Source organism: Lepisma saccharinum, chromosome 4, assembly GCF_977018435.1.
Source record: "Lepisma saccharinum chromosome 4, izLepSacc3.1, whole genome shotgun sequence".
NCBI lineage: Eukaryota > Metazoa > Arthropoda > Insecta > Zygentoma > Lepismatidae > Lepisma > Lepisma saccharinum.
In genome coordinates, this window is record NC_139232.1 from 59576411 (window position 1) to 59720589 (window position 144179).

Sequence of the window (144179 nt, forward strand, 5' to 3'; positions counted from 1 at the left end):
AAGGAAAAGAATTGTGTTGTAGAAAACAAAAAAATATATATTACCCATGCACAATGATGTACGTATTGGTAATGATATTGCCCTGTAATCAAGGGACCCTGGTTTGAATCCTGGTGGAGGCAGATTGCACAGTAGTTCAGATGGTAGTTTAGTATTATACGGACTACCGCCAATTAGTATGCTATAGGAACCTAACCTTGTCTAATTAGTATTCCATAGGAACCTACCTAATTAATTAGATATGAAGGTTAGGTTAGGTACGTATAGCGTACAGTACTTGTCTGATAAGGCCCGAACACCTCTCACTCGTTTATTTCCTTAATTTTAGCATTGATACTTACATATTCTGCATTGCGGAAGATTCTTTAAGGTGCAGTTATTCCTTTTTCCATAAAATAGTGTCAAATTTTCATATTACAAGTCATTATTTGTCTTCCTTGTTATGCTTGGGTAACAGACAATATGACGTGCAGTCGTGCTTGTGATTTGTCGATTTGGAGTTGGTATGAAGTGTTTCAACCTTCTTAACCGAAAAATACTTACTTTCGTGTTTATTATGTCATCATAAACCATTGACGGATAGCCCCAAAAACCATTCACGATAGCCCCAAAAAACATTCACGATATCCCCATAAAACTTTCACGATAGCCCCAAAAACCATACACGATAGCCCCACGAACCATTGACGGATAGTTCAAAAAACCATTGACGGATAGCCTCAAAAACCATTCATGATAGCCCCACGGACCATTTCCAGCAAGGTTAGGTTAGGTTTGGTTAAGTTAGATAAGCATAGTTAAAAACAAATTATTTTTTTTTAAAAAAAAGGCACATTAGACCGCATGACTTTCGATGCTCGTGCCATCTGCACGTACATAATGGAAACAACGGCCTAATGTTACAGAAGATGCAAGTTCCTTACGTAAAAACTGATTATTTATTGTTCTGCAGCATTCTATGGTGAAGTTTTTAGTTTCCGCGAAAGAAAATACCTCGAAGAACCTCGACAATGATACAGGAAGTGATTTCAGTAAGTTGTTTCTCCTGTAAATTTGAAGAAATCCGTTTGGGCAATATCAGACAGTTACCTAGCGTACTAATTGGAGGTAGTCTGTATAATACTAAACTACCGTTCAGATTAGTCAATCTGACCATAAGTGTACTTAAACAATAATAATTTTAAAAAATGCATGAATGGTGACCACCACTAGTGGATTTACTTGCAAAGTAGAACTGTTAGGAAACACAGCTGCATATCACATATTCTACTTTCTCTAACTTTTACGTGTTGTGGTTCCACTTAAAAACAAATACCTTTGTGTATTCTTATTACTTTTACATCATTGCAAGTTCATAGTAATTATGAGAAAGATTGACTGGATGAAGTTCTGATTGTTCAATTCCGAATTAATCATGGTCCACATGCAATTTTTACATGGTTCGATTTCTATTTCTGTCTGTCAACACACACCTCAGAAGTTTGAGTGTCTTTTCTAGACAGTGAATTTTTTTTTCTGTGTACCCATGTGTGTGTATTTGTTTGCTAGCAACTATTAGTTTACTGACATCTTGGACACAGGCTGCTACTATGTTACCTTATGTAATGGGTAATATAACCACCCTAAATGCTTTTATTGTTAGGTTAGTCAGCTCAGGTTTTGTGATCTTAGAATTAAATTAACATATCCAAATGCTTCCAACATCTGATCATATATCCTGTCTCCAGCACGTTGAACCTTATCTGGATCTCAGATAGCCATAAATCAAGAACAGCCTTTTGCTGGGAAGCATAATGCTCACACAGGCTTCTTTTCAAATTGTAATTTTAGTGGTTTTTAGCTATGCTAATTAGTTTCTCTATGCTTCAAAGTTACTTCCACAATTGCTTCCAGTATTTTTAAGCACTTCCTAATACGCCTTAACACTTCCAAAAATAAATAAACATTCGGAACAGTTACCGAAAATAATAACTGGAACATCATTTCCCAAAGAAAGGATCAAATACACATACCCAAGGTGGGACTCGAACCTGGAACCCATAGTTGCGAGATCATGAGTAAACCACTGAATATTGAGAAGTTTTGTTTAGTTTGAGTTTTTGTTTTAAGTCCTCGGAAAGAATTTACAATACCGGACCCTTCTGTAATTTCTTAGCTACTGCTTATACTCACGAAATTATTAGTAGCGATGATTTATCTGAGGTTAACATGTTGGGATGAGGTGTAGAAATTGTTCATTAACGTGTAGAAGTTGTAAAATAAGCTTCTATATTCTCGCAATGATTCTCCGTATACAAGTATGGAAACCATATTTGTTGATATGAACAATTGACGTTTGCAATTAGTTACGCTGTCTACAGCATGCCACACTGTTGACTTCATATTTGGAGAGCATGGATCATATAAGAATGGTGGAAGAGAACAGTAAAAATGTTGTTGATTACAGGTAAGTTTGGCAACAATGCATCGATCGTAATATTGCAGGACACGAAAATGGAATCTTCGATGAAGATCGTTTGCCGTTAAAGTGCTACGAAAATAAGATTTTGGTTCGTTATCCCAATTAGCAAAAAGCCATTCACGGATAGCCCCACTGACCATTCTCGGTAAGGTTAGGTTAAGTTAGGTTAGGCAAGCATAGTTAAAATTTGGGGTTGTAAAACCATTTCCCGGGTAACCCCACAAACCACTGACGGATAGCCCCACGAACCATTCACAGATAGCCCTATGAACCATTCACAGTAAGGTTAGGTTAGGCATAGTTAAAATTTGAGGTCTTAGTAATGTCAGGAATGTATATTTCGTTTTTCAAGTATTGGAAATACAAAATCTTCCGGTAAATAATTAGCAATCGTGCATGTCTGTTCCGATCACGGACCACTCAATTTAGCATATTTTGTAATTTCTACACGTGACCCCCAAATTTTTACTTCAAATTCGTTATTAGGACGCCTCAATTAATGAGTATGTGAAATATTACAAAAATCGGGGAGGGGTCCGGTATTGTAAATTCGCTCCAAGTCCTCTTTATGCACAGAAAGGCTAATCGGAACTGGACCTTCAGTTTACAGTTGGATCCGAGTCACTATGTCCCAACAGGGTATAGAACCCGGGACCCCTTGATTACAAGACGACGAAGCTACCACCGGGGAAGCCCAACCAACCACTAAACATGCTCGACCACTTGGGAGACGTGCTTCATACTACACGAAATGTTCCATTTTCTTTAATGGCCATAACAGAGTACACTTCTACACCGGAGTACTGTCACATTCCATTACCTTTCCTCTTCCATCCAAGCATACGCGACGTAAATAACCTAGGAGAACTTAACTCATTGCTACCTTTCCTTTTCCTACGCCATGAAAAATGCTAAAACGTATCATATTACTGGAAAAACGGAATTGCCGTACACCTACTCTCCTTTCCCCGTGTGAGATCTACACCCAATTATGGTCCTTGATCAAGATCACACTTTATGACTACCACCTGTAAAGACATATTTAAAAATATGGTCTACTTCATAAAATATTGCCATTAGAATCATTTTTGTACTTGTGTGTGTGTGTGACAGAAAGAAAAGGGGGAAGGTGGTGTAAATAATGGCTATTCGTGTAAGAGAAAACAATTTTCTACTATCGTTTAGGAACTGACAAATGCATGCAAACAGTTTTATCACACCAATTTGCACAAAAAACATTTGCGAAAATTAAAAATACATTGTGTGCAAAACAACACTGTTTATTTTGTATCAATTTTGCAATTTACGTACCTGCAGTACTTTCGATTTCGCCTTGAATTCCGTCTGCAATCACTACCCACCAATAACGTCAACAACCTTTCCCTTCTTGGCGTGCCGTTCCGGCCGTTCCGCAATTCAGAATTCACTTCGGCTCCACCTCCACTCCTTCGGTCGGTTCTCGAACTATACATAGTTGCCAACTAACACACAATAAAAGTTTAAATTCTTACAAAAATTCTAAGCATCGATATCTAATTGAACTTCAAATTCCAGAAGGCTAAAAAAAACAAAAAAAAAACGCCTAACGTAAATTTTAATATACCTGGAAATTTGGGGGGGCGATGCGCCCCCTTGCCCCCGCAAGTTACGCCTATAACAGATGATACCGACATGTTTTCCCCTCCGCTTCCTATGATATTCTTGGTAAAGCTGGGGGTTGGTAACTTTAACGAAGGCCAGGACGCTTCTTTCCAAGGGCGCCCGGATGGGAGGCGGAGGGGGAATTTGCCCTCCCCGAGATATTTTGAAAAGTTTATGAGATTGTACTAGTGATATTTTATTACAAATAATATTGCATTCTGTGATATCCTAGATGCTGTAACGAGAGAACGTTTTCACCAGACGCATTAGAATACCGTTGACTGTCGCAACTACGTGTATGCGGGACGGGAAATTTTTATAATTTTATATTTTATAATTACGATGTTAGGGACTGTAAAAATCCGCCCTTGGTAAGAATTTACAATACCAGAACCTTCCGTAATTTCTATCCTAGTTCTTATACTCACGAAATACGTATTCCCGATTAATTATCTGAGGTTAACATCTGGTGGTGACGTGTAGAAATTGTTCATTAACGTGTAGAAGTTATATATTCTCGCAATGATTCTCCGTATACAAGTACTATGGGAACCATATTTGGTGATATGAACAATTGACGTTCGCAATCACGAAAATGGCTTCTTCAGTGAGGAAATTTTGCCGTTATAGTGCTACGAAACTTTTTTATCGGTCCGTGATCGCAATTGGCCCACAAACTATTTTCGGTTAGCCCCACTGACCATTCTCGGTAAGGTTAGGTTAGGCAAACATAGTTAAAATTTGGTGTCGTAGAACCATGCACGGGTAGCCAGCTCCACAAACCATTCACGGATAGCCCCAAACCATTCACGGTAAGGTTAGGTTAGGGAAGCATAGTTAAAATTTGGGGTCGTAGTAGTATCAGGAATATATTAATTTCGTTCTAAAACGTAAAATATTGCAATAAACATTGTTTTCGTGGAGAAATACAGGGTTTCTGTTCCGATCACGGAATTTTTACACGTGACCCCCAAATTTTAACTTCAAATTCGTGTTTAGGAGGCTCAATTAGTGAGTATGCGAAATATTACACAAATCGTGGAGGGATCCGGTATTGTCAATTCGCTCCCCGCCATTTCCCGACGAGGTCAGGAAATTTTAGAAATTTCCCAACGCGGCGAAATTCTCGAATTATACACACTATTTCCCCCTCAAGTGGTTGTTTATGTACTTCTGGAACAAAAGCTCAATTTCAGACACTGATGGTGCAGAAAATAATAGTAAATATTTAGTATTTTTAGTAGCTACTTTCAATTTTTATTTATATGTATTTTATTATTTTATTATATATGTAAAAAATATTATTCTATATTGTTATAGATCTCCTCAATTCAATTAAACCAAAATATCATCAAAAAGACATTAATTTACACCCCGGTTTAATATTTAGGCATCAGGGACTACATAAATACTGTCAGGCAGGCGGTCAAGAGCAGGGCCCATCCCCCCAAGGCCAATGGCGCATCCCCCCCAAAATCATGTCATGCGCTCCCCCCAAATCATATCATTCGCGCCCTCAAACCATATTGTTATCCGCACAAAGTATGTAATTACTACAGCGTGTCTACCGAATGTAACTTTTTCTTACGTCTACTGAATACTATACTTGATCTGCCCCTCCTCCCTAAACAGGGAGCCCATCACTCAAGACCACCCCTAAAATCGTTGATCATAATCCTGAATATCGCTTGTCTTGTAATGCAGATATACTATAAAAACTTCGCATTCACCTCAGGAAAGCGCCAAACACGCATCCTAGCAACACAATAATGCGAGCGAAGCGAGCAAGAAAAATTTTACATCCATTTCTTTGCAGGCTTTCAAGAATATTAATTTAATAGGATGTCAATACTTTCTTAGTCTTTTCCAGCTTCTCCTTTGGAACGTTCGCGGTCAAAAACGTGTGGATACCATATCGCTAAATACAGTCTCCAAAAATTTAATGTTCGAACTCTCTCTCTCCACAACAGAAATCCCTTGACAATCTAAGGTTTAACACTTTATCAAGAGCTTTCTATCTCCCCCTTTAAATTTAATACTCAATTAATTTTAGACTTACTGTTAGTATTGAAGAGTGGATATTGCCTCCTCCGAAAAATTAATTCTCAGTCTCCACACCAGAATTTCCACAACAGGCTTAGACAATAGCAATACACAAGAATTGGATATCCCCTCAATTTAATGCTCAATCTCCCTCTCAGTAAAACACCCTCCATAATAAAAGACTTAGAATTGGATACTGTCCCCCAAAACGTAATTCATAATCCTCCAAGAACCCACATGTCAATTAAGGCCTAATATGTAAAAGTTGGATATCCCCCCCCCCCACCTTCGATAATACCCTTAAACACTTTATTTTCTTCATCTAATGGGTTAAATATGGTGCATTTAAGGTGTAAAATCTTTACATATATTTTGGAAAAATATATAAATGTTGAATTTTTATATTATTTGAAAGGAAAAATCCCCCCAAAAAATCTCGATGGCGCAACTTGCGCCATAATCCCCCCGTGGTCAAGAAGGTGGCCCTAAAGGGTTCACGGGACGGAGGTCCCGATTTAGTGGAGAAAATAGCAAGAATTAACGACTTTCATTTGGAATATATCTAATGTTCGGTATCGCGAAAAGTTGGAATCTGACCTTTTTTTTCCCATTCGGTGCATAAGAACATGGATCAGAGGTGTCGTGAAGGAGAGCAGATTGAATGGTCTCTGTTGGATGTCTGTGCTGAGCGTCGTGAAAAGTATTACAAAAAGACGAAAAACTGTTCGTCAAAGAAGCGATAGATGCTTATGGAAAGGAAGCAAGGTAAATCCAGTTCCATGTAAATAGCTGGCTCAAGTCTGAGCTTGTCACCAACACTAAAGTAATTTCCATTCAATTGTATGAGTTGTATAATAATAATAATAATAATAAATTAATGTAAATGGCGCCTATCGTTCGGGTGCTATATTCACGTACGGTACACGAAGTCTTCAGTTAACACTATATAACAGTTGTCGGCCGTCCTTGCTTCCTTTCATCTTCTTGTCACTTCAGCGTTTCGTCTTCGCCTTTGCAGTTAACATTTAGGTACAAATGAGCGACGTTTAGCAAGTTGACATACTAAGTTCTGGATATTTCCAGACGTTTTTACTTCCCCACACCATTTAGCATGTTCCAAGTAAAAGTAAATGTCTCTCTCGTAGCCGGGGAGAGATAAAATGTTTTTTTTCATAGGTCCCTCCCCATTCAAAGCCGGTCTCCGTGGCGGAGTGGTTAGCATATCGCGCTACGACGCCAGGGGTTCTGGGTTCGAATCCCGGCCTGGGTATGGATGTTTGTAATTGTCCATTCATCAATTTCATCATATCATCATTCATCCCCATCTTCAAAAATTAGCCAGGAGTGGCACAAAGCGAAGTAAAATAAAGCAAATCAATCAACCTCCTAATTCAATTATTCGTTTTATCAGTAGCGGCGATTGGGTGCCAAAACTGGGGAAGGGGGCAAAGAGGACAGTTTAGTTTCTCTTGGAGGGCAAATAGTGGCAGCCAACTTCCACTGCGTTTTATTTGTTCAATATTATTGAAAACACAATCTTCTTTGTTGGTTGTCCTAAATTGGTGTTGTGAATAGTGTTGTTAGTAAAGGAACTATTAATTATATTATTGCCTACGTCGATGCCTTGGAATCAAGGGGCCTCAGGTTCGATACCCGGCGAAGGTGTATAATGGTTCGGATGCCACTTTAAACTTTAGGGATCCAGAAGTTACAATTGGGAGGGGCAACTGTTGGTTAGACACCTCACCCAGTGTGAGGATTAACTGGGGGATGCCGGGGAATCCTCCCCACAAAAGAGTTTTATCCATGGTAAAAGACAATTATCTTTATCCCTGTCAGGGATGTTTTTATCGTCCTCAAAAAAAAAAAAAAAAAAATGGAACTGAAAGCATGTAGTATACCATTTTTTAACTATGTGACAAACACGATTGAAAAACATTTGTGTCCATTAATGGTCCAGTTATGAAATATTTCCTTGTTGAAGAGTATGTAGCCTTGTTAATTTAAAAAATAAAAAAACACCATTTTGCAACTGAACAATTCACCGAGCCAACAGCAGACTGTTTTCCACTTAAGTTTTCATGGCATAGTTCTGATATTTGACATGCATTCAAGTTCACAAGAAACTTGCAGGTAGGTTCAGAATATAAATTTGGTAATGTTTTCGGTGTTACTAGTCCGATAGCTGTTTTTGTGTATGAGTTTTGGTTTCTCTAGAACGTAAATATATTCCGTTACCTTTTTTTGGGCCACCCTGTATGTACTAAGTGTTTCTAAATTACGTGTAAACGTTATCATAAGATTTAATGACCTAAGTTAGAACCAATGTTCCAAGTTACTTACTAGTAGAACCGCCAAGCAACAACTGACCGGTAACCAATGGCGGCCAGGGCCGGCGGAAGGGGTGGGAGCCGAACCGTTCCAACGCCCAGAGCGGCAAATTTTCAGGGCGGCAAAATTTGAAGAGAAGAAAAAAATAAGCCTACTGAAAACTTGAAAGTTATAATATAATATTATATTATAACTTGGAAGTTAATATATGCCAACCCACCGTTTTGAAGGAACATATCAGTAGTCTCACTTTAAAACTACTGAGTGCCACAAGCTAGGAAAGTAGATTCGATGCATTAACTCCGTCGAGATATCAAGTGGGAGAGGTCTATGATGTGCTTCTTTAAATAATTGGCGACAATAAAACTTTCCGAATGGTCGCACAATGAAACTCAGTGTATTGCAAACCAGTTGTGTGGCTTTACATTCCTTTGCTCACTAGTTATCTGGTATGACTTTTTACTCCACGTAATGTAATGAGCAAATGTCTTCGAAACATTAATCTACAATGTGTTAGATACTGTTAGATGATTTCTTGCACACATATCAGCGCTTTCAAAAAAAAGCAGGAGCGATGAAAAATTTCAGTTTCTTAGACGCCACGCCACTTGGCAGCCTGGCAGGGCCTCCCTCCCTCCATTCGTGGAGGCGTCGGAGGCCGGCGACCTGTGAGTCCCGGTTGATGAGAAAAAATTGACATCGAATTTAGACATAGATGATCCAATGATAGGTAACACTGTACAGGGCCGAAATCAAAAGAAGCAGCAGTCTCAGATGAATCTGTTAAAGATCCACAGAAACGGTACAAAGTTGATTTTTATTACCAGGTCCTAGACGATTATTTTAGTTCTAAGAGAAAGATTTCAGCAGCTTAAACATCATAGTGAATTTTTCGATTTATTTTATATTAGTAAGCACAAAGACATGCCATCTGATCTTTTGTCTGAAAAGTGTAGAAAACTTGCCGGAATGTTAACACATGAAGGGTACTGAATTAAAAGATGAACTAAAATTGCTTTCGGCTATAATAAAACAATTACACCAGAGGAGACCTTAAACTGATAAAGGGTCATGATTTTGCACCTAATGTAAGTGTAGAACTTCGAATTTATTAACTTTGTCGGTAACCGTGCCAAGTGGCGAACAAAGTTGTTTTTTTTTTTTAAATTAAGGTTAAGAAGAATACTATCTTCGGTAAATCATGTCTGATACACGCTTCTTTCCATTTAATGCAAGATAGCATTATACGAAAAGAATATTACATGCAAAGGTAAAGGTAAAGTTTCCCGTGCATATAGGAAAGGCACATTTAGGGGACGTGGGGGTTAGGGCCAGACACATTCTCGATCTAGGCCATTTTGGAGGTGATGTGATAGCACCACTCTCCGGTCGCCTTTAAATTGCAGGGTTGCCTCGGGTACACATTAATTTGAGGCTGGGTGAACCGCAGATCCGCTTTATGCGTGAACAATCTGGAAGGAATTCAGACCTTAGATCACCTACGTGGGAGATCCGGGAATATTACATTTTAGAAATCCAATCATACCTATATCACAGACCTACAACGGTAAATATATGAAGTCAAGCCTTCATTTCTTTCTTAATACTTGTTACATTTAAGAGAGAGAGAGAGAGAGAGAGAGAGAGAGAGAGAGAGAGAGAGAGAGAGAGAGAGAGAGAGAGAGAGAGAGAGAGAGAGAGTTTTTTCATAAAATATAATAATAATAATATAAAACTAGCGTTTGAATTTTTATGAAGCGAGATATCATTTTGTGCTTAATAGTATTGAATTAGCGCAACAAGTCTCATTGTTTATTTTATACAGGGTGGACCATAAGTTGCAATACATGGAAAAATCAATAGCCTATGTTATTATAAGAAACAATGTATTCATATAATAAGTTCGACGTGCTTACCATTGGTTTGCAATATGTTTCTCCCACTATTGATGAATACGCATTAGCAAAGAACACGTTAATAAATAAATAAATATGGAAACTTAAAAATATAATTATATATTTTTTCCTATGTATTGCGACTTTTGGTCCACCCTGTAGTTTGATGTTTTACTTAGGAATATATTGATTTTCAATTTCCCGTTGCTGTGTAAGCGGCAAAATGACTAGCGCCGGCCCTGATGGCGGCAATTGGGTTCCAAAACTGGGGAGGCAAGGTGCCAAGACGGGAGGGTGGGGGGGGGGGTAAAATGACAGTTTACTTTTCCTTGGTAGTTGGTAGATAAGGTTTAGCATAGTGTGGGGGCAAAATTGGCAAACAGTGGGGGGCTGCCCCCCCTAATCGCCACCACTCCCGGTAACATATAGCTATACAAATTTGGATATCCCCAAATAATCCTAACTCCCGGAATGGAATCACAAATACGCCACTGAATGGTCATCCCCCTAAAGCAAAAAGTTTAATTCGTACGTAACCTCACCCCAGAAGAATCAATTCTAACCTACACTAGCACTGTTTTATGTAAACAATATTACTGCAAACAGGAACCAAGCTGACTTCCATGTTTTAGAGATTAGTGTATTGTTTTGTATAAATAGATGTCTAAGATTGGAACAGATGGTTATTATTGTATGTCGCCACAGGCGTACGGAAATATATATTAATTATTGATTGATTGAGTTGGTGTTTTAAGTCCACTTTATGAACAGTAAGGCTAATCGGAACTTGACCTACAGTTTAAAGTGGGATCCGAACCACTATGTGCCTCCACCAGGTATCGAACCTGGGACCCTTTGATTTCAAGGCGACGACGTGTATAACATACAAAAAGTAGGGCTGAGCCGATAGCACCATTTGCCGATGCCTTAACCGATTCCAACCTACTGGTGCCGATTCCGATACTTGTAAGGCTAGTTACTGAGGCACAAAATTCATCCATCATATCTATTACTGATATCCTAAACTACTCTCATGTAGCATTATATCACTTAAAATATCCTGTGACATTTTATGTGAACTTCTTTCTAGTCCCAGTGGATGCACAAAAAGAAGAAGAAGAAGTTTTTGAAATGTTAGCATTGTTAAAGTAAAAAAAAAAAAAGCATTGTTAAAGTCTTGCAGATACACCGAAAAAATCGGTGTATTATTATAAGTGACTGTGCCAGAGAAAATTATAGTGTGTAAAATAAAATGTATGTAGTGTATAGTATAGTTTACAGCTGGCACAAGGAATGCAAAATAAATACAAATCTAAACAATATTCTTATAGTTTGGATTAACCTGGGAACAATGGCGTATCCAGAAATATTTTTGGGGGGATCCAGTCAGGGGTGCCCATTCCCCAACGCCAATGCCCCCCCCAGATCATGTCATAAGCCCCATAAAGTATTTAATTACGACAGTGTGTCTACTACTTAGTATCCTATTAAATAATAATAATAAAAATATTAATAATTACTAACCACAAAGTGAATCATGTTTTTCTAGAAATCGTGTTTCACACACTGACAAATAGTGTTTTTGCTGCCTGGTATCTACGTAACGCAATATATTGTTTTTAGTTTTCACATAGTGTTTTATCTTTACTTTTATGTATTGGGCAAATGATCCCTCTTCCCCATTGTTTATTTATTATTTATTATTATTAAACACAACAGGCGAATGCCCAATTAAAGTGTTCTACATTCCTTGCTTTGAGTTTGTAAATTTACAGTTTGATAAGAAATATTATTGTGCAGAAATGTAAATAAACATAAAACATGTCAACGATAAATTATATGTGTATATAACAGTTAACAAAGCGAGTTATAATAATACATGTTAATTGAAGAGAGTGGAATAAAATATCTAACTAGTATCTACAAAAATAGCCTACATGAATACAATATTTCAATTATTACAATGCTCAACGTATTTATCTTTACACTCAGTATTTCAGATCTTTACCACCATGTACAATATATATAAGGAGATACTAATATAATATATTATAAATTACATAAAATATGGAGAAAAAATAAACACAGTAAAAATCAAGGATAGAAGTTATTTACCTTGAAGAAATACATTAATTATGTGTGTAATAAAGGACCTGTAAATAATTGACACTCTAGAAAGTACGTACATATATGTAATTGAGTATAAACTACGAAAGAAATATATTGCGTTTATGTTTACATTGTTGACATTTATTCTTCCATTCCTTGAATAACTTTTTTTGATGTCTCAATAGGCATGTGAAATATATCTAATTTTGGTTCCCTTTCGGAACATCTGTTGTACAGTTCACACATTCTCCTGATAGGTGATTTATTTATAATGTTCGATCATCAGTTACTACAGTAAAAGAGGCCCCCTTTGGATCGTGTCTTGGAGATAGGAACACGTATGTGTATTTGTTCTAGAAGATGTTGCACTTGAATATTATTGTTCATGATTTTGTATAAGAAACAGAGCAACTGCATCTTCCTTCTTTTGCTGAGAGAAGGCAGGTTGTGGTGTTTACAGAGGGAAGTGTATGATTCGTATCGGGGATATATACCTGTTTCTTTATAAGTGGCGTACCTTAAGAATTTAGACTGTAGCATTTATATTTTATGCGTGTACTTTTAGTCCTGAGGAGCCCATATTTCTGCTGTATATTCTACTTTGCTTCGGACTAAAGCGTTAAATATTATTTTCATTAATTCTTTGTTCATAAACTCTTTACTCATTGTGGCATTTTCTCTTCTTCCCATATTTGTTTGTACAGTTCTTTTAATTTGTCCACCATGATGTCCCCTCCTGTCTTCAGCAGTTCAATGTTTATGTTACCGTCTCATGGGGCTTTATTGTTTCTTAGTTCTCCAATTGCTTCTTTAACCTCTCTTCTCGAAGGGGGTTTGGTCAGTTCTGATTGATCTGTCCCCTCCATTTCCATGTCCTTTTCTCCTCCCTCACCTACCGTCCAGCTTCCATTCAACAGATCACTAAAATACCCTGCCCATCTATTTAGTATGCCTTCCTTGTCTCCTATCAGATTGAATATTATCTTCAGAAACCATGCACGCAGAGAGAATTGTTCTACACCTGCTACATCATGTGTTTCATCAGGAAGTTTTATGAATCAACCATGGGATTTTCAAAATTTGGGGCTGGGGGGTCCGGACCCCTGGATACTCCCTTGTCTGGTGAGGGAGGAAAACGACGTAAAAATATGCACAAATACAGATTATATTTAATATTCATTCGTCAGCTCTGTATATGTCCTGCTGTCCATTACTCTCTGTCACTTGCAATAAAAAGAAGTCACCGCAGTGTCGGCATCGGGCAGCAGTCACACAGGAGGGTAGAGCACAAGAAGAAAATCCACAACCCTTCCTCCTACATCGACATTCATCCCTTTCCCAGGAACTAGCATTATTATAGTGCTAGTTAACCCACGAGTTTGCGAGCAAGAATTTGCAATGAATAGTTTCTATTATTTCCACATAGCGTTGACCACCAGGCAGTTACATGCCTTCAATGTCACTTTTTGGGTGCAGCACTTTCGCTTTAGCACTGCCTTTGATCTTGTCATCTCCTTCCCAGGAGAGTGCATCATTTTCGGAAATGTAGATGGAATTCTTGTGCGAGACCCCAACCTGTCACAAGGAAGGGTGAACGAACTTTTGAAAATGACAAGTCTTGACAAATGAGTTGTTTCTCCGGGCCGCTCTAGCCACTCAAAATATTTGGTATCATCGCCGGCCCCCTTGGAGGAGTGGTTAGCACATCGCGCTACGACGCCAGGGGTCACGGGTTTGAATCCCGGTCTGGGCATGGATGATTGTGAGTGTACATTCATCAATTTCATCATATCATCAGTCATTCCTATCTTCCCAAATTAGCCAAAAGTGGCACAAAAAGCGAAGTAAAATAAAACAAATCGATCAATCAACCTTTGGTATCGGCGAAAAATTTAAACCGATAGTTACCGATACCGATACCCCTGGTATCGGCTCAGCCCTAACAAAAATACTATTGTCTCAAAGGACCTCAGGTTCGATCCCCTTTCGAGGTATTACACAGTTGTTCGGATAAAAATTTAGACTGTGGGTCCAATTCCGATCAGCCTATCATGGTGTAACTTTAAAGAAATATTCTCGAACCTGTTAATTTTTCTTCATAAATATTAGACATAATAATAATTCCTAAAACACCCCTATCGCCGACCCCGTGGATCCACACCTGGTGCCGATTAGCCTATCTATGCAAAAGGTGGACTTAAAAGACTCAACAAACTAAAAACTCATCGTCAATAGATTAGAATCTGCACGATTTAGAGACTTCTAGATGGGGTTGGCAATTATGCCAGACTGTTTCGGCAACTCTAGCTCCAAGTAGTTACAAATGATCACGGCAGAGGACGTTACCGAGCAACAGTAGACAGGGACATCTGCGGCAGAAAGGCAAACTACGTGCGCTTTGTATCGCATTTCGTTTCGTTCTGAGAAAATTGGATTCGCGCACTGCACTGCCTTTGTTGAACTGTTCACATCCAGATTTGATTTTAAGCATTAACATATTAAGATTAAGTGCCTATGCAAATAATTCTAATCCTGGGGATGATTCATGAGAATTTTATTAATTTTATTCATCCACTTTAAGCACTGCTGCGGGCGGCCTTGGAAGGAAGGAATGAAGGTCGAAGGAGACAGGGGGAGGGGGAGAGAGAGAAATGGTAAAAATGGAAAAGAGAATAAAGGAGTAGACGAGGCAGAAAACGAAAGAGAATACTAGTATAGTAAATAAGACATGAAAAACATAAAGGAGGAAAGGAATACAAATATAAGAAAGATATTTAATTACAGTAACAATTCTTGATTGGGGGGGGGGGGTGAGTGGGCAAGCAAGAAAGGTCAAGAATAAGTAAGCAAGAAACTTTATTTCCTTGAACAGAAAAACACTAATTTTGTTAGCGTCGTTGTAATGCAAGGCATCTGCTTCTTGCTGTCTTTTTCCGGTGATGTAGACGAAGACTGGTAATTCAAAGCGACTCGCCGACAGACGAATGTCAACACAGTCAGGAGGTCTCTTTTAGTTGCGGTCCTTTTCAGTTCCCGGCACAACTCCTGGATGAACCAGGAACCGTTTTCAGGACTTCTCCATGAGTAAAAACCTAAAGCAAAATAATTTTTTTTAAAAAAGGTATCATGACTAGGGAAAGGATTTTAAGGTGGCCAATTATGGTAGGGAAAGGGGAGAAAAGGTTCTGAAAATGTTTTAAAAAAGTTGCAACAAAAGGTGCTGATAAAATGCCTTTATGCAGGTCTAAACCAGTTACATTAACATTCTTTATTCAATTCTGTAGCAAATAACATGACCTTACAATCGCCAAAAAATGACCTTTAAAAAAGGCATTTATGACCTAATAAATGCAAGAAAATGCCCTATAAACTTAGAAAAATGACCTAAAAATTCCGAAAGATTTGTATAACAAATTTATAAACTACCAAGAGAAATTCAAATTACAAAATAACGAGGTGTAAATACCCTTGTTTTATTATACTTTAATTAAATAATAATCACAATTAATTAATACTACTTATAATTAATTAATTAGCGCAATTACTACTAATAATACTACTAATACCACTACTACTATTAAGCATTAGAGATCTACAGGGTGGTCCATATGTCTTGTTACCCCCTCGAATCAATATCTTGTTATCTCTAATTCAGTGTTTCTTTTGAAGAGATGGCTGACACAAGCTCCTACAATGTAGAAGAGCGCCTTGTTGTCAGTGTTTGGGCCCATGAACGTCCACATACCGGCAAGACCATGAAGGATATGCGACGAGATTTCACAAGACGATTCCAAAAAAATGCACCACCAAAAGTGACAATACTGCGTTGGGAAAAGAAACTGTTTATGTTGGGATGTATCAAAGACAAACCGAGGCCTGGTGCACCAACCAAAAGACAGAACACACGTGCAGGAGAGGAGGCATCTGTGCTTCGGTCACCACAGAAGTCACTGCGCAAACGGTCTGCTGAGCTTGGAATCCCGAAAACAACAATGTTACAACACACGAAGAAGGATCTTCGATTGAAATCCTTTAAACCAGCAACCGTCAACGAGCTCAGTGATTATGACATGCGTAGAAGACATGCCGCATGTGGAAGAATGTTGGAGGTATTTCCGACACTCCCGCAGCGGGCTGACCTTTTCTTCTCCGATGAATGCGCAATATATCGAATTACACGTGCAAGGAATGTGTATTTCTGGTCCAAGGAAAATCCGCATTATTACGAAGAGCTGGAAAACAACCCTCCACATGTGATGCTCTGGGTCGCTATGTCCGCTAAAAACTTGATAGGTCCCTGTTTCTTCGATGGCGTAGTCAATCAACACTCCTATCTCGCCATGTTACGGGCATTTTTTGTTCCACAGCTCCAAAGAATGAATCTCCTGGGACGTTCCTGGTTTCAACAGGATGGAGCACCGCCTCACTATGCCATCGCTGTCCGGGAATGTTAAAGTGAAGTGTTTCCCAATAGGTGGATAGGACGCGGATCGGTACATCATCCGGCGCCTCTGGATTGGCCTCCCAGAAGTCCTGATCTCTCGTCTTGTGACAATGTCCTCTGGGGCATTATTAAGGAAAAGGTATCACAACAACGATACCAAACAACAGAACAATTAAAGGACGCTATTAGGGCAGCCTTTCAGACAACAATCACGAAAAATTTGCTTCGTAAAATCTCACACAGGTCATGGCGCCGTGCCATTTTGTGCCATGAAAATAATGGTGGTCATACTGACCTTTTGAATGCATGAACAACATCCTGGTTGACGCTGAATCCATACATCTTACAAATTGTTATATTGTTATTATCATGATATAAAATTATGTAAAATTGTTGGTGTCACACGACATGTGGAATGAATGGCTACCTTACAATTCATTATATTATATTATATTGTATTATTATAAAGTTGTATTATTATCAAGTTATGTAAAATTATGGGGGTAACAAGACATATGGACCACCCTGTACATAAATATAGTATTTACGAAAGCAATAGAACAATATCACTTTCTAGTCATTCGATTTTTATCAAATCCTGGGAGCATTTTTTGTTTCTTTGTTACGAAATAATTGTCTGGTTAACGAGGTGGGACATATTAAGTGTGAAGAAGATCCATAAAAACAAGAAAATATATTAAAATAATAAAAGTATGGAACTCATCCAAGGAGCTGCGGTGGTCTGGTCGGTAGAGCGTCAGACAACCACGCTGGAGATCAGGGTTCGATTTCCGGAATTGGTTGGAATTTTTCCGGCTTCTTCCCCGCATATATGTCCCCGATAATTCACATCTGGACTGTCTCTCTGTTCTTGCCAACAAAACATTTTACAATAGTTAAGTTTATTGTTTGAATAATTGTCTAGTCAACAAGGTGAGACATTTTAAAAGAGAGACATTCAAACATGCTGCGGTAAACAATGGGAAGGCGGACTGGTGACTGTATTCTTGTCCGCCTAGCCTTTGTCTATACATTAGCCGCTTACAATGAACCAAGAACTTTTTCTAGTTAATTCTCATTGTTCACACAAAAAATACATGTTCATTGAACACTGGCGTACGTAGAGGGGTGGCTGATGGGGTTATAGCTCCTACCGAAATTTTGAGAAAATCTGAATTTTCAAATGAAAATCCGTTAAGAACTTTAAAAAATCAAAATGAGTAAATGCGAAACCTTTTTTAAAGTGAGTCCCGATTACCATTTTTGTCTATGAATACAATTTTAATTTTCCAAAAATACGAAATATTTTATTATCATACTGCCCTCCAAAACGAAGGCATGTGCTATCCACATTTACTATTCCAGCCCATCCCGAAAAAAAAATCCTGCGTACGCCAGTGTATTGAACATTGTTGCAACTGAGATACAAAACAAGTTTTCTTTCTTTTAAATCATAGTTGCCCTCATATTTTATTTTCAAGAATACTTGTTAATTTTCAAGGCTTTCTCTCTGAAAGACGCATGTGTTTGGAATGCTGTGCTTTTCTCCGTGCTGCATGGAAATAATAATTCAAATTATTATTATTATTATTATTATTAGTAGTAGTAGTAGTAGTAGTAGTAATAGTATTGTCCCAGATCTTTGACTGTGGTAAATTGGCCATTTAATTTTTTTACCCACAGCATTTTTCATAACATTTCACAAGCTCAAGGGGGGGAGGTTAAACCCCGTAACCCCCTCCCTTGCGTACGCCACTGGTTCATTTTACTTGATTTTGTGTTCTAAAGTACATACTATCTCAAACGATCGCTGAGAAAACAGCTATATTTTTGGAAAGATATTGCACCTTAAAATTCGTTCCCTAATCATCAGTGATTTATTCACACACCCCTAACACCCCCCCAACACCCTCCCAAATTTTGGTGAACACCCCCCCAAGCAGAAAAGTAGAACACCCCCCCCTACAGGGGGGTGTAAATATGGATGTTTATATCAACAATAGAATGACAATACTTCAACATTAACAGAAAGGAATCATTTGTAGCTGAAGAAGCGTAGTCCAATGGACCTTTCGATCAACTAAAACCAAAGTGTCAAAGAAGGAGAGTGGAATGTGCAGCTCGGTGATTTCCTGGAAACAGCAGCTCCCTTGACAAGGCTTCGGTCAGCTCTAGGGAAGGGACACTGCCATCTGGAAAATGTCAAACTGACTTCTCGCCCTCCTTCCAGGGAGCACATTCCGGGCACAGTGTTGACACTTCAGCGTTTGAATACCTTATATATTTCTTAAATACATTACAGATTCGTAAATTCAATTATTCAACCCCTGAGTCAATGAAATTTACATTTTGTTGCATTTTCCTTTCGATCAATGACACTATATATAGGTATAATTTCTTCCAACCGATATTCATAAAGTACCAATATAAAATTTACTGACCGAGTATTCGATATAAAATGGCAAGTATTTCATGAAGAACCTAAGTGATTCATTCACATCTATAGTTGATGACCATTTTTGTGGCTCCAAGAGTTCTTACCTTTGTAAAAGAAATTATATACTATTAGAAAGAGAGTTGTAAAAGGGGGAGGGTCCACGTGGGGTGCTTGCCTGGGCGCTAAGTACAAATGCGGTGCCGAACAAGCAAAACAGATAAAAATAGAAAAGCGTTAACGTCGTGGTGCCCTGTGAAATTACTGGCACCCTATTAAATTAAAGTTATTGTCAGTTTGCAAAGATATAGCTTTAGTAAAAACTTTCTTTCTCTTTGTATCTAATCTTTTCCCTTACATAATGACATGTTTAATTTTATTCAATTTTTCAGAGGAAGCAAATGAAGTGTAAGCAGACCCGTAGCTAGAGGGGGGCAGGGGGCAACTGCCCCCTGAGAGCCTGCTTTGCCCCCCCCCCGTGAAAAATACAGAACACCTGGAATTCTCACTAATCTTTACAATTTCTCTAGCAACATAACAAAGACACTTATTGATTTTGTGATTTATGAAGGTGTGTGGGATTCAGTATAATGTCGTATCAGGATTGGGTGGGAAAAATTCCCTTTTTGGTAATAGTGATTCCTGTGGTAGAGAAAGGGAGTGGATATTTGATTTTTGTTACTTAGCGTTGCTTTTCTGCTACTTAAAGCTAATCGCAACAATGAATGATGACGTGAAATTGAAGAAGAGACACTCATAAACAGTGCCACAACTACAAGGTGGCAGGGGGCATTGCCCCCACCCCCACTCTCCCGACCTTGGACGGAAGTCCATTCTAGGGGAAGCAAATATTGAAGTAAAAAAACAACAACAAAAACAATACTAGGAGAATGTAAGAATAGCAGGACAATTGGTTACTCATGATGGAATTTGTTTTTACGAGTTCCTTGTATATTTCTTCGAGACGACCAAGAGCACTTACAAGGGGCAATTGCCCCCCTCCCGATTTCAAATTTTATACAAATAAAAATACATTTCGTAATAGTTTCTTGCTCGCAATTTCTTCTATTCTTATAGTCCAAGTTCAGAGCCATAGTTATGGGACTGCGGGAGTCGGCCCTGGGAGCCAAACGATCTATGTATATGAAGAAAAAAATGTTAAACAGAATGCCATGGCGCTCCGTAAAATTATTTGCACTTTATTAAAACAATTTATTTATATGTAACTTAATATGAAATATTAATTTTGACACTGTAATCCAAGAAGTCATTGATCAATCAAGGTATTCCTATTTGTTTGTCAGGTGTGAAAACATGTATTTCAACTATAATGTAATACAATTCACACAATATTTTGCAAAATGGTTAACGTAACCAGTAGGCAAACATTGTCTGTAGTGATGCAAGAGTCTCCCCTTTGAAGGAAATAAAGTCCGTAGTGGACTAAGGGAGCCATGTTTTAGCAAGTACAAAAAACATGTATTACAAATTTTTACATAATTCATCAAAGTATAGATAATATGTAACCATTATTATTACATTTCTTTTCGAGTTACTCTGTGAGCTAGCATGATCAACAACCTCGCACGTGAGTTTGTCACCTCTGTCTTTAGACTGATCAGCACATTTAGTTTGAATAACTGCTACGTTTCTATTATTATCAAAGTTTTTAGTTCTACTGTCAAATACTGCCTGTGGCCTTTCACGTAATGAAGTTTTTCTAAGGGCCTCTGAATTTTCTATTACCGTGATGGCTTCACTCAGCTCGGTTACAGGTTTCATAATGAAAAGATCCTTGATTTTGAAAGGCATCAAAGAAGCAATTTGAGCTAACCTTTGTGCATCGTCCGTGTTGTGTTGGACAATCTGCAATATTTTCCATTGGTCCATGAAAAATGTTAGCAGTCAGTGGCGAAGCGTCCTATGAGGCCCGGAGGCCGGGCCTACCCTAATATATTTGTCTATAACGGATTATTTTATTACTTATAAATTTCATTAAACGACGCTTAATAAAAGAAAACTGAAATTCTTGGTCTTCCGATAATTACCGCAAGTTTGCAACCCTGCCTGGAACCGTATCTGAGCATTCAGCGAGGCCCGCCCGAGAGTGCCTCAGCTGGTCCCATAACAACCTATGTTATTCGTGCGGGAAAGCATAATTTCAGGGGTGCGTTCGCCTGTAATGTAACCTGAGAGGCCGGCCTCTTTTCTCTCTCTCACCCCCTCTCCCTGACTTCCGAAGAGTGCCGATCGTGTACGAGCGCGTGAAGCAGTGTTTCCATGGAAGATTCAGAGCTGTGCCGGGAGCGGAGCACACCCAGCTGCTAACATGTAGCGAAAATGTGTTGCTAACACCTCTAAGCCTGGCCTCATAACTTATCAAAGTAGGCATTATTAGAATTCTAACTGCAAATAATGCATGCAAGTTGGTTACCAGTGTTAAGTTTGGTGCTTTCAGCTCTTTTGAGGAACCGCTTTTCGCGAAGTGTTAGCTGCTGGATGTGCCCCACACCAATCTCGATTCAGAGAGGGAAAGTATTTTATTTCTTTGAGGAAAGGGATATTGAGACGAAATTTCCTTTCATGATTAGTGACATAACTGAAAACGCGCTACTTTTAAAATGGGGCAAAGTACGTACAATGCAAACGTATAGAGAAAATCCATGTTACTGAAATTTTCTGGTCGGTGTGTTACACAGTCTGTGTTCTCATTTAGCATTTCATCATTTTCTAAATCATATTATATTTTTTTTAAAAAAAGTCGCCTGTCGAAGAAGAATTATATGCATAAAAAAGTTAAAAAGAAATAATTGATTGATAGATTTAGTTTATTTTACTTGGCTTTCTGCCATTTTTGGCTAATTGGGAAGATGAGAATGAGCGATAATATGATGACATTGACGAAGGGACACTCACGAAGAACACCTATGCCCAGGTGGGAATTCGAACCTGAGGCCCTTGTCGTAGCACGCTGTTATAACCAATCTGCCGCGGAGGTCAGCATTAAAAAGAAATAAACGCTAAGTGACGATCAAGTGAACCAACCATTTCTGTAATGCGAGAAACATTTACAATACTGTTATTGAAGTAGCAAATAATTTTTACGAGCAACTTTAATCTAACAAATGTAAGATGGCTAGGGTGACGCGTGGTCAGAACGTCGAGTCTCATTGTCACTTTTTTCTGACCTTCGAGACAGAAGCGCCTTTATTCTCAGATATCTAATCGAGACTAGATTAAAGTAGAATCTGAACCAATGCCTCCAGGAGGAATCGAACCTTCTACTTCTTGATTATAAGGCGAGAGCGTTAATCACTACATTATCCTTTACAATCACTATCCCGACTTAAGTAGACGAGATTCAGGCAATATGTTATCTTTTATTTTCTAGGGGCTATATTTTAACATACTACTGTTAAAAAAAATCACATCTTCCCCTCCCCCCAAACCCTGCTCCGTCCTGTGCCTACCCTTCCAGAGACAGCACGCTTCGCCACTGTTAGCAGTGATCCACGAACAGACTTTTGATAGTGGGAATTCAAGATTTTGGTGAGCATCATTGTTTTCCAATTAGAATTTTGATAATGATTCAGGAACTGAATTTTGAAAGATTGGTAATCCGAAAATTTTTGCTTTGAGATCTTGTACCATTGCTTAGCATCCTTTGTCAGCAAAATTGGTATATAAGTCATGAAGTCAGTTTCAGGTATTTGAAATAATTCAAAATTTTCTTCGATCTCCTCAAGGAATTCAGATGGTATGAGTTCACTGGAAACTCCGGAGAATTTCGGAAACCTACTTAATTGATCTGACTTTAAGTAATTTCTTTTACTAAAGGTGAGGAAACTTGATTTTCTTTGCACCTAGAAACACTCTTACTTGTTCCATTAGGGAAAAGTGTTGCTACACTATCATTATTATTTACATTAGCTAAAGGGGACCTTTTCTTAGACTGATTCTTTTTTCTACCGTTATACATAGATGAATGGCAGCTAATTGAGCTCTGAAGACTATCTGAATGACTTTCCCGAAACCTGTGTAATATGGTAGTAGTTGAATCCTGGAGAACTTTAATTAATTTGATTCTTCTTGCATAACACAACACAATGATGTTGTTGGGTTCTCGTTAGATTCCTTTGTGCGGAAAAATCTTGCATACTGGAAACTAAGAGGGAATCATTATGAAGCATGATTTATAAAGGGCTCCCTTAATCAGTTCTGCAGAGAGGCCCATTAATCGTCTATTAACATTATCAACCTGTAAATATCAATTAGATACAGTCTCTATTAGCTATTTTATGTTAAACTTTATATTCTTTGGCAATCTGGAAAAGTCATTATCGAAAAAATGCCATTTGATGTTGCTCGAAGTTTCTTTTTGTCCATTGCAGTTTCAAGATATCATCCCTTTTCTGTTACTTATCTCTTTTGGGGGAAGTGTCAAATGCCTCTGTGTACCCTGCTATATATGCCAATGCGACACAATATATTAAAAATTTGCCCCCTCTAGGGTTGACTTTGCCCCTCCCCCTACAAAGAATTCCTGGCTACGAGCCAGGAGCCATAAAAGAAATTTAATTTACATTAAGTCCCAAATTTATATCTGACCATAGGCACACCAGTGAGGGCACGACGGCGCTTGCCACTGCCTGCTGGAAAACGTGGAGAGAGAAAATTTGTTTGGTTCATTGTGCTCTTTGTGTTGGATAGTGAAATAAATGCTATTTAATTTTTAAATAATTGAAAATAAAGCATTGCCTCAATTTAGGAAAATATTTGGACCTAAAAGGGATGAGGAGACAGGTGAGTGGAGAAGGTTACATAATTTAGAACTACATAATTTGTATTCATGTCCAGATATTATTAGAATCATTAAATCAAGAAGACTTAGGTGGGCAGGCCATGTGGCACGAATGGGAGAGGAAAGAGGAGTTTACAGGATTCTTGTTGGGAAACCTGATGGTAAGAGACCTGTAGGAAGGCCAAGACGAAGATGGAGGGACAACGTTGAGATGGACCTAAGGGAAATCGGTAGGAATGGAAAAGAGTATATAGAACTTGCTCAAGATAAGGACAGATGGAAGGCCTGTGTTGCTGCAGCCATGAACCTTCGGGTTTAAGATGGCTAGAGAGTTAGTTGGTTAGTCAATTTAGAAGTGAAAATTCCTTGCCTTCCTTTAACATGCCATGCATTTATTTGCACATGTTATTTCGTTTTCTTTTAAGGCAAAGAGGCACGTGGCTCCTAATTCCCTAGAGTCTCTCATTTAGTATTTGAGAGATAAACTCTCAAAAGCGCCAAGCGTATTTTCCAAAGTTTTGTAAGGGTATAATGCATATGCACATTATTAATTAAACATAGCGACAGTATCCCATGATGTTTACTCTTTACAATCTTGCTTTGCTCGTTCGGCATCCTCTTTACCTCACCACATTCCCCCTGCCCCCTCCTGTTCTAACAGTTAGAAAATATGCATGCATGTAGCGAGTGAGTTCCAAATTCTGCTGGTGTTTTTAAATCTCTGTTTAAACAATGATTCACAAACTGAAATAAAGTAATGAAACTCGATATATTTAGAGCATGGCCATGAAGACGTTAAAATATAGTGGGAAGTTGGGATGCACGTTTGATAGATACCTAATATTGCTTTTGAACGAAATCGGTGAAGGAATTCCATATTGAAGTCTTCAACGAACGAGCAAAGCAAGATTGTAAAGAGTAACCATCATGGGATACTGTCGCTATGTTTAACTAATAATATGCATGCTCAGTTTGCAAAGAAATAGTTCTAAAAATTTTCTTCCTCACTTCGCTGGCAGTGTCATAATTTATTTAAGTCATATTATATCTGTATTTATTACTACTACTTCAGACAGGCAAGTGCGCGCACACCCATGCAATGCATTCTCACTGATATTTCAATTGGGCTCCCACAAGTTGAACTCCGAGTTACACCTACGGCAAGAACGATACAAATACAGTTAAAATATTGCGCAAGTGTTCCCAATTTCTTTATAACTAGCTTAAGAATTGCATGAAATGATTCCTGGTAATAATATGTTAAAATTTTGTGTTTTTTAATGTCATCCCTTGTGTATTGTCTAACGATTGATTAAATCAAGTACTAAACATTATCGGAAGGAAAGCAATACTCGAAATGTTAAATTCAAATGCTAACATTAATCTATTTTCCATCTTTTCCTGTATTTGACATCTTTTTTCTTCTGAAATGTTACGTGATGGGAAGGGAGGGGGGCGGGAATCTCTAGAAACGTCCATGAACAAATTTAATTAGGGCGAACATTTTTAAAACGGTCCAAAATATGCACTTAACTTCCCCAAACTTACACCCCCCAAAATTTTCCAACACCCCTCCAAGGAAAAAATCCTGGATAAACCCCTGCTAATCATGATCACAAAGTACAATACAATAAGCAAAAACTTAGTTTCCAGGGAGAGAAGTCAAATAACGTCTGTTTTCCCAGCAACGCACAATGGATCGGCGGAAAGCCCCTCCCTTCATGTGACACCAGGTGAAACCTGACTCTCCCTATCTCTTGGGCGTATCACCCCATCTCCGATAAGTCTACACAGGAAACAGCGTTGACAACCGGTAGCGAGGTAAAAAAAAATACTTTTATGGGGGAGAGGACAGGTTTTTAAGGTGTAGGAAAATGTTCTGAGTGTGTTGGGTAGGGGCGCACATCACATAAGTTCAATTCCCCTAAGGCAAGGTATCGAGACCAGTCAGTCTTTATAAAAATTGAGGTGATAACGTGACCAGATCCTTCGAGACTAGTTGAAATGGACAGAGAACACGTGAAACCAGACGACTGTAATAAAAAGGGGTGCCGGGTTCGATATCCGGCGGAGGCACGTAGTGGTCCGGATCACACTTTAAACTGTACACCCATTTCCGTTTAGCTTTTTTGTGCATAAAGTGGACTTAAAAAATAATACTAAAGCGATATCTTTAATATGTAGAAAATATCTCATTGTTACAAGTAAGAAACATATGCAAGTTAGAAGAAAATTAATCTAGCTACAATTGTATTATTCACTGTAAAAAATCGAAACATGCTTCTGTAATATTATTGCATCGATTCGAAGCTTAGTTGTACAGGGTGACTCCAAGAAAGGTAACTGAAAGTGTATTAAGTACCCAGTATTTCGGCTACCTTTTGGGGGCATCCTGTACAGGGTGTTTCAAAATTTCGGAATTCGGAAGTCGGTTGCTCAGAAGACAGCTCGACCACGGGAATAGCATGTCAGTCAATAGAAGAAATATGAAAGTTTGTAAACCACCTTACAAATGTTATATATGTCCTCCCTTGGCGACTCGACAGACGTAAAATAAACAGGTAGGCCGGGTCCGTCACCTGAGACTGTGAACCGCATACGAGCAACGTTAAAGAATTGACTTTTTTCTATGCCCATGGGCATGAGGGCTAAGGCTAAAAAAAGCATCCCCTCTCTGCATTTTCTCGCCCCATTTCTACATTTCTAAATCCGGGAAAGAAAATTGTCTCACCTCTGGGAACATATGTTCCATCATACTTTATTTTAATTATTCAGGAAAATTAGAAACTTATCAGAACTTAATTTTAAGAAGGGAAAGTGATAATTGCATCACTTTCAAGTCAATCTCATTTTTTAAAAATTAAATATCCTGAGACTCCAAGACATTCAAAATGGTATTTTTAAATAGATTTCAGCTTTTAACACATGTAGGGTTTGTTGCTATTATCATTGTAAAGACAATTTTTATCAGGGAGGTCAACATGACAATGAGATAAAAAATAAAATTCTGCACCTTCATGAATTCGAACACTGGTGCCAAAGCAGACATAAAATTACAAATAAACCAGCAAGTTTTAAAATAAATTCCAATATTTACCATCTACTGTGGAAAAGGCAATCAGGAAATCTGCATACGCTGGAATTGTATAACTGTGACCAATGGAATCTCTTGTGTCTGTTGTGCGTTTGATACCATCATCGGTTTGCGTCCCTCTGCACGCCTAGAAGGGAATGAATTTATTTATTAATAGGCTAAAATAGCAACCAATGGTTTGTAGATTTCCTAACAACGTATTATGACTAAATTGTCACCGATTAGGTTCTGGTTTCAAGCTTTCGAGACTGAAATCACCGTCATCTTTAGAAATTCTCAGATATCCGATCACACACCTGCAAGATAACCAGACGAAGGCGAAGTTTATTAACCTTTTTTGTAATTAAATGTAGTAAGACTATGTTTTAGAGGTGCGCTAATATAAATTTAGCTGTAAACTTACAATTAGTGTGAATGTGATCTCTATAACCTACCGAATTTTGGTGGAAGCTGTAAATTACACAGTAATAATATTAAAAGCTATGGCGCAGTTCAAAAGGCAGCAAAACAAACAGAAAACTCGAATTGATTTCCATCAGCAAACCAATAACTTTTCACTTCAAAATGGGAATCAAAGACTTTCAGTTCTTCAATGGGCGCCCAGAAATGTCTTACGACTGCTGTGGTTATGATCTATTTTCTTTTTAGTTAGTGTTATATTTGATCATTTCCTCACAAACATGACCTCTTTAAAAATTATTTTCTTTTAGGAAATATGGATTAAATGCCCTATTAGCCTCCTCTAAAATTTGCAAAAGTTCCCGTTTCGTTAAGGGCAAAGCAAGTCAGGTTCCAATGAGCCTAAAACACCCCACAAGATATTTGGCACCAGGGCGACATTTTCCGGACGTTACCCATAAGGATTGCTCACCTAGAAGCACTAGCGTACGCAGGGCGGAGCTGATGTAACTACAACCCATCCAGGAATTTTGATAAAATAATTTTATTTCATATGAAAGCAATAAAGAACTCTGGGGAAAAAGCAAAGTAGCAAATGCAAACCCACCTTGAAATTACCCCGATAACCATTTCTGTCTTTGAACAACTTTTAAAACGAATATTAAAATTGGTAATGACTTACGAACATCCACTCTGAACGTGTTGTGTGACCCTCAAAGGGTGTGATCACTTTCATTTTTTTGTTTTTTAAAGATTGAGCTCAAAGGTATGCATAAGGTCACGAAAGAGTTACAGATATTTCGGAAGAGTTCCTTGAACCAGCATTATGCTCGAATTCTCTCCTGTATGAATTAGTATGCTTTACCGCCAGTGAGGACCAGTATTCGTCCACTGATTTTGCCATGCTCTATAAGCAATATATCTCTTTAATATAAGTTTCCAACACCACTGACGGAAACTTCATTGTAAGAGGTCGTTGTATCATTTGATCGGCTGCGTATTTTTCCAAGGTATCTGCTATGTGATTCCTTCCTATTAAAAAATGTCCAGGCAGGGTTCAAATAAAGTTGATATCATATCCCGATGCCACTAGTTTCTGCGTCAATTTTGGGGCCACCCCGATAGCGTAGTGGTACCGTCGTCGCTTTGTAATGAAGAGGTCCCAGGTGGGGGCACATTAAACGGTAAGTCCTGTCCCGATTAGCTTTCTTTGCATAAAGTGGACTTAAAACTCAAAATCAAATCAAATTTGTTTCAACTTTCTTACATTAACAATATACCATTCTATGTGACAGGAGCAATGCAAACTGTAATTAATTTAATTGTGAATTTTACAGAATTATCACAACTTTTAAAAACTTATGGTAATGTTACCTGAATGAAGACCATTTTCGGTTTTTCCACCAGGGAGGGACACTTGTCTCCAACAAATGGCATCCACAGCTCATCCGGTCTGTATGCTGTGTCCGAAGCGTATAAGAGCCCTGGTTCCCCGTGGGTCATAACCGCCAACAGAAAGCAATCTGCGTCGCTGTGGTCCTCATCCGCAACTAACAAGAAAAATACAACTGTATTTCAGTGGCGTAGAAATGTTTCTGATTTACGTGTACCAAGTTCATTCAAGGCATCATTATTGACTGCTCGGTGGCCGAATGCGTTGACTGATGATTAGTGAAATTGATGAAGGGACACTCCCATTTAACACGAGTGCCCAGGTCGGGACTCGAACCCGGTAACTTTAGTAGATAGAGGCGACTTCTTTCTAAAAATAACTATAAGTTATACGTAAGGTTACCCTTTCTTTTTGGCACATAACTCAGTTGTAAGCAACCACTAGATGAGCCATAACGAGTAGATTGTGGACTGTTTTTGTTCACTTGTAAAATTAACATTAATTTTCATTAAATTGCAAACAAACTCATACGTTTCAATACTAAAGTATAGAGGTAACAAATTAAAAACAAATTAAATTGAAACGAACATCCGCCCCCACATATACTGTATATGTACGTAGTACATATGTATGTATAAGAACAGTGGTATGCCTAGGCGGGAGCTTTCTTGAAAAATGAACGTTAAATGCAGGAAAAAATGACAAAATACGAAATTTTCTGGACACTGACGATGAATATTTCATTTATATACAGGGTGTATCATAAGTAATAGCACAAACTGACATAGGTGAAAGTACACGATAATAGAAGCAAAAAAGTCTCAGTAAACATGGGTCTGCAAACGAGCAGATTTCGAGATAATCGCGAATGTGTGATTACAAGCCACCACTGACTTCATTGTTTGTAAACGTCATCAGAGTTGGTAAAATGCTAATAATGTGTGGTTACAAGCTGTCATTGATTGCATTTTGTAAACACCGAGTGCTCTACTCCTTGCGCGGTCCGAGGCTTGTTCTTTGTTTACACAACAGAACATTTCCGAGAGGTGGCGTTGCAATGACACAGAACATTTCCGGAGGAAAAAATTAATATATCAAGCACCTGCCTTTAAAATGCATATCTATGAAATATATACTTAAATGTAGTAGCATGCTAAAGTATAGAAGGTCTCCATTTAAAGAAAAAAGAAATTTCCAAAAAAATGTAAAATGATGTATTTCAAAATTGTGGTCTAAATATGGGCTACTAGTGGCAATATCACAAAGCAATTAAATTTTTTTAAAAAAACAGTCATTTATCGCTAAAAATTTATAAAATTCATATTTATGAATAATCTGTTGTTTTGAAAATCACGCAGAATGGGTAAAATTGAAATTTAAAAAAAAATCCAAATATTTGTTGAAAATGTGATCTCAACATTAGACCTCATGTCATATCCCCATATTTAGACCATCACGTTTTTTTCTTCTTCAATTTATTTTCGCTCTCTGTGGTAAATATTACACAAACAAATCATGGCATTATAAAATCCCACATTTGTTTTATGTACCGCTAATATCATAACCTATACAAAGCAGATGACAATTCAGACAACGCTGAGTTAAAAACATACCTGCAAAAGGTTTTCAGTGGTCGCAATTCTATAACAGCGTCCGAGGCCGAAACTAACCACCACATTCTCTTGCGAATTGTCGCCGCGACGTTTATGCTTGACAGATAACCAGTTCCAATAGCCTCTGCCAGGCTGCAGCACCAGAGAGCGCTGATAACTCCAAAACCCATATTTAAACCTTCGCTCATATTTAGACCTTCTCCTCTCTCTCTTATCTCTCTCTCTCTATATATATATACAGGGTCATTCTAAAAGTAGGGTACAAACGAAGACCACAGATACTTCCCATGAAATAGAGACGAAAGTGCTCCTTCCATTTTGCCGAGAGATGCCTCCGCGAGGAGCTAGACAACGCCGAAAACGTGTGTAAATGAACTTCACACCTCTGCACAGGCAGTACCAGTGAAGATAGAAAGGCGGAGCAAAAAAAGTCAAAAGGAACATCAAAGTCGCCCATCCGAAAAACATCAGGCGGCATCTGTGCAACGCATGCGCATGGGGTTCCACAAAGGAAATAGGAGTGTCCCGCAAGACAAGTGAAGGGAAAAAGTAGCGATCGACAACGGTAGGGACAAATGAAGCAATAAAGCATGAAGTAACAATTGCACAGCGGGAAACAAACACCATGACTGAAGCAGTGCAGTCGAGAAAAGTAGTTCGGAGTTGCAGAACCACGGGAGGACGACGTAGGACGAAGACACACACCGAGAATGCAAGGAAAGTGGTCCATGACACTCGACAGGCAACAGACGCGTACATGGTTCGGGGCAGAAATGGCGGCGCTGGCGGTGCAGCGCATGGGGAGTCCCCAAACACAGTGGGGAGACACCGCAGCAAGAACAAAGCACGGTGCAACAAAAGAGAAAGAGGACCTGACGGGGAATGGTACCTGCCAAGGAGACAAAAAATGCGGGACGAGGGATTTCCCGTAGCAGCACCGAGGGGATGTCACACAGAGGTCGTGCGCCAGCAGGACAAACACAGCAACTAGGGGCACAGGAGGTTTATTGCCACGCAAAGGTGCACGTACAGATAGGACCAAGTACCCCGTACAAACGTTGTTACAAACGTCGTGATGGGGCCCAATCAACCTCTTAGAAATGAAGCCGGTGCCACTTCGCTGGGTGGGAGGGGGCGAAAGGCTGCTGGAGTGTCGTTCGGACCCCACCACTCCGTACGGTGGACGACACCAAAGGACGAGGTCGGAAAGTGTCCAGCTCGATCACTAGGTCCACCGTCCCCAGACCTGACGCGGCTGCTTGCTTCCGAGCCCAACCCCAGCCGAACAACTCGAGTCCCTCCTCGGCCGCAATCTTCCGCTCCGAAACCAACCGTGTTCTCACACCACCGCAGCCGCACACTGCCGCGTGGGTGTGAGAACGGGCCGAGCGAGGCTGGACAGACAAACTGCTGGGTCACCCCACATTGGTGTACACAAACACCACACGTTCGTACGTAGTGCTCCCCGTCGGCTCGAGCAAGACGGACGACGTACGTGTTGTGGGTGAATGGGGCAAGAATGAAGGACGCTACACGTGTTCCACGATGACAAGCCCCCAGAGTACATGGCCCCACCTGACGGCAGTGGTCAGGTAGTTTAGAGCACAGGCACGGGTGGCTCGGGAACGTCAGCTGATTGTACCACAGCACCGTGCGGACGTGTGGGCCGCAGGCGTCTGTTCTGCGTACACAGTGCCAGATTGGAAGTGCAGCGTCAGGGAGCGTGTCAGTGAAAGAGCCGGTGCGGTGGTGGTGTGCTTGACGTACGACAGTTGAGTACGTTGTTTCGAAGCCGTTGTGACCAGTGTGTGTGTGTGTGTGCTACCTGTGCACTGGAGTACAGTATTCCATAATTGGCACTGTCCGCACCGTAACATGCAACGCTACACATTTGTAGAACTGAGGGACATGCATTTTGTCTACGGCCTTGCAGGTGGCAATGGTCGAGCATATGCACGCCTGTATCGCGAACGGTATCCGGACAGGCGACACCCCGACCGCAGGTTGTTTTCGAACGTGCACCGTACCCTTGGTGAATCGGGTGTGTTACGTGCAGGCCATCATGTCGGTCACCCAAGACAAGTGCGCACCGCGGCGGTCGAGGAGAACGTACTTGCTCGCGTGGACGACACACCGTCCACTAGCACCCGTAGCATTGCACGTGCAGTGGGAGTATCATAGTCGACAGTGTGGCGTGTCCTTCCTTGATGATCTGCTGTATCCCTATCATCCACAGCGAGTCCACGCGTTGCTGGCTGGGGATTACCCACGACGTGTGGAATTCTGTGAACGACTGTTGCAGTTTTGTACCGAAGATCCCCGTTTTTTGCGCCATGTGCTTTTTACGGACGAGGCATCATTCACCAGTGAGGGCATCTTCAATTGCAGAAACAGCCATGTGCGGGATTATGAAAATCCACATGCAGCAGTCGAGGTGCACCATCAGAGCCAGTTTGCAGTGAATATCTGGGCAGGTTTTCTCGACGAACAGATTATCGATCCATACCTGCTGCCACCACATTTAAATCGCACCTTTCTTGCATCAGTCCTTCCAGAGCTGCTAGAAGATGTATCCCTCAACGTGTGACATAGCATGTGGTTTCAATTGGATGGAGCACCTGCACATTTTAATGGCACAGTGCGAACCCTTTTGCACCGTACCTACCCACAGCGCTGGATCGGCAGAGGGGTCCCCGTCTCCTGCCCTGCCCCCCCCTCCCCGTTCGCCTGACCTCACACCAATGGATTTTTTCTTGTGGGGCCATGTGAAAACACTCGTCTACGAGACCCCGCTGCCTGACCAGGAAACATTGGTAGCGCGGATACTTGCAACATCGGCCGAGGTGTGTACCATGCCAGGGATTTTTGACAGGGTTCGCCAGAATTTCCTGCGACGCTGCAATGCCTTCATTAAACGTGGTGGTCGTCAATTTGAGCAACTTTTGTAACAACGTCAGTCCGGGGTACGACTACGTACTACGTACTATTCCTATCTGTAAGTGCACCTTTGCGTGGCAATAAACCTCCTGTGCCCCTAGTTGCTGTGTTTGTCCTGCTGGCGCACGACCTCTGTGTGACATCCCCTCGGTGCTGCTACGGGAAATCCCTCGTCCCGCATTTTTTGTCTCCTTGGCAGGTACCATTCCCCGTCAGGTCCTCTTTCTCTTTTGTTGCACCGTGCTTTGTTCTTGCTGCGGTGTCTCCCCACTGTGTTTGGGGACTCCCCATGCGCTGCACCGCCAGCGCCGCCATTTCTGCCCCGAACCATGTACGCGTCTGTTGCCTGTCGAGTGTCATGGACCACTTTCCTTGCATTCTCGGTGTGTTTCTTTGTCCTACGTCGTCCTCCCGTGGTTCTGCAACTCCGAACTACTTTTCTCGACTGCACTGCTTCAGTCATGGTGTTTGTTTCCCGCTGTGCAATTGTTACTTCATGCTTCAATGCTTCATTTGTCCCTACCGTTGTCGATCGCTACCCTTTCCCTTCACTTGTCTTGCGGGACACTCCTATTTCCTTTGTGGAACCCCATGCGCATGCGTTGCCCAGCTACCGCCTGATGTTTTTCGGATGGGCGACTTTGATGTTCCTTTTGACTTCTTTTGTTCCGCCTTTCTATCTTCACTGGTACTGGCTGTACAGCGGTGTGAAGTTCATTTACACACGTTTTCGGCGTTGTCATGGATATTTGTGAGTGTTGATTCATCAATTTCATCATGTCATCACTCATCCCCATCTACGAAAATTAGCCAAAAGTGGCACAACAAGTGAAGGAAAATAAAGCAAATAAATCAATGAGATAGGGCATTACTTTGCGTGCGTTCTATTTCTAATTCATTTTCAGCACATCGATTAGCCTAGGAGAGTGTTTTTTTAGTAGCTTTTCCACCACTTTTTGACCAATCTTCATAATGAGGATGAGGAGGATTTGATGGAATTGATGAAGAGACGCAAAATATACTTCCATGTCCAGGTCAGGAGTCAAACCCGGAACCTTTCGTGGCGAGGCGAAAGCCTTGAAATGAAGAAAATTATTGATTGAAATATTCTTATAATTTACTAAAACATTTTCTAACTGTTAATTGAAATCTTCTTTAAACTGAAAAATTTTCTAACAATAGAATCTAGGGAATTTATATAAATTATTTGCATTAATGCAGTGGTTCTCAAACTGTGGTACGCGTACCCCCAGGGGTACATGGGAGGGAGCACGCGATCAGCTCGGAAGCGAAATGTTGAGAATACCCACATAACAACATTTTCTTGCTGTAGGTGTGTAGAGCAGATTTCATCCTCATTCATACAGTAACGCTTTACTTCCACTTTTTAAGACGCTAGTATTATTTTTAATAGCAATTAACTACAATCCCACAGTCCATCACTTCCTGCACAACAGACCCAAACTTTAAAACAGTGCTGAGAATCGTGGAGGAATATTTCCTCGTCCTCGCTGCTGCTGGCGCTAGGTGGCACCTGTTTTGCCTCCTTTTTGCTTTTGGCTTTAAATTTCTTTTATCTTCCTAGTTTTATGTATGAATTGTGTTACATGTATTGTATTTTGTTCTGTCAACGTAAATAAATTTACGTTGGCAATACGTAATTTATTTAATAATGCAAGAGATGCTTAATTATACAATAAAGACAATTTTCAATTCAGAACATGGTCAGGATGCTTGACAATAAGCCTCAAGAACTACTATGATTAACCTAAGAAAATATATAAAGTGGGAGGGAGCAACTGCCACCACAGTAAGGCATCTCAATCAGGGTGTCTACCAAAATAACAAATCCAAGGATCTTGTGTTTATAATGAGGAAATAATGCATCAGTATTAGACACCCTCACAAATGGACTTCGCTAGTAAACGACATTCTCGTGTCCCAGTAATCGACACGCTTTCCACTTTCTTGAAAAATAAATATTGTTTTAAAAAAACGTAAATTTTAGGAGTTTTTGAGGCTCTTGTGTGCCAGAAACGACATTATCTAAGACGAAACTCCTAAAATTACTAAGAACGTTTAAAATATACATAAAATCATAACTAAAATTAAAACTTAAGACCACTTGTTATGTAAACGGGTCTTTCAAGATGTTGTGTACACTAACGAACTCTAGGGTTAAATATAAGAAGTAGAGATGACGTCAGGCGTGATCTGATTGGTGCTGCACAAGACGAGCTCGAGTGTTCAAGAGCGACCAGGAAGGCTGAATCACTCGAGTTCTGGGTAGCACGCCGATCAGATACACTACACGTACACTAGCGTTATTCATGTAAGGTAGAGTTCGTTAAGTCTAATTGGTATTTGGTATGTGTCTTTAATTTAACTTAGATGAATTAATGGAACGATAGAATGGTTCCAAAAGATTTTGTTAACCTTATTATATTTTTCAATTTGGTTTCAATACGTGCAATAAAACTCATGTTAATATATAACTTCATCTGGTTTCTTTGAAACATGCTGGTTTTAATTGTAACATCTGTATTTTTCAATGAACATTCTCGAGACGCATAGGACTATCTATAGCATGTTCCACTGCGCGGTCACATCAGCCTCGTTTCCTCACGGGAGTTTGGTTTTCTCGAAGGAACCGAGGGTGGTGATAAGAGAGAGCATGGTTGATCGTGTGTTTTCAGAGGCATGTTCATTTGACCTTGCATAACAGCTGTCGGTTTGCTCTGCTCGTTACATTGAAAAATGCCAGTATTCAATCTGTTCATCGTAAAAGAAAAGGAAAATTTAATTGGATATGGAACAGAAGGGGGGAGATCTGAAAATTAGAATTTAGTATTTAGTATTAACGTATGTTTCTAATTACAGATACACTATTTGCAATATAAAGAAAATGGATGGTGTGAATTCTTTATTAACCTTAGATCAGGTGGGAGACTCGATCTCACGCAATATCGTGAGCCTTTTTCTTCAACTCGTAACAGAGACCAGCGATCTGAAGGTAATGAGAATAATCCTATTAATGTACTCGACCAAAGAAATGTAGAGGTACAACCTAGTTATAGGGTTCCTATCAGGACTTCCTGGGTAAATAGACGCCCTCGTCACAATTTAATACAGTTCTCTGATTCGGACGAAGAAGTTAGGCTTAATATTAATGAAAGAAGTAACAATAGTGTTATTTTTCCTGATGGTGTGTTAAGCAAGTTAACTAGTCATATTGCACAGAATACGTTAGTTCAAGCTATTGCTGATGTTCCGCCCGTGGTATCCGAATCTTCGGATAATATATTTCAATTTTTGCTAGCAATAGAGAAAATTGTGGAAAAGGGGTTGTTTCCCTTGAGAGAAATCATGTTGTCAGTGTTAAATAAAGTGGGACAAAGATTGTATAGTTTATGGTTGACTTGTATATCGAAGAACAGCACGTGGCGAGAAGTTGTAAGGAAAGTAATAGATACTCATGTGACGTCTTTGGGACGTGAGAAGCTCATTACGAACTATGTATTACGCAGGCAGGATAATTGGGAAGACCCAGTAGAATTTTTAGAAACTAGATTAAGGAGAGCCCGAGTTTTGCAAGTTGCGTGGACAGATGCGGAATTTTGTGCCTTGTTGGTCGAAAGACTGTTGCCTAGATATTCCGAGAAATTTCTTATAATGAGTGAAGTTCCTGACTCTCTTGAAACATTCAAATCGAGTCTAAAAATAATGCAAAAACATCATGTTATTGCAAGTGAATTTTATGCGGAAAAAAGACAGGAAAAACTTGTTTCCTTCCCCTTGCCTAAAGAAAGTTCCTATGCAATGCCGATTTTGTACAAACTTTAATCATAAAGAATCAAATTGTCCCCTTAAAAGACAGGCCTATATAATGAATAGAGATCTTTCGAAAACTATAAATAAAAAGGGGCTGCAAGCAGTTTTCATTGACTGTTCTGTGGAAAAGGTACCAGTGTTGGCTTGTATTGATACAGGTTGCTCTGAGAACATTATTAAAGACAGTATTTGGCAATTAATTAAAGATAAAAGAAATTTTCACGAGCATGACGTAGATATCAAACTTACCGTGGGTAATTCGTCCAGTTTACATCTTAATAAGAGAGTGACAGTTGGAGTTAAAATTAATGAAATGTCGTGGCCAGTTGATATGTACATTGCTAAAAACTTACCTGTAGACTTAGTTCTTGGCCTAAAATTTCAAATTCGAACTGGAATGAATATAAAGTTAAGTGATGGTGTAGTGCAGTTAAAAGGCAGCAGTAAGATTGTGCCAATTAAGTGGAATGGTGATAGTTTACTTAAAGGATGTACAATATTTCAGGAAAGTGTTTCTACTCCTCAATATTCAAATGGGCAGACGATTCGTCAAGCAAGTGGATACGACGACCGCCGGGAACAAGTTGGAGTCCGGAAAAGAAGCAGACCAGGAACCCGAGAACACTTTGGCAGGCCTAGAAGACATCAAGGGACACATCTGGGAATGCAGACTGCAAATATAGGCTATTATGAGCAAGAACTAGGTAAGCTGAAAAAGGAATTTTCTGACGTACTTACTGATAATGATATAGGATGTATAAGGGATTATGAATATCATATAAAGTTAAAAGATACAACTCCCGTTAGAATAAATCCATATCCAGTAACTCGTGAGAAAAGATTAGAAATTGAATCAATTGTTCAAGATTTATTAGAAAAGGGAATTATAGAAGAGTGCCAAAGTAACTATTGTTCACCTTGCTTCATAGTGAAAGGTAAAAACAATAAAAGTAGGCTTGTTTGTAACTACTCTGAAGTCAATAAACATATACTATTTGATGCCTTTCCTAACACGGTGTTGGAGGAAAGTTGGATGTCAATTAGCCAAGGAAATGTTTATAGTGTGCTAGACATAAAAAAGGCCTTTCATCACATTAAATTAACTGAGGATTCGAAAGCACTGACTGCCTTCGGGACCTCCTCGGGATTTTACCAGTACACTAGGATCCCATTTGGTTTTAAAATTGGCCCTAGTAGCTTAGCCCGAATTATGTATAAAATTTTGGGTGACTTGAAAGGTAAAATTTTGGAATTCTATGCAGATGATGTAATTGTGTTTAGCCCAGATAAAGAGACACATTTGAGACACCTTCGAATTGTATTCGACAGATTTAAGCAATGGGGGGTCACCATCTCCCCTACTAAAAGTCAGTTCATGAAATTAGAAATTCAATATTTGGGATTCATTATTAAATCAGGAAAACTATGCATGGACCCAGATAGAATAGCAGCTATACATAAACTTCCACCTCCTAAAAATATGAGAGGTTTAAATAGACTTTGTGGGTTTCTCTCTTACTTCAGCCGATTTATTCCAAATTTTCATGAAATAATGGCACCTTTGTATGATTTAAAGGTTAAAGGAGTTAAATTTCAGTGGGGACAGTCTCAACAGTCTGCCTTCGACAAACTAAAGCAATGTTTTGAAGATTTTGTAGTTCTGAAACTACCCGACCTCAATAAACCCTTCACAGTACAAGTGGATGGAAGCTTAAAAGGGTTTGGATGCACGTTGTTACAGGAAAATGAACAAGGTCAACTAAAACCTGTTTATTTTCATTCCAAACGGTTGAAAGAGAAACATAAATCAAAAACTATATATGAAATAGAATTAATGGGTTTAATGTTAGCTATCGAGAAATTTGGTTTCTATTTAAAATTAAGACCATTTACGGTTCAGATGGATTCCCTCAGTGTTACATGGATGATAAGGAGAGCTAAGAAATATCCATTGTATGCTCGCTATTTAGAAAAGCTTTCCGAATATCAGTTTGAAATCTCTCACATTTCCACCACGGCTAATGTTATAGCTGATTTTCTCTCACGCATTTACAACAGTCAAGAATTTGATACAGAAAGTTTAGAACTTGAAGAATTGCAACATGTAAATTTGGGAATGTATTTTCATCCATTATTCTCTTTATCATTTGATTTGGAACAGAAAAAAGATAAGTATTGTCCCGAATCATAGATAAAATAAATAATAAAGAATTGGTTCCAGATTATAAATTAGTTAATAATATTTTGTACAAGAAAACTCGTGCACTAAATCAAACGTTTAAAATATGTGTGCCAGAACATTTACAAAATTCAATAATCGATTATTTTCACTCGAATGTAATTGGTGGATCCCATTGTTATTGGGTAAAAACTCTCAAGAAAATACAGTCTAGATTTACGTGGGAAGGTATGAAAAATCACATTCAACGATTTGTAAGTAGTTGTGATGTTTGCCAAAAGGCAAAGAAAAGAAATGTACCTGCGTCTAATGCTTTGATGTCAGAAATCATAAAATTACCCTTGCAACGTATCTTTATGGACGTAATAGGTCCGTTACCCATGTCTGGTGGAAATAAGTTTATATTAATAATGGTAGAAGCCGCTACTAGGTTTTGTGTATGTCAGGCAATGGCTAAGATTAGTTCTAAAATGTGTGTCAAATTACTACATAAAACATTTATGTTACTAGGAGTACCTTATGAATGTGTAACTGATAATGCAGCTTATTTTAAAAGTCAATATTTCACCTCATATTTATACTCCATGGGAATTCGTCATATTACAATTTCGCCATACCATGCGGCGGCAAACTTGAGTGAAAGATACATATCTACTATTAAAAGTTCCATGCGAACTTATATACACACAACAGACAAGACAAATGGTCAAGTGTTTTACAAGAAATTGTCTTTAGTATCAATTCAGTATATCATGAAACCTTAAAGATGTCTCCGGCAGAATTATTTTTGGGTAGGAAGTTGTACTCTCCTCTAGAAGTTAAGGGGGTTCTAAAGCCATGCTAAAGCATAGACCCAAATTTCTAAGGGTAACCGTACAGCTAATGTAGATTCGGTAAGGAAGAAATTTTCCGATATAAAAGATTGTTTTATTCACTAGAACATGTGAACCTTATAATTTTGTTACGACTGAAGGGATTTAAGTAAATAACAGAAAATATAAGGTCTCCGTCATGTTCAAACTGCTGCGTACAGATGGCGCTGAAGTGGTAGTTTTGTTAATACCGGTGCATTTTCTTTCTTGTATGACTAGTATGGAAGATTTCGTGGTGAAACAAAGATCACATGTTCTTCCCGCAAGCATCTGAAATACTATGTGAAAAAATTAAAACATTTCGTACCTTCAGAGAGTAGTGCTTATCATTAAAACTTTTGAAGTGGGGTTCGTCGCAATATACTCCGTGGTGCAGATTTTAGCCAACACTGTTGCCGAGATTTCACTCCGTGCTTTCTAACGATATGATCAATGAAAGTTCTTGAAAGAGTGAAAATCAAACCAAGCTACCAGGGGATATCGAATTCCGTACAGATACGAGAACAAGGGAACAAGTATTCCACGGAGGATGTTAAAAATCTGAACAAGCTCGAAGGTAAGTTTTAATATTTAATTGCTTGTTGCTTAATAGTATCCATCAATGGCAAAATGTTTGAAATATAGGCAAAATGTATAATTTATTTACATGTTGGAAGAAATATCTTCTGATGTAATATCGGTGAGAATATCGCTTGACACTGCATGACTTTTCTTACTTCCAAACGAAGTTGATAATTCTTTGTAAATGTAAAATCAGAATAGAATGTTATATTTTACGTTAGGCATAATCCTAATAACTACCGTTTTGAGATCATTACTATAGGATAAAATATACGTAGCTTAATATAGATTATATCTGATATCATTAAATCAATATTGCATAAAATGCTCTATTTTCATTCCTGTAAGTTAATTTCCAAACCTACGAAACTCGTGCTATTCACATGTACAACATCGGAATGTTTATTACAAATCAGTAGTTTGTTTAAATGTTTTTTACTTTGCCCTTGTACATGGTTGAAACGAGTACTTTCTGACCTATTTTCAACAAGAGTTTTTTTCTCTTTTTATTTTTGAAGCAGCTCGCAAATATTTATATTATTTATATGTATTAAGTAGGTCAGGCTACGTTAGGTTTGATTCGAATAGATGTAATGTGAGATCCCTGAATGTTTGCAAGTTTCGGACACAGTTCTGTTATCTTCCTTTACAGAAACACGTCAGAAAACCGGTTTTGTAAACTGTATGAAGCTCTTCTGTTTTCTTGTCCTTTTATAGTTTAGGACTGCTCATAATGAGAGTGCATTTCGTCCAATTACTTGATGCTGTATATATTTAAAGTGTAAAAGTACACCCTAACAGTTATGAGACTAAAATCTTACCGTCTATCGAACACAAGTCTGTATGTTTACTGAGAATTTCCAAATGAGTACCGGCATAGATAAATGTTCCCATACTTGCAAGTACAAGGGCAATAATTTAATTGTTGATGACACAGAGCTTCATAGAAATCATAATTTGTCCTGATTATGCTACGTATATTTGGTTCAATATCAGATTGGATTTCAGTAGCCGTTTGTACTAAATAGTTTACTTCGAATACCAGTGAGTTTGAAGCTTGACTAGTTTTTCTCTCAGACCTATGACTGATTGATTTTGCATGGATGCCTATTATTAACATTCCATGCAGATAAAAGTTTTCTTTAAGCTTTTTTGCTTCTTGGCTGGTCTACTATAATAACTCAAATAAAAATATAGTAGGAACTGAATTTCCAGTTCATAATGTATTTCTGTTATTTTACCTCCAACGTCTGCTCCTTGGAACAATGATGAATAATTATTTGATAAAATGGATGATTGGAACAAAGATAATGATTAAATACATACATGAAACCAGGATTCGAACCTGGAGGAACCTCACTCCATATGGCGTTGCAATCATCACTCTACTATGAAAATATTTCTAACAATTATTTTGCCAATTTCTGTTTTAGGCTTATCATTTAACATTCATTATAAAGTTAAATCATTATAAAGTTAGATCATTGAAGTGAGCTCATATCGTGAACCAAACTGCCCTTTAATAACAGGACGATATCGTTTAGCATTATAGTGCCAATTGGATCCATTATTTTCAAATCCATTTACTCAACATCTGTAAGTTCCATTATTAACTCAACTTGTCTAAGGTTGTAACAATGTAATATCAATATTTTTAAACATGTTTTGTAAGTTCATAGTAGTTCATGTAGTTCATGTTAAAACTATTTTTATTTGTTCCTTTTGCAGATGAGCATTTGAGAAACTAATCGAAGTGTCTTCTACCAATAGTAAAGAGCAGTCTTGAAATTTGTACAAAAGGACAATAGGTTTGACCGACAATGGCAGTTGCATACCATGGCAGTTGGTGTATAAGCTTCTACGGAATATACTGTAAATCAACAAAGTGGACTGTTTGAACTTTACATGGAAGAGTACATACCGCATTTTTGCGTGCTAGCGTAGACACTTGATTGAATGGTGATGATTTACTAGAAATCAAGAGTCCAAGATATGCTCAAGAAATTATGTTTCAAGCCTTAATAATATCTGATAGCAAGTGGTTATCAATTGTATATTAGGGGAAACAGGAGGGAAAAACAGTGCCAGGGGTGTGACTTACTTGTCTTGTCTGTCAAGCATTGGTACGCATTCATTGATATTCTTGCAAGTTTAAATTTTTGGAGCTATTTTCAAAAATCCTAAGAAAATAAATTTCTTCCTGAATACGATGATGATTTCCAAAAAGCATATCTCTTAGACAGTGGCGGCAATTAGGGGAGGGGCAGATGCCCCCCCTTTTATCCCAATATTATACAAAACCTCATCTACCAATGGAAATTAAAGTGTCCTTGCCCTCTCCCAGTTTTGGAACCCAATCGCCAACACTGCTCTCAGAGAACTCAATAATGTTTTGCAGGGTACGATAAAGAAAAATAATAAATATGCATTGAAACAACAACGTAAATATGATTTTATATATCCGAAAATCTAGTTTTAGGAGTCCCTGTAAACAATAATTTTGTAAGCTATTGAACTTCTATTCTAATGGTATTTATTACTGTATTGTATCTTCCCTCGAAATGCGTTTTTTAAATCTACTTTATACACAGAAAGGCTAATTGGGACTGGACTTACAGTTTAAAGTGGGATCCAAACCACTATATACAGTCACCGGCAATAAAAATGGGACACCTATATTCTGAAATACCCGCATCCCTGCAATGCGTTATGTGTGTTGCCTATCTCAACTGTAGTGACAGAACTTGCCATTGCTATTTCAATTCACTCATCGCCGTAGATTTAGGCAACACACAAGACACATTGCAGAGAAGGGAGACTTTCAGGATCTAGTTGTCCCATTTTTATTTGACGATCACTGTACACTCACCGTCTATCGAACTTGGGACTCCTGTATTACAAGGCGATTACGTTACCACTTTGCCAAGGGGGAGGCTCAACTTCCCTCGCAATTCATACCAATATGTTGCTGAACTCGACGATATATCAGCAGTGTTTGAATAGTTACTTTTTAAAAGTAACCCCGAGTTAATCACTTGAGAAAGTAATTCGCATATAATTACTGTTATTACTGTTCTTTAGAAAGTACTTGACATAGTTATTATTACAGTTACTTTACTCTAGATTTGTTTCATCTCGTAAGACGTTGTTCGGATCATCAGTTGCAAGCGCGATGTCCTTTTCACCACCGATGACCACTAAATGCTAAGCATTAAGTTTCATGAAATTATAACTTATTTCTTACATTTTATGTACAAACATTGAGGCAATAAAATTCACAGTAAACTTCTGTTACAAAGCAATGACGATTAACACTTCATTTCATTTTGTTGAGCAAACCAAATATTTTTTAGAATTTTTGATGAACTATAAAATTACTGTGTGTCCATGAGAATTGTTGGAGATTATGTATGTAATCTTGTATGGTAAGTGTTCTAATACAAATAAACTTGGGATACATCCTGGCTCTTGACGAAAAAAAAATACAAAATTGTCCTCATGGTCTCAAGATTTTAATAATCATCAATTGATTAATTTGCTTTATTTTACTTCGCTTTTTGTGCCACTTTTGGCTATAGTGCAGGAGGCCTTAGTAAGATCGCTTCGCGGGCTTACAGCAGACGACAATATGGGGGTGTGTCTGCGAGAACCAATCAGGTTCGCGAATGAGCGATCCCGGTTGCCACAGCTAGCTCGCTGCACCCTTCTGGAAGGGTGAATGACCTCTGCCTCTTGCTACCTCGGCATGTTTGTTCGGCTGAGGAGCAGACGACACGAGAGTATCGGCAATAGTCTGCTGTTAGCCCGCGAGACGCTCTTTCTAAGGCCTCCTGCACTATAGTTTACGATGATGGAGATGAGTGGATATGATGAAATTGATGAATGGACACTCACGAAAATCCATGCCCAGGCCAGGATTCGAACCCTGGACCCCTGGCGTCGTGGCTTGATGTGCTGTGCTAACCACTCCGCCACGGGGGCCGGCTTTAATAATCGTCAATTTACCCATTGTTTGAGGAGAACATTTGGTTCAAGTTAATATTTCTTTCCATGCAGTAAAGTAATTGTACAACTTACTAGTTAGGTGGAAAAATAACTGAGTTACAATTACTAATTTCATAACGTAAGTAGTTTACAGTTACTGTTACTTGAAAATGTTACTGATACTTCCAAAGATTCTACATCAGCAGAACTGAAAACCAGAATAGACCAAATCCGTAAAGAACTATGAAATTAGATATTGTGTGGTGACATGACATGCAAATAAATTAGATGCGCTACAAAACTGTATTTAATATTGAACTATTATAAAAATAACAAATATGTCTTCTATTGTGTATCCAGGATTCTTCCGACATTTTTCTTTCAAAATCGCGGTATTAAAACTTAGTAAAAATAAGGGTGGAGAATTACATGTTTATTCACTTGAAGGATAAAAGATTGAGTATCGTTAGAGAGCTCTAATATTTATAAATATTTACAAGATGTTCACTGAAATTCTGCAAATTTATGAAGAAAATCTGCTAACGTCACCGATAAAAGATATAAATATGTTCAAGTACTGTCATATATAGTGAATTCTACAGTCAATGCAGCATTCGCTTCAAACGTAATTGCAAAATGTTTTCAATTATTTCAATTACTCTTCTTACTTTATGCATTTCGTGTTTGAATTAACTACAGCTATCTTTGTATGTTCTCTTCTGCTTTCGAATATTAAAAGAAATACATAATACAATACAAGGGATTTTATATTACTATTACAACTATTACTATCTTGTATTGCTGATAAATTATTGTATTTTTTTTCAATAAGAACATACAACTAAAATCTCATGATAAACAAATACGTTGCTCCACATCTAATTAGATTTTCAATAAAATCTGCTAACCAACGTGATGTCATATCCCATCAAGGAGTACCCTAATCGACCAACCTGTATGTATCTACCTTGATTACGCGGAGATCTGGCAACACGGCCCTCGGTTGCCATGGCAAACTGTGCTGCCATCTGTAATCGAAAAATTACCACAAAATTGCCTTTAGTACGGCCTTAAGTGGCAATTTATCTTGTCGGATGAACATCTTGAAAAACAAGATTTAATAAATAAATGGGAACTTGCAATTGGCAATATGGTTAAAATGTGGCATAAGCGAGACAAAATGTATAAGAAAAAATTTGCAGACATAAGATTTTCGGTAGGTGACTTAGTTTTAGTAGAGACGCATAAAATCTCTAGTCTAGCACAAAATATAACGAAATCATTGAGTATGAAATATGCTGGACCTTATCAGATAATAAAATTTCTAGGGGGTAATAGTGTTTTATTAGAAAATGTAAATGACTCCAGGAAAGTTCGTCGAGCTCATGTTAGTCAATTGAAAAGGTATCTGTCTCGACTTCACGATTAGAACTCCCCAGATTTTTTTTTCTTTATCGACGTGCTACCCAAAACACGTGTCAGAACTCCTTGTGTTGCGTCTTATCTGTGTAACCATCTGTTACTTGTAGAAGTCTGCTGTATAGGCATGTCTTTATTTCAAGTTGTACCTGCCTAACTGACTCAAGGTCAGACTTTTGAATTCCTTTCCGGAAATGTGTGACTGAACGAAGGTTAAAGATTACGTAATCTAAAAATCCAAAAATAATGTTGCAAATCCATTAATGATGTGTCGACACATACATTTGTAAATAATTTGTATACTAATTATTTTTATATGTGAAAAGTAATCAAAATAATATACATATGTTTGAGTTATAAATGTTATACAGGGTGTTCATGTAAGTTACGAAGATACTGTTCTCGATTTTGTATATTTCAGATGGGGTCTGTACGCCTAGCTTTATGTCGCGACACATAACATCAGATTTATTGGAATAACGGCGTTGGCTACCCAGAACATACTTAAATTAGAATGGTATCATAACTAAGGTGTAATTTTTGTAAATTACCCCCGAGTGGGGGAGGTTAAGACCACTTGTTATGTAAACGGGTCTTTCAAGATGTTGTGTACACTAACGAACTCTAGGGTTAAATATAAGAAGTAGAGATGACGTCAGGCGTGATCTGATTGGTGCTGCACAAGACGAGCTCGAGTGTTCAAGAGCGACCAGGAAGGCTGAATCACTCGAGTTCTGGGTAGCACGCCGATCAGATACACTACACGTACACTAGCGTTATTCATGTAAGGTAGAGTTCGTTAAGTCTAATTGGTATTTGGTATGTGTCTTTAATTTAACTTAGATGAATTAATGGAACGATAGAATGGTTCCAAAAGATTTTGTTAACCTTATTATATTTTTCAATTTGGTTTCAATACGTGCAATAAAACTCATGTTAATATATAACTTCATCTGGTTTCTTTGAAACATGCTGGTTTTAATTGTAACATCTGTATTTTTCAATGAACATTCTCGAGACGCATAGGACTATCTATAGCATGTTCCACTGCGCGGTCACATCAGCCTCGTTTCCTCACGGGAGTTTGGTTTTCTCGAAGGAACCGAGGGTGGTGATAAACTCCTTGACTAACTAACTAACTAACTCTATAGCCTTCTTGAACCCGAAGGTTCATGGCTGCAGCAACACAGGCCTTCCATCTGTCCCTATCCTGAGCAAGATCTATATACTCTTTACCATCCCTACCATTTTTCTTTAGGTCCTCTCAACATTATCCCTCCATCTTCGTCTTGGTCTTCCTACTGGTTTCTTACCATCAGGTTTCCCAACAAGAATTCTGTAAACTCTTTTTTCTCTCCCATTCGTGCCACATGGCCTACCCACCTAAGTCTTCTTGATTTAATCATTCTAATAACATCTGAACAAATTATGTACTTCTAAATTATGTAACCTTCTCCACTCACCTGTCTCCTCATCCCTTTTAGGCCCAAATATTTTCCAAAGGATCTTATTTTCAAATACTCTCAATTTATGTTCCTCTTTCAATGTAAGGGACCAAGTTTCACATCCATATAATATTACAGGCAAAATTACTGTTTTGTAAATTTAAATTTTAGTTTCTTAGATATTAAACGAGAAGCCAAAAGTTTATGAAGAGAGAAGTAACATGCATTTCCTGAATTGAGCCTACTTTTTATTTCCTCTTTAATATAATTTTCACTTGTTAATATTACTCCTAAGTATTTGAATTTGTAAACTGGTTCAAACGAGTTGTTATCAATAATTAGATTTTGATTATTACCTACCACTTGGTTTCGGCGTGTAAGCATATATTTCGTTTTCTCTTTGTTAATTTCCAAACCTCTCTCTTTAGCTGCTTTGAAAAATATTTTAGCATTATTCTTAATTGTATATACATCATCCCCAGTAAGTCTACATTATCTGCATATGCTAACAGCTGAGCCATACCGTTTAATTTTAGTCCTTCGTTAGTTTCTTTTACCTTCCTAACAGCGTATTCTAAGGCCAAATTAAAGAGCAATGGAGATAATGCATCTCCTTGATTAAACCCATCATGAATTGTAAATTTGTCAGATATATTAATATCCACGCGAATTTTACTTTCTGTTTCACTGGTGCATACTTTTATCATATTAACAAGCTTCTTAGGCATTCCAAACTCGACTAATCTACATAGCTAGCATAAATGATTCATTCGTTTTAAAAAGGCTATATTTTCAAAAGTATTACACGTACACACATGAAAGATATATGAAAAGAACCACAAACTCACCAAGTTTATACACCCTCTACAAATGTTCGATATGTGCCCCTTTGGTTACACGACACACGTCCAGACGATACTCGAGCTCATTCCATACATTTTGTAGCATAGTCCTGTCAATGGTCTGCACTGCAGCACTGATGCGTTCTTTGAGCTCGACTAAGGATTGCGGTAGTGGGGGGTACGTAAACAAGGTCCTTAAGGTACCCCCACAGGAAGAAGTCGCAGGGCGTTAAATCAGGAGATCTGGGAGGCCACATTGTAGTCAACCAACCATACCCCACTTCTGCCAATTGTGGGACGCTCATAGAGTTATGACAGGACAGCTCTGTAGATCACAACAGAGCAAAATGTTGACCATTTCACTCTGTTGGTTGACTAACTGCAGTGAACAAACCACTGGGCGGTGGTGGTTATCAAAGTGGAACTAATTAAATTTGTTTGTTCTCTGCTTTCTGGATGGATGACGCAACAACTATCGTGTGGAAGAACGGTTAGTAACATGTTCATGGGACACCTAAGGACATGTGAATGTCCACAGATGTAACGCTATTCCTCGGTCGCAAAGGAATAGCAGTCAGATTGTGTGCAATTCGTTTTTCGTCTGTTTCCTTTTTTTGGAGAAGTAATACGTCACCAATCATGTGACTATGGGAAGGGAAGGCTCTCGCGTGGCTTGCGGAGCTCTCTCTCTCTTACTCTGGCAGCGGTTGGGTTCACATCTCGTAGCTCTACCTTGAACTGGTAGAATCTGTCTGCTGAAGTCATCATCTGTGTACTGGTAGTATAATTATAATATATTTAAGTTTAATCTAAGATTCATTTAGTTAATTAGTTTCATTTGTGCACTATTTAGTTATGAGATGTTTAATGCTACCATTACGTAGATGGACCTTTCAGATTTGACCGATATTCACTAATCATGTTCATTTGTATCCAATTAGATTTAAAACTTCCCCATTCAAAATTGCTGATTAATATATTTTCCACGGAAGAATAATACAGAATGTTGAACACAATCTGATTACGGTACATTTGTTTAGCCTCTATGATGTTTGCTTAGGGGAAAGTGGGGGAATTGCGACCACCTAAGGGAGATTTTAAAAATCTCAAAAACTGTACGCAGTGAAACAAAAAGAAAATGTGGGCCTGAATAAACAATGTTTATAGTACATCTCTGCGTATCACTTTGCTCCCTGTCGTTAATAGTTATATCTGTAAACGTCAAAAAGTAACAATGTGCGTGTGAGCGCAATTGCCATATTGGTAGGGTAATGGCACTCAGTAATCATCCTAACAGTAAATCAATACCATTTTTGTACTATACAGAAACTATATCTTTAAGTACTTATATTTATTAATATGCAGATACAAATTAAATTGAGCACAATTTTCCACAAAAATGCACACATGGGACGCTTATTATGAGAAACGTCTTTGCAGCCATTTATGTTCCCATCACAAACAGTGTGAGCGTCATTACCCGATAGGCGCCATATTATGTTATTTGTTTCTCGTCTCATGAAGAACCTCAAATGTTTACTTTATAATAATTAAGAAATAAACAGGAGATACTATTAATATATCTGTAAAATTTTCAAGACTCTAGCTTAAACGTTCCGTCTACTTACCTTGCATTTTTTTCCTTCCCAATTTTATAACAAAATATGACGAATTCGTTTTTCGCACTCTGTTTCTTAAAAGTCAACTCCACATGTGCCGCCTTTTGTTTGGTGCCTCGTAGTACTGGGTTCTAGATGTCAGCACGGGTTACTCTTCAATAACACCCTCCGTAACGACTACAGAGGGGTGAGCGCCATTGCCCGCTGAGCCCCATTCCCCCACCTTCCCCTATATTTGTAATTTGAAGGAATAATGTCAATCGGACATATATGTATATTATACTAAATTTGTTACTGGTAAAATTTAATTTCTATTATTAAAGTTACTACTGTTGTATACGACAAATTTCTAGTAGTTGTTTCCTCAATAAATTGTTAAATATGCTATTTACTTTTCGTACTTCCCACAAAGACCTCTGATTCTGCTAAATATTTCAATAAGCAAGGTAGTCAAATTGTCAGCCCGTAGTATATATAATTGTAGAGGACTAGTGATATAGTCCAAATCTAAATTATATGGGAAAATACTTGGGTGGTGACACAGACCAGTAAAACAATAAGGAAAGTTCAACAATTTCACTGTAAGATTAACCAAGAGGTTGTTCCATTATTGAGATGGTAACATGGAAACGAATTGTTTTGTGACACGAAAATAGCGGAAGTCATACTTCTGGACGATAATTCTGTACGTTATTCTGAAGCAGGAGACACGACAATTGGCCACCTTGTGTAAGACAGCAAAATCTTCCGTTTACACAATACCTTCTCTGGATCGTTGTTCCTTCGCTAACGCGCGTGCTTAACCGAAGAGCCGCAGCTGTGTTTGTGGAAAATGAAATCCAAGGTAGTTCTGCAAACATTCGATGGATGCCGCTAGTTTGTCATCGTACTTGAAACTCACTCTTCTTCGGGTAAGTGCTTTTGTTGTTATTTGATTTGGTGTTTTAAGTCCACTTTATGCACAGTAAGGCAAATCGGGACTGGACCTACGGTTTAAAGTGGGATCCGAACCACTATGTGCCTTCACCGAGTATCTAACCCGGGACCCCCCGATTGCAAGGCGACGACGCTACCATTGCACCATCGGGGAGGTTGTTGTTGTTTGTTCTTACATGTTTATCAACAGCTCAATAATACTGTCGTCATGATTAGCCAAACGTGACAGGAAAGCGATGCTAAATGACAAACATACAAATGCAATTGATTCTCTCGCTAGAAAACCCAAAGATTCATCATAAAAAGATAAAAGAGATATGTGGTTCCCTATGAAAATGTACAGAACATTCCCTGACATTCGCTACGAGACTCTGCGACAAGTGGCTCGGCATCAGCGCTTGTCTTTCCCGGTGAACGGGATCCGCGACAGTCGCTAGAGTCGGCTATTAAAATTACAGTTTTAATATTGTGTACTAACCTTGACTACAGAAGGTGTTGAAAATAATACCCCTCTGCTGTAACACATTCCTAGCATCTCCAAAGGAAATTGGCATTTAGCCGTGCAAGTTAGTCTACTGTAATTCTCCCGATTTCTCGTACAATACTCTCTTTTAACTTTTAACGGATTGTCTTTGTGTACTTTATTTTTTAAATTTCCCCATTTTTCTTTCCACTTCTATTCAGAACTGACCCTGTTACTCTAAACTTTTTTACGAGGTTTAATATAGTGGTCCTAAGTGTGGGGCGTTACCCCCACACCCCCTATACGCCTTCATGGCGTGGTGCTAAGCACAGGGGAGCACTTTACCTTTACTTTCTTTATGTGTAACGGGAACACCAGGAAATTTCGTTGCAAAACGTCGTCGAACTTCTCCACAATTCCTCTTTCCGAAGTAACACTCCACAAGATAAATCCTTTGTTGTAATGTAAACTTTTGTGGTGCCATATTAAGTCACAATCTTCAACATACTGACACGACACAACACAACTTCCGAGGGAGGATTATACTGGCGTCAGTCTGCAACGTCAACAGAAAGGGAAAGAGAGCGAAGGCAGGGAGAGCGAAAAAAACAGACTGAAGCGTGCGACTGTCGCGGACCCCGTTCACCGGGAAGCACAAGCGCTGACGCCGGGCCGCTTGCCGCCGAGTCTCGTAGCGAATGTCAGGGAATGCTCTGTACATGCATGAAGCAAGCGTCTATCGAAGCAGAACCATTACACCCCTCAACGAAATGGACTGTACCTACCCGTGAGCAGTGCCGGATCTACAAGCCGCAAAACCCCGCAGTGTGGGGGCGGACACAAGTAAGCCTTTAGGGGGCCCTCAACCATTCGCGTATGTAAAAATAAACGTAGTTACTCAGGGGTACAGAAAATAATACAATATATACAGGTAAAGGTAAAGATAAAGTTCCCTGTGCATATAACACAGTGCCATGAAAGTACATTTATGGTATGAGGGGATAGTGCTCCACATATTTTCGATGTCGGACATCGTGGAGGTGATATGATCAACACCACGTTCCGGCCGCCTTTACCTCTCACCGGGTACTATTTTATTTGAGGCTGAATGGGTCCTGCCGCCGCTTCCGATCTTAGATCAAATCAGGCTAGAATTTGACGAGAAATGCACTGGTGAAGGTTTCTTCAACCTATCTTTATTCAGGAAAAAGTTTGACTATATGATTGTAACAAATATATCATTTTCCAGGTATGAGAAAACAGTGTCATATATCACATCATCACATGACGCCGAAACCGGGGGGCCAGGGAGGCCCGGGCCCCTCCAGTTCTCGTTTGCCCCCCCCCCCCCACACCTATAGGGAGCCCAATGTATAACTTTCGACAGATGACATAACTTTTGCACACAGAAACTTCGCACGCAACAGGTGGGAAATTACGCAGGATTCTGCTCTGAAATGGGCAGAATCAATAATGTGGGACTATTGCTCAGTTTGAGTGTCCTTCTTGTGCTTGTGCGTTTACTAATTCAGTATTTCCTTTTTCAAACCGACAATGGATTAAGGAAAACGCATGGTATATTATGAATGAATATAAGAAGAATCATGGGAATACTGCAGTCTTCATGCTCTTGAATGAGCAAGTCCATTGCAAAATAGGTACCTTTGTTTCCCTTCGGAAAAGTCAAGCTGAAGTTGAAAATATTCTGTTTTCAATATGCCCCTGTTTCAGAGGGGGCCACTCCGCGACTTGCACGTTATTGGCTAGAGCTTGTGACGTCACCAAGCGGACACGAGCGGAAGAAATCTATGCGTAGAATGTAGCAGATGGCCCATGAAACGCTGTGTTTTCATGCATCTTTTGATATTATACACCAAAGCTGTTAATTTAATTTGACAACAAGAGATCAAATACGCGATAGAAGAATACATTTATTCCAAAACAATGCATAGTTTATTTTTTGCGTGATATCTTGTCCCTGTAGGCTGTAGTCCACTGCCGGCTTTTCTTTCCAGCTAACCTATTGCATTTATTTTAAATGTCTAATTCTAAGGAAAGTTCTTGTCCGGGCATATTCTGATATGAATTTTTACTGAATGTCCTGGAATTTCCCTTTAATAATTTTACGCTACTTTTAAGATTCTCCAGTTGATCGCCACGATGAGGATAAATTTGTTTTTGTTATTTAGCGTCTTCTTCCACTCTTGGCTAATAGCGACGAACAGGATGAGTGATGTTTAGTTAAAATTGATGAAGGGACACTCGCAACAGGCACATATCCAAGGGGGAGCTTAGGGGGCTCGAGCCCCCCCCAAAATGAGGTATTTGGTTTCTTGTGGTGGGAAATAAAATAATGTGACGATAATTTAAGGAGAGAAATAATTATCGAGTCAAGCACGTATCCAAGGTGGGAATGAGGGGGCTCCAGCACCCCCTTCAGGAAATTACGCTACATAAAATTAGGTTCATGGCTTCTTGAATAATGTGATGATAATTTGAGAGAAATAATTATCGAGGTAAGACACAGAATGTTCTATAACCATGTTATTGTTAATAGCGCGTATCCAAGGTGGGATCAGGGGGCTGGAGTCCCCCTTAATTTTTTTCAGTTTACACTACATAAAATTAGATTTTTGTTTTCTTGAATAGTGTGCCGATAATATAAGGAGAGACATACTTACCAAGGCAATCCGGAGAATGTTCTATAACCCTGTTGTTGATAATATTGCATTAAAACTTTTTTTGAGCTTTCGGTGTTGTCGCAGTACTATGTAAAGACTTGTCAGCATTTGGAAGCTGCAAACGTAGCGCCACACGTAGGGCGATTCATTGTAATTTTTTTAATCTCTGGAAAGCGCGATAGGGAACGTTCTTGAATAGGAGAAGAAGTCGAACTACTGGCAACATTAACGAATCGTTTTATCTCCGGAACGTTCTAGAATATAATGAGGTTAAAATACGCGGCTTCAATTTCCAAGTTGATCTGTACAACAGAATCGGTTAATGAGAATTCAAAGGTAAGTGTGACAGTTCATACGTCGATTAGTGATCAGTCAGTGTCCATTGGTGGCTTTATAAGTTCTAGTGATTCGAAGATGAAAAGGACTAAATACCGTAAAGTAACGAAGTCTACAACTAGTTTCAGTTGGAGTCCAAAGCTGAAGACATTAACGACAGCGGAATTTCCGGAGCCTCCGTGTAGTGCTAACAGTTGGGCTGAAAAGTTCGTAGGCTAACATAGTAAAAAATATTTTTTTGACAAAATTCGATTTTATTATTCAATATAGTTGCCTTTGAGGGCGATACAACGATTATAGCGGTCATACAATTTTTCGATGCCATTTTTATAGTACGATTTCTCTTTAGCCTCAAAATAGGCCTCAGTTTTGGCGATTACCTCTTCATCAGTGCTAAATTTCTTTCCAGCGAGCATTCTTTTAAGGTCTGCAAACAGGAAAAAGTCACTGGGGGCCAGATCTGGAGAATATGGTGGATGGGGAAGCAATTCGTAGTCTAATTCATATAATTTTGCCATCGTTTTCATTGATTTGTGACACGGTGCATTGTCTTGATGAAACAGCACTTTTTTCTTCTTCAAATGGGGCCGTTTTTTCGTGATTTCATCCTTTAAACGCTCCAACAACGCTATGTAATAATCTCAGCTATCTCGATCAACTTCACTTTACGATCATTTAAAATTATTTTGTGGACTTTTTTTATGTTTTCGTCGGTAACAGCCTCTTTGGGGCGTCCACTGCGTGCATCGTCTTCGATGCTCATTTCGCCTCGTTTAAATTTAGCAAACTACTTCTCAACGGTTGATTTTCCTGGTGCAGAGTCCGAATAATGTTTATCAAGCCAAGCCTTGGCTTCAACAGTATTTTTTTTCGCCAAAAAGCAATGCTTTATTAAAACACGAAATTCTTTTTTATCCATTTTTTCACAATAACAAAAGCTGCTTTACTCACAATGCTATATCTCACGAACTAATTATCCGGCAGCTATGAAATTTATACACGTATCTTTTGAAGGTTAGTACTAAGTAAAAATCACATGGATTTAATTCTAGTAAGGCCATCTATGAGTCAGCCTACGAACTTTTCAGCCCAACTGTTAGTTCGGGTCGAGGGCCGAAGGGATCAACAACAATCCAACAATCAACAACCAACAATCTGTGTATTACTCTGTACTGTTTGTGATCCACATGGATTTGTGATCATCCCTTCATCCATTTCATCTACTCACCATTCATTTTCATCTTTGCGATTAGCCAAGGTGTAAATTATACTTGAAATAAAACAAAGGCAATACAAATACAAAACAAAAATAATGGAACGATTATGCTGTTACGTTTTCCTGTATTTTAGACACGTCACAGTCAGCCAACAGTCAGAGATTGCTTTTCGGTCGAATGATACTTCTAATAATCGGAGGTAAATGCAAGCTGAGAATTATAATTTGGTCTCTTATCCACCTGAGTTGAGGATCTAAATTTTTGGATTTTATTTGTAACAATATTTACTACTGCGAGGAATTAAAAAAAAACTTAAGGCTAATTTCGTCACTGGCTTCCTATTCTGTAATAGTTACATTTGTTGTAAGAACATAATGCATTAATTTACTTTGCATAAATATTACATTATCCATCGCTTTTCCTAATTAAATCTCATACCATATCCAACACACACATAAAATGTGTTTTACTAATAATACAGGTAGGTTTGGTTTGAGTTGGTTTTTTAAGTCTACTTTATGCACAGTAAGGCTAATTGGGACTGGACCCACAGTTTAAAGTGGGATCCGAACCACTTTGTGCCTCCACCAGGTATCGAACCCGGGACCCCTTGATTTCAAGGCGATGACGCTACCACTGCGCCATCGGGGAGGACGTGTTCCTTGCATTTTTCTTCCAGACGGCCAAGTGTACTTGCAAAGGGCACAGAGGGGCAATTGCACCCTTCGATTTAAAATTTTATACAAATAAAAATACATTTCGTAAAATTACCTTGCTCGCTTCGCTCACAATTTCTCCTATTCTTATAGTCACAAGTTCAGAGCCATAGCTATATGGGGCGGCGGGAGTCGGCCCTGGGAGCCCCCGTAAAATTATTTGCGCCCTATTAAAACAATTTATTTCTATGAAACTTAATATCAAGTATTAATGATGACATTGTAATCCAAGAAGTCATTGGTCAATCAAGGGATTCCTATTTTTTGTCAGGTGTCGAAACATGTATTTCAACTATAATATAATACAATTCACACAATATTTTGCAAAATGGTTAACGTAACCAGTAGGCAAACATTGTCTGTAGTGATGCAGGACTCTCCACTTTCAAGGAAATAGAGTCCGTGGTGGACTAAGGGACCCATGTTTTAATGTTTTAGCAAGGTCAAAAAAAGTATTACAATTTTTTCCACAATTCATCAAAGTGCAGATCCTAACCATTATTATGTAATTAATCCGATTTTGCTTGTACAACACAACACAATGGTGTTGTTGGATTCTCAATAGATTCCTTTGTGCGTAAAAAATCTTGCGTACTGGAAACTAGAGGGAATCATTATGAAGCATGATTTATAAAGGGCTCCCTTAATCAGTTCTGCAGACAGTCCCAAAGCTGTTGTTAGTCATCAATTAACATTATCGACCTGTAAATATCAAGTAGGGTGAAGGCACATAATGGTTCGGATCCCACTTTAAACTGTAGGTCCAGTCCCAATTAGCCTTAGTGTGCATAAAGTGGACTTAAAACACCAAATCAATCAATTACAATATCAAGTAGGTACAGTCTCTATTAGCCTATTTATGTTAAACTTTATATTCTTTGGCCACCTGGAAAGGTCATCATCGAAATATCGCTATTTGATGTTGCTCGAAGTTTTTTTTTTTTGTTCGTTGCAGTTTCAAGATACCATCCCTTTTCTGTTACTTATAGCTTTTGGGGGAGGGGGGCAAGTGCCTCCGTGTACCCTACCATAATATGTGCCAATGCGACACAATATAATAAAAAATTGCCCCCTCTAGGATTGACTTCGCCCTTCCCCCCCCCACAAAGAATTCCTGGCTACGGGCCTGATTGAATAGCTTCTTTGGTCATTATTTACATGACAGCTCTTCTCATTGATTGACGAGAAGATTGAAAGGATGTGCAGGGGAGAAACGCCTGTCCTGTAAGTCGTACATTATATTTTCAGCACAATTTCTCAACAAACGCACATAAAGTAAAGTAACAGTGCAATTGTTAATTAGTGTTCGCTACCTACGAGATGTTCAAAGTATTATTTTCAACTTCAAAGCTAATAAATCTTATCTTGCACTCAATATTCAATGAAGCAATACTTAGAAACTGAGTTCCGATTATGTAAAGGTTTTTGAAAGTTGCATACGTGATGATACGGAAGGCGAGTGTGGAAGATAAGGCCAGAGGCGCAACCACGAATTTTTATCTGGAGGGAGAAAGTACCAGGATAAATGTACCAATAATAATAATAGTAATAATAATAACATTAATAATGGCATTATTATTACTAGTGGTAGTAGTGGTAGTATCAAAGACGTTATTATCCTCATAAATTACGCAAAAGGTAGGTAGATATCTGTGCTAAAGCATTTATTTGGAACAAACGATTTTGAAAAAAATTTTCAACACCAGAAATTTTACATTAGCTAATAATTGAAAACAAGCACACAAACTGTATTTTTGAATGGCAGAAAATGAATGATAAATGCATGCCGAAGATATTTTTTGTACATATAACATGTATAACTTTCATATGTTTTACACATATGCAACATGGAGCGACATAAAATAAGAAAATACATATGCAAGATGCTAACACTAAATTATGTACGTATTCAAAGTTTTTTTCATTACATATATCATATATACAAAACATATTATTTAAATACATCACATTACAAAAAACAATTATATTGCGAGCGAAGCGAGAAAGAAAATTTTTTGATCCAATTTTTGCAATTTAAAACAATATTGATTTAATAAGGAACAAATAATATCACATGGCGCCAAGGCATTCTCTCTTTCACATTTTTTTAAAATTAGATTATTTGGCGCCCATGGCCGACTCCCGACGCCCCCTAGCTACGTCTCTGAACTTGACGAGACTGAGAAAAGCTGGCACTGAAAGCAAAGCGAGCAAGAAAATTTTACGAAATGTATTTTTATTTGTATAAAATTTGAAATAGAAGGGGGCAATTTCTCCTCTGTGCCCCCTGCAGGTGCCTTTGGCCATCAATGTTTGCCCCCCACCCTAGAATTGACTTCGAAGGTTGGGGGACAATGCCCCTGCCCTCCCCTGTGGTTGCACCACTGAGTAAGTCCGAAATTTGGAGGAACAAATTGAATCAATCCTGCTACAGCAACTTTTTGGGAAGCGCTTTATTCCAGGCGATTTTCTTCTACTATTATTGCACGTGGCAAGAGTACAAACAGGTTGATTTGTTCTCATTCTACCGGCATTCAAGAAAAAGTGTGTATAAGTAAATAATCGACCCATTTATCTCAAGCTTCCGTATACGATAACGAAGTAAGTTCCATTCTGTCCTCTTAATGACGTCATAGCGCGCACAGAATCATGGGAGAAAATCTCGGAACCTCGGGAATGGCCTACCTTATAAAGGTACCTTGCCCCTGTTTTATAGAATCAGGATTTTTTTTTACATGTACCCTTAAGTATGTATGTGCTACTTCATGCTGCATTGATGCGGCTGAAAGTAGCAGTGTTATTTATATATATATATATATATATATATATATATATCCAATATATATATATATCCAATATATATAAAGCCCCAATCCCACCACTGACTCACTGACTCACTGACATAAATGTTCTCCATGAAGGAAGCCCCGGAGACGAAAAATGCCCGATTACGACCCCCCATGAAATCGTCCCAAAAGGGCGAGAAAATTAAAAAATCATTCGATCGGCCCTTTCTTAAGGGTGAAAATGCCCTTTTTTCACGTCCTTAGCAACCGTTGCCACGGACATTTTTTGCAGCACACATTGTTTCCTTCAATTCTTAATTGTCTAGCTACATTATATTTCTCACAGATCAATAGCACACAGATGAATGAACTCATGACTTTGAAAAGGTGCCTGAAAGAAGGGTGACATATACATAATAAGGAGTTTCAGCCCAGATACAATTACGTATATATTGTTATACTCAATGCGTAAATATCTACATCGTGCTTGTTTTAACTAAATGTTTAGGGGGTATAATGACATGCAATTCCTTAGAGCTTGCCGTGCCTGTTGTTGTCCATGGAAACGGACGTTGCTAGGGAACTTAAAGAATGTTTATTTTCACCCCGAAAACTACTGTAAGGGAATTATGCTATACACTTTTCGAATTTCAAAATGCGAGCATCAGAATTTATTACAGAGGCAAGGTAGGCATTTGAGGGGAATGACGGAAAACAGTTATTATCCAATTACGTTCAAAAATGTGAAAATGACAAAAGAAGTAAATATAACATTTTCAATTTAGTGTCGCAATTTAATTCGTAAATGCAAAACATCCAACTAATTATCTTGAAACGGTTATTACTTACTCAGTTCATTATGAAGAAAATAGACAATAATAGTTTGAATATTTGTACCTTATTAGAGCCCATACACACATAAAGTTACTTTCTAAACTTTTCAAAGTTATATGTTCCTCATCATCCAATACAACATGCAGACATTTTCAAAGTCATTAAGATCATTGAGGAACCCCATCTATAACGTGATTGCATTCACAACGTGGCCGAAGGTCAAGCATGCAAGCGTACAAGACGTGGCCAAAGGCCACGTCGAAAGTACGCGAGTATATATACTAATCCTTAACCAACGTTCAAGTGTGTGGGGGCGGCTTAAGGACCTGGCGACCCAGGCGATTCCCGGGGCACCGCTCTCGATTTAGTAGAGCCAAATCCTTATTTCTGGTTACATAAATGTGGATATTTGTTTTATAAAGATTGGATTTGTATAGAGAAAAATTAATTGAAGTTACTTCCCACTGAAATGTATATTGCAAAATCATGTAGGAATTTAAACTAAGAAACTATCGTTATTTTGATATCAAGCTACAATATACGTGTTCTTTGACATTAAGGCATTGAAAAACAAGGCTATTATTTATCGTCATTAAAACCGTAAATATACAACACGGTCATGTTTCGTCTTGGCCGAAGGCGGAAAGTAGTGGGATCAGGGTAAGAAGTTGAGGCGGGGGTTGACAGGGTGGACAGGGTGGACAGTTAGCTTGCCAAAAATCGACCTCACCTGGATGAAAAATTTATATGTGTGAAGATATTAAACTCATATAAGGGATTGTAGTAAATAAGTATTATAAACCGAATATGCTAATCAAATTCTCAGTCAAAAGTTACATGTAAAGTATTATGTTGTATAATTACATAATCACAGTAGTAGAGTGACGTCAGGTTGGAACACACCAATGTGATTCCCCCTAAGCCTAACTTTTTTCATCATGACCAATTATACCCAGCCTAACTTCTTTACTTTTTAAATAGGATGTTAAGGGACTTTTGAATCACCTTGTAGGCCTTTGTATATTACTTTGTCAACATGAGATCAAGAATTACACACACACCACACACACACACACACACACACACACATAATATTTTGCGGGGGAGGGGGGGGGCAAGATTTGTAGATCCGGCACTGCCCGTGAGTTAAGACAAGACACAGTGTGCTGCATCTAGCACAAGCATGAGAGAACTCGAAAGTTATTTCGTTAACCGGTTAATTTCGAAATGACTATGGTTTCCAATATCACCAGACCTGACGCATTCTACTTTAATCTTGTGGGATTCACAAAAAGAATGTCTACACCGCAATAAGTCACTATAATAACAACTGACGCCCTCAAAGGAGGGAGGTTGCAGCCATTACCAGTGTCACATTAGCACATGTCTTGGCTAATTTACAGACCCGTACAGAAAATTGCGTGGATTGTTGGACTCCTTTTGATCATACAAATCAATGGTCTTGTAAATTACCAATGAATTAATCATTCTAAAAGCATCAAAGGGGGCATCATACTACCACTCAGGCCCGTACCTAGGATTTTTTTTGAGGGAGGGGGCCAGACCTATAGGAGAATTTTAAATACATTTTATTTTATCTTATATATATGTGTGTGGGTAGGGGGGTGTATAGGAGAGTGTGGGTAGAGAAGTTTGCTCATTTTGTTACGAAATGTTGAAGATCAGCATTTTCTAACCTATATGTATGCAACCACGTGACAAATATTTGCAGATGACACTGACATTTGTTTCTGTCAGAGAGCGAAAAAAAGAGTGTATGATACGGGTAGACTACATGTGTGCATAATGCAAACAATTCAAATAGCCTACGAAAAGCAACATATGTATGTGGAGTTGATAGATGAGGGTTAACACGCACTTTGCAAAGTCCCTGAGTTTTCCAGGTATTTTACTTAACTTTTTAATGATTTAACATGCTAAAAATAAGAGTTACACTTCAACTTTGTAAGTTAATCAAATGCATCACGTTTGTTGAACATTTTTCAAAATAAATTAAAAATAAAATGAAAGAACATTTTTATAAGCAATATCACCCAAAAACGAAAATAGTTGGGAAGATAAAACGAAACGTGTTTCCGGTTACAAATTCTGCCAAGCAAAAATAATTTTATTCCTCTGACTTCTCCAGGTATTGAAAGCTTTTTTTAAAAATAATTTGTTTTCAATGACCTCAGTCCTAGCCTTGTTTCTCTGACTCCTCCACTTGTCCAGGACTTTGGAGTCAGTGCGAACCCTGTAAATAAATTATCTGAAGGGAACGGCTAAGTGAGTTCACCCTGTCAGTGTGTCTGCTGGCATAATATTGTTCCTATGGTGTATTTTCGCTTTTAGAATCTTATTCAACAGTAAAAATAAATGCCAGTGACAACCAAGAAGCTATTAAATGGGGATTCATGCATGTGGAATAGAAAATGCCATTATCAACGGCTTGTAGCATCGAATTTGATGTTTTCTGCACACTGTGAAAGTTGTCTGTTGTACTGTCACACCACTGTGTATTTATGTTCAAGACATTACAAGCAGAAAAGAAGAAAAGTTGCAGTAAAACTAATTCCGATTGGCAGAATTTCATAAATAATAATGTATTTAATTTCTTAAGTGTTTTGGACAAATAACAATACATGTTAAAAGTACTTCAGGCAATTTTTTGCTCCAAAAATCTAGCAACGATTCTGCTGTGAAGTGGATTCTCCAATTTACATAATATTTATTAACCCTAAGCCATTGAGTGGCAGAATGGACATCAGTTGCCGAAAAACCCTGATGTATGCCCCTTATATGGTTGGTTTCGTATAGCAGTCATTGAGGAACCTTTCTTCCATAATGTAAAGAGTATAGAAAATTCCCCTCTATTCTAACTAACTAACTAACTCTCTAGCCTTCTTAAACCCGAAGGTTCATGGCTGCAGCAACACAGGCCTTCCATCTGTCCCTATCTTGAGCAAGATCTATATACTCTTTTCCATCCCTACCGATTTCCCTTAGGTCCATCTCGACGTTGTCCCTCCATCTTCGTCTTGGCCTTCCTACTGGTCTCTTACCATCAGGTTTCCCAACAAGAATCCTGAAAACTCCTCTTTCCTCTCCCATTCGTGCCACATGGCCTGCCCACCTAAGTCTTCTAGATTTAATTATTCTAATAATGTCTGGACATGAATACAAATTATGTAGTTCTAAATTATGTAACCTTCTCCACTCACCTGTCTCCTCATCCCTTTTAGGTCCAAATATTTTCCTAAGGATCCTATTTTCAAATACTCTCAATTTATGTTCCTCTTTCAATGTAAGGGACCAAGTTTCACACCCATATAATACTACAGGCAAAATTACTGTTTTGTATATTTTAACTTTTAGTTTCTTAGATATTAAACGAGAAGACAAAAGTTTATGAAGAGAGAAGTAACATGCATTTCCTGAATTAAGCCTACTTTTTATTTCCTCTTTAATATAATTTTCATTTGTCAATATTATTACCCACACGAATTATTTTTATATAAGTTAGTCAACGGGCTGGTTGACAGTCCAAGTCTCCTCCAAACATTAAAATTTAATGCTAAGAAGGACATGTTGCGGTTCAGGCAGCCTTTTTATTACAGTAAATCCAACTCAACAGAACACCAGAATTCCCCCATTCTAAGACTATGTATTAAACATAATGAAATAGTCAGAAACGGTGGAGACTTGGATTTTGCTATGCCATTCATGCAATTCCTGTCTGTCCTTCGAAGAGGATCATGAATCATGAATAAATAATAAATAATTATAGATGTTTTCTGTGTATATGGGTATGTTTATAAATACAATTTGCTTGTATGTGTGTATATTTGTTTATATATGAGTATTTGCATGTGCATAGTTATAAATGCCTCAGTCTGTATATAGATATGTACCTTGTTCTACCTCAGTGAATATCACTTTTGGATTTATGTTCTCTAGAATACCTATGCTGGTGTCTTTTTTATGAAACCATTATTGTAGTTTTGCTCTCCTTTTTCTTCTATTGTTTTTCTTCTATTGTTATTGTATTGTATTGTATTGTTGGAATTATAATTTTTTAATTGTTTAAAATATGTATATATGTAAGCCTATTGTAATTGGAGCGAAAGCTCTGTTATAGGTGTAATAAATAAATAAATAAATAAATAAATAAATATTACTCCTAAGTATTTGAATTTGGAAACTGGTTCAAACGAGTTGTTATCAATAATTAGATTTTGATTATTACCTACCACTTGGTTTCGGCCTGTAAGCATATATTTAGTTTTCTCTTTGTTAACTTCCAAACCTATCTCTTTAGCAGTTTTGAAAAATATTTTAGCATTATTCTTAATTGTATTCACATCATCCCCCAGTAAGTCTACATCATCTGCATATGCTAACAACTGAGTCACACCATTTAATTTTAGTCCTTCTTTAGTTTCTTTTACCTTCCTTACAGCATATTCTAAGGCAAAATTAAAGAGCAATGGAGATAATGCATCTCCTTGTTTTAACCCATCATGAATTATAAATTTGTCAGACATATTATTACCCACACGAATTTTACTTTCTGTTTCACTGGTGCATATTTTTATCATACTAACAAGCTTCTTAGGTATTCCAAACTCTACTAATATATTATATAATTTATCTCTTTTGACCGAATCATATGCTTTTTTGAAATCAATGAATAGCTGATGGACATTTTGATTATATTCCCACTTTTTTTCAAGTGTCTGTCTGATGTGAAAAATTTGATCTGTAGTTGATCTGTTACGTTTAAATCCACATTGATAATCACATATAATTTCATTAGCATATGGGGTTAGTCTTGTTAAAATAATGTTAGACAATATTTTGTATGTTGTTGAGAGGAGAGAAATTCCACGGTAATTATTGCAGTTCATTTTATCACCTTTTTTAAACACAGGAACAATTATGGATTCGTTCCACTGTTGAGGGATTTCTTCTAATTATGTGAAACATTTGTGACACTGTAATAGAAGAAACCATTCAATAACGAAGGGGTTCTTATTTGTCGAGTGTCAAGTTTTTGATTCATAAAAAGTTCAGTCAAATTTAATAATGTACACAGTATTCTACAGAAAGTCCAACATAACCAGTACAATCTCTGTAGTGGCGCAAGAGTCTTTCTTCCCTTATAGCATGTAGAGTCCGACCCGAGGCGAAACGGTCGGGACATGGATTAAAAAGAATGGACTGTCCTGACTATATCGGAACGCCTGATAGCCTTGCATCAATGGTTATAGAACTAAAATAGCCCAATATTGCCGACTGCAGACTTCTAGATGGCGTGCGGTGACATTTTCCGTTGGGGAAGCAGCAGGGTGCGAAATCATTTAAGACTGGTGGGGCGAGAAAGATCTTAATCTACAAATCCCCCTCCCCCACAAACATACATATAAATTATACGATATACATACAGTAGAGCGTCGATTATCCGAACGTCGGTCAACCGAACGACCGCTTAACCGAACTGTGTACTCGCTCACTTTCAGATATCTGTAATGAAAAAAGTACGTGACTTAGCTGCTCGTAAGCGTGTAGGCTTGCTTAGACAGACCAAAATAAAGGATTTTTTTAAACGTTAATTTTGTGTACTGTGTGTATTGTTCATGCAAAATGCGTATGTAATATGTACATATTTGTGTTTAATAAACTGTACCACATACTATATATTCCTACTCAAGTTGCCTTTGTACGTTACTTCGTAATACATACTTAAAGAGATGCCTGTTTTTATGAATAAATTTACTGTACAGTACTTCTTTTTGGCAAATAAACATGTACAGTTCGATTATCCGAACAAACCAGTTTTCCGAACACCCATGTCCCCCAATTACTTCGGATAATCGACGCTCTACTGTATTTATAATGTTATTAAAAGTAAAAATAAATTACTAAATTAAAAATATATTATTATTAGGCTAATAATTACAAAAAAGAAATTATTTTTTTATATATCAGATATTATAAAGTAGCAAACTAATTCCTTTACTAACTGGTTAAAGATGTTAATAAATTATGAAATAGTTGAAGTGGTTTTATTATGTGTAAGTTTTTATTTAGATTTTGCTTTATGTTAATATGAATCAAATAGATTTCATAGTTATTATTGCTTTGTATTCTTGTTTTACTTCTATTTTGCGTATTGATGTAATTTTTTAATGATCCCTTGAGAGAGAAAAAGCATTGAACACTCACAATTACACTAATTTGTGTATGTTTTCGATATTACTCTTAGTACAGTATATATGAAATTAAAAGTAATTGCTTATCTTTAGTTTGTTGTTTTGGTGGGGGGATTTTTGAGGGCAAGGTTGCTGATGGGGGGAAAATCCCCCGTCCTCCTCAGGATTTCGCACCCTGGGAAGCAGATCTATCTGGTAATGTTCTGTGGCCCTTTTGTCCCAATAGCCAAATTCTGTTACCGCTGAAGGCGGGGGGGGGGGGGTGAAAACTATGATAAAAAGAAGCCAAAGTTGAGGAATGTGTTTCTGGGTTTGAATAAAAGGAAAACAACTATAAAAGAGGAAAGAGGGAAGACGTCAGCAGAAATGATAATGGATGTGAACGTTACAGAAGCGTGCGAAGAGAACTGTAGCAAAGAATAAGACACCGACTAAAAGATACGATAGAAAAACCGACGGAAACTGAGAAAAGGAATATTGTCTTACGTCGTCTGAGATGTGCCTACGTTTAAAGGCAGCATGAAAGTAAATGAAAATGGAAAAACTAAATTTCCACGCCTTCTAGGAAATGTTCTTTCGAGATCTCTTTTCAATATCAATTGAGTGGCAAGATCAAAAATACTTTGTCAACCAAAGCACACGTCCTTTTTACATACACATTATTTTTATTTACTTGTACAATGTAGTAAACAAAGAATTGCACTCGATTCTCTTCTGGGAACAGTGTATACAGTGAGCACTACCTCAACATTCAACATTCAACCTAAATATATTTTCGTTTGTTTCGTTTAGTCTTTCCACTTCACTTGTCTGCCAGAGAAGCACCCCAGACCCGAAGAAGGCCACTTCGGAGAGGAGCTTCCCAGACCCGAAGGCCACTTCGGAGAGAAGCTTCTCAAACCCGAAGGCCACCTCGGAGAGGAGCTTCCCCCATCCGAAGGCCACCTCGGAGAGGAACACCCTATTCCCAAAGCCACCTCGGAGAGAAGCACACCAAACCCGAAGGCCATCTCGGAGTGGAGCTTCCCAGACCCGAAGGCCATCTCGGAGAGGAGCACCTCAGACCCGAAGGCCACCTCGTAGAGGAGCACCTCAGACCCGAAGGCCACCTCGTAGAGGAGCACCTCAGACCCGAAGGCCACCTCGTAGAGAAGCACATCAGACCCGAAGGCCACTTCGTAGAGGAGCTTCCGAGACCCGAAGACCACTTCGAAGAGGAACTCCTCAGACCCGAAGACCACCTCGAAGAGGAGCACCCTAAACCCGAAGGCCACCTCGAAGAGCAGCACCCCAGTCCCAAAGCCACCTCGGAGAGGAGCACGCTAGACCCGAAGGCCACCTCGGAGAGGAGCACGCTAGACCCGAAGACCACCTCGGAGAGGAGCTTTCCAGAACCGAAGGCCACTTCGGAGAGAAGCTCCTCAAACCCGAAGGCCACCTCGGAGAGGAGCACCCCAGATCCGAAGGCCACTTCGGAGGGGAGCACCCCAGATCCGAAGGCCACTTCGGAGAGGAGCACCCTAAACCCGAAGGCCACCTCGGAGACAAGCACCTCAGATCCGAAGGCCACATCGGAGAGGAGCACCCCAGATCCGAAGACCACATCGGAGAGGAGCACCCCAGATCCGAAGACCACATCGGAGAGGAGCAACGCAGATCCGAAAGCCACCTCGGAGAGGAGCTTTCCAGACCCGAAGGTCACCTCGGAGAGGAGCACCTCAGACCCGAAGGCCACCTCGGAGAGGAGCACGCTAGACCCGAAGGCCACCTCGGAGAGGAGCTTTGCAGACCCGAAGGTCATCTCGGAGAGGAGCACCTCAGACCCGAAGGCCACTTCGGAGAGGAGCACCCCAGATCCGAAGGCCACCTCGGAGAGGAGCACCTTAGATCCGAAGGCCACATCGGAGAGGAGCTTCCCAGACCCGAAGACCACCTCGGACAGGAGCTTCCCAGACCCGAAGACCACCTCCAAGAGGAGCTTCCCAGACCCGAAGACCACCTCCAAGAGGAGCTTCCCAGACCCGAAGGACACCTCGGAAAGGAGCACGCTAGACCCGAAGGCCACCTCGGATAGGAGCACCTTAGATCCGAAGGCCATCTCGGAGAGGAGCTTCCCAGACACGAAGACCACTTCGGGGAGGAACTCCTAAGACCCGAAGGCCACCTCGGAAAAGAGCACCATAGACCAGATTGCCACCTCGGAGAGAAGCACCGCAGACCCGAAGGACACCTCGCAGAGAAGCACCACAGGACCAAAGACAACCTAGGAGCGAAGCTGCTCGGACCCGAAGGCCAGCTCGGAGAGGAGCTTTTCAGATCCGAAGGTCACCTTGGAGAGGAACACCTCAGACCCGAAGGCCACCACGGAGAGGAGCACGCTAGACCCGAAGGCCACCTCGCATAGAAGCACCCCAGACCGGAAGACCAATTCGGAGAGAAGCTGCTCGGACCCGAAGGCCACCTCGGAGAGGTGCTTTCCCGACCCGAAGGTCACCTCGGAGAGGAGCACCTCAGACCCGAAGGCCAACTCGGAGAGAAGCACGCTAGACCCGAAGGCCACCTCGGAGAGAAGCACCCCAGATCCGAAGGTCACCTCGGAGAGGAGCACGCTTGACCTGAAGACCACATCGGAGAGGAGCACGCTAGACCTGAAGGCCACCTCGGAGAGGAGCACCCCAGATCCCAAGGCCATCTCGGAAAGGAGCTTCCCAGACCCGAAGACCAGCTCGGAGAGGAGCTTCCCAGACCCGAAAACCAATTCGGAGAGGAGCACCTCAGACCCGAAGGCCACTTCGGAGAAGAGCACCCTAAACCCGAAGGCCAACTCGGAGAGGAGCACCTCAAGCCCGAAGGACACCTCGGAGAGGAGCACCTCAGACCCGAAGGCCACCTCGGAGAGGAGCACGCTAGACCCGAAGGCCACCTCGGAGAGGAGCTTTCAAGACCCGAATGTCACCTCGGAGAGGAGCACCTCAGACCCGATGGCCACATCGGAGAGGAGCACCCCAGATCCGAAGGCCACATCGGAGAGGAGCACCCCAGATCCGAAGGCCACCTCGGAGAGGAGCATCCTAAACCCGAAGGCCACCTCGGAGACAAGCACCTCAGATCCGAAGGCCACATCGGAGAGGAGCACCCCAGATCCGAAGGCCACCTCGGAGAGGAGCACCCTAAACCCGAAGGCAACCTCGGAGACAAGCACCCCAGACTCGAAAACCACATCGGAAAGGAGCACCCCAGATCCGAAGGCCACCTCGGAGAGGAGCACCCTAAACCCGAAGGTTACCTCGGAGACAAGCACCCCAGATCCGAAGGTCACCTCGGAGAGGAACACCTCAGACCTGAAGGCCACATCGGAGAGGAGCACCCCAGATCCGAAGTACACCTCGGAGAAGAGCACCCTAAACCGCAAGGCCACCTCGGAGACAAGCACCCCAGATCCGAAGACCACCTCGGAGAGGAGCTTTCCAGACCCGAAGGTCACCTCAGAGAGGAGCACCTCAGACCCGAAGGCCACTTCGGAGAGGAGCACCCCCGATCCGAAGGCCACCTCGGAGAGGAGCACCCCAGGACCGAAGGCCGCTTCGGAGAGGAGCACCCCAGATCCGAAGGCCACCTCGGAGAGGAGCACCCCTAGATCCGAAGGCCACCTCGGAGAGGAGCACCCCAGATCCGAAGGCCACCTCGGAGAGGAACACCCCAGATCCGAAGGCCACCTCGGTGAGGAACTTCCCAGACCCGAAGGCCACCTAGGAAAGGAGCACGCTAGACCCGAAGGCCACCTCGGAGAGGAGCACCTTAGATCCGAAGGCCATCTCGGAGAGGAGCTTCCCAGGTTCGAAGACCACTTCGGAGAGGAGTTCCCAGACCCGAAGGCCAATTCGGAGAGGAGATTCCCAGACCCGATGACCACTTCGGGGAGGAACTCCTCAGACCCGAAGGCCACCTCGGAGAAGAGCACCCTAGACCAGAATGCCACCTCGCAGAGAAGCACCGCAGACCCGAAGGACACCTCGCAGAGAAGCACCACAGACCCGAAGACCACTTCGGAAAGAAGCTGCTTGGACACGAAGGCCAGCACGGAGAGGAGCTTTCCAGACACGAAGGTCACCTCGGAGAGGAGCACCACAGAATCGAAAGCCACCTCGGAGAGAAGCACACCAGATCCGAAGGCCACCTCGGAGAGGAGCTTTCCAGACCCGAAGGTCACTTCGGAGAGGAGCACCTCAGATCCGAAGGCCACATCGGAGAGGAGCACGCTATACCCGAAGGCCACCTCGGAGAGGAGCACCCAGATCCGAAGGCCATCACGGAGAGGAGCTTCCCAGACCCGAAGACCACCTCGGAGAGGAGCTTCCCAGACCAGAATACCAATTCGGAGAGGAGAACCTCAGATCCGAAGGCCACCTCGTAGAAGAGCACAATAAACCGGAAGGCCACTTCGGAGACAAGCACCCCAGACCCAAAGACCACTTCGGAGAGAAGCTCCTCGGACACGTAGGCCAGCTCGGAGAGGAGCTTTCCAGATCCGAAGGTCACCTCAGAGAGGAGCACCTCAGACCCGAAGGCCACTTTGGAAAGGAGCACGGTAGACCCGAAGGCCACCTCGGAGAGGAGCACCCAAATCCGAAGGCCATCACGGAGAGGAGCTTCCCAGACCCGAAGACCACCTCGGAGAGGAGCTTCCTAGACCAGAATGCCAATTCGGAGAGGAGCACGTCAGACCCGAAGGCCACCTCGTAGAAGAGCACAATAAACCGAAAGGCCACCTCGGAGACAAGCACCCCAGACCCAAAGACCACTTCGGAGAGCAGCACCCAGTCCCAAAGCCACCTCGGAGAGGAACACGCTAGACCCGAAGGCCACCTCGGAGAGGAGCACGCTAGACCCGAAGACCACCTCGGAGAGGAGCTTTCCAGAAGCGAAGGCCACTTCGGAGAGAAGCTCCTCAAACCCGAAGGCCACCTCGGAGAGAAGCACCCCAGACCCGAAAGCCACATCGGAGAGGAGCACGCTAGACCTGAAGGCCACCTCGGAGAGGAGCACCCCAGATCCGAAGGCCATCTCGGAAAGGAGCTTCCCAGACCCGAAGACCAATTCGGAGAGGAGCACCTCAGACCCGTAGGCCACCTCCGAAAAGGGCACTTTAAACCCGAAGGCCACCTCGGAGAGGAGCACCTCAGACCCGAAGGCCACCTCGCAGAGGAGCACGCTAGACCCAAAGGCCACTTCGGAGAGGAGCTTTCCAGACCCGAAGGTCACCTCGGAGAGGAGCTTCCCAGACCCAAAGACCACCTCGGAGAGTAGAACGCTAGACCCGAAGGCCACCTCGGAGAGGAGCACGCTAGACCCGAAGGCCACCTCGCAGAGAAGCACCACAGACCGGAAGATAACATCGCAGAAAAGCTGCTCGGACCCGAAGGTCACCTCGGAGAGGAGCTTTCCAGACCAGAAGGTCACCTCGGAGAGGAGCACCACAGATCTGAAGGCCACCTAGGAAAGAAGCACGCTAGACCCGAAGGCCACCTCGGAGAGGAGCACCCCAGATCCGAATGTCACCTCGGAGAGGAGCACGCTAGACCTGAAGGCCACATCGGAGAGGAGCACGCTGGACCTGAAGGCCACCTCGGAGAGGAGCACCCCAGATCCGAAGGCCATCTCGGAAAGGAGCTTCCCAGACCCGAAGACCACCTCGGAGAGGAGCTTCCCAGACCCGAAGGCCAAATCGAAGAGGAGCACCTCAGACCCGAAGGCCACCTCGGAGAAGAACACCCTAAACCCGAAGGCCACTTCGGAGGGGAGCACCCCAGACCCGAAGGCCACCTCGGAGAGGAGAACGCTAGACCCGAAGGCCATCTCGGAGAGGAGCACGCTAGACCCGAAGGCCACCTCGCAGAGAAGCACCACAGACCGGAAGATCACTACGCAGAAAAGCTGCTCGGACCCGAAAGCCACCTCGGAGAGGAGCTTTCCAGACCCGAAGGTCACCTCGGAGAGGAGCACCACAGATCCGAAGGCCACCTCGGAGACAAGCACCCCAGATCCGAAGACCACCTCGGAGAGGAGCTTTCCAGACCCGAAGGTCACCTCGGAGAGGAGCACCTCAGACCCGAAGGCCACCTCGGAGGGGAGCACGCTAGACCCGAAGGCCACCTCGGAGAGAAGCTTTCCAGACCCGAAAGCCACGTCGGAGAGGAGCACCTCAGACCCGAAGGCCACCTCGGAGAGGAGCTTCCCAGACCCGAAGACCACCTCGGAGATGAGCTTCCAAGACCCGAAGACCACCTCGGAGAGGAGCTTCCCAGACCCGAAGGCCACCTAGGAAAGGAGCACGGTAGACCCGAAGGCCACCTCGGAGAGGAGCACCTTAGATCCGAAGGCCATCTCGGAGAGGAGCTTCCCAGGTTCGAAGATTACTTCGGAGAGGAGTTCCCAGACCCTAAGGCCAATTCGGAGAGGAGCACCCCAGAACCAAAGACCACTTCGGAGAGAAACTCCTCGGACCCGAAGGCCACTTCGGAGAGGAGCTTCCCAGACCCGAAGACCACTTCGGGGAGGAACTCCTCAGACCCGAAGGCCACCTCGGAGAAGAGCACCCTAGACCAGAATGCCACCTCGCAGAGAAGCACCGCAGACCCGAAGGACACCTCGCAGAGAAGCACCACAGACCCGAAGACCACTTCGGAGAGAAGCTGCTTGGACCCGAAGGCCAGCACGGAGAGGAGCTTTCCAGACCCGAAGGTCACCTCGGAGAGGAGCACCTATGACCCGAAAGCCACCTCGGAGAGAAGCACACCAGATCCGAAGGCCACCTCGGAGAGGAGCTTTCCAGACCCGAAGGTCACCTCGGAGAGGAGCACCTCAGATCCGAAGGCCACATCGGAGAGGAGCTCGCTAGACCCGAAGGCCACCTCGGAGAGGAGCACCCAGATCCGAAGGCCATCACGGAGAGGAGCTTCCCAGACCCGAAGATCACCTCGGAGAATTGCTTCCCAGACCAGAATGCCAATTCGGAGAGGAGCACCTCAGACCCGAAGGCCACCTTGTAGAAGAGCACAATAAACCCGAGGGCCACTTCGGAGACAAGCACCCCAGACCCGAAGACCACTTCGGAGAGAAGCTCCTCGGACACGAAGGCCAGCTCGGAGAGGAGATTTCCAGATCCGAAGGTCACCGCAGTGAGGAGCACCTCAGACCCGAAGGCCACTTTGGAGAGGAGCACGCTTGACCCGAAGGCCACCTCGGAGAGGAGCACCCAGATACGACAGCCATCACGGAGAGGAGCTTCCCAGACCCCAAGACCACCTCGGAGAGGAGCTTCCCAGACCAGAATGCCAATTCGGAGAGGAGCACGTCAGACCCGAAGGCCACCTCGTAGAAGAGCACAATAAACCGGAAGGCCACCTCGGAGACAAGCACCCCAGACCCAAAGACCACTTCGGAGAGCAGCACCCCAGTCCCAAAGCCACCTTGGAGAGGAGCACGCTATACCCGAAGGCCACCTCGGAGAGGAGCACGCTAGAACCGAAGACCACCTCGGAGAGTAGCTTTCCAGAACCGAAGGCCACTTCGGAGAGAAGCTCCTCAAACCCGAAGACCACCTCGGAGAGGAGCTTCCCCCACCCGAAGGCCACCTCGGAGAGAAGCACCCAAGACCCGAAAGCCACATCGGAGAGGAGCACGCTAGACCTGAAGGCCACCTCGGAGAGGAGCACCCCAGATCCGTAGGCCATCTCGGAAAGGAGCTTCCCAGACCCGAAGACCAATTCGGAGAGGAGCACCTCAGACCCGAAGGCCACCTCCGAAAAGGGCACTTTAAACCCGAAGGCCACCTCGGAGAGGAGCACCTCAGACCCGAAGGCCACCTCGGAGAGGAGCACACTAGACCCGAAGGCCACCTCGGAGAAGAGCTTTCCAGACCCGAAGGTCACCTCGGAGAGGAGCTTCCCAGACCCAAAGGCCACCTCGGAGAGGAGAACGCTAGACCCGAAAACCACCTCGGAGAGGAGCACGCTAGACCCGAAGGCCACCTCGCAGAGAAGCACCACAGACCGGAAGATCACTTCGCAGAAAAGCTGCTCGGACACGAAAGACACCTCCGAGAGGAGCTTTCCAGACCCGAAGGTCACCTCGGAGAGGAGCACCACAGATCCGAAGGCCACCTCGGAAAGAAGCACGCTAGACCCGAGGGCCACCTCGGAGAGGAGCACCCAAGATTCGAAGGTCACCTCGGAGAGGAGCAAACTAGACCTGAAGGCCACATCGGAGAGGAGCACGCTGGACCCGAAGGCCACCTCGGAGAGGAGCACCCCAGATCCGAAGGCCATCTCGGAAAGGAGCTTCCCAGACCCGAAGACCACCTCGGAGAGGAGCTTTCCAAACCCGAAGGCCAATTCGGAGAGGAGCAACGCAGATCCGAAGGCCACTTCGGAGGGTAGCACCCCAGATCCGAAGGCCACCTCGGAGAGGAGCACCCTAAACCCGAAGGCCACCTCGGAGACAAGCACCTCAGATCCGAAGGCCACATCGCAGAGGAGCACCCCAGATCCGAAGACCACATCGGAGAGGAGCACCCCAGATCCGAAGGCCACATCGGAGAGGAGCAATGCAGATCGAAAGCCACCTCGGAGAGGAGCTTTCCAGACCCGAAGGCCACCTCGGACAGAAGCACGCTAGACCCGAAGGCCACCTCGGAGAGGAGCTTTGCAGACCCGAAGGTTACCTCGGAGAGGAGCACCTCAGACCCGAATGCCACTTCGGAGAGGAGCACCCCAGATCCGAAGGCCACTTCGGAGAGGAGCACCCCAGATCCGAAGGCCACTTCGGAGTGGAGCACCTTAGATCTGAAGGCCACATCGGAGAGGAGCACCCCAGATCCGAAGGCCACCTCGGCGAGGAGCACCCAAGATCCGAAGGCCACCTCGGAGAGGAGCACACCAGATCCGAAGGCCACCTCGGAGAGGAGCACCCCAGATCCGAAGGCCACCTCGGAGAGGAGCACCCCAGATCCGAAGACCACCTCGGAGAGGATCACCCCAGATCCGAAGGCCACCTCGGAGAGGAGCTTCCCAGACCCGAAGACCACCTCGGACAGGGGCTTCCCAGACCCGAAGGCCACCTAGGAGAGGTGCTTCCCAGACCCGAAGGCCACCTCGGAAAGGAGCACGCTAGACCCGAAGGCCACCTCAGATAGGAGCACCTTAGATCCGAAGGCCATCTCGGAGAGGAGCTTCCCAGACACGAAGACCACTTCGGGGAGGAACTCCAAAGACCCGAAGGCCACCTCGGAAAAGAGCACCCTAGACCAGATTGCCACCTTGGAGAGAAGCACCGCAGACCCGAAGGACACCTCGCAGAGAAGCACCACAGGCCCGAAGACAACTTCGGAGCGAAGCTGCTTGGACCCGAAGGCCAGCTCGGAGAGGAGCTTTTCAGACCCGAAGGTCACCTTGGAGAGGAACACCTCAGACTATAAGGCCACCTCGGAGATAAGCACGCTAGACCCGAAGGCCACCTCGCAGAGAAGCACCCCAGACCGGAAGCCCAATTCGGAGAGAAGCAGCTCGGACCCGAGGGCCACCTCGGAGAGGTGCTTTCCAGACCCGAAGGCCACTTCGGAGAGGAGCACCTCAGACCCGAATTTCACCTCGGAGAAGAGCACCACAGATCCGAAGGCCACCTCGGAGAGGAGCACCTCAGACCCGAATGACACCTCGGAGAAGAGCACCTCAGACCCGAAGGCCACCTCGGAGAGGATCACGCTAGACCCGAAGGCCACCTCGGAGAGGAGCTTTCAAGACCCGAAGGTCACCTCGGAGAGGAGCTCCTAAGACCCGAAGGCCACATCGGAGAGGAGCACCCCAGATCCGAAGGCCACATCGGAGAGGAGCACCCCAGATCCGAACGCCACCTCGGAGAGGAGCATCCTAAACCCGAAGGCCACCTCGGAGACAAGCACCTCAGATCCGAAGGCCACATCGGAGAGGAGCACCCCAGATCCGAAGGCCACCTCGGAGAGGAGCACCCTAAGCCCGAAGGCCACCTCGGAGACAAGCACCCCAGACACGAAAACCACATCGGAAAGGAGCACCCCAGACCCGAAGGCCACCTCGGAGAGGAGCACGCTAGACCCGAAGGCCACCTCGGAGAGGAGCTTTCAAGACCCGAAGGCCACATCGGAGAGGAGCACCCCAGATCCGAAGGCCACATCGGAGAGGAGCACCCCAGATCCGAAGGCCACCTCGGGGAGGAGCACCTCAGACCCGAAGGTCACCTCGGAGAGGAAGACCTCAGACCTGAAGGCCACATCGGAGAGGAGCACCCCAGATCCGAAGGCCAAATCAAAGAGGAACACCCCAGATCCCAAGTACACCTCGGAGAAGAGCACCCTAAACCCCAAGGCCACCTCGGAGACAAGCACCCCAGATCCGAAGACCACCTTGGAGAGGAGCTTTACAGACCCGAAGGTCACCTCGGAGAGGAGCACCCCAGGTCCGAAGGCCGCTTCGGAGAGGAGCACCCCAGATCCGAAGGCCACCTCGGAGAGGAGCACCCCAGATCCGAAGGCCACCTCGGAGAGGAGCACCCCAGATCCAAAGGCCACCTCGGAGAGGAGCACCCCAGATCCGAAGGCCACCTCGGAGAGGAGCTTCCCAGACCCGAAGACCACCTCGGAGATGAGCTTCCAAGACCCGAAGACCACCTCGGAGAGGAGCACCCCAGATCCGAAGGCCACCTCGGAGAGGAGCTTCCCAGATCCGAACACCACCTCGGACAGGAGCTTCGCAGACCCGAAGACCACCTCCAAGAGGAGCTTCCCAGACCCGAAGGCCACCTCGGAAAGGAGCACGCTAGACCCGAAGGCCACATCGGATAGGAGCACCTTAGATCCGAAGGCCATCTCGGAGAGGAGCTTCCCAGACACGAAGACCACTTCGGGGAGCAACTCCTACGACCCGAAGGCCACCTCGGAAAAGAGCACCCTAGACCAGATTGCCACTTCGGAGAGAAGCACCGCAGACCCGAAGTACACCTCGCAGAGAAGCACCACAGGCCCGAAGACAACTTCGGAGCGAAGCTGCTCGGACCCGAAGGCCAGCTCGGAGAGGAGCTTTTCAGACCCGAAGGTCTCCTAGGAGAGGAACACCTCAGACCCGAAGGCCACCTCGGAGAGGAGCACGCTAGACCCGAAGGCCACCTCGCAGAGAAGCACCCCAGACCGGAAGACCACTTCGGAGAAAAGCAGCTCGGACCCGAAGGCCACCTCGGAGAGGTGCTTTCCAGACCCGAAGGTCACCTCGGAGAGGAGCACCTCAGACCCGAAGGCCACCTCGGAGAGAAGCACGCTACACCCGAAGGTCACCTCGGAGAGAAGCACCCCAGATCCGAATGTCACCTCGGAGAGGAGCACGCTAGACCTGAAGGCCACATCGGAGAGGAGCACGCTAGACCTGAAGGCCACCTCGGAGAGGAGCACCCCAGATCCGAAGGCCATCTCGGAAAGGAGCTTCCCAGACCCGAAGACCACCTCGGTGAGGAGCTTCCCAGACCCGTAGGCCAATTCGGAGAGGAGCACCTCAGACCCGAAGGCCACCTCGGAGAAGAGCACCCTAAACCCGAAGGCCACCTCGGAGAGGAGCACCTCAGACCCAAAGGACACCTCGGAGAGAAGTACCTCAGACCCGGAGGCCACCTCGGAGAGGAACACGCTAGACCCGAAGGCCACTTCGGAGAGGAGCTTTCAAGACCCGAAGGTCACCTCGGAGAGGAGCACCTCAGACCCGAAGGCCACATCGGAGAGGAGCACCACAGATCCGAAAGCCACCTCGGAGAGGAGCTTTCCTAACCCGAAAGTCACCTCGGAGAGGAGCACCTCAGATCCGAAGGCCACATCGGAGAGGAGCACGCTAGACCCGAAGGCCACCTCGGAGAGGAGCACCTCAGACCCGAAGGTCACCTCGGAGAGGAACACCTCAGACCTGAAGGCCACATCGGAGAGGAGCACCCCATATCCGAAGACCACCTCGGAGAGGAGCTTTCCAGACCCGAAGGTCACCTCGGAGAGGAGCATCTCAGATCCGAAGTACACCTCGGAGAAGAGCACCCTAAACCCCAAGGCCACCTAGGAGACAAGCACCCCAGATCCGAAGACCACCTCGGAGAGGAGCTTTCCAGACCCGAATGTCACCTCGGAGAGGAGCACCTCAGACCCGAAGGCCACCTCGGAGGGGAGTACGCTAGACCCGAAGGCCACCTCGGAGAGAAGCTTTCCAGACCCGAAAGCCACCTCGGATTGGAGCACCTCAGACCCGAAGGCCACTTCGGAGAGGAGCACCCCCGATCCGAAGGCCACCTCGGAGAGGAGCACCCCAGGTCCGAAGGCCGCTTCGGAGAGGAGCACCCCAGATCCGAAGGCCACCTCGGAGAGGAGCACCCCAGATCCGAAGGCCACCTCGGAGAGGAGCACCACAGATCCGAAGGCCACCTCGGAGAGGAGCACCCCAGATCCGAAGGCCACTTCGCAGAGGAGCTTCCCAGACCCGAAGACCACCTCGGAGATGAGCTTCCAAGACTCGAAGACCACCTCGGAGAGGAGCTTCCCAGACCCGAAGGCCACCTAGGAAAGGAGCACGCTAGACCCGAAGGCCACCTCGGAGAGGAGCACCTTAGATCCGAAGGCCATCTCGGAGAGGAGCTCCCAGGTTCGAAGACAACTTCGGAGAGGAGTTTCCAGACCCGAAGGCCAAATCGGAAAGGAGCACCCCAGAACCGAAGACCACTTCGGAGAGAAACTCCTCGGACCCGAAGGCCACTTCGGAGAGGAGCTTCCCAGACCCGAAGACCACTTCGGGGAGGAACTCCTCAGACCCGAAGGCCACCTCGGAGAAGAGCACCCTAGACCAGAATGCCACCTCGCAGAGAAGCACCGCAGACCCGAAGGACACCTCGCAGAGAAGCACCACAGACCCGAAGACCACTTCGGAGAGAAGCTGCTTGGACCCGAAGGCCAGCACGGAGAGGAGCTTTCCAGACCCGAAGGTCACCTCGGAGAGGAGCACCTCAGACCCGAAAGCCACCTCGGAGAGAAGCACACCAGACTCGAAGGTCACCTCGGAGAGGAGCACCTCAGACCCGAAAGCCACCTCGGAGAGAAGCACACCAGATCCGAAGGCCACCTCGGAGAGGAGATTTCCAGACCCGAAGGTCACCTCGGAGAGGAGCACCTCAGATCCGAAAGCCACATCGGAGAGGAGCACGCTAAACCCGAAGGCCACCTCGGAGAGGAGCACCCAGATCCGAAGGCCATCACGGAGAGGAGCTTCCCAGACCCGAAGATCACCTCGGAGAAGAGCTTCTTAGACCAGAATGCCAATTCGGAGAGGAGCACCTCAGACCCGAAGGCCACCTCGTAGAATAGCACAATAAACCCGAAGGCCACCTCGGAGAGGAGCACCCCAGATCCGAAGGCCACTTCGGAGAGGAGCTTCCCAGACCCGAAGACCACCTCGGAGATGAGCTTCCAAGACCCGAAGACCACCTCGGAGAGGAGCACCCCAGATCCGAAGGCCACCTCGGAGAGGAGCTTCCCAGACCCGAACACCACCTCGGACAGGAGCTTCGCAGACCCGAAGACCACCTCCAAGAGGAGCTTCCCAGACCCGAAGGCCACCTCGGAAAGGAGCACGCTAGACCCGAAGGCCACATCGGATAGGAGCACCTTAGATCCGAAGGCCATCTCGGAGAGGAGCTTCCCAGACACGAAGACCACTTCGGGGAGCAACTCCTACGACCCGAAGGCCACCTCGGAAAAGAGCACCCTAGACCAGATTGCCACTTCGGAGAGAAGCACCGCAGACCCGAAGTACACCTCGCAGAGAAGCACCACAGGCCCGAAGACAACTTCGGAGCGAAGCTGCTCGGACCCGAAGGCCAGCTCGGAGAGGAGCTTTTCAGACCCGAAGGTCTCCTAGGAGAGGAACACCTCAGACCCGAAGGCCACCTCGGAGAGGAGCACGCTAGACCCGAAGGCCACCTCGCAGAGAAGCACCCCAGACCGGAAGACCACTTCGGAGAAAAGCAGCTCGGACCCGAAGGCCACCTCGGAGAGGTGCTTTCCAGACCCGAAGGTCACCTCGGAGAGGAGCACCTCAGACCCGAAGGCCACCTCGGAGAGAAGCACGCTACACCCGAAGGTCACCTCGGAGAGAAGCACCCCAGATCCGAATGTCACCTCGGAGAGGAGCACGCTAGACCTGAAGGCCACATCGGAGAGGAGCACGCTAGACCTGAAGGCCACCTCGGAGAGGAGCACCCCAGATCCGAAGGCCATCTCGGAAAGGAGCTTCCCAGACCCGAAGACCACCTCGGTGAGGAGCTTCCCAGACCCGTAGGCCAATTCGGAGAGGAGCACCTCAGACCCGAAGGCCACCTCGGAGAAGAGCACCCTAAACCCGAAGGCCACCTCGGAGAGGAGCACCTCAGACCCAAAGGACACCTCGGAGAGAAGTACCTCAGACCCGGAGGCCACCTCGGAGAGGAACACGCTAGACCCGAAGGCCACTTCGGAGAGGAGCTTTCAAGACCCGAAGGTCACCTCGGAGAGGAGCACCTCAGACCCGAAGGCCACATCGGAGAGGAGCACCACAGATCCGAAAGGCACCTCGGAGAGGAGCTTTCCTAACCCGAAAGTCACCTCGGAGAGGAGCACCTCAGATCCGAAGGCCACATCGGAGAGGAGCACGCTAGACCCGAAGGCCACCTCGGAGAGGAGCACCTCAGACCCGAAGGTCACCTCGGAGAGGAACACCTCAGACCTGAAGGCCACATCGGAGAGGAGCACCCCATATCCGAAGACCACCTCGGAGAGGAGCTTTCCAGACCCGAAGGTCACCTCGGAGAGGAGCATCTCAGATCCGAAGTACACCTCGGAGAAGAGCACCCTAAACCCCAAGGCCACCTAGGAGACAAGCACCCCAGATCCGAAGACCACCTCGGAGAGGAGCTTTCCAGACCCGAATGTCACCTCGGAGAGGAGCACCTCAGACCCGAAGGCCACCTCGGAGGGGAGTACGCTAGACCCGAAGGCCACCTCGGAGAGAAGCTTTCCAGACCCGAAAGCCACCTCGGATTGGAGCACCTCAGACCCGAAGGCCACTTCGGAGAGGAGCACCCCCGATCCGAAGGCCACCTCGGAGAGGAGCACCCCAGGTCCGAAGGCCGCTTCGGAGAGGAGCACCCCAGATCCGAAGGCCACCTCGGAGAGGAGCACCCCAGATCCGAAGGCCACCTCGGAGAGGAGCACCCCAGATGCGAAGGCCACTTCGCAGAGGAGCTTCCCAGACCCGAAGACCACCTCGGAGATGAGCTTCCAAGACTCGAAGACCACCTCGGAGAGGAGCTTCCCAGACCCGAAGGCCACCTAGGAAAGGAGCACGCTAGACCCGAAGGCCACCTCGGAGAGGAGCACCTTAGATCCGAAGGCCATCTCGGAGAGGAGCTCCCAGGTTCGAAGACAACTTCGGAGAGGAGTTTCCAGACCCGAAGGCCAAATCGGAAAGGAGCACCCCAGAACCGAAGACCACTTCGGAGAGAAACTCCTCGGACCCGAAGGCCACTTCGGAGAGGAGCTTCCCAGACCCGAAGACCACTTCGGGGAGGAACTCCTCAGACCCGAAGGCCACCTCGGAGAAGAGCACCCTAGACCAGAATGCCACCTCGCAGAGAAGCACCGCAGACCCGAAGGACACCTCGCAGAGAAGCACCACAGACCCGAAGACCACTTCGGAGAGAAGCTGCTTGGACCCGAAGGCCAGCACGGAGAGGAGCTTTCCAGACCCGAAGGTCACCTCGGAGAGGAGCACCTCAGACCCGAAAGCCACCTCGGAGAGAAGCACACCAGACTCGAAGGTCACCTCGGAGAGGAGCACCTCAGACCCGAAAGCCACCTCGGAGAGAAGCACACCAGATCCGAAGGCCACCTCGGAGAGGAGATTTCCAGACCCGAAGGTCACCTCGGAGAGGAGCACCTCAGATCCGAAAGCCACATCGGAGAGGAGCACGCTAAACCCGAAGGCCACCTCGGAGAGGAGCACCCAGATCCGAAGGCCATCACGGAGAGGAGCTTCCCAGACCCGAAGATCACCTCGGAGAAGAGCTTCTTAGACCAGAATGCCAATTCGGAGAGGAGCACCTCAGACCCGAAGGCCACCTCGTAGAATAGCACAATAAACCCGAAGGCCACCTCGGAGACAAACACCCCAGACCCAAAGACCACTTCGGAGAGAAGCTCCTCGGACACGAAGGCCAGCTCGGAGAGGAGCTTTGCAGATCCGAAGGTCACCTCAGAGAGGAGCACCTCAGACCCGAAGGCCACTTTGGAGAGGAGCACTTCAGACCCGAAGGCCACATCGGAGAGAAACACCCCAGATCCGAAGGCCACCTCGGAGAGGAGCACCCCAGATCCGAAGGCCACCCCGGAGAGGAGCACCCCAGATCCGAAGGCCACCTCGGAGAGCAGCTTCACAGACCCGAAGACCACCTCGGAGAGGAGCTTCCCAGGTTCGAGGACCACTTCGGAGAGGAGTTCCCAGACCCGAAGGCCAATTCAGAGAAGAGCACCCCAGATCCGAAGGCCACCTCGGAGAGGAGCTTCCCAGACCCGAAGGCCAAATCGGAGAGGAGCACCCCAGAACCGAAGACCACTTCGGGGAGGAACTCCTCAGACCCGAAGGCCACCTCGGAGAAGAGCATCCTAGACCAGAATGCCACCTCGGAGAGAAGCACCGCAGACCCGAAGGACACCTCGCAGAGAATCACCACAGACCCGAAGACCACTTCGGAGAGAAGCTGTTTGGACCCGAAGGCCAGCTCGAAGAGGTTCTTTCCAGACCCGAAGGTCACCTCGGAGAGGAGCACCTCAGACCCGAAGGCCACCTCGGAGAGGAGCACGCTAGACCCGAAGGCCATCTCGGAGAGGAGCTTTCCTAACCCGAAAGTCACCTCGGAGAGGAGCACCTCAGATCCGAAAGCCACATCGGAGAGGAGCACGCTAGACCCGAAGGCCACCTCGGAGAGGAGCACCCCAGATCCGAAGGCCACATCGGAGAGGAGCACCCCAGATCCGAAGGCCACCTCGGGGAGGAGCACCTCAGACCCGAAGGTCACCTCGGAGAGGAAGACCTCAGACCTGAAGGCCACATCGGAGAGGAGCACCCCAGATCCGAAGGCCAAATCAAAGAGGAACACCCCAGATCCCAAGTACACCTCGGAGAAGAGCACCCTAAACCCCAAGGCCACCTCGGAGACAAGCACCCCAGATCCGAAGACCACCTTGGAGAGGAGCTTTACAGACCCGAAGGTCACCTCGGAGAGGAGCACCCCAGGTCCGAAGGCCGCTTCGGAGAGGAGCACCCCAGATCCGAAGGCCACCTCGGAGAGGAGCACCCCAGATCCGAAGGCCACCTCGGAGAGGAGCACCCCAGATCCGAAGGCCACCTCGGAGAGGAGCACCCCAGATCCGAAGGCCACCTCGGAGAGGAGCTTCCCAGACCCGAAGACCACCTCGGAGATGAGCTTCCAAGACCCGAAGACCACCTCGGAGAGGAGCACCCCAGATCCGAAGGCCTCCTCGGAGATGAGCTTCCCAGACCCGAAGACCACCTCGGACAGGAGCTTCGCAGACCCGAAGACCACCTCCAAGAGGAGCTTCCCAGACCCGAAGGCCACCTCGGAAAGGAGCACGCTAGACCCGAAGGCCACATCGGATAGGAGCACCTTAGATCCGAAGGCCATCTCGGAGAGGAGCTTCCCAGACACGAAGACCACTTCGGGGAGCAACTCCTACGACCCGAAGGCCACCTCGGAAAAGAGCACCCTAGACCAGATTGCCACTTCGGAGAGAAGCACCGCAGACCCGAAGTACACCTCGCAGAGAAGCACCACAGGCCCGAAGACAACTTCGGAGCGAAGCTGCTCGGACCCGAAGGCCAGCTCGGAGAGGAGCTTTTCAGACCCGATGGTCTCCTTGGAGAGGAACACCTCAGACCCGAAGGCCACCTCGGAGAGGAGCACGCTAGACCCGAAGGCCACCTCGCAGAGAAGCACCCCAGACCGGAAGACCACTTCGGAGAGAAGCAGCTCGGACCCGAAGGCCACCTCGGAGAGGTGCTTTCCAGACCCGAAGGTCACCTCGGAGAGGAGCACCTCAGACCCGAAGGCCACCTCGGAGAGAAGCACGCTAGACCCGAAGGTCACCTCGGAGAGAAGCACCCCAGATCCAAATGTCACCTCGGAGAGGAGCACGCTAGACCTGAAGGCCACATCGGAGGAGCACGCTAGACCTGAAGGCCACCTCGGAGAGGAGCACCCCAGATCCGAAGGCCATCTCGGAAAGGAGCTTCCCAGACCCGAAGACCACCTCGGTGAGGAGCTTCCCAGACCCGTAGGCCAATTCGGAGAGGAGCACCTCAGACCCGAAGGCCACCTCGGAGAAGAGCACCATAAACCCGAAGGCCACCTCGGAGAGGAGCACCTCAGACCCAAAGGACACCTCGGAGAGAAGTACCTCAGACCCGGAGGCCACCTCGGAGAGGAACACGCTAGACCCGAAGGCCACTTCGGAGAGGAGCTTTCAAGACCCGAACGTCACCTCGGAGAGGAGCACCTCAGACCCGAAGGCCACATCGGAGAGGAGCACCACAGATCCGAAAGGCACCTCGGAGAGGAGCTTTCCTAACCCGAAAGTCACCTCGGAGAGGAGCACCTCAGATCCGAAGGCCACATCGGAGAGGAGCACGCTAGACCCGAAGGCCACCTCGGAGAGGAGCACCTCAGACCCGAAGGTCACCTCGGAGAGGAACACCTCAGACCTGAAGGCCACATCGGAGAGGAGCACCCCATATCCGAAGACCACCTCGGAGAGGAGCTTTCCAGACCCGAAGGTCACCTCGGAGAGGAGCATCTCAGATCCGAAGTACACCTCGGAGAAGAGCACCCTAAACCCCAAGGCCACCTAGGAGACAAGCACCCCAGATCCGAAGACCACCTCGGAGAGGAGCTTTCCAGACCCGAATGTCACCTCGGAGAGGAGCACCTCAGACCCGAAGGCCACCTCGGAGAGAAGCTTTCCAGACCCGAAAGCCACCTCGGATTGGAGCACCTCAGACCCGAAGGCCACTTCTGAGAGGAGCACCCCCGATCCGAAGGCCACCTCGGAGAGGAGCACCCCAGGTCCGAAGGCCGCTTCGGAGAGGAGCACCCCAGATCCGAAGGCCACCTCGGAGAGGAGCACCCCAGATCCGAAGGCCACCTCGGAGAGGAGCACCCCAGATCCGAAAGCCACCTCGGAGAGGAGCACCCCAGATCCGAAGGCCACTTCGCAGAGGAGCTTCCCAGACCCGAAGACCACCTCGAAGATGAGCTTCCAAGACTCGAAGACCACCTCGGAGAGGAGCTTCCCAGACCCGAAGGCCACCTAGGAAAGGAGCACGCTAGACCCGAAGGCCACCTCGGAGAGGAGCACCTTAGATCCGAAGGCCATCTCGGAGAGGAGCTCCCAGGTTCGAAGACAACTTCGGAGAGGAGTTTCCAGACCCGAAGGCCAAATCGGAAAGGAGCACCCCAGAACCGAAGACCACTTCGGAGAGAAACTCCTCGGACCCGAAGGCCACTTCGGAGAGGAGCTTCCCAGACCCGAAGACCACTTCGGGGAGGAACTCCTCAGACCCGAAGGCCACCTCGGAGAAGAGCACCCTAGACCAGAATGCCACCTCGCAGAGAAGCACCGCAGACCCGAAGGACACCTCGCAGAGAAGCACCACAGACCCGAAGACGACTTCGGAGAGAAGCTGCTTGGACCCGAAGGCCAGCACGGAGAGGAGCTTTCCAGACCCGAAGGTCACCTCGGAGAGGAGCACCTCAGACCCGAAAGCCACCTCGGAGAGAAGCACACCAGACTCGAAGGTCACCTCGGAGAGGAGCACCTCAGACCCGAAAGCCACCTCGGAGAGAAGCACACCAGATCCGAAGGCCACCTCGGAGAGGAGATTTCCAGACCCGAAGGTCACCTCGGAGAGGAGCACCTCAGATCCGAAAGCCACATCGGAGAGGAGCACGCTAGACCCGAAGGCCACTTCGGAGAGGAGCACCCAGATCCGAAGGCCATCACGGAGAGGAGCTTCCCAGACCCGAAGATCACCTCGGAGAGGAGCTTCTTAGACCAGAATGCCAATTCGGAGAGGAGCACCTCAGACCCGAAGGCCACCTCGTAGAAGAGCACAATAAACCCGAAGGCCACCTCGGAGACAAACACCCCAGACCCAAAGACCACTTCGGAGAGAAGCTCCTCGGACACGAAGGCCAGCTCGGAGAGGAGCTTTGCAGATCCGAAGGTCACCTCAGAGAGGAGCACCTCAGACCCGAAGGCCACTTTGGAGAGGAGCACTTCAGACCCGAAGGCCACATCGGAGAGAAACACTCCAGATCCGAAGGCCTCCTCGGAGAGGAGCACCCCAGATCCGAAGGCCACCTCGGAGAGGAGCACCCCAGATCCGAAGGCCACCCCGGAGAGGAGCACCCCAGATCCGAAGGCCACCTCGGAGAGCAGCTTCACAGACCCGAAGACCACCTCGGAGAGGAGCTTCCCAGGTTCGAGGACCACTTCGGAGAGGAGTTCCCAGACCCGAAGGCCAATTCAGAGAGGAGCACCCCAGATCCGAAGGCCACCTCGGAGAGGAGCTTCCCAGACCCGAAGGCCAAATCGGAGAGGAGCACCCCAGAACCGAAGACCACTTCGGGGAGGAACTCCTCAGACCCGAAGGCCACCTCGGAGAAGAGCATCCTAGACCAGAATGCCACCTCGGAGAGAAGCACCGCAGACCCGAAGGACACCTCGCAGAGAATCACCACAGACCCGAAGACCACTTCGGAGAGAAGCTGTTTGGACCCGAAGGCCAGCTCGGAGAGGTTCTTTCCAGACCCGAAGGTCACCTCGGAGAGGAGCACCTCAGACCCGAAGGCCACCTCGGAGAGGAGCACGCTAGACCCGAAGGCCATCTCGGAGAGGAGCTTTCCTAACTCGAAAGTCACCTCGGAGAGGAGCACCTCAGATCCGAAAGCCACATCGGAGAGGAGCACGCTAGACCCGAAGGCCACCTCGGAGAGGAGCACCCAAGATCCGAAGGCCACCTCGGAGATTAGCTTCCCAGACCCGAAGACCACCTCGGAGAGGAGCTTCCCCGATCCGAATGCCAATTTGGAGACGAGCACCTCATACCCGAAGGCCACCTCTGAGAAGAGCACCCTAAACCCGAAGGCCACCTGGGAGAGAAGCACCCCAGACCCGAAGACCACTTCGGAGAGGAGCTTTCCAGACCCGAAGGCCACCTCGGAGAGGAGCTTTCCAGACCCGAAGGCCACCTCGGAGAGGACCACCTCAGACCCGAAGGCCACCTAGGAGAGGAGCTTTCCAGACCCGAAGGCCACCTCGGAGAGGAGCTTTCCAGACCCGAAGGCCACTTCGGAGAGGAGCTTTCCAGACCCGAAGGCCACTTCGGAGAGGAGCTTTCCAGACCCGAAGGCCATCTCGGAGAAGAGCTTTCCAGACGCGATGTCACCTCGGAGAGGAGCTCTCCAGACCTGAAGGCCACCTCGGAGAGGAGCACCCCAGATCCGAAGGCCACTTTGCAGAGGAGCTTCCCAGACCCGAAGACCACCTCGGAGATGAGCTTCCAAGACTCGAAGACCACCTCGGAGAGGAGCTTCCCAGACCCGAAGGCCACCTAGGAAAGGAGCACGCTAGACCCGAAGGCCACCTCGGAGAGGGGTACCTTAGATCCGAAGGCCATCTCGGAGAGGAGCTCCCAGGTTCGAAGATAACTTCGGAGAGGAGTTTCCAGACCCGAAGGCCAATTCGGAGAGGAGCACCCCAGAACCGAAGACCACTTCGGAGAGAAACTCCTCGGACCCGAAGGCCACTTCGGAGAGGAGCTTCCCAGACCCGAAGACCACTTCGGGGAGGAACTCCTCAGACCCGAAGGCCACCTCGGAGAAGAGCACCCTAGACCAGAATGCCACCTCGCAGAGAAGCACCGCAGACCCGAAGGACACCTCGCAGAGAAGCACCACAGACCCGAAACCCACTTCGGAGAGAAGCTGCTTGGACCCGAAGGCCAGCACGGAGAGGAGCTTTCCAGACCCGAAGGTCACCTCGGAGAGGAGCACCTCAGACCCGAAAGCCACCTCGGAGAGAAGCACACCAGACTCGAAGGTCACCTCGGAGAGGAGCACCTCAGACCCGAAAGCCACCTCGGAGAGAAGCACACCAGATCCGAAGGCCACCTCGGAGAGGAGATTTCCAGACCCGAAGGTCACCTCGGAGAGGAGCACCTCAGATCCGAAAGCCACATCGGAGAGGAGCACGCTAGACCCGAAGGCCACCTCGGAGAGGAGCACCCAGATCCGAAGGCCATCACGGAGAGGAGCTTCCCAGACCTGAAGATCACCTCGGACAGAAGCTTCTTAGACCAGAATGCCAATTCGGAGAGGAGCACCTCAGACCCGAAGGCCACCTCGTAGAAGAGCACAATAAACCCGAAGGCCACCTCGGAGACAAACACCCCAGACCCAAAGACCACTTCGGAGAGAAGCTCCTCGGACACGAAGGCCAGCTCGGAGAGGAGCTTTGCAGATCCGAAGGTCACCTCAGAGAGGAGCACCTCAGACCCGAAGGCCACTTTGGAGAGGAGCACTTCAGACCCGAAGGCCACATCGGAGAGAAACACCCCAGATCCGAAGGCCACCTCGGAGAGGAGCACCCCAGATCCGAAGGCCACCTCGGAGAGGAGCACCCCAGATCCGAAGGCCACCCCGGAGAGGAGCACCCCAGATCCGAAGGCCACCTCGGAGAGCAGCTTCACAGACCCGAAGGCCACCTCGGAGAGGAGCACGCTAGACCCGAAGGCCATCTCGGAGAGGAGCTTTCCTAACCCGAAAGTCACCTCGGAGAGGAGCACCTCAGATCCGAAAGCCACATCGGAGAGGAGCACGCTAGACCCGAAGGCCACCTCGGAGAGGAGCACCCCAGATCCGAAGGCCACCTCGGAGAGGAGCTTCCCAGACCCGAAGACCACCTCGGAGAGGAGCTTCCCCGATCCGAATGCCAATTTGGAGACGAGCACCTCATACCCGAAGGCCACCTCTGAGAAGAGCACCCTAAACCCGAAGGCCACCTGGGAGAGAAGCACCCCAGACCCGAAGACCACTTCGGAGAGGAGCTTTCCAGACCCGAAGGCCACCTCGGAGAGGAGCTTTCCAGACCCGAAGGCCACCTCGGAGAGGACCACCTCAGACCCGAAGGCCACCTAGGAGAGGAGCTTTCCAGACCCGAAGGCCACCTCGGAGAGGAGCTTTCCAGACCCGAAGGCCACTTCGGAGAGGAGCTTTCCAGACCCGAAGGCCACTTCGGAGAGGAGCTTTCCAGACCCGAAGGCCATCTCGGAGAAGAGCTTTCCAGACGCGATGTCACCTCGGAGAGGAGCTCTCCAGACCTGAAGGCCACCTCGGAGAGGAGCTTTCCAGACCCGAAGGTCACCTCGCAGAGGAGCACCTCAGACCCAAAGGACACACCGGAGGGGAGCACGCTAGACCCAAAGGCCACCTCGGAGAAGAGCTCCCCAGATCCGAAGACCACCTCGGAGAGGATCTTCCCAGACCCGAAGACCACCTCGGAGCGGAGCTTCCCAGACGCGAAGGCCAATTCGGAGGGGAACTTCCCAGACCCGAAGGCCATCTCAGAGAGGAGCACTCCAGACCCGAACGCCACCTCGGAGAGGAGAATCCCAGACCCGAAGACCACTTCGGAAAGGAGCTCCACAGACCCGAAGACCATCTCGGATTAGAGCTTCCCAGACCCGAACGACATCTCGAAGAGGAGCACCCTAGAGCCGAAGGAATCTAGAAGAGGAGCACATCACACCCGAAGGCCACCTCGGAGAGGAGCTTCCCAGACCCGATGGCCATCTCGAAGAAGAGCTCCCCAGACCCGAACGACATCTCGGAGACGAGCACCCCAGAGCTGAAGGACGTCTGAGAGTGGAGCACCCCAGAGCCAGAGGACATATCGGAGAGGAGCACCCCAGAGCCGATGGTCATTTGGGAGACGAGCACACCGACCTGAAAGTCGTTTCGGAGAGGAATCATCAAGAGACCTCACACGTCTACGTATACAGTAACGATGTACTCATTGTAATGCTGCCTCCCAGAAGAAGAAGAAGCAAACTACTGTTGCTATGTAATAGTCTGTGCAAACAAGACGGATTGTGGAACGTAGTTTCGTTATAATGTAAAGTGTTACGTTGATTATGAGTTTCTTAATACATGCAGTTTATCTTGTTAATGCATGTGTTTGTATCGCACGACATTATGGCGCAGTCGTTATGGAATTACTCTTCCCTTCATGGATTGCAGGATTTGCAAGAACCTTACATTTCCGTAAGTCTATTCATCTGTACTGACTGTCCCCATCATACAACAAGCTGTTGTAATCGTCATAATCGTGTTGGTTTGACACAATTTGACATAACACTGAAAGTACTAGGGACGTTCAATATATAAGTTTCCCTGTGCTATAAAATATTGTATAAAGCAATACCATTAAAAAGAAACACATGGTTGACAAGCGCCATCCTTCGTCTACAAGGAACAACAATCGATTCGTTATCAGACGTCAAGGCGCATGCGCTCAAAGGCCAAAAGTAAATGCTTGTTCGGAAAACGCGGCTCGCGTCATAAGGAGTTCAGAAGCATGGATGCTAAGGGCGTTCTGCTTATGGACTTTTTGGAACGAGGAAGAACAATTAATGCTGACCGTTATTGTCAAACATTGGATAAACTGAAAAATGCAATTCGACATAAGCGACCAGGTCTCCTGTCATCTGGTGTCATTCTTCTTGACGATAACGCTCGCCCCCACTCAGCAGTGCAAACACAACACAAAATTGAAGAATTGGGCGAGAACGGCTGCCTCACCTTCCATACAGCCCCGAAATAGCCCCGAGTGATTTTCACCTTTTTCCGGTGTTAAAGTCTGAATTGCAAGGTTACCGTTTCGAAACAGATGAAGAAGTGAAGCGTAATGTGAGAATAGTGCTCAATAGCCAGAGCCCTGATTTTCTTGAAAAGGGTACGGACAAATTGCTGCAACGGTGGGACAAATGCCTGAATCTCTATGGGGATTATGTGGAGAAGTGAGGAAGGATCCTCCTACACATGTATGTATAGTTTTCTAATGTACAGGGTGGGAAATAACCTTTTGCTAGGGGTCTGCAGGAAAAAGTAACAACAATTAAGAAATTATGGTAATACCAAATGTTTACTACGACAATTGTGGTTACAAAAACAAAATTAAAAGTTAGTTCTCGACATAGCACCTTGTTTCAAGGCAAACGCTAAAACCAAGACCTTCTTCGGCGAAGTGGCATTGACTTTTTCAGCAGTTCTGATTGGCCGGGTGCATCAACGGACCTGAATGCAGCGGAGCATTTTGGGGCTATTCTGAAGGACGCAGTTGAGTCCTTGATGATAGTGGAACGCGGACCGGACCGCTATTCCCGGCCAACACTCCTTGCACATCTGGAACAAGTCCTCCTTGACATGGAATGGAATACGGACTGTTTGCGAATCTTCTGAGCTCCTACCCTGATCGTCTTCGTGCTGTGAGAGAAGCAAACGGCGGACATACTAACTTTTAATTTTGTTTTTGTAACCACAATTGTCGTAGTAAACATTTGGTATTACCATAATTTCTTAATTATTGTTACTTTTTACTGTGGACCCCTAGCAAAAGGTTATTTGCCACCCTGTATCTTAAAAATAACATTTTTTACAGCATACGGAAACTTATATATTGAACGACCCACGTATTAACCGTCTACATTGTATAGTCTTACAAAATAGTCGTGGTGTGTATTCAGAGATCTATCAAGATTACAATTACATTGACAGTTACAATTAAAATGAGCACGTACCTTGTTACAAGAGGTGTTGGAAATTATGTCCTTCTGCATCTACACATTTACGGCATTTTTAAAGGAAATTTTCACTAACATGAATCAGTTCCTTTTTCAAAATTGCTGCAGTTTTGCTCCTGATATTTTCTTTCAATTCTTCTAATGTATGGTTTCAGGTTTGAAAGCTTGGTAGCTCGCACGCAGACGTCATGAAAATGTCTGTTTCTTGTGCAAGGTGCCGGAGGGATTTTTTATCGTACTTCAACGTTTCTCTTCATTATGCACAAACCGTTCTACCCTTTACTTCTTATCAAGAACAGACCCTGACTACCTAAATTTGTTCACAAGTATCCGAACACTGTCTGTGTGAAACAGGAACATCTGGGAATTCTGCAGCAAAACGTATTTTAACTTCCCTACAAGAATTCGTAATGACGAAAGAGTGGTACATAAAATTGCGTTGTTTCAAATTGTACGGATAGCGTGCATTATTAGACTGCAGAAAAGCACCAGTAATACGTAGACTGACACAAAACAATGTAAAACACTTGTTAACACCTTAACACTTCACAAACACGTGAAAACTGGACACCAGATATCTGGATAATGAAGCACTGACGCGTCCAGTGGCAAGTCAGCGTGCAGCTGTTGGTCTAAATGCCTGCAGATGCAATATTTCTTCCCGCCGAGCTAACCGCCGTTTCACTGCAGACTCGACCGAAAAAGGCACTGTATAAGCTTCCCTCTACGTGTAAATGCGTTGATACTGAGAAAGGACTTGGCAGATTATGATGGCGTCTATGTTGCCTTCATCTTTTGTGTCTGGTGGTTCTCTTTTTATTCTTACATTTGTTGTTTTGTGGATTAGATTATTCTGACACAACGTCTTTACACAAATTCGGGTTCTCTTTTTATGATCACTCATTTTTCGTAAGTTGGGCAGATATATTGTTGACATTCTGAAGAATACATCCAATTCTTGATTATACGCAAAATAAAATATGGAAACATCTATCACTCGCACATAAGACAAAGTACTGAGGATACGTACATGAATTTTAAACTCCTTGACTGGGATAGTGTTTTTAAATTTATACACAATTTTTCTTCCCTTGTTTCACAATTTCTTTAACTTCCACAATATCCTCGATGTCCTTAAAATTTACCAAAGAAACGTCTCTTTCATTTTCTGTAAACTAAGTTTTTGACGTGGTTACTTTTCTGGCACTTAATTCATTTTTCACCATGGTGTATCCAAAAAACAAGTACCGAAATAGACTAAATTTGGAGCCGAATCTCCGCTTGAAAGTTTCAGGTGCATAACCAGACATCAAGAAACTGTATCAGGCTATGCAGACACATCCTTTCAAGGACGTATTTAAGGGGGTTCCAGGGGGTCCGGACTCCCCCCGAAAGATTTATCAAGTACTAAAATAATGAAAATATACTCGTTTAGTATTTGTTGTATGATTTCCTCTGAAGGCAAGGATTATATTGGGATCATAGGGCTTTGAAGAACGGAGAGGACGTATTTAGGGGTCCGGATCCCCTCTTCCACCCGAAAGACTTATTAAGTATGAAAATTTAATAATGAAAATATACTCGTTTAGCATTTGTTGTATGACTTCCTCTGAACTTATTGGAAGACAAGGATTATATTGGGATCATAGGGCTTTGAAGGACGGAAAGGACGTATTTAGGGGGTCCGAAACCAACCCCCCCCCAACCTGAAAGACTTATTAAGTCATGAAAATATACTCGTTTAGCATTTGTTGTATGATTTCCTCTGAACTTATTGGAAGACAAGGATTATATTGGGATTAAAGGGATTTGAAGGACACCAAGGACGTATTTAGGGCGGTCCAGGAGTCCGGACCCCCCAAAAAACTTACCAAGTACTAAAAATTAAGTAATGAAGATATTAGCATTTGTTGCATATTCGATGTTTGTTAATTTCCTCTGAACTTTTTAGAAGATAAGGATTATATTGGGATCATAGGGCCTTGAATGACATTACAAAGATGATTTATGTACACTATTACTCAAAATAATGTGCATAAAATTTTAATCAGAACCTTACATTTCTCCAACTATATTTAACATAATTTTTGTTATTCGATAAATATTCAAATATTCATCTATTTTACATTAATTTCATTGCCAGGGCATTTGTTTTTATGCAAATAATTCCAATCTTAACTGCAGGTAAGCTACGTAATGAATATGCGCTGTTATATCTCTATTCTTATAGTCTTTTTGCCTAATCGTGTAATAATAATGTAATATTAATTTATGTATTGTAATTAGTATTAATTTAATTTCATATAATTATTTTAATTTAAACATTATTATTATTCCTGAGACACTTGGTTCGGACTCTTCCCCCCGAAACATATTTCTAGATACGTGCTTGCATCCTTCTCACTAGAAAGTCGGAGGATTTACAATAGAAACTCCAAAATCGTGCATCACAGTTTCTTTACAAACTTATTTTTGTTCTTTACTTCTTTTTTCAATAACTCTGAAAAATATATGAAAATTAAAGTTTTGTATGTACTTCTTAGCATACATATGTTTCACATTTTTATTTTTGTAACTAATCATAAATATCGTAAACGTAGCAACACCCAATAAAATAATAAACGTAGGATTCTAATGTTTATTTGTTGTTTACTGTCTTTCCACATACATCCCGAATGCCATTTTGCTATATTGCAGATACACGCCTCCAACATATCAAAAACGCGCCAACAATCAGGCAGCCAAAAAAAATCCCAAAACTCACTATTCGGAGAAAACCTAGGGTGGGTATACATTAGACGTTTATTTACGACTAAAGGGTACAATGAGAAAGAAAGTTTTAGAACCGATGCATTAATGTATTCTAGGTTAGAACTGGAATGGTATGTTAATTTAATGTACCACCTGAAACGTTACGAACATTTCGTTCTTGAGATACCACCAAGGAACCGCAAGCTCTAATAATAATAATAATAATAATAATAATAATAATAATAATAGTTGATTGATTCCTGATTTTGAGTACAGCACCGCGTCAACTACTTCTATCTACAAGTAGTTCACAACACATCATCATTTCAATTATTATCTATCAGAATTTTTACCAGTCCAGCATTGTTGTTACTTTTAAGATGAGACTTAGTCATATATTTGCGAACTTCGTAAGCAATGGCTCTCAAAAAATACTTACTATCAATCTTTGACGAGTGCTATTTCTATGCTAATGCACTTATTTTTTACTTCTTGCAAAAAATAGAATTTGTAAATTGAGAGATTCTCAATCATTCCTCCTTTTGATTGTTACTCTGAATTTTCATGTACAGTAGTCCGATAAATAGTTTCTGATGATTTCAATTATTACCATGCCGGGCTGCACAATTCAAGCATTCCACCGAATAACGCAGTATGGCACTTTTAGGAATAAGCTGAGTTACCAGTGTTGCCACATGAAGGGAAATTTCCCTTTTGCAGGGAAGTTCGGACCGAAATTTTAGCCAAAAGGGAAAAGGGATTTTCGATGAAAAATACCACAATTGCAGGGAAATTTTAAGGTCATTTGACCACATTATTACAGTTTATGTTAATCTCTAATTTCATATCCACATTTTTATGTTATTTATTTATTTTGCTATTCCTACTTGTTTCTGCTCCTTGAAGTTTATTGTGCATTGCTTTTATGCATCTTTGGATAAATAATAACGATTATGTCATGAGGATTAACGATTAAATGGATTCCTGACCAGGATTCAAACCTGGGACATCTGATCAGGAAGTGATGAAACTGAAATGTGAAAGAAATTTAAAATATTTTTTATTCAAACGAATAACGAATTCAAAGGTATACTTAACTACGTACTACTACTGCTTCCACCACCACCACTAATAATGCTGCTGCTACTACTACTATTAATTATTATTATTATATAATTTATTTAGGTGAAGGGAAAAATTGGTGCTAAAAGGGAAATTTTGCCCCTTGGAAAGGGAAATTGTGCCCCCATATTGTGGCAACACTGTGAGTTACCAGTGAAATCATGCTGCTTTTACAGGCTACAAGCTGCCCAGTCATAAGGTCGGATGTTGCCCAAAGTTTGCTACTGTGTTTGCATAAGGTTTTATGTTGTTTCTACTGTAGTCCAGTAACATACAACAGGTTTTATCCGTTGTTCTCGCATTCACTGAAATGTGCCATACAGCTTTATTCGGTGGAAGGCTTCAATTGACAAACATTGTCATGAAGATAATAATGGTAAAGCAACTCACAGAAAACAAACCATCTTTCTGTGAATGAGTTGAAGAATGAAACCTAATAATATCGATTTTTATCGTGACCCACATGTTGCTGACTGCGAAATCAATGCATACGGGTCAAGCATTATACTTACAAATAAGCTGCACACGTACCAAATACACACACATTCAAGAATCTTCCAACTAAAATGCAATGAAAAGTATGATGAAGCACTAGTATAACTATTTAGAGTCTATAGTTAGTTGTAGTGGTTATCTAATTTTGAAACCTTGACAACTAAGTAATTCTATTTGAGTTGAGCTATTAAAATTCAGGACAAGGAAAGCATAAATGTTAGGCTTAGTACGCCCTTTGCAAATATAAAAACAACACATAATCGACCATTATGTGGTAGTCGTGATTGAGAAGGAATGAAAACGATCTACACGCATGAATTTATCCGAGTTTCTTCATCTGTGGAGCGTAGTGTAAGGATGCTTTTAGAGGAGTCTAAAGGTAAATATAAATTCAGAACCAAATTATGTTTTTCATATTCTACCACTTAATCCATAGAATGGTTCTACAGTTTTAAATATTACACAAATTGAATTTTTATGTGAGAGATCACACAATGCCAACTATGTGAGTAAAATTTCCCCAAACTTTCAAATCCTCTTTTTTATTGATATGTGTAAAAATTACTAACAACATAGTAAAACCAGAGCGTATAGAAGAAATAGTGTGCGCACTCCCTGAGTTGCCGTGGTCCACCGCCTAGATGGCAGTGGTGACGTTTGAGACGGCGCGGAATATGCTCGCGTTGCTTACATAACTAACTACATAAGAAACAAAAATGCATGTTACTTACGTTTGGAGAAAAGCTCAGCAGCTGGATAGTTTGGAGAATTTCCGAGATGATTTTGCTGTCTTCGAGGCACTTAATTCCTTTCTTATCTCCTTGGTGCGGAAGAAAAATCGACATTACAGATAGTGAAATACGAGTTTAGGTAGCGTACGCAGCACATGATCTTCACAGCATCTAATTGCGACGTTTTTACAGCAATTATATTTAAATTGGCCAAACACTCAAAAAATATATCACCCCATAAACTATTAGCACATGATATTTTTTCTGCAACAAATTCTTCCACTCGTAACAGCACATCATAAACACTTTTCGATGCATAGGTAAGGAATTTACAGCCGTCGCCCGAACCATAGTCTTGGATTAGCGTAAGTGAGGCAGGTACATTAGTTGGTTCCCCGTGCAGAAAAGTTGTACACAGTTTAGAATCCGTCACTTTGGAAATATACCGCACTATGTATCCTGCCAAATGATACGCCAAGTATTCTTTACCAACACTTTGTTCATTTAAGTTCGGTATGTTGTTTTCCCAGTCCGGTATTCGAATTTCATCTTCAACAATGGAAATTTTTCCCTTATTTTATTTTCAGCTTGCTTCTTCACCGAAAGATTTTTATTTTCTGTTGCTCTTGCCAGAGTTCGCATTTGATTAACAAAAGACGTCAGAGGAGATTAAGTCCTGTATTCACAGTTTCCGCCCGAAAATAAAGCAAGTTTTGATGGTACGTAAATTGATTACAGCGTATGTAAGTGCAGAAAATCCACAGTGGAGGGATGATCATCACAAGTGAACGACCGCAATATACCAAAATGGCGTTCTAGGGGATCTTGATTAAATTTTCCTGTCAAAACGTACTTGTAAAATATTCGGACACTTCTAAAGTACTTTCTAAAGTCACTCTTAAGGACTCCAGAGTTTTTTCTGAAGCGAAGGAATTTCGATTATCTCTAAGGACAGCATTCCATTTTATTAAAGTTGTATGTGCTTCTGATCCTTTATATAGTGCCTGTGCAGGAGTGAATGAATTTAATGCGTCAACCAGGCAGTTTAGGTTCCTTGTGAAATTTTCCGTTGTTTCACTGCCTTCTAACCCCTATGCAGCTGTACTATTATACATATAATAATCAGAGTCATAATGAATTTAGCCAACGACTTGTTAAAGACTGTTTGGGAATCCCCTAAAAGAATGCAAATATTTAGGAATATTATTGATGTGAATGAGAAGGTTGGCCATACTGGACTGTGACAAGTTTGCCCTCGTCGGTGGACGTTGAGAGCCTCCAGTATGCAACAGATCTTATGGAACTATGAAAACCTCAATTTTTTTGAGAAATTTTGTGAAGAAGATTCTACTGACGCAGCATCAAAATGTGCTGGATACCTGGAGACAATGCTTCACTTCAAGACATTTTTCTTTCTCTTCCTCTACTGCCATGTGATGGGTCCAATAGAAGAAGTAAACTGTAAGATTCAGTCTCCACGTATTGGTGCTACAGAAGTGGAATCAAAACTAAAATACTTGACTGACATCTTTCAAGAAAAGCGAATGGGTTTTGAGCAGTTCTGGCAGAAATGCACAGAGGGCAAACCCAGCCTCCTTGATGAGCCAGAATTGCCCCGGCAATGTCACGTCCCTGATAGACTTGAAAATCCTGATGCTGCCAAACCTCACAAGTTCTACACTCCAAAATAGTATTATAAATCAATATACACCGACGTGTGTGACACAGCAAAATCATGTGTTAAACAAGGACATGAATCTACAGGACTACAAAAAGTAACAGCCGTATAGTAAGAATGCATCTCAGCTGTGAGCAGTTGCAATAAACTTTCAGCAAACGTGAGAATTCTTTCGCCAAGATTTGGATGCCGATAGGCTCTCCTTACACATGTCCATGCTTGGTGATATCGCCAAACAGAAGAAACTACCATGCGTAACATAAGGAAGTTTCTTTTGGAAGACAGCACCCTCCAGGAGCTTCTGCCTGAAGTTGCCAAATTCATGATGGTCCTCCGCACTGTGCCAGTGACGACAGTCACAGCCAAAAGGTCATTCAGTGCTATTCGCCGACTAAAGACATATTTGAGATCTGCAATGGGGCAGAAGAGACCAAGCAGTTTAGCGGTAGTCCACATACATCAAACTGTGCTTGCTGAGACCGCTCGGTAATGAGTTTAAAAAAAAATAACCCAGTGCGTAGAGCAACTTTTGCTTTATTTTCAAATCATTTTCATATGCTTTTGTTGTGTTTGTCACTTTATATCTTAGTGTACATGATATTTTTTTTAATTATTGCAAAATTAAATTTAAAAAGTAAAATATTGTAGCAAGAACAAAAAAGTAAAACTATTTTGCTGTGATTTGTGTTAGCATTTATGTAAATAATTAAATAAAACTGTTAAATATTGTAAATATTCGTTATTTTATGGGTACGTCAACACTAAGGTTATTTGAACCCGTCACATATCTGTTGCGTACATTAAAACACACCCATGCCCTCGCAAGGACTCGAACCCGAGACCTCTGGATCAAAGCGAGTTGAGTCGACCACCCAACACGCTCGGCTACCGAGGCCGGCATAAAACTGTTAGGTTGGCCTCTTAATGTAAATACATACTTTTCAATAAAAATTTTATTAATTATCTAAAAAACAAATGAGCAGACACAAAAGACATAAAGAGACTTTGTGAATCATTTTCTAAACGTTTTTCATGTTACATTTCATTTGCATGAGGAATATAATAACTGCTCAAAAACTGCTATACGAAGACGTAATTTTGTTTTTTAAAAAGGGAGTGAGTGAGTCATTCATTCATTTATTTCAGTGATCAGAGGCCCCCCCCCCCAATAATTTTGACAAGTCGGCGCCCCTGAATTTACAGCTGATGTTATTCTTGACTAGTAGGAGTTAAGATCTAAGCAGAATATTGAGATAATGATCTGTGTTTGTAGTAGCAACAAAGCTAGAACAATGGTTCACACACTAGGCATTGTACATGTTGTCCCTCATCCTAACACAGTAGTACCAACGTACATAAAAGGCTGCAATTCGGGGGAAATTGAGCACAGCAATTCGGTGTAATATGAGCACATTAGAAAGATAAGCTTCTAAGCCAAATAATATTTTTGAAACCTCAGAAATTGCCAAAGAAGAAGAGTATTACTCATGACTAGAGACCGGATGTTAGGCAAAATGCCTATTCTTTCCTGTTAGAGATATGATGAAAACGAATGTTGCGAAGGCCAGGGGAGGGATTAGCTTCATTTAAAGGCAATTTAATTTTGCCTATTTCATACGATATTGCCTATATTATTTCATAAATGCCAGATATTGCCTATTTTAGGCATTTTCTTTAAAATTGGGACATGACTGAACTCGGTGCATACAATTTCCTGTTCACAGGATTAGTTTCCGATGCTTCCAAGAAATTTAAAAATAACAGTTAGCGAGTTATTGCAGCTAATAAGGACTTGGAAAAATTAATGGCAATTCAACAAGTTCTGAAAGGTGAAAATATTCAAACTGAGTTAGATCCACATGTTCTCGCGTGCTTTAAGTATGCTCCGGTAACATCTGTGGAGGTTGAAAGATCTTTTTCAATTCTACAAAATGTGTTGTCCGATCGCAGACATAACTTGTCCGTTGATCACCTGAAGAAATACCTTGTGATGTGCAACCACAATTAGTGCTTCGTATTCAGAGACTGCCAAACCGTACAGTACAAACTTGAAATGCATTTAAACAGATTCTTCGTTCGAACTGCTGTGTGGAATATTTAGTGTAAATTTTTTAACTGAAATAACCCTGTGTGCAGTGATAAAGTGTATATTCCGACTTTCACAGCCGCAACACCAGATCGCGCGAAAGGTCTTTGCTGTCCATTCCACTCCACAAATCCAACTTTTATGCAAATTATTTTACTGTTACCTCAGCAGGCCTTTGGAACAAGTTGCCACCTGAAATTCATGTCTCTTCCTCAATTGTGACGTTCAAAAAATTGTTAGTTACACATATTATACAATGAAAATTAAATGTTTGATTTCCCTAATAATATGGCGGGTGCAGAGAATGATAGAAGGACGTAATGCACAAAAATGATTTAGCGTAATAGTTAAGATGAATTATCGTCAAAGTATATCGTTTTGGACTGTGTTTTAAGTATGTGTAATATTGGACTGTGCTTAAGTAACTGTAGTGTTATGTATTTGCTTGTACGTGTGTAAGGGCAAAGATATGTATGTGTGTGTGTGAGTGTGTGTGCCCGTATCTATAGGTTAGATTACCTTTCTTATATGTAATTTTTCTGTATGTTTTATTTCTCTGTAATTTTTCTTTTTTTTTTCTTTCTTTTTTTCAATATTTTAATTATTTCATATTCAATTTTTTTGTAAACATGGTCAAGTGGAAGAAAAGGCTCCACAGCCTTAACTTCGCCATGTAAAAGAAGACGAAATAAATAAATAATTTGCCTACTGGTTGGAAGTAGCCAACAATTTCTTTTGTCAGACTATTGTGTGTAGCCATTATACAATGGAAAATTTTGGCCTGACGTGACTCCTGTTTGCGGTGATTTATTAAGTACAACATTGGACTGCTGTCTCTAATGATGAGCTCCTGGTTTATTTTAAGCAACTGTAAACAATGTACAGGTATGTTTCTATATTTTTTAAACACCTATTTCTTTTTCTATGTCTATCTTCATTATTTTGAGTTAAATTTAATTGCCTTTTTTATTGCCTATTTGTATTTTAATGCCTATTTTACTGCCTATTTTGAAAATTATAAGTGCTTATTTGCCTGCCTATTTTATATGTTTTTAGTGCCTAAACATCCGGTCTCTACTCATGACCCTTCACGGTCCATACCAAATTCACATCGTATTCCATTAACGGATGCACCCAACGACTACAGTCAATGAGTGCCCTGTATGAAAAAAGTTGTGGTGAGGCGTGGATTGTTTGTCATTTTTGTTCCTTGATATCATAATCATTGTGTTGGTACACAGGAATAATTACATTTCATCTGCCCTACTTGTAAGGAGGATGAGGAAACTTGAGGACTACAGGACATGTTTATGATCATAGGCGTGCGCAGACCCTCTGATTAAGGGGTCTTGATGAAAGTTCATTCGGAGAGAGAACAAAACCTCATTCCTTCTCACTGTTTTATTGGATTGATGGGTACTAAACAGGGGCGTATATAATGTGTGTCCGGGCCCACCGAAAATCACTCTGTTAGAATTCCAGCTTCTGTGGCACAAAAGTTCTTTGTCCCCCCTCCCCCTTTATTTTCCTTCTCTATGGTTCAGACTAATTTACATATAATCATGATTTCGTACAGCAGATTCAAGACAATTACATATAATTTATTCATTTCCAATGTGTGACCAATTTATTCTGCGACCACATAGGTGTAACACAACTAGGCTAACGAATAAAATGCACGAGTCTTAATAACAAGTAATTTGCTGGAGAACGAAGTGAAATAGTTCAATTACATAGGAAATAAACCCGCCGTAGTTGCTTGGAACTTTCATCGGGTTGAAAATACTTTATTTTTTAAAGAGAACAATATGTATTGTTTAATAACGGTAATAATATTTCTCTACTCTAAATTTCTAAGTGATAGTATTAGGAGGGGCAACTTCCACCTTGCCCCCTTTGCCAACCCCTCGTCCATACGCCATTGTTTATGATATGCATTCATTTAGTGCTATCCTGTGACTAATTTTTACGTGTATATATCCTTAAATGTATCTATTAAACATAACTGCCCATATTCTCAAACAGTGTGCTCCAGGGGTGCCCATCCCCCCCCCCCCAAGGCCAAAGGCACAATCCCCTCAAATCTCGCAATGCGTTCCCCCCAAATCATGTGGTAATCCACATGAAGTATTTAATTATGATAGCGTGTCTACTGAAAGTAACGTTTTTTTTAAGCTTTATTGAACACGATACTTGATCTGCCCTTCCTCTTTAAACAGAGGTTTCCATCCCCCAGCTAGACCGTGGATGTATTACCCCTCAAAATATTTTGGGTGAATACGTAATAATTATTTTTATTTGAATACAATAGCCTGTTAAACTGTCCATATTTTTAAATGGTTCGAATTTTCGAAATAACGGAAAGCTAGCAATCTCAAGTGTCATAATTATATAAATATGTATTTAAACAGTGTGTTTGTGTTTGTGGTTGGAGAACAAGATTTTAATAACCCACAATTTGGGTATTTAACACAAACTCTTATACAACTTAAGATCGAGAATTACAGAACTTTAGCTAGAAATTCCTAAGACCGGGAAGAGAATATAATAAGGTGCCTCCAGTGGCGTAGCATGGACATTTCGGGTGGGAACGCCAAGTCCGAAGGAAGAGTCGGCCCTTTCTTGCTTAATTATTTATTTATGGTATTAGTCGCCACAGGTATTATTTGCCTGAAGTAAGCTGGGTTTTCAATAAAACATCATCATTGCATGTTTTAGCTAGAAAATTAGATGCCTCACTATGCCACAAATGTTTTGAACTCTGGTGTTCTATACCTTTTTTTATATCTTTCTGCATGACGCAAGTCATTAAAAACCTACCTGAATCACAAGCGCCTCTGCACAACAGTAGACGTCATTGTTGTGGGCGATCCAACTACTGATTGATTTGGTTTATTTTATTTCGCTTTTCTACCACTTTTGGTTAATTGCGAATATGAATATGAGTGATGATATTGATGAAGGGACACTGACAAAGAATACCCGTGCTCACGCCGGGATTCGAACCAGGGACCTCTGTCGTCTCGGCGCACTGTAAAAAGCAGAGTGGATGATCCAAATATCTTACACTCTACTGACGTAACAGTGCCGATTAGTAATTCAGACCACTGTTTATTACATCTTGAAAATGCTGATAAACATTTTAAAATAATTTTCTCCAGAGACCATTCGATGTTAAGAGTTTTCAAATGAATGCTAAACATTTCCATTCACACAATATTAAGTAGTTAGATAATAACGAAAAAATACAATTAAAAAAATAATAGTTTTGCGGGTTAAGTGGTAGAGCAGCCACAGGCTGAATTTCTACCACGAGGACTTCACCAACTTATTTAGTTTCTAATACACATCGCTGTTCGTGCGATAAATTATACAATGCAGTGGCCATTAAGAAGCAGTATATTTGAGATTGGTAAAGTTACGTCAGTCAATATTGCGTATTGTAGCATCACATAGCACGAGTGGCATGAGCGCGAAGAGCGAAGAACCGGGTAGGAATTCTGCGGCTGTCGTCTGCTTCAGAAGGCAGGAAGGGTCACATGAACCAATCACGGTAGACCTCTCGTACGCTGGCGTAAGAGAGCCCATTTACGCGCGTGCTGTAGAAATGGAAGCTTTCCCTCCATAAAGGCAGCAAGGAATATAGAAGTCCTGTACGCCGAACCTGCTCGGCGTCCGGCCGGGAAAGGCATTGAAAAGAGATGCTAGAACGAGTGTTGAGAGTGGAGCGTTGCAAGCGGATCGCGAAAAATAGCTATTATAATGCCATGAAGGTCAAACATATATGAAATTAGTCACGTTTTACATTATAATCACAGCATTTAAGCATTTTTGAAATTTTAAATCTGGGAACGCCGGGCGTACGGGCGTACTATAAAGCTACGCCACTGGGTGCCTCCTTCAAAGAACTCATCCTTTCTGCTTGGGGTAATTACAATTTATTTAGTATTCCATACCAATAATTACATGAATTTCATCTTAAATGCAAATTTCACTTGCTAAAGCAAAATTACCCTGCAACAGTAACTTAGAAATACGAATTTGACACTATTCATTTTCCTGTTTTATCGAGTAATGTGCAAGATGTTACACGTTACTTTGAAGTGCACAGTTAGTACAACTATTGCAGCATAGCCTACAGGGCATCAATAATGCACTCGTATTGTTAATAGAACCATATCATCAAAATGACTCACCTGTTTTAAATTAAGCAGTATACCGACACTAAACATTATATTTTAAGATATTATATTATTAATAAATATCGAGAATATTGTTTGTCTTGTAATGATGGTACAGTATAATTGTTCACAATCGTCTCATGAAAATGCCAGACACACATTTTTGTAAAGCGACATTTCGAGCGAAGCGAGCAAGAAAATTTTTATATCCATTTCTTTGCAGGCTTGCAAGAGTATTTTTTTAATGGGACGTCAATACTTTCATAGGATCCCTCGATATTTACTCTTTTCTAGCTACTCTTTTCCCATGTTCTGCACCGAAACGTGTGCATATCATATCGCTAAATATAGTTCCCATTCCCAAATATAATGTTCGAACCCGAAAAAAATCCCTTGACAATCTAAGATTTTACACTTTATTAAGAGCTCCATATCTCCTCCACTCAAATTTAATATTTAATCCTCCAACCAAAATTTTGGTCTTACTGTTTATGTTGGAGAATACCTTGATATTACACCCTCCAAAATAAAAAAAATCTCCGTCCACAAACCACATTTTCCGCTACAATATCAGACGTAATATTAATACACAAATGTTCGATATCCCTCCCAAATTTAATGCTCAGCCCCCTAACTAAAATTTCCAGAATAATCTAAGATTTAACACTGATATTCAATAGTCGGATATTGCTCCCCCCTCGCCCAACGTTTTCTACCTCAATCCCCCCCCCAGAATCCACGTGTCGATTTAAGACCCAGTGTGTAAGAGTTGGATATCCCCCTTCCTTAATAATAATATTACCCGTTACAATTTACTTGGCAGTCTATAATTTGGTATTTATGTAACAGCAATGGATAGTTAATAACGTAATTCAACTTGTGCCAAATGCTGTACTATTTTACATCAAATTTCCATCACAAAAATCCCCCCCCCAAAATATCGCCCCCCTAAAAAAAGATAAGTAGCTTGGACATAACGAGAGTTCACAAACCCACCTGTGGGCATCGCTAATCAAAATACTTCATTATCTTCATCTAATGGATTAAATATGATGTACCTAAGGTGTTTACATTTATTTTGGAAAAATACATAAATGTTGAATTTTATATTACAATAAGGACCCCCCCAAATTTCGATGGCGCAATCTGCGCCATAATGCGCCCATGGTGTACTCATGTTACCCCCATCAGTGGGGGTAATGTGGGTTTTGCAGACTTTTGTTTCTTCATTTTTTGTTCCTTTACAGAAAGAGATTTTTACTCATGTGTACTACCAGATACAGTGCAAAGACTGATCTTCAGTTTGAAATATGAAAGTTATTTATATTTCAATAAATCTCTTTATTATTAGCAATTTTGCCTCAAGGTGGTCATTCCGATGTGTTATATTAAGGTAACCAGATTCGAGATTCATCTGGTCGAAGTTCCTGACAAGCTAGCTAGAAGAATTTCTACGAAATTTATAGGCTATACCACTTACTGTCATACAGAATTTCCTTTATCTTCAGATAAGGGAGATCTTTATAAACCTCAACTTCAAACTTGAGATCCCTGAGTCTCTTTCGGAGTTCCCAAGAATCAACATCAGTCCCCGTTCTTGGTTTGAGGTAGTCTATGCAGAATGTTTCGTGGTTGAAGATAATAGCTTTCCCTCGACGTTTGTGGCTCATGTTGTAAGCTTCATCGTCACTGAAGCATAACTCTCCTGACGGGGTCGGCTTGGGGCTGCAATGACAAATGGCAATACCTGGTATCAAATAAAGCAATACATGCTTGTAAGAACGTATCGGGAAGAGGCAAGTCTCAATCTCGCCTTCTTAACCGAGACGAGAACAAGACATATTTCTGGAAACTTGCTTGCAGAGTATGTGAAAGTTAGGCTCGTGCCTAAATAAAACTTGCTTTACTACTCGATGCATTCAGACGTAGAAGTTTCTGATTATATTTACATAGGTCTTATGTGATAATTGTACAGTGTCACCGGTAATAACAATGGGACACCTGGATCCTGAAATTCTATCTCTCCTGTAAGGCGTTATGTGTGTTGCCTAGTTATTTGGCGGTGGCAGAATTTGTCACTGGAATTCTGCTATTAAAATCTAATCATCGTCGTAGAGTTAGGCAATACACATAACGCCTTGCATGGAAGCGAGTATTTAAGGATGGCATTCAAGCAAAAAATGGAGTAAACGTGACTACAACGTTGTAACGTAACCAAAGGATTTTTTACAGCCCGACCCCCGCGACCGGCCCCCTCTGACTGGTGAAGTTCAACGCTTAAAATATTTGCATCCTCATCATTAGTCAGGGGATCAACCTTGCAGTGGAACGCAATAGGTGAGGAGTTGAGGCCGGGCGGATCTGGGATTGGCGACCCAGGGGGTGGGTAGCCGCTCCCCTATGAATTTTAAAGTGTGTGTGATTGTTAATTTATTGATATTTCCTGGGGAGTTTTAAAGTGTATGTCTCGGAAGAAGACAGAAATGGATATTATTAATTTTAGAGGTCCTGTTATAATGATTGTGTTTGTGTTGTGATAGAGTCAAATGGATAATGAAAGATCCAACAAAAGATCAAGGGACAGTCCCTCCGCTCCCACACCCAAGAGGCGAGCACCAGAGAATGGGGACCAAATAATAATGGAAGAACAAGCAGGTATAGGTAATCAGCATAGAGAGATCGCTAACATGTTTAGATTCCACGTTAATGAGCTGCAAGCGGGTATCGCTCGGGAGAAGTTGACGATACCCACCGAAACCTTGATGACCGAGTTAGTGAGCAAGCTCTTGGCGGAGTATGAGAACCTGAGAACCAGTCTCGAGGTTTCTCAGACCCTCAATCAAGAATTGAGAAAGGATAAGCAAATGTTGCAGGATGAGTTAAGAGCTAGACAATATCCCTCAAATTCACATGAGAGACAGTCAAGCAGCAGTCAGTCCTATGCAGATACATTGAAGAAGGACTGTAGAGTACCTGATGTTCCCAGGCCTTCTAGAGCTTCTAAACCGACGTTATTCATTAGGGCGAAGGACAAAACTCCTCGAGATATAAGACAAGATATTACTTCAAGTATAAGACCTGCTCAGGATAAGATTCGCATCACTAGTATGAGACCCGTCAAAGACCTGTTGAGCTAGCAACAGAAAATGAGTTGGAGCGGATGCTCGAGAATCAAGATCTTCACTCGAAAGGCTTAAAGATGGAAACAACTAAAAAGAGAAACCCGTTAATTATCTTATATGAGGTTCCCAAATCTTATGAAGACCAAGAATTACTCGACGGGTTGTATACAATGAACTTCGAAGAAACAATGTCTATAGAAGAAATGGAGAATAATTTAAGTATTCGTTTTAGGACTGGCAGACAAAGGAAAACTTCTTCTCATGTTGTTATAGACGTTTCTCCGGTCATGAGGAATCTGATAATTGGTTGGAATCAGCTCTATCTCCATTTTCAAGTGGTAAATATTAAGGACTGTATATCTGTTCCTAGGTGCTACAACTGCCATGATCTTGGCCATATCAAGGAACATTGCGGCAAAGAACAGACCTGTGGTAAATGCGGTGGAGCCCATCCCGAAGAAGGGTGTCCGACTGTCAACCTACGCATTTGTATACCTTGGGCCCGTTCCGAAAGTCGCACGAGTTTAACGCGTTAAACGAGTTATGGTAACTGGCTGTCCCATAAGTGCTTCCGTGCGTTTTGTGAGTTTCATTATGCTGTCCCAAAAGTCGCATTCCGTGCTTTTATTGCAAGATCGAGATTCACAAAACGCACGGGCCAGGAGGTTGGTTTGTTTGGTGCGAATCGTCTGCTGCCTACAGACAACGCGCGTACTGTTGGATTTAAACTGCACTAGTTCGGAAAATGTATTTTAATTTTAACAGATAGCGATATGAAGCAGCATGCACAAGATGAGTATGCATTAACCGTTCTTAGAATGTGATTAAAATGAGTAACAGTGTCCACAGTAGAGTATATTTTTGATATAAGGACATTTCTTTCGCTGGACGCCATGTGGAAACTTTCTCTAAAGAAAACGCTGCGCCTGCGCTTTCGCCTAGAGTGTCCCATGAGTCTGTAAAATAACTGGTTTCACCAGATTCACGAGCCCAGTTATTTTCTTTGAATGCGTTCGTTTCGTTAAGACCTTCTGAACGCACCCCCTGCAAGAACAGAGCCCGAAACTGTGTTAGGAATAACTGCCCAACATATCAAGAGTTGTATGATAGAGCCATCTCAAAGATTAACTATGGGTAGTTCTGCTAAAACTGATCTAAGTACAACTATTGGAAATCTAAGCATTATTCAAATAAATGCTCAAGGCTCTCAGTTGGCCACCCAAGAAGTGGTCAACTATATAAATACCAAAAATGTACATATAGCACTTATCCAAGAACCTTACACTAAAAAGGGTAAGGCAGTAAGTGTGCCTAAGAAAATGAGGACATATGCCATTTCAGACAATCCAAAAGTTCTAACTATTGTCTCAAACTCTAATCCAATATATATATAGCCCCAATCCCACCACTCACTCACTCACTGACATAAATGTTCTCCATGAAGGAAGCCCCGGAGGCGAAAAACACTCGATTACGACCCCCCATGAAATCGTCCCAAAAGGCCCAGAAAATTAAAAAATCTCTCAATCGGCCCTTCCTTAAGGGTGAAAATGCCCTTTTCTCATGTCCTTAGCAACCGTTGCCACGGGCATTTCTTTTGCACACATTGTTTCCTTCAATTCTTAATTGTCTAGCTGCATTATATTTCTCACAGATCAATAGCACACAGATGAATCAACTCATGGTTTTGAAAAGGTGCCTGAAACAAGGGTGACATCTACATGATAAGGAGTTTCAGCCCAGATACAATTACGTATATATTATTATACTTAATGCGTAAATATCTACATCGTGCTTGTTTTAACTAAATATTTAGGGGGTATAATGACATGCAATTCCTTATAGCTTGCCGTGCCTGTTGTTGTCCATGGAAACGGACGTTGCTAGGGAACTTAAAGAAAGTTTATTTTCGACCCGAAAAATACTGTAAGGGAATTATGCTAGAGTTTTCGAATTTCAAAATACGAGCATCAGAATTTTATTACAGAGGCAACGTAGGAATTTGAGGGGAATGACGGAAAACGGTCATTATCCAATTACGTTCAAAAATGTGAAAATAACAAATACGTAAATATTGCATTTTCAATTTAGTCGCTATTCAATTCGTTAATGCAAAACATCCAACTACTTATCTTGAAACGGTTATTACTTACTCAGTTCATTATTAAGAAAATATACAATAATAGTTTGAATATTTGTACCTTATTAGAGCCCATACACACATAAAGTTACTTTCTAAACTTTTCAAATTAACGAACTTGTACACATGTTCCTCATCATCCAATACAACATGCAGACATTTTCAAAGTCATTAAGATCATTAAGGAACTCCATCTAAAACATGATTGCGTTCACAACGTGGCCGAAGGTCACGCATGCGAGCGTACAAGACGTGGCCAAAGGCCACGTCGAAAGTACGCGAGTCTACAAGTATTCTGGCACCTCAATTACTCAACCTCTCATTGTATAGTTGTGGAAATAACGTTGGGGACTGAGAAATGGGTACTGGCAAATTTATATTGTCAGTACAAAGATCCCATTAAACCTTACCTGGATATCTTGGATGAGACTGTCACGGACCTATCAAGCAACAACTTATTGGTCGCGATGGATTCCAACGCAAAGTCTAGACTCTAGAATAGCAGAATCTTGGATGATCGTGAACAAGAACTAGAGGATTTTATAGCAAGCAAAAACTTAAGTGTGATAAATCGCAGGTCGGAGATTCCTACTTATTCCAATAATAGAGGAGGAACTTCAAATATAGATGTTACTACTACAAATCACCGAGGGCGGATGTCTGTTGTCAATTGGAAGGTAGAAGTCAACCAAACGGTTAGTGATCACAATCTGATTAATTATAATATCCAACTTATGAAAAGACACACACTTAATAATAACAACATCAAGAGGATCTGGAGAACGTACCAGAGATCAAGACCTTCTGAGGCCACTGGTCACGAATCAGCTTAAGCTAAATCCTATGAGTCCAGGAAGACTGGCTGAGGATATTGCAAAAACTATTACTAATGCTATTACATCTGCAATTCGATCAATTCCCAAATCCACTAAGAGCTCACCCAAGCATGAGTGGTCCCAATATATATTGACACGTAGGAGTGTCACACGTCTATTGAGAAAGCGCTACCAAAAGGCTGCCACAGAAAGAGACAGGTTGTTCTTTTTGGAAAAATATCTTTATATATGTCTTTATCTGTGATCTAGGTGTCCCAGGAAGGACCAAGGGAGGTCACCTGATTCACCCTGGAATACGGAATAGCGTAAATTCTTCACTTATTGCTTTTATTTGTATCTACTTCTGTTTTTCTACTTTTCTTTCTACATTTTGTCTTCTTCCTTATGTCTTAGAATATATTTATTATTGTCGCTTTTCTTTTTGATTATTTCCTTAGTGTTTTTCCTCCTTGTCTCCTTCTCACTCCGTTCTCTCTCACTATCTTGAGCTTCTTTCTTTTCTTTCTTTCTTTCCTAATCACTCATTCACTTCTTTTCTAACTTTCTTTAATTTCTCTTTTCTCTCTCTCTCTCTTTCTCTCCTTCCATCTCTTTCTGTCTGTCAAAACATTTCTACTTACACATTTCACAGCCTCAAAAAAGACGTCATGATTTCTCAATATGTATCAAACTTCAGGACACAAACTTTTCGATTTTCACTTCCCTTGAGCCGAGAGTGTTCGAGGACGAGAATGAGATGGGTTTAGAAATCGAGACAATTCTGAAACGGAAATAGGCATTCTGAACTCGAGCTTGGATCAAGAACGAGATATCCGCATTCACGAGACACGTAATGCAAAGTCTCGACTAGTTTAGTCTGGGAACTATTCCTAATGGAAAGATTGATGATTTGGTTAATTTTACTTCGTTCTTCTGTCACTTTTGGCTAATCGTGAAAATAAGGAGGAGTGATGATATGATGAAATTGACCACGGTACACTCATAGATAACACTTATGCATAGGCGGAGTTTCGTCAGTCCACTAGGGTGGGGGGGGGGGGGGCTTAATGGGGCTAAACATTATTCATGCTTTTATCCATGACGAAAATCATCACGGGCATTATCCTTGGGAAACAGGTGATCCCTGTTGGAATTGTGTTGATATCCAGTGCCTCTTTTATAGGAAGGAATACACGATTATAGATGGTTGAAAATGTATTAATAACACATTTCTTCTTTGGAATAAAGAACAATAGTTTTAATGTGTCGTAATATTAATGGATACTACTACCTTCATGGTAATGAACAAAACACCCAGGTGTAATGCTAAAATGCATTTGAAAGTACTAGATAATGAAATAGTAAAAAATTACATTTCTTTAATTTTTCTACAAGGAAATTTTGTATTTTCCTAATTTCACCACAATTTGCGAAGAAAGCTCTTCAACTATCGATATTAAATTTCGTAGTCTACAGCACGAGCAATGCGCAAGCTGTTTTCCGAAAATCACGTTTCAAAGTGTTTGGTAGGGCCTTCCTGATTGGTGTAGTAGTAACGTCGTCACCTTGTAATTAAGGCGTCCCGGAGTCGATGCCCGGTGAAGGCACACAGTGGTTCGGATGCAACTTCAAACTGTAGATCCAGTCCCGATTAACCAATCTGTGTGTAAAGTGGACTTTTAAAACAAAAACAAAAAAATAAAACTCCAACTCACTCAAAGTGGTTGGTGACAGCATCTAAAAGTATGTAATAAATACACAATCGTTTGCCAATAAAACAGTTAATGGATTATTTTTCTTGTTGATAGTCTGTTGCTCCTGTAGTTGATTTAACAGCGAACTCTTTAAATCTGCTTGGGTTTTGCCGATTTCGTTTTGATGAGCTCGTTGGTATGTCAAATTCAATTTCAAATTTTCGGCAGACCTTCTGAATATTATCCCACAGTGTGAAAAAAGGAGTGACTTCACTAATGAACTGTAGTAATCACCATTAAGGGCGATTAATTCGCTTGCACACGATCGTGACACATTTACATTCATGCGTATATTTTCCACACCAAAACTGTTATTCTATTCAAGTGTCTACAGTGACAGCTAATTAAGGGATCCCGGGTTCGATACCCGGTGGAGGCACGTAGGGGCTAAAATTCAACTTTAAACTGTAGGTACAGTGGCGATTATGATTTCTGTGTATATAGTGGACTTAAAAACAAATTTACACTCAATCAAACAATGACAGCTTCTCTTCAAATATGTTCAGAAAAACACACTTGCAGAAACTTATTTTTGAAAGGCTCCACTTATGTTAAAAACTGGACGCCAACATTGTTTGAACGTGGCAGTGTTGTATCCAAGCACTTCAAGATGGAATATCAAGAAAAATAAGAGTGATATTTTTGAAACCTTGTCCGGAACGTGTGGTTTCCATAACATGCACATCTATCCACTTTAACTTTTACAGAAAACAGAAGAAAATACGTATCATGAAAGCAATGTTCAATCGTTAGCCTCTAAAATAAATGCTGTTAAATAATCATAAAACATATCGCCATAATTCAATGTAGGTGCTAGTATGATACATGATACATTAATTATATAGTACAGTTTACATATTCAATGGGTGGGAAAATGAGCCCCGATTGGGATGTGTCATTATGACCACATAACCAGATTGGAATGGCTCAAGACAGAGGCGGGTGAGGGTGAAAATCCGCTTTCCCCATACAAATCGCACCCTGAACCTATCTTCCGTTGTATTCTGTATCAAACATAATTTGAACTTAAGTGTGACTGACACGCTACAAGAGTAGGAGTTTCATGATGAATGTTCTAGTTTTTTGTGCAGTTTCTCACACCTTAATTATTTTGAGCATATTTCGCATACGTAGGGTGAGGGGGGCGGGCGAGTAATGTCCGGTTCTAGGCTTATCTCCTCATAGCCCCTACCTAACTACGTTTATGCACTTATGTCCGGGTCGGGATTCGAATCTGGGACCCCTGGCGTCGTCGAGCGCGCTGTACTAACCATTCCGTCACGGAGACCAGGTCAATTATTCCTAATGGTGTATGTAATTTTAATATACATAATATATATATATATATATATATATATATATATATATATATATATATAGATAGATAGATAGATATCATTATTGCATCTATTTTAGAAACTAGGTTTTTTCTTAAATTTGAACATATCATACAAGTAAACGTGAGGTGTAAGTGACCACTTCTGAAAATGAAAATATAATCAACTCGAAGATGAGACAAAATCTGGAGAAATCGCCATGACCCAGTTAATTACATGAGTTACAAGATCTGCAACGAAGCTTATTCGATCGATTCGACAACCTCTGATGGACCTTCACAGCGCGAAGCAAGAAGAAGAAGAAGGAAAAGAGCAGTTTGCATGCATGGATCTTATCTTCCTCTACGTCATGACAGGAAATTACACTACCTATGAACTTGTATCTAGTTGAAATTGTTATTTTATCGCATGTTGTATCAAACTTCCTTCACAGTCGCTCCTCTTTGATCAGCAAAGATTTCAGAATGCGAAATTGTAGCAGGTAAATGGAAAGATCAAGCTTGATATGAAAGTAGCATTGTCTTATCATAACAGCATCGACGTACCCAGACTTCTTTTTTCTAGGGGCAAACTATTTTCCAGGGCAGCAAACAACCCTAAGAAATACATTTTCTAATACACAAATTTTAAAATGTATAATTTTTATTTCCAGCCAGAAGCACTACAGTTTTAATTTGACATTACTTTTGCCATAACATAACTTTTGGGCAACTAATTTTCCATGAAGAGTGCTCGACCCCCTGCCCGATGCCGGATTCGCATAGCAGTACAACCTATACCTATATATCGGTTGCAGGACAGTGTGTGACAAAAGAGTTGATTGAATTGATAAAATGGTTGTTTTAAGTCCACTTTATGCACAGAAAGGCTAATCGGGACTGGACCTACAGTTTAAAGTGGGATCCGAATCACTGTGCCATGTGCTTCCACCAAGCTGCATATTATTGGGACTATTTTTCTTGTCCACATATTAGCAGTTAATGAAAAATTAAACGGTAGAAGAAAACAGATGAGACAGGCAATGCTGGAAAATTAACGTGTGTAATTATGAAGTGGCTACTGTCTAACTACTGGATATCTCGAAACAGTAGCGGCGATTGGTTGCCAAATTTGGGGGCAAGGACAGATTACTTTCTCTTGGTAGACAAGAGTTAGCAATAATAGGCCACCGTGCGGGTCAAAAAGGCGGGGGCAACTGCACCACGTCCCACCCCTAATCGCCGACACTGTCTCGAAATTCCCAAAATGTGTCCACCGCATTTCTACCACCCCATTAAATCCCGCATATTCGAGAAGGAAAGAAATGTTATTCGAAACTTTTGGTTTCCTCATTTGTAGCGCTGACTCGAAGCGCCTATTCGATTTGTTCCTAATCGAATTCCCCACTTTATTACCACGCACACGTCTACATTAGTCACATAAGCTGTATCGACCTCATTCAAGCCCCTTTCATATGCAACTACAGTATGGAAGCACGCCAGCTATTACGAAATAGGACACTCGGAACCTTATTGATTTCTACCATACGTGAGACGTTCATCCCAAATTCTTCAGACGCCTATAAAAACTGATTTCTAAGATTGTCTTATCTGTTTCCTCCGAACTGTCACTTTCTCCCCCGCCCCCTTGTATTTGCTAGTGCTCGACGAAAGTGCTAGTAATATACGAGGGCATTATTTATATTTTGAGCCTTGGCAACACTGATTGAAGTTAGGCGCGATTTGACGTTTGCACGGAATCGTCTTGCATTATTGACCATAACGTACTTCAAATGTTTTGTCAATAGCTTGATTTGTGTTGCTTATGTTGCCTTGGAGATTGCGCGACAACAATAAAATGGAATTAACTCGTGAACATTTTCGTGCGATGATTTTTTACGATTTTCGACGTGGATTATCAAGACAAGAGTGCATCGATCAACTTACTTCCACATTTGGCGATGAAGCCCCATCCTTTGCCACTGTGAAACGCTGGCATAACGAATTTAATCATGGCCACCATTCGCTCACCGACGAGATTAGCGAAGGTCGTCCAAAATCAGTTGTTGTTCAAGAAAACATTGATGCTGTGCAAAACCTAATACTGCAAGATCATCATGTGACATACTGTGAGATTGAGGCAACCATAGGCATTAGTTCCACCAGCATATATAAAATATTACATGATCATTTAGCTGTGAGAAAGGTATGTTCTCGTTGGATCCCACACAATTTGACAAATACTGAAAAAGACGCTCGCGTCAATTGGTGCAAACAAATGCTCAATAAATACAATCGTGGTGCTTCAAAAGACGTATATAAGGTTGTAACAGGTGACGAATCATGGATATATGCATATGAGCCGGAACGTAAACAGCAGTCGACTGTATGGATGTTTCAAGATGAACCCAATCCAACAAAAGTTGTTCGCGCTCGAAGCACATCGAAACAAATGGTCGCCTGTTTTTTCGGGAAAACTGGTCATGTGGCAACTGTGCCTTTAGAGGAACGTAGAACGGTCAACTCTGAATGGTACACAACAATTTGTTTGCCAGAGGTCTTCGGTCAAATACGGAAAACAAACAAACGCCGTCGGATCATTCTTCATCAAGACAATGCCAGCTGTCACACATCTCGTCTAACAACCGACTTTATGAACAGTCAAAAAATCGAATTGATGGGTCATCCGCCGTACAGTCCTGATTTGGCACCCAATGACTTCTTCTTGTTCCCGAATGTCAAGAATAAATTGCGTGGACAACGATTTTCTTCGGCGGAAGACGCCGTTGATGCGTTCAAAAACCATATTATGGAGGTGTCTCAATAAGATTGGAAAAACTGCTTTGACAAATGGTTCGAACGAATGCAAAAGTGTATTGACCATAAAAGAGAATACTTCGAAAAACAATAAAGCAGTTTTCAATGCCAAATTCCTGTTTTTTCATTGTTAGGCTCAAAATATAAATAGTGACCCTCGTAATGCACAAATCTAAATGCTGAATATTATATCTAATATAAGTTTATAATATAATGTTCAGAGTTTAAATTATTAAAGTTATAATAACGTTTACCATCAAGTCTTCGAAGTTTCTCATAAGATCTCGATATCATTATACAAGAGGGTGCACGTGAATGAAAGCAATGGATGATATTCAGCGAACAACTTCCCCCCAAAATTCATTGTACGAAATCACGCCCGCCGATAGGAGTGTTAGGTTCGATTCTCGGTGGAGCTACATGGCGCAGTGTTTCGGATCCCACTTTAAACGGAAGGTGCAGTCCCGATTAGCCTTTCTGTGCATAAAGCGAACTGAAAACAACAATTCAATTCAATAACAAACATACCTCAGGGATGAAAACAGACCATCCGTTGTATCTTCATGGATGTTCACCGTACGTGGTTCTTCCTCACTATTTGCGACCGCTTCGTCCATATTTCGCGATTTTCTTCATATCCGAGATTCTCGGAGTTTGAGCTGTCTACGAACAAAATATCAACGTTCCGTCGCAGAGTTCAGTGCGTGGAAAACGTCACAGGATAACATCATTATCTAATCACTAATTAATTCCCAATCTTTACTGAAGATAAGAAGTTAAGTACCTCTAAGTACAGTAGGTCCATACATTTTGCAGATGATAAACATTAAACACTTTCCTTACTTATCGAGAAATTCGTCATAAATGATAAATCGGCATTTTGAGTGATTCCAAGTATACTTATCATCTCAATGGGCGTGAACGCTCAGTACTTGGGCACATTATGGACTATATTTATCCTGTATGCCCTTAAAATTTCACTTTTTTCACTCAACCTTACCCAATATCACTTTTCCCAAACGCATCAAGTGCACGAGTCAAATCGGTCACAAACCACAGACAAATATGGTACAGTGGGATGCATAAGTATTGCTCGACAAATTGTCCATGACTATTTTCATTAATTTCTCTTCTGCATTCTACGTGTCGTTAACGAATTTTTAAGTACTGTGGTGCAGAGACTGTCAGCAGCTTGTTTGACGTTTTGTTTCAATTCTTCAAACTCTCATCTGGTAAAACAAAGAGCATGAACATGGTGATGGATTGATTGATTGACTGATTTGTCTTATTTTACTTCGCGGTTTGTGCTTCTTGGCTAATTTGCGAAGATGGGGATGAGTGATGAAATTGCTGAAAGGATATTTACAAACAACCATGTCCGAGCGGGATTCGAACCCGGGACCGCTGGCGTCGCAGCGCGATGTGCTAACCGAACATGGTGATGGACAATTTGCTTGGCAATACTTATATGCATCCCACTGTACTAGCCACAAACTTTAATTCTAACCCTTATTTTTTTCCAAATTGACAATCTATTTCGAAAAATTTCACTCCGACTTGCATTTCGATTGTCGGAAAAACAATACTACATTCAATTAAATTAGATGGAATTTCTCATATCAAATCTTTTATAAGATAGTGGTGAATGATGATTTGAATTCGATTGAAATCATATTTGGGATAATTATTATCAGGTTATTAAGCTATATATTTTATCGACTGTTTTATAATTGAATTACCATGTATAAATGGTAGAAAATACGTATCTATTTGATGCAAAAGAATTAATATAATATTGTGCTGTTATCTACAAGAGGTGTAAGGGGTGACCTTCTGGCAAGGCATCCAAAAGTTAACTTCACTTCCTCGTAGTACACAACGGTAACAACTTCTTGCAGGCCAACGAGCAGGGACGGCGACAGGGGTGGGCACGGGTTCCTGTGCCCACCCGATTGCCCACCCAATCAAATTCAATAAGTACATATACGTGGGGATATATGAATGATTCAATAAATGAGTGTACTCTGGTGTTCATAACATGTACATTTTACTTGTGAATATTATCTATGCTAGAAATCTTCACATACGTATTATCAGCCCATAAAAAGCCAATTTTGTCACTAGAAGGTGAAAGTAATTACTAGAGCTATTGAAACAAAAACTGTGATGTAAAAAACGTATATCCGGAAAAAAATTTATCAATATATGCAGTAGATAAAAAGAGGCATTTTGCCAAACTTCCGGGCTCTATTGATGACTAAAAACAGCTAGTAGGCTTAGGAGGCTCAAAATTATGCAGGGTATGATCAATATTAGATCAGAATTTAGGGTGAACTTGAAGACTGCAGCTCCGGGCCTCCACATACGTATATAAATCCCGGCCTGGGTATTGTTAATAAATCTCCAAATAAACAAATAAAAACATCATCTTAGTGTTACTTCCTTCAGCAACAGAATAAATTATTTCGACTTGTTAATTATTATTAGAATATTTAAATCAAGAAGACTTAGATGGGCAGGCCATGTGACGTAAATGGCAGAGGAAAGAATAGTTTACAGATTCTTGTTGGGAAACCTGATGGTGAGAGACCAGTAGGAAGGCCAAGATGAGGATGAACCTAAAGGAAATCGATAAGGATGGAAAAGATTGGATTGATCTTGCCCCGGACAGGGACAGATGGAAGGCTTGTGTTGCTGCAGACATAAACATTCGGGTTTAAGTATGCTAGAGAGTATACTAAAAAAAGTAAAGTGCTCCTCTGTGCTTTGCACCACACCATGAGGGCGTATAGGGGTTGTGGAGTTAGGGCCCCATATTTTCTTGATCTCGGCCGAAGCTGAAGATGATGTGATCAGAATATATAGTTTTAATTAGCTCTGCATTGAAATTCCAGAAGTGTCCCTTTTTTATTTCATTACAATTTTTATATACCTGTTATCTTCAAATATCAATATGGTGTGCGAAATATCAATTTTATATTCGTTCTACTAATAAGTAGGAATCACATTAATCATTACAATATCGAACTGAATAAATTTTAATAAAAGAGTTACGTATGGAAAAAGCTACAGAATTATTCAATTGCTAATGAGTGGCTTATCCTATTAAGAAATCCTCGACCCAGACATAAATTTTGCCACATGAATCAGACAAAAATGTCAACAGAATCTGTAGATGCAGCTGAAGTAAAGAAAAAAAGTTATGTCACGAAGTATCCCATTTTCATGCTCAGATAGGCTGATCGGGACTAAACCTACAGTTTAACGTGTAGTCCGAACCAGTGTGCATTGTGCTTCCACCAGAGGAGGGGGGAGTCATTTTTAATGCGACAGCGTTATGCCAATGGGGAATAAATATACAGAAAGAACTCGCACCAAACATGTCATTCTATCACCACAGAAGATGCGTCCATTTTAAGAGGGTGATTACCTGAGACAAATATTTGAGACTTTCGGAAAACAACGTCATTGTTCACGGAATTAGCTGCCTTGATCCACTAATGAAACGCTGTGCGATTGAAATTACTACCTCAACTTTCTAAGAGGTATAAACTAATGAAACTCCATTTTTGGAAGAGCAAGTTCTGGTTGATTTGTTTTATTGTAAGTCATTTTTCTGCTAATTTTGATAATGACGACGTTATAAGGTTCAATGGTGATTAGATGAAAGTAACGAAGGGGCGAAAAAAAAAAAACACTGACACTCAAAATACAAACCCTCATAAATTATTACCTTGATAGTGGTTCCAGGCGCCAGGGACTCGTTGCCCTGAAAGAATAAAGTTTCCAGGGTATGCTGCACAGGATAGAGGTTGACATTCCAGTGTGTTCGAAATGGTCATGCCATACAACTATAGTGTTGCCCACGAGACGAGACTTTGGCCTGTCTCGTCTCGTGGAGTCTCGTGGAAACGCTGTCTCGTCTCGAAAATATTCGTTTGTCTTATGACACATGGTCAATCTCGTCTCGTGTCGAATTTTTAAAAGCCTGTCCCGTCTCGTCCCGTGGGCAACACTACATACAACCCAAGACATCTATGAAAAATAGATGAATTATTACTGGTACGGTGATCAACTTCGATGAATTCCTTGTGTCCTAAATATTTTTTTACCTCAAAAAATATGTTCATGTAACCATACGTATATTGTTTCTCCCGCATTAGTAACATGACAGTTCAGAAAACGAATAGCAACTTAGCTAATATTCTCTTCAATTCTGAACAGATTTTCCAATCTTACATGTTTATTGCTTATGAGTGATATTTTGTCAAAATAGCCTTTCATTAGCCTAGGAATACTTCATGGACAATGAACAAAGAATCGGTTTTCTATTTGTGTTTTAAATCATTCCTAATTAGACGTTCATTTTAATCCAAACATTCAGTGGCGGCGATTAGGAGGAGCGGAAAGTGGGTGATGCAGTTCCCCCGCCACATTTTGCGACTTTTTGCCCCCGCACTATGGCCTCTTTATGCTAAGCTTTTTCTACCAAGAAAAAGTATATTGTCCCTGCCCCTCAAATATTGGCACCCAATCCCTGCTACTACAAACATTCAGATAGATTTCTCAATTGTACAAACCTTGTATGCTAAGAAAAGTGACCCTCAAGGAGTAAGAAAACTCTTTCTGTCAAAAACTCATACGATGAAAATACTATGCTCAGAAACATGCATTTAAATTACGAGAAACTTCACGATTGTCTACCATCGTACTTTCTATCACTGTCGCCGAATACATAAAATCAAGTATGTGCCTTGTATTTGCAACACAAGCTTAAACATAATTCACATTTATTCCACTGTATTGACTTGCATAAAGAATGTGATTAGAATGTATGGCTGCGCATGGGTAAACACTTCCTTGAAATACTGTAATTGTGTCCATCAGAGACAAAGCGAAAGGAAATGGAACAAGATGCGAGAATAGAATAGAAAATAATAAAGAGGAAAACAAGAAAAGGAAAGGAAAAATAAGTAAGAGGAAAATCGGCAGTGTAAGAGAGAAGGGATACATACGTCTTACATGCACATACGTATATACTATAAATGGTCTTACATTTATACAGTCCACCCTAATATATCAATATGCAGCTTCTGCCCACCCAGTCGAAAATTTCTGGCGCCGCCCCTGCCAACGAGGCTCTGGCGCCTGGCTCCACGACCAGGATAATCCTCTGTGGAGTTGTGATTTCCTTTGTTTGTCCTTGTCAGTGCTGAGTGCCCATTTACAGCCTCAGTTTTTAATAGGTAAAGATATTTTATCCTCGCAATCAGTATAGTTTCAGTTCTTGTCAAGTAATGCATGAATGAATTATTTTTAAAAATTGAGTAAGGAAGTTTCTAAATAAAATGTTTTATTTTCTTGTCAGGAGCCTTGTCCTCAATTTTGTTTTAGTTAAGAGGCTTACCTCGTATTTTGCACGGACAAAAATAGTCCATGTGCTGATATGTCCATAATTAATTAATAAATAAATCTACAAGCTTGAGATCTTTAAGGTGTAAATTCCTTGTCAATCAGGTTGAAGTCGGATTGGTGGGGACGGAAGATAGTATGATGAAATAGACTCTTCTTTTATAGACAAAAAGTGAGTGGTTGACCGGAAATTTGCTCGGTGTCCCAGTGACCTAGCTCAGAGGAAATTCACGAGTTTTCATTTTGTTGTTGTTGTTCATATATTTGTACTAGTTTGGCGATGCGGTAAGCTTATTTTCCGTTTCAAAATATCTAGACGGCAGAGAACGAAATTTTATCGCAATGATGATTTCACGTCATTCTTTTACCTTTAAGATAATCGCGACAGATAGAAAGAAACAGATAAGAAATGCAATATCTTACACAGACAAAACGCTTATCTGTGAACACATGCTTTGGACCTAAAAGCTAAGCTAACAGCTATAATCCACACTGGAAGAAAAGTCTGATTTAAAAATGTAGCGTCTTTCTCGAAACATTTTCTGGCGAGTCGTCTTCGACAAGCCATAACAAAAGATAAAAAAATAACGATGAAAATATTTCATCCTACGTCGATCAGGTGTTTCGTATTCCAACGCCATTACTTCTCCCTGCATGACATTCTATGAATGATATTGTTAGCATTCCCATCAAGCGATAAAGCTATCCACTGCGATAACACTGTTCATTGTTTAACTCTGTTCTGCAGCCTTGGTGTTGAGTGTGCAACGCGCAATGCTCAGCACAGAACATGATAAAGCAACGATTTAAGTAGAAAATAAAAGAAGACAAACGGAATGAAGGAAAACAAGTTGCAAGTTATTTTGTAACTTTAAGTTAACTTTGTGTTACTGTTGACGAATTGTACTAAATATGTTATAAATAAGAAGCAAATGAACGAGTCGCAGTCACGCCATAAGGGTTAAAAAGCCGAAGTTATTATTTCTTAAGACTCGCTTCTAAAGAAACAAATATTTCAGTTTGGAAAGAATGTCGACCGGCAAACGGTTAGACGCCATTGACTCAATATCCGGTTTTTGAAAGGGAGTCAATACCCTTGCGTGTTGTTCCTGAAACCTGCTTCAGGTGAATCGAGGGCAGGAAACAATTGATGAATTAGCGGTCCACTTATTTCGTTGAAGTTTCTGGTGGCATGGCTCATTGGATTTCAACACCTCAACACCGCTTATAAGAAGTTTCGTTTATAATTTTTCTGCCTGAAACTTTCATAGTATTGCAAATGATTCGTTTTCTATTTCCGCAAAATGAGGAAAAGAAACACGGGCATCGCCACTCATAGCGTAAGCCAAATACCCTACTTTGGCCATTGGGGTAGGGATGTGGAGGAAGGGGGGGGTGGAACTGGTCCGTCGACCCCACTTGGAAATTGATATCGTTCATTTCAAGTTAAGAAAAAGCAGAAAGCTTTTTAGTTTTATTGTTAATAACATAAATAAACTGCAGTTAGTTTTTGAACCGAAGTAATAACTGCGTAAGATCGAAAAAATGAGTATTAAATACTGGAACCAGCTCATGTTTTCATATTCTGCCGTTCAATCCTAAGATCAAAGTTTTCAAAATTGCAAAATTAGTACTTTATGTGAGACGTGAGAGGGCACACAACATCAACGAGGCGTGGCCTAAACGATGGCGCAGTGGTAGCGTCGTCGCCTTGTAAACAAGGGGTCCCGGATTCGATGGAGGCACATAGTGGTTCGGATCCCACTTTAAACTGTAGGTCCAGTCCCGGTTAACCTCTCCGTGCATTAAGTGGACTTAAAACAACAAATAAATCAAAATCAATCAATGAACGAGGCGTGTAAAAGTTAATACTAACGTAAAATAACTATGTACTTCAGTACACTTACTGTATGAAATGTAATAAATAAACAGTTGTGCTGGAAATTCACTCATCTGGAAGATCGAGTTGGAAAGTCTCCCATTTATATAGCCTAATAATATACAGGGTGGCGCACAAAATGATACCCCATTTGTTTTTAGTGTAAAAACTTTAGAAAGCAACATTTTTAAAAAAAAAAATACATTGCAGTGAACATAGCAATGTGGAAAAATGTTTCAATGCAAAACATGCTCAATATGACCACCATTGCACTGCACAACTGTAGTCAAACGAACAGTTACGTTATTGATCACCCTCCGGCACATGTCTTCTGTAATTTCAGTGAAAGCTTGCGTAATTAATGTTCTCAAATCCATGAGATTTTCTGGATGTTTTGGAAAAATCCTTTCCTTCAGGAATCCCCACAGGAAATAGTCACAGGGATTAAGGTCTGGACTATTGGGAGGCCAATACTGAACACCATTAAAGCGTTCTGGAAACCTGTTTGAAATGACGCGGAAGTTGAAGATCTCGTGCAAGAAATCCAAGACCACATTGGCAGTATGCGGCGGTCTTGCACCATCCTTCATAAACCATTGTGTGTTAAATGGCAAATCCTTCACAAGATGCTGAGGAATAAATTGATTACGAAGCATGTCCAGGTAACGCTCACTGTTAACATTTTCATCGAAAAAGAATGGTCCAATGAGTCCATGCGTTGAAATAGCGGCCCACACTGTAATTCTGGGAGAATGGCTTTCCTTTTGCTGGAGCACTTGCGGATTGTCGGTAGCCCAAAATCGCATATTTTGTCTATTCACCACTCCGTCCAAGTAAAAGTGAGCCTCATCCGAAAACCACGTATTGTTGATAACATCCATATGTCCCTCAGCCCATTCAGCGAATACCAGTCTCCGCTGAATCTTTTCTGGTGTCAGTTTCTGCACAACTGTTATTTTATAGGGGTACAGGTGAAGATCACTTTTGAGAATTCTTTGCAGAGAGCGTCTCGATATACCCAGTTGGGTGGCTGCTTTTCTACAGGACTTACTGGGGCTTCTTTGCATAGCGACCCGTACACTTTCGATGTTTTCCGGCGTACGGACACTATTCACTCGCGGCCGTTTCGGTTCCAGTAATGTCCCTTGAACCCGCAATTGTTCTCTTGCTTGGAGCCCAACGTGTGTTGAATTGGGCGCGGAAACGTCTCTGTGCACCAACAATGCTTTTGGTTTCCGCGAACAACAACACTATTGCTGCACGATGTTCTGGCGTGAGCCTTCCTTTGTCGGCCATGCCGCTACACTGGACTGCTAGCGCCACGGTGAAGATTCAGTGAACTACAGTCTCTGGCAGTAAATCTCCATGGATTAAGGTTTCCTAGGAAAAAAATATTTTAAAATTAATACATAAATATTAATTTCATTCAAAAAGTAAATGGGGTATCATTTCGTGCGCCACCCTGTATATGTATATATGTATGTATTTATATATTACATATTCAAGTGATGAGCACGATATGACAATCAGGTACATATCATTATGTCAAAATAGGAGATACAAATTTACAAAATTGAATACATAATTATCAAATAATGCAATGGATTTTACAATATTTTACATCATCATAAGCTCATATTGTAGCTTTCCACAAGTTCAGCTATTAAACCTCTGGCATTTATAAACTATATTAAAATTGAGATGTTCCTCGTATTCCATCTCGGAATGTTATAAGGTATTATTCCAAAAGTATTCACTACCCACTTGGAAAGATAAAATTTTCTGTACAAAATTGTTTGTTTTCAATTTTATTCTTTCTTTTAAGGTAGACATATTCAACAATATGTTAGGCATTCAGAATAATGCAGTTCACAGTAATTCTTTTAAACTTCATACAATAATAATATAATAAATTTGAAACGAAATTGCTTTATTTTTATCATTTTATAGTAGCTATTATTGTACAATAATAATCATAATCATGATAATACTTCATAGTAATGTTACTATGAAAGATTTATCAATGTCTGATCCTCCCTACAAAAATTTCTGGCGACGCCCATACCCAAGACATTTTCAAGCAAGAAACAAAGGGAAAGTGGATGGGAGATAAGAGAGTAAGAATCAGAAAAATAAGAGAGGGCAAAGGAATTGAGAAAAACAGAAATTTCACCTTCATATACTTAATAGTTTTTGTGAAAAAGGAGCATGAAGTTACCTATGTTTATGAGGTCTGCACATCGAGAAGGTAAAAATTAAAGACGCATTTATTTAGTTATGTGCAATTTAAAAAACAAGAGTCATTCCATATGAAATCAACACAGCCCACAACCTGACCAACTCCGATTTTCATGAAATTTGGAGAGTTGAAACTACGCATGGAACTTAGTAACTATGAAAATTTTCAATGTCGTGTGTCTTATAATTGTTAAATTATTCAACGTCAAAGTTCGCATAAATTGCCCTTTTTGAGCCCGCTTAGCTATACTAAATGTGCTGTAAGTCTGCCCCTATTTTGCCTAGGAAGCTCAAATAAAGCTTATTGTACAGGGAATTGAACAAGCTTTCCAGTGATATATAACAAACCTACTTTTGGATAAATATATAGTTTTGTCACGTGACCTTGACCTTTGACCTTGAATATCTCAAGACATGTCATCACCAAAAATCGTGAGAAAAATATATTTGGTCCCTTATGCAGCGGCGGCGGCAGAATTAATCGCCTGGTGGTGCTAAGGGGGTGCGAAATAAAATTTTGGGGGTGCGACGTTGAAAATGAAGAAAATATAAAATATGCAAGCACGTTTTTGTTCCTAAATGAAATACTAATCAACATTTAGTAGGCATGTATGTTAATATGCTAATGGAACTGAAGCATAGCAATGACTTGCTTCATTTTTGCCTGATTTTAGCACAACAACGACGTTTGGAAATTTGAATAGAACTGCTTGTTCAAGAGAGGCCAATGGCATATATGGAGAATTGGAGGATTTTTTCCATAGAGAGGCTAGCAAGGCAAGGCATTTTTCCACGGAGAGGAATATCCCCCCGCCCCCTAATAGCGTTGCTCACTCTCTCAAAAAAAATCTTCAGTTTGAAGTTACCATGTTCCTGCTACGCTCTTATAATAATTAACATAAAGACCGTGACTGAAACGTACACTTTACATTGACATCCATTGCTTTAATTCCACTTGGTAGACTGATCGGGACTGGGCCTACAGTTTAAAATGGGATCCGAACCACTATGTGCCTCCACCGGGTATGGAACCCGGCGTCACTTGATTACAAGGCAGAAGTAGTTGAGGTACGCAATTCAGTTATTAATCAATTGTCAAATACGTTGTATAATTAACAACAAATGCTGAGTGTTTAGTTGCGTGCATTGGGTAAGGGAAAAAAATCGGTACTATGGAACCTAAAGTTTTGCAATTTGATAAAGAAAATAACACAATAAATACGAAATCATGTAGTCCAATTCACTTTTTTTTTCATTTTTACTGCTTCACTTTTCTGAAAATGTCCCGTTGCTTTGTTACCCCTATTTTCGTTTTACATAATGCATAGCCTACCTTTCGCCTGTCCAGATGCTGTGGTGTCAGGACAAAACTATAAGTGAACAGAAATTTCTTAGTTAAAATCCTTTGGGCCGCACTGTTCCCAATAACGAGCTATAACATTTCTTCGCGAATTTTTGGCCTCTTCGTAACAGTCTTTGAAATGGCACGTTTACTAGAACAAATACAACGAATTACCATGCAAACTTGCGTCACGATAAAACTCGCGTTAAATAATTTTCCAAGAATGACCTGATGATACTTGAAAGAAAGCAACTGAAATTTTTGTTCCAATGATACTTGAAGAGAAGAGGAAGAACAAGTAGGCGGACAACAAAACCGTGTATCAACAGTGCAAAGGGAAACATACAACTGACACTGACCCTGACTGAGCTATATACATTTATCGAAAAACACAAAGAGAGACAAACAACAAATCTGAATAAATAAAGACAAGGGACGCTGATCTTACAGTACAGGAAAAGAAATACGGAATCTCTGAGAGTAGGACCAATGCCTGCCTCTTGTAAATTATAACAACAGTCTCACTTCAGTACCTAACATTCGGCCCTCAATAGGACAACAACGTGACATAATATGGCACTGTAAGAGGTAATATTTTCGGTACAATATAGGTTTTGGATAGGGGTTGCTGAAGGGGGTGCGGAAGAAAATTAAGGGGCGCGCAAGCACTCCCTCGCGCTCCCCTGGCGCCGCCCCTGCCCTTATGGAAAAACCCTCGCCGCTTCATTTCTCATGAAATTCTAGCCTGATTGATATATCACATCACCCCCTTTCCTTCGAAATGTTTGCGTTGAACTCAATATGGCCGTCAACAATATGCCGGACTTGCACTTGACACACACAGTTAGGGATCTCCCTATGCCTAACGTATTTTTTTCATGACCAGGATAACTCCTTTACATTTTGTGGGGGTATTGTGGGACTTTTGACTCGTCATAGTTCATGTAATGAGGCTTTTATCAGTCACATAGTTACACATATTATTTTTTATCTTCTGATCCCATTGCAGTCCCAGAATGATTTTTTGATATGTTTTAGAGTATGGTATGAGGGACCAAATATATTTTTTCACGATTTTTGGTGATGACATGTTTTGAGATATTCAAGGTCAAAGGTCAAGGTCACGTGACAAAATTATATTTTTATCCAAAGGTAGGTTTGTTATATATCACTGGAAAGCATGTTCAATTCCAGCTTTATTTGAGCTTCCTAGGCGAAACAGGGGCGGAGTTACAGCACATTTGGTATAGCTAAGCGGGCTCAAAAAGGGCAATTTATGCGAACTTTGACCTTGAATAATTTAACAATTACAAGACGCACAAGACTCAAAATTTTCAGAGTTACTAAGTTCCATTCATAGTTTCAACTCCCCAAATTTCATGAAAATCGGAGATGGTCAGGTGGGAAATTGCACATATCTGTGTTGATTTGGCATGGAATGACTCAAAAACAGAACCAGAAGGCTCGCATGAACCTTTGGCACCCGAATGGGCGCATTTTTTTAAAAAAAAATTCTCCATTTGAAAAACTGCTGTGATATTCCAAAGTATGAAAAATCACATCAGCTTAGAATTGCTTCTAGAGCATTGACGTGAGTTTTCTTTCACTGTTGTATAGATATTATCAATAGTTTCGTGATTACGTAAGTTTATTAAACTAGGGGTAGGGGTAGGGGCCCCGCAATGTTTTCTCTGCGCTCCTGAAATTTTATATAATTTCAGAAATTCAACACATAGTGTCGATTATTTTTTAAATACGAAATAGATAAAATGTAGGTCAACAGTGACAAAATTTGAACTCGAAATTCACTGAGGTGAGCACTAAATAGAAAACCCCGATCGGTGAACTTAGAATACGTATCAATAGAGTTACTGTACCTAATTTACGAGTCAGGCGACACCACGAATAACTTCACGAATGTTTCATTTGTTTATTTATTTTCATGTGGATCGTGGTAGAGTGGGTTCCCACTAACATATCACACGACAGTGTCTGCGATAATAAGCAGGGGCGTACTGGCTCAATCAAAGGGACCATGGCAACTTAACCTGTGGGTCCTCAGAAATGCCGTATTAAGTTACTTGCCCGCAGATCGCCAAAAATAGGGGAAAAATCCCTCATCTCACTCCTTTACAGATATACCTACCGTTTGTCGGAATCTTTTAGAGTATAAATTGTCTGCAGTTATGAATCCAGTAGGAAGATTCAGTTGCTCGGACAGTCTGGTTTTTGTTGCCACGCAAACAAGAAAACTTGGTAATTCATGAACTTTTACCACTAATATTAGTTTTATGCGTAGTATTTAAAATGTAACTTCCCACCAAATATTTTCAAAGTGAGCCGAAGTCTTTTCATATTCAAATAAGAACCGAGACAAATTTCCCACATAGTCCACACCTGTTAAGTGTTACAGATTATTTTAGATTTTTAGCTATAGAGCGATAAAGTAGTTTAATTTTGTTTTAAATGTTAAACACTTCAAAGGGGGGGGGGGTACGTTTGTTACCCTATGATGTAATCAATTATATATATATACACGTTGTAGTACTTTCGATAATTATTTTACTATTAATACCCTTAATATTTTAGTTGCAGGGGGCCCCAGGGCATTGCGCTACGTCACTGAACAGCAGCTATTACATTCGCTCATCTTGTTTATGAGCTGAAGTCTAAGTAGCTGCAAGTATTTAGAAGATTATCTAGACTTTGTAAGTTCTTTCATAGGGGAGCTTCTTTATCTGTACCTTCACTGCTCCTGTTGCGGCTTCCATTTATTCAGAAAACTGTGACTGTCATTATGCAAATTTCCTTCGCATCTGCATCAAAGGTCAATAGCTCCCAAGTTTTGGGAACAAAGGGGTGTTTCATGGATTCGGCCAAGGATGGAATGTACTGTAGCCACTGTGATTGAATATTGTGCATTTTTATGTAACGTAATGACCCCCTCCCCCACACATAATTTACCTTCATTTAATACTTAAATTTTTAAAAAATAGGGTTGGTTTACAAAGCCCCCCTGATAACCCGTGAGCCCCCCCTGGAGATCAATTCTAGCTACGGGCGTGCTTCGAGCATTGGCGGACAGGGGCGTAGCTAGGCTGGGGCAACCGAGGCTGGCATCGTTGTACTGTCATCATAATACAACACTGAAAATTTTCTTAACTGGGGGATACCATCTCCAATGTTCCTCCCACTTTGATCACTGCTGCCCTGAGAAGAAATTCTGTGCGCTGTCTTGAGAATTAACGGTAAAAAAGATAACGTATCGAGGTACTATTTTAAAAAGATTATACAAATTCTCCTAAGTATTCTTGCCACCGAAGATCGAGCGCCGTTCTGTGCGTAGGTGATACTTGTGAATCATCTAATCATCTATCTTTAGCCAAATGCGGCAGAAAAGCCAGGCTCGTTGCCTTTTGCAGTTCACATTTATAGTAACTTGAACGTTATCAGTTGTACATGAATTCCTTGGACCAACCTAGCCAACGTTATTTCTTTAACGTTATTGCCTTTTTCTTAAAATAAAAAGGGGGGGTTCGCAGAATGACTCACGAATTTGGCATTTGAAACCAGACACATTTGCGTGTCGTGCGTGTGCAAGATAGCATCTAGAGTTTAAGCAGTTTCACCTTGGCAGGAAAGAAATTCTTAAAAAAAAGTGGAAGGAATTTATCTTGCAGTAGCTTGACATATTACCCGTCCTCTCAGCGTCGTTGACTGGAATAGCGATGGGGAGAGGAAGTAACGTGGCGGGGGGTGGGTCACATTATTTAGTATACACCAAAATGCCACAAAAAATCCATACTAGGGCTCTAAAAGCATTTACTTACCTAGAACTTCTTCTGTGCTCCCTCTCTGCCGCTTTCGCTGGGGAATTGCTTACAAACTTATATCATTCAGTGGTAAAGAAAGCTCTAGTTCATTCTCTGGAATGACGCATTTACAAGTAACAAATACTTTTTCGAGTAATTAACTGTAAGTACCTTATTTGCTGGCGTGTAAGATTTTTTGTACACATTCTTTTTTTTAGGAAAAAGCTTTATCACTGTGTTATAATTAAGTTACAATATTTCAAATATAAAGTAAAGTCTACTTTCAACAAATACCTTACCTAATCTAACTAGGAAAGGATACATTTTAATCTTTTTCGTCACACACAGCCATCAAGCAAGAAAAATCGTCTGAATTAGATGAGAGAAAATTTCCAGAAATGAAGGTAATCGAAATCTGAGTATCGACGTATATAACATACGTAACATGTTTTTCAGACCTATTTTAAGGCCGTACTAAAGGTGATTTTACGGTAATTTTTCGATAACAGATGGCAGCACAGTTCGTCATGGTAACCGAGTGCCATGTTGCCAGATCTACGCGCAAAATCAAGATAAGTACATGCAGGTTGGTCAATCAGGGTATTTACTGATGGAAGATGATGTCAGATTGATTAGTGGAATTTAGAAAAAAGTGTGCCTTATACGCCGGCAAATACGGTAGTTACTTCTGACTTTAGTAACTTATGTTAGTTACTTTTCAAGTAACTTGCAACGAAATGAGGAGTTACTTTCACACTTTCTATTCTTTACGTTTTCTGATGGAAGGAAGTTTTCTTCTGTCAGATGTTTGCAATATCTTAAACCAAATGTTCCCTTGAAAGAAGGAACGAGTTGATTATTAAAACTGTGAGGAAAATGACGAATAAATTCTCTCGGGTTATCGACCAGGTCAATTCTAGAACGGTTTCCAAGCTTTCGAGAGCTTGGATATCTATTTTTAGGATAGAGTTTATTCATCATTCGCCACCAGGAAAATGTTCAACTTTTATCGTCAAAATCGCTACTGGATGTACGTACCTTTTACACGAGATCATATATAATATTCGAAAACTATCCTGGACCTGTCACATTTTCTTGAATCGACAGTAGTTAGTAAAACGTGTTTTTCAAAAGCAACAAAATCGTCAGCTTAGTAAAGAGTTTACTTTGAATTTCATTACTTCTAAATTGTTTATGTTTTAGGATAATTATAATTCAATGAGAATGAATGCTATTTTTTTTATGTCTGTCTTTGAAAAAAATTAAGGGCCTACTTCCAATTCATGTATCTAACATGTTATATATTATCTAGAACAAAGTAACTGTAAAAGCAACTTAGTTATTTTTAAAAGTAACTGTAACTGACCTACGTTCTCGAACAAGTAACTCGGTTATTTTCGAAACATACCTTTTCAAACACTGACACTGCGTACATTTCAAGCACACATTAGGACGGACATTTCGAAAGACCGACATCAAGTCCACGGCACATCTTTAAAATGCAACAAAAACAAGATATCTAATCTGAAAGAAAATAAATTAAAATAAAAGAAAATAAAAAAAAATCCTATACCTTCATCCGTTGCCGTACAACAGCGAGAAGCCAGCGTGTAGAGAACATCAAGGCGAACGACCCTTCCTATTAATTTTTCCTTGTTGGGAGGCCATTTCATAGCCACGAGTCCTAAAAAAAGCTGTTTTTTTTGGGGGGGGTTATCATGTATGTATGCAACTGCGCGGGACAGATTCGAGGTTACCATTGACATTTACTGTTTCTTCTGGTAATTGGTAAAGTTTGTTTTAAGTTCACTTTATGCTGAAAGACTAATTTATTGATTTGGTATATTTTACTTCGCTTTTCTGCCACTTTTGGCTAATCACGAAAATGAGGATGGTGATGATATCCTGAAATTGATGGAGGGTCATCCACAAAGAACACCCATGCTGAGGCCGGGACAGACCCGTAGCCACGAATTCTTTGTAGGGGGGGGGGGGCGAAGTCAATCCTAGAGGGGGGAAATTTTTAATATATTGTGTCGCATTGGCAGCAGGGTACACAGAGGCACTTGCCCCCTCCCACAAAAGATATAAGTAACAGAAAAGGGATGATATCTTGAAACTCCAACGAACAAAAAAACTTCCAGCAACATCAAATAGCAATATTTCGATAATGACCTTTCCAGATTGCCAAAAGAATATAAAGTTTAACATAAATAGGCTAGTAGGAACTGTATCTACTTGATGGTTACAGGTCGATAATGTTAATAGACGATTAATATGTGCCAACAGCTTTGGGCCTCTCTGCAGAACTGATTAAGTGAGCCCGGCTTTATAAATCATGCTTCATAATGATTCTCTGTAGTTTCCAGTATGCAAGATTTTTACACACAAAGAAATCTAACGAGAATCCAACACCACCATTGTGTTGTGTTATGCAAGAAAAATCGAATTAATTAAATAATAATGGTTACATATTATCTACACTTTGAAGAATTGTGTAAAAATTTGTAATACATTTTTGTACTTGGCTAAAACATTAAAAAAAATGGGTCCCTTAGTTCACCAAGGACTCTATTTCCTTCAAAGGGGAGACTCTTGCATCACTACAGACAATGTTTGCCTACTGGTTACGTTAACCATTTTGCAAAATATAGTGTGAATTATAGGTGAAATACATATGTTTGACACCTGACAAACAAATAGGAATCCCTTGATTGATCAATGACTTCTTGGATTACAGTTCCATCATTAACATTTCATATTAAGTTCCATAGAAAGAAATTATTTTAATAGGGCGCAAATAATTTTACGGGGCGCCATGGCATTTTCTTTAACATTTTCTTTTTTAATATAGATCGTTTGGCTCCTAGGGCCGACTCCAACTTCCCCATAGCTATGGCTCTGAACTTAGATTATAAGAACAGCAGACATTGCGAGCGGAGCGAGCAAGAAAATTTTACGAAATATATTTTTATTTTTATAAAATTTCAAATCTAGGGGAGGGGGGCAATTACCCCTCTCTGCCCCTTGCAAGTGCCCTTGGCCGTCTGGAAGGAAAATGCAAGGAACACGTGAAAACTAATTCAATCATGAGTATCCAATTACCCTGCTATTCTTAGATTCTCCTAGTCTTGTTTTCTTACTTCAATGTGTGCTTCCCCTAGAATGGACTTTTGTCCAAGGTCGGGTGGGACAATGCCCCCTGTGGTTGCAGCACTGTTTATGAGTGTCTCTTCATCAATTTCACATCATCGCTCATTGTTACGATTAGCTTGAAGTGGTAGAAAAGCAACGCTAAGTAACAAAAAATCAAATAGCCACTCCCTCGCTCTACCACATGTATCACTATTATCAAAAGGTAGACTTGGAAAACAAAAATGTAAGCAGTTCCAAGTTCATAGCAACACATCCAAGAAAAACATCCGAACACATTAGGCATCTTTAATACAACACTACTCAAAATGTCACAACTGTTCTATATACTGAAAATTGCGAAATCATTTCGCAAAGTCTGAAACTGGAAGGGAATTTTCCCCCAAATCCTGATACGACATTGTACGGAATCCCATACACCCTAATAAATCACAAAATCAATAAGTGTCTTGTTATGTTGTTAGAGTAACACATGATATAATTGTAAAGATTAATGAGAATTCTAGGTAGGAATGTGTTCCGTATTTTTTTTTTCACAGGGGGGCAAAGCAGGCTCTCAGGTGGGGGGTAAGTTGCCCCCCTGCCCCCTCTCTAGCTACGGGCCTGGGCCGGGATTAGAATCAGGAACCCCTGGTGTCGTAGCGCGCTGTGCTAACCACTCCGCTACGGAAGTCTGCTGTATAGGATAAATGGGACTGAACCTACAGTTTAAAGTGGGATTCGAACCAATGTACCATGTGGCTCTGCCGGGGATTGAACAGGGAACCCCTTGATTGGAAGGCGAAAGCGTTGTTTTTTCTTTTGAAATGAAAAAAAAAAAGATCAAATTCTATGTATGTCAAGACTGACGAATTGTAATCTAGTAAGGCAAGCGCCGACTTCTGGGGTGTGAGTAAGGTACCGTACCTACTACTGGACAAAAAAATGAAGCCCTTCTTCAATGCAAAAACCTAAAAAAGAATATACAACATATTTATGGATGGTGATACATGCATGATTTAAGAGGAATGGATTAAATCCTGTCACTAGCCCTTCTTGTGTCCATTGGAATAATACTGTCTCCATAACGACTGTAATATGTTACCCAAAAGCAAAAATGGGATTCGCACAGAGGTAGCAGTGGGTGAAGCTGTTGCCTTCTGATCAAGGTGATTCGATTCCCTGTTGAGTCAAATTCATAGTAGTTCGGATCACACTTTAAACCCTAGGTCTGCTACCAATTAACTTTGAGCGTAAAGTGGACTAAAGTTAAACTTTCAGACAGTAGCAACAGAAAATGTATAGCCTACCTCGTGATTGCATACATAGAGGGTGAAAAACGAAACGTTGTTAAGAAAAGTTGTGAGCTCCTGAAACACCCTGTGTTATGTATGTATACTATACATAAAATCGAATCTTCTGCGTCTTGTTCATCTTTGTCGTCGCGATTAACCTAAAAACCGATGGAAAATAAGAAAAATATGGACTCAAAAAAGTTTAATGGGAAGTAACGGATGCATACAGCTATAGAAAAAAAACACGTTTGTACGTAGCTTCGGCTTCCTGACTCCTAGAATGCGGAGTCAAAACTAGCAGAGAAAAGTAGCTCAAGCGGAAAGGCCTAGACCTCCAAAATCCTCCTCAACTTCCCTCGGGTGGCGTGCACACTGGGGGAAACGATGAGTTTATGCTTCTTAAAAGGCAGTAATAGGACAATCAATAGCTTTTTTGTGTTGGTTCAGTCATGCAACCGTGCAATTGATCTTCCCGACTCTATCGCCAGCCGGCTCGGCCTAACGATTTGGAAATGAGAAACGCGGCATGGGGTAGCCTCGTAGGGGGAGTTGGGGAGGGAGGCGTCGTGCCAGGCACTACAGGAAACCGCTTTATTCTTCCAGATCGTCCCTAGCTGCACGGGTGCGTTGGTGCTTCTTCCCTAAGTGTCCTTGCGGAGTCGTTGAAGGGCGGTGCGGCGTTCTAGCATGCAGGGATTATCGCCGCATTACCTGTAGGTCAACAACTCAAGAACATTATGCTAATATGCACACGCTACTTGTGCGACACCTGGTGTACAGGTTGTGTAAATCACTTGCCAGCATCTTAAGACCTTTTCTGCTTCCTGAAAGTGCTATTTTTGTGAGTGCGTGCTTTGAGGACGGCTGGGTTCCTTTACTGTGCGTTACGAGTTCCTTTACTTCGTGGCAAGTTTGAACTTTGAAGAGATTCGCGCCATCCACGTTCCTGTCGACAACGCAAATATTTAGCGGAAAATGGTCCTGAAGGAGCTTGCAGAAAATGCAAGACAACAGTGACGAGTCTTCTGACACCAGCCGGCGCCACATCCCGTCAATTTTAGATCTCTTGCATACGAACGTGACCTTCGAAGAGTCTTCAGAGTCGACAGGAACCGGTTACTTGTCGGATCCGTTCTCTGAATATGGACCGGAAGTCGGTACCGGTAACTGCGATTTTAGTTCACAATTTTTCCGACGGGACTCTGAAACAACACAGCAGCAGAGGAACGATTTCGCGAGAACCATCAAAGAGCGGTGGCAGTCTCGTTCTAGGAAGTTTCCGAGCAGTCGCGACGATGCGAGTTCCACAAGTAAAGAGGAAAAGGACACGGACATCCACGAAGTATCAGGACTGGCAGACGACTCAGATAAGGTGACGAACAGTAGCTCTGACGAGGAGCTGCCTCCTTTATTCTCAAAATTCTCAAAGGCTTTCAAAAAGGCTTTAGCGGAAACCAAAATGGAGGAAGGACTAGATCGGACATCCCCATTGCTGGCTGAGCGTTCCGAAGTAGTCTGCAATGCCATGAAACTCCCACATACAGAAAGAACGCGCTATTTTGAAACTAGAGTGCCTCCGTCTTCCCCAATCAACGTGACATCCCAGCGATATCTGAGACCATCCCTTAAAAAGCAATCACCATCAAACACAGAGCGACCTCTTAGAATTATCCAGCGAAGGCCTTACGAACCTTCCGAGTCATCATCAGCTGAAGAAGATGTGGGTGAAAAAGATGCCGCCAGTGAAGAGGAATCGGCTCAAATCACGAGTAATGTAACTGGAAAAACCAGCCCAAGAAGAAGTCTTCCTAAGATTAGTCCAGGTCGCTCCATATTGCCCGATGAGGATGTCGATGAATTCTCCGGACTATGGAAAATGTTGTCAGCTTACGATGACGTTGTCTTCAGTCCATTGAAGCAGTCACATCATCCAGAACCTATCCCATGGTCGAAAATGGAAGAATCAAGGAATAAGTGTCTTGAGTGGTTGGAAAAGTACCATGAGACATTTCCAAAAAAAACTTCACACCAGCAAGATCCAAAGCAGAGCAGAAACTAATAATCATTTCTTTCAATCATTGGTGCTATTCGAGTTTAAACTTTAGAACAGTTTGTTTTCCTGCTTCGTGTACAGCAGTAAAGTGATTACACTGTAATCATTACAGGTAGTGCTTTGTATAAAAGAGTCCCTAGTTGACGAGAAGGTACCTTAAGTTACTGTTAGATCTCCCAGTGTGGTTAATTTTTGTATTTAGTGAAAACTTGAAACAACCAAAAGTATTACTTACCAGAACTAGACTCGTAGCTAGAATTTACATCTAGGAGGGGTTAGGGCTGGTTAGTTACTAGGGAGACTTGTTTCAAATATATTTATGTATTCGAAAGTCATGAAGTTGTGAAAAAGGGGGAAATTTTGAGGGACTAGTGATTTGCCTCTCCTTCCCAATTATCTTTCTATTAACTCCTTAAGCGGGGAGCCCGAGTTGTGCTCGGGGATTTGAATTTGGCGGCTATTTGTGAATTTCAGATCCAGTCAATGTTCCCGTAGCGGGGAATTATTTTCTTTAACTGCATATACAGTAGTACATACATAGATACATTTTGTTTCGTACAGTTTGCTTGAATGTTTGTGTGTTCATTCACTTTTCTCTCATTTACAAGACATGTAATGTTATGTTGTTCAGAGCCATGTGCCCTCTGGGACAGGGGCGGACTGGGGACTCACTGAACTGGGGACTAAGATTCAACATACGATTTACTTTAAATTATGTGTGCAGTAGTTTCAATTCCCATTTAGGTTTAAGTTTCATACACACTCTCACTCTCACTCTCTGTCTCTCTCTCCTTGACAATGTAGTGAGACAGTTTACTTTAAATTATGTGTGCAGTAGTTTCAATTCCCATTTAGGTTTAAGTTTCATACACTCTCTCTCTCTCTCTCTCTCTCTCTCTCTCCCCTTGACAATGTAGTCAGACAGTTTACTTTAAATTATGTGTGCGGTAGTTTCAATTCCCATTTAGGTTTAAGTTACTCTCTCTCTCTCTCTCTCTCTCTCTCTCTATCTCTCACACACACACACACACACAAAATACCTGAGAACAATTCACGCTGAAGTTGGAATAAACCTGCTTAACATTACACATTGCAACCCCGAACACAGCTTGGGTAACCCGCTTGTAACTCAATTTATAAAATCGAAACACCCACTTAAGGGGTTAATATTTCACTTACAATGACACGGATTTCAGTCATTTTTTTCAGATTTATATGAGTGAAAAGAGAATCTTACATTTTACTACATCTTTTGACAGGAAAATGAAAATGGAGATTTTGAAGGATGTAGACAATTGAATTGTTAAGACCACGATGGGTCCTCAGCCTCCCCAGGCCCTTGTCTAGCTACGAGCCTGAGCAGAACTTAAGTTCTACATTGCTGGAAAGTATGTAAAGGTTTTAAAAGTGCAAGTGCAATTTCATATTTCTAATACAACTATAAAACAATGTTGCTACTAAAGTTATAAGATAAAGTGTTATTGTTCATAAGTATAGTTACAAAAGATTCGCAGCTAGTATGAATTCATGTGAGTAGTTCTTTCTATAGGTTCATTGATATATAAAATGATCCATTTATGTGGTTGCATTTTTTGCTCCACTATGTTATAATAAAGTAATTTTGTTATATCCAAATCTAATAATATATTTGTATGAAAATGTAATTCATTAATTTATAAGCATAGAAAGTGGGATGTAATGAACATTCATCTTCATTTCACACTGTGAATTGAACAGAATCTTTCTGGCAATAAACTCCAAAATCATTGTAACTAGCCATACCATGAATATTTACACAACAAACATTTAAAATATTTGTTGTTCCATAAAAAGATTTCCATTATCTCTACCTCCATGGTACAACAGTTCTCTGAGGGCTAGGGCCTGCCAAGCGGCTCTTAATTGGATGATGTGTGGTCAGTTGATTGAGTTCTAATGCGTCTGTTTTCTTGTTTTTGAAACAGAAGGCCACTACTTTTATTTGAGTAGCTACCCAATTATCCTCACGATGCCAGGTCAAAAAGAGAAATTTTGGGGGCTCCTACTGGGGAATCAAATCTGGAATGGCTCATACCAAAGGTGAGAGTGCTAACAAGTTGGCTATGTTTGAGCCTCCCCTATTATCAACATAATCTTACTTATGATTATATATTATTTTAGATAATCTTCATTGATAAATTTCAATTTAATTTTTAAAATGCTACTTATTATTTTCATCACATAAGTACTCCATATGACCATTTCTACTGTGTTGCTCTAAGCAATTCTATGCTTAATTATTGATCAAACATGAATCTATAAGGTAGTCATAATTTTTTCAGTCCACTTTATCCTCACAGAGTTTGTAGTGGGATCTCTAAACTAATAACTAATATCTAATATGCCTCCACCAAGAATCAAATCAGTAATCAGTTGACTTGTGCAGTATTCTTTTTATACATAATTGAATACTAAAAATAAGAAAAATAATATAGTTCTTTCTGATTTTATGCTCCAGTTTCATAAATTCTGAATGCTATAATATCATTCTTCCATATGATCACAGTTTCCTGCTAAGGGATTTGAAAGGAATAGCAAGTCCCCTATTTTCACATTTTTAAATTTTTTATTAGGGAAACTGGGCAAAAAGAGTAAATTATGCAGGAGCTTAGCAAGACTAATGGGAGCCCCGGGGCAGAGTACCTAATTGGGGGGCCCCCGTTAGTGCTATTATAGGGGCTGATCTACGAATACAAAAAAAATGTGTAATTTTAGCATATGGAGTGGTGAACAAATATAATTTTCTCGACTATGATTAAAGATCCATTTACTTGTTTTTGACAAATGCTGGAGACTAATAATAAGAGTGTGTACAAAATAAGTAATAAAATAGATACTAAAGTGTAAAAAAGTGCTCCCCTGTGCATAGCACCACGCCATAAAGGCGTATAGGGGGTGTGGGAGTAACGCCCCACACTTTCTTGATCCGGTCGTGAGTGGAGGTGATGTGATCAGCATCACGCCCCTGACCACCTTTACCCCCCCCCCCCCCAGGGTTTCCCCCAGGTACCCATGTTATTCGATGCTGGGTGGGCGCAGTGGCCGCTTCCAAAGTTAGATACTGTGAAATACAATACATTCTTTACTCATTAACAAATTAAAATTTATGACTAACTACAATATTTACATTATTTATCAATTGATTACCATCAACAATGTTAGACTTAAGATTTAATGATTTGAAGACTAAAATTTGTAAACGCTGTAAGTGCCACAATAATTCAAACACAGTTTTCCATGTTAAACTGTGAAATGTGACATGCTTTATAATGTGGTAAACTGGAAATGTGGCTGGTAGCCCTCTAAGTAGTTCAAAGGGTGTGCGTGTAAAGATGTCACTAGTGTGAACGTTTCTTACGGGCTTATGTGCTGAATGATGCGATTTCCCAACACTTTTGCTTTTGGCACTTACAACGTTTAGCACTTTTAGTCCTAATTTCTTTCTTGGGTTTTTGTCTGCTAAAGCATTGATTGCTTTGTTAAAATTGATTTTTTGGCTCTGCCATTTTGAATTGAAATTAAAGTCAGACCACTAAAGCGTTCTTAACTTATAGTTAATAAGCTTTTATAATTTTCTATTAAGAAAATGATGCTACTGTGAATGGGACACCAAGGGACATGAAACAAGCCACACATATATCAGGATAACTGGAAGCCAATGAAATATGTTCTAACACAATGAGGCCAGCTCTTTCACATCATTCATGTTTCTTATATTGTTTTTGAAAAAAATAATTGATAATATTTGCGACTTAAATAAAGGTTTGAAAATGTTTTGGAAATATGCGAAGCTCTGTGTTTATGTGTGCCTACAACTGCTTTAATGCTTTTAAAATGATTGTCCAGTTGTGAGCAAATTGTGTCTATCATCGGATAAATTACATTGTTACTTTGAACTCTCGGTTGGTAAGTCTTTTGTCCTGAGGACTTCCTCATTCTTTTGTCAGAGAATTCACTTGAAATCCCCCACTTGACACATATTTTCGTGGCAGTGATTCAAATGATCCTCGAAGCTCAGTCTTGCAAGTGAGCGTTCCCGAAGAGTTCATATGCAGTCATAATATCAAGAAATTTTGCTTGTAATGACTTAGAACTGATATTTATCTGCTCCAAGACTTTCCATTGAGCAGTCAATAGTAAAATGAAACTGAAAGATTCGATTTTACCCTTAAGGTCAAGAGCCTTACTTCTTCGATTCGACCTCCTGCTTGTTAATATTACATAAGAAAAACTTTAGAAACATCACAAGACTTCTCTTGAAAAGCATACACAGCTTCTTATCTTCCTGACCATCATGTTGGATTAGGCATTTTGAAAGTTGGGTTTGGCTTATTTCCTGTTTAAGATTTTAATTCTTGCCAAATTCTACCAAAAAATTATGCATATTCTGAACTGTTTCAAAGAAACAGTGTTATTTCCAGATTACCTTCTACAGCACCTTTAAAAACGAAATGTAAATTATCGCTAGTGCAAAGTACGTACATTGAGGCATTGGTGTACGTAGGGGAGAACTGATTGGGCTACGGCTTCTCATGAAATTTTGAGAAAATTAAAATAATAAAATTTTCAGAAGAAATCACTGAACTTGTGTAAAACTGAAGTGCTAAATGTAACCTCCCATAAAATGACCCTTGATTAACATTTTTGTCTTTGAACAACCTTTAAAACGAAGGTTAAAAATGGTAATTACGAAATATTGTATGTCATAGGTTATCCCGCAAGCATTCTCTATAGCACAGCTATGCATTATCCACCTTTGAAATTCCAACTTCTAGGGGCATGAGGTGTACGTTGTTGGGTTCTTTTTTGTAGAAACTAAGATTTACAGACCAGCGTTGCAATCCTAGCATAAGTGTTAAACCTTGCATAATTTTACTGTGCTAGCATTCTTTGCATAGCACAGTGGTAAATAGTGGTATAATTGCTTCAGATGTGCATCTACACAAAACCACCAGCCCTGGCCCTCACGTCCCAATACTCGTAATCTGCCTGCAGTGGGTCAGTCTAATAGAGAAGTGTAGAAATCCATTACAGTCTTCCGGCCTTCCTCCTTTTGCTCCGGGGCACCACCCCAGCTGCCCCAGTCTAGTGACACCCCTGGAATTATGACTCCAACCAATCCTCCCCTGGGTACCACAGCCTGCATGGAACTCCTTTGATATATATATCACTATAGTGTGTCCAGCATATTGTGGGACTATTTGAATGTAATATAAAGACAAAAAGTTTGGATAAAGTGATGAAACAGGCAGTTAGAAAATAAAAATTACCCAGGGGTCATTCCATATCAAATCATCCAGAATTTTGTGAAAATGTCACCCACCATCCCCGATTTTGATGAAATTCGGTATACTTATAGAACTGTAATGCTGATTACAAATATGACAATTTTTTAAACATTGGTGAAGGGTTTCAGAA

General features: G+C 42.0%; 1 protein-coding gene across 2 annotated transcripts; it reads right to left on the reverse strand.

Moving 5' to 3' along the window:
• Positions 1-15336: 15336 nt before the first annotated feature.
• LOC145987162 (caspase-1-like) lies at positions 15337-118259 on the reverse strand. Of its 2 annotated transcripts, none has more exons than XM_083121673.1 (5): positions 118088-118259; positions 107077-107321; positions 29027-29202; positions 27257-27380; positions 15337-15572 (listed from the first exon to the last, which is right to left on the reverse strand). In XM_083121673.1, the coding sequence occupies exons 1-5, from the start codon at positions 118174-118176 to the stop codon at positions 15337-15339; spliced, it is 870 nt and encodes a 289-aa protein (XP_082977799.1). In that variant the 5' UTR covers positions 118177-118259. The 2 variants fall into 2 exon arrangements, with proteins under 2 accessions (XP_082977799.1, XP_082977798.1); XM_083121672.1 differs by having other exon boundaries at positions 29027-29220.
• Between the last annotated feature and the right edge of the window lie 25920 nt (positions 118260-144179).

Coding starts and splice junctions, on each gene's coding strand:
- LOC145987162 (XM_083121672.1), bottom strand. CDS start 118,176: ATGGACGAAGCGGTCGCAAATAGTGAGGAAGAACCACGTACGGTGAAC. Junction 107,322..118,087: donor GGTCTGTTTTCATCCCTGAG/GTATGTTTGTTA, acceptor TTGTCATTGCAG/CCCCAAGCCGACCCCGTCAG. Junction 29,221..107,076: donor AAAGGAAATTCTGTATGACA/GTAAGTGGTATA, acceptor ACTGAAATACAG/TTGTATTTTTCTTGTTAGTT.